The sequence below is a fragment of the Lolium rigidum genome, chromosome 5 (assembly GCF_022539505.1).
Source record: "Lolium rigidum isolate FL_2022 chromosome 5, APGP_CSIRO_Lrig_0.1, whole genome shotgun sequence".
In the NCBI taxonomy this organism is placed as follows: Eukaryota; Viridiplantae; Streptophyta; class Magnoliopsida; order Poales; family Poaceae; genus Lolium; species Lolium rigidum.
Window position 1 is genome coordinate 264,698,892 of NC_061512.1, and position 142,327 is coordinate 264,841,218.

Sequence of the window (142,327 nt, forward strand, 5' to 3'; positions counted from 1 at the left end):
GTAGCCGCCGCCGTCGCCCTCACTGAAGCCGCCGCCGTCGTCGCCGCGTCGCCCGCGCCGCTCCACCTCTCCCCGCCGCCGTCGCCCTCACCGAGGTGAGCACCCGCCGGCCCCTCCTCTCCCTCCCTCGCCTCCTCGCCTCCCTCGCGTCGCCTCCCCGGCCGGCGCGCCTCGCCGGGAGGAGCCCGCGCGCGCGTCGGCTGCCGCGCCACGGTCGCCGCCGGCCTCCCCCTCACGCACGCCCGCAGGGTGTTCGACGAAGTTCCCTGCCCATGCCGCTGCGCCTGCCGTGCGCCTGCCCGTGCCGCTGCGCTGCCGCTGCGCCTGCCGTGCGCCTGCCCGTGCCGCTGCGCTGCCCTGCCCGTGTGCCGCTGCCCTGCCCTGCCGTGCGCCGTGGCCGTGCCGCTGCCCTGCCCACGGACACCGCCGCCTGTAGCGCGAGGACACGCCGCCGCCTGTAGCGCGAGGACGCCGCCACCGTGCGGATGATGCGAGGGACGACATATGGTGGAGCCGCCGCGGCGCGCCCGGAGAAGATAGCCTTGCCCGGGTGGAGCGGGTTTTTGTTTGGTCGGCGGTGTCGTCGTCGTCGTCGCTGAAGGCATTGGCCGAGGAGTGGCTCATGGTGTGGTGATATAATAATAGTGATGTTCGTCGTCGCGAGAAAATAAGTTCACGGCTCCAACTATCATATGTGCACGGATAGTCCTACATATGGTTCTTAGAAGATCGCTCCAACTTTTCAAAACCAGCGACACCCCAAGGACTGATCCTCTTACAAAACAAATATGGAAAATCTATTTGTCGGGGTCATGGCTCTCATAGCGTCGTGAGCCGGCGGTGATCCTGCCGACGGGCCTCTTGTTGGAATTTTGTATTTTTTCTAGTTTGAAACACTATGGTAGTTTTATATTGGGAAGTTTAGTGAACCCTTGCACACTCTTCTAATCTGTTATATATATGATCATGACATGATGAATGAAATACAATTGTTTTCTTAATTTTGTAGTGACATTGAGGTATGGAGGACGGCACCTTCGTCCGAGATGAGGAGAGGGAAGAAGCGGTGCAGCAATTGATCTATGAGAGTGCCCGTGGTCCGGAACCCGACGATGGAGAAGACAACGATTACCAAGACTTTCCGAATGATTTTGGCGAGGGACTTGAGTCCGAACAAGTTAGAAGAGACAACGAAGTGTCCATCACAAACTCCGGCGAGGTGTATATCTATGTATCAATTAGTCTATATGTTCATCCCTAGATGCATTCATTTATTTGTATTGCACTTATTAACGAATAATTTTTTCTTTTAGCCTTACGGATCATCGAGCAAGTCTCGTTAGATCAAAACGAGGCCCGACGCGGGTGCTAAAGTGCGAGGGCAGAGTTAGCCCTCACGGCATTCAAGGATAATGGTGAACCAGTGGAGCCCAAGGAGTTTTGCCGCAAATTTACAAGTCAATCCGGAGTTATTGTTAGGGACCATGTACCGATCGGCATTCAAGAGTGGTATAAGCCGAAGAACCCGGAGAGTGGTGCTAGTTATGTCAACGACGCGATGAAAAAATTTCTTTGGGACACGCTCATGACAAAGTTCAGCCTACCGGAAGACATGACGGAAGGCCGAAAAAATAAAGTCAAGGAATGGACATGGAAGAAGATGGCCATACAATTCCGGACATGGAAGAAAAATTTATGGGACAAATATAAGAATGAAGATCCAGTATTCGATGATAATCTAGTGAAGATAAAAGATCACCGGGCCGCATTTAAGGAGTATAAGCAATCGTCTACTTTTGTGTCCCGATCGAAGAAAAATACCGAAAATGCTGCAAAGAAGAAACTTCCGCATCATTTGGGGTCGGGTGGCTACAAGAGTGCCATTCCGAAGTGGAGAGCGTTTGAGAATAAAGCGATGGATCATGGAATCACTCCACGAGACATGGGACCGGCCCGAACGGTCCAAGTTATGGCTGTTCGCTCATGGGGCAGGGTTGGACCCAAAGACAGGGGTTGATCATTGCGAAGGGAAAATGGAAGGACAAAATTGAGGCAATTGTACCGAAGCTTGTAGATGCAATTGACAAGGTCGAGAAGGGAGAGTACATTCCCGATCGAGAGAATGACGAGCGACACTCGCTACGGGGAACCACGAACATGTTGGACGGGTACGAGCTCGCCCGAGTCTCACCATGAAGGAAGCGTGGCCGGACAGCGGCGACACTTATAGAAGCCGTTCGCGAAAGAAGAAGAAGGACGCCGACATTGTAACGGAGTTGTTATCTAGGGTGGAGGCTCTTGAGAGAAAATCGGAGGGCACCCGATCAGCCGGCTGTTTCTACGGGATCCACAAGCCGATGCTGCCCCATCTCGGCGAAGAAGCGGTGTCGGTTCCTCGCATCTTGACGGATGTGGAGGAAGCTACCCCGTGGATTATGTCACGGAGAAGACAGATTGCGAGCTACATATGTTAATCGGGACCGCGTCCGTTAAGGTGGCGGTCGGCTATGTGTACCCAAGTGAAGATGGAGCAATGCACCATCATATGCCCATTCCACCTGGTTGTGTTCGTGTCGGGGTGGATGAAGTTGTTTCGGGTTTTGAAAAAGTGGAGCTTGATATTCCTAGAGGTGAAGATGAGAGGACACTGGCCGATGTCAAGCACGGTTTCGCCCTATGGCCGAAGATGAGAGGACACTGACTCCTACACATGAGCAGCAAATGCCATCGACTCCTCCTGGTGGCAGTCCTGGTGAGCAGCCAAGTCCACACCTACCTGAGAGGGACCCCAGCGTGAGTCCACCATCTCGAGATCCTCCGCGTAAGACGAGCGTCCGTTAAGCGGAACGGTACGCCGCCTAGGAAGAAAGCTAGAAAGGAGAAAAAACTGCCGCCTACGAGAAGTTACCTTGGGAAAAAACTCCGGAGGAAAACGCGGAGGCCGTTCGGGCCGAGGTGAAGAAATTTTTGCACCGAAAGTGCCGGAGATACCTTTCGAGAAGACACTAGATCGGGAGAAAGTTGTGCGTACCGTTGAGAATCTATATGACCTCGTACCATCGCCGCCATCCGACTATAGGCGTTCTATTGAAAGGTCGTATGACAAGATGATCGAGGCGACAAAACCCGTTAAATCGGGTATCGGGGAGATAAAAGGGATACACCAAGTCTACCAGCTCGGACAACAACCCGTTCAATCGGTCGAGCCTCTCAAGGTGTTTGACGGGAAGGCCGTTCAAAGTTCTCGACAAGACACAACCGATTACGCCTTGGCTGAACAAGCATATCAATTTGTTCAAGGGAAAGATTTGGTCGAGAATCTCGGGAAGCTACCAACACGTATGCGTAGCTTGCATTCGTGGTACCTTAATGCCTCAAAGGAAGGGATCGAGACTATCATGGTGCGAGTTAGGGAAGAGCACTACTTCCGAGAATACTGTGTGAACGTTGACTTCAACGAGCTTTTCCAGTTATACAATCTCCGGGCCCTCGACAAATCTATCATCGGTTCCTATTGTCCGTAAGTGATTTATTTAATTTGAGAAGTCTTTAGCTCAGCTCGTTCATTGTACTGCAGATTATAATCCTTTGTGCGCTATATTATGCGGATCGAAGATACTCGAATGCAAAAGGGATGAAATCACGAACATTGGGTTCATTGATCCGCACACAATGCATGTTAAAACCATAGAAGATCCCGTCTATAACAAGGATACACCGGAGACTTTGCTAAGGTTTTTGAAGCGACAACGTGACAAAAACCTAATAATTTGGCCTTACAACTTCCGGTGAGTCTTACTTGTCTTATAACACATTATATTTTGCTCACCGTATGTCAAAATTTTAACTAATGCCTTATATATATGACACTACATATTTAAACGTGCGTAGGTTTCACTTTATTCTTCTCGTCATCAATATGCAAAGCTGGAGAAGTTGAAGTCTTTGACTCACTAAGCAAAGAACCGGAACTATACTTGTCTTGTTATTTAATGCTCAAAAGGTAATTTTAATTGTTATCGGTTTGTTTCGTTAATTTCCTGCTATGAACTAATTGATAACTCTTTTATGCATTTTCTTTTGTCGGGCAGCGTATGGGCAACTTTCATCAAGGAAGATACGTCCCATGAATGGCCACGGAGGCTGCGATGGAAGGCGAAAGTAAGTAGTACTACCTAGGTCCACACAACTTTAATTATCATACTTGACTATTATTTGATTGACTTATATTCTTGTAAAGAAATGCCCGCAACAACCACAAGGGACTGATCTCTGTGGATTCTACGTTTGCGAGTACATCCACAGAATTGTCAGCGAGAGAATTAATAATGCAAGAAATAAAGAGGTACGAAAACAATATTCACAAATTTGTTTTCTTATCATAAGTTGTGCTGAGTTTCGAGTAATAGTTGTTTCATTCTGGTTTGAATATATATATACACACACACATATCTCATGTACTCATTTGTATCTTATTCTTTTATAGTTGGCAACAAAGCGGAACAAGCTCTCAATCGATGACCGCTTCATAGCAATAGCCGAGGAATTGGCGGGATTCTTCCTTCGGGACGTCATACCACCATTCGCGAGTTCCACTATGAATGAAGATGTACATGTTACATATATAGTTGACTCGAAGAGTACCACTATGCTACATGTAATATATAGAGTACGGCTCGGAGAGTACCACTACTATGCATGAAGATCGATCTTCATGCATAGTGCTTCTTAATTTGCGATCTTATGCAATTACATGTGTGTTATATTATATGCACCAACTTGCTATGCATCATATTGATCTTCATGTACTTCAATAAACCCAAACGCGTTTCTGGTGCATCGACGCGATATGAAACAAACCGATATCCCTAAACCCCTCCAAAAACCCTAAAACTTCAATTCTTCGCCGCGGCGAAGATTCGGGCAAATTCCCTGCCGCGGGGGAACCTTTGGTACCGGTTCGTATTACCAACCGGTACCAAAGATCCTTAGCCCTGAGCTCTCCTGGTGGCCCACGTGGAGGCCCCTTTTATACCGGTTCGTAAGCAACCGGTACGAAAGGGGGGGGGCTTTAGTGCCGAATAATTTGTACCGGTTGCAAAACCGGTACGAATGCCCCTCTGGAACCGGTACGCATGAGAGATTTTCTACTAGTGCTAGCACTAAGGCAGAGGAAGAATTTCGTTCTCCCTGACTATTCATGTGTCATGTGTGCTTCCTCCCATGTTGAAACCAGCACTCGTCTTTTCTTCCATAGTTCCACTGTACATTTTTGGTTTGGTGTTGGTCTGCTTTCAGGATTGGTTGTCCCTACATCTAACGTTCATGGAATTTTGCTTCCTTTCGAAGTGGATTTCAATCAGCCCTTCTTCGTGTAAGATTTAAATTTGGAATTTGAACCACTCTCAAAGATCGTATATTCAAGGGAAAAAATAGTTGCTCTTCTTAGATATAATCAAGTTTTCAAGGAGAAATTTGACTGCGTTATTCTCAGGGCCAACAACAAGAATGTCCACTGTGGTGGCGGACATTGTGGGGTAATGATGCAAGTCCATGTCTTCCATTGAACTGCCAATAACCTCTAGGGTAATTTAGTAATGGTATGCCTTCTTGACATGCAAGAAACTCTTTGGACAGTGCACGAGTACACATCATCTTCATCATAAGGTAACAAGGTAATGGATTCAAGGTTGATACATTTAATCAACTTGTCATCAAACTTGAACATTGCCCTTGTGTAATCTACCCTTAATGCATCAATAGGGTTTGTGCATCTTACAAGGAGTTGAGAATTTTGTGCACTATTGACGATGTATGTGATAGGAGTAGTTGCCAATGGCAAGACAATGTGCAGTGCATGGAAAATTGCCTCATGTGCTAAAAGGAAACGAACACTGACCAAGAGAACACCGGTCTAGGTTGAAGACTAAGGTACTCCATAACAGTGGCGGAGCTTAAGAAGAAAACCTGGGCGGGCCGGGCTGCAGTAGACCAAGGTTTTTTCCAGAACTGGAGATTTGGTGGGCTGGCGTAGCAAGAAATACAAAGGATTGACCAAATGTTGGGCGGGCCACAACCTAGGTTGGCTTCAACATAGCTCCGCCATTGCTCCATAACAAAACGAGAAACCATGGGATTCCTAGACTCTTCAACATTGTCCATAGCTCTATTTATGTCTAAAAATAGTCGTTAGATTTGTTGTAAGAAAACTATAAAAATTTAACCATTACAAATAAAAAATTGTAGTTCCATTCTAGTACTTCCCGCATCATATAAGTGTTATCAAAAAGTGTAGTTCCATTCTAGTTCCTACAGCATATAAGTGTTATCAAAAAGTGTAGTTCCATTCTAGTGCATATAACATCAAATAGTGTGATGTTGTACTGATTATAACAAAATGATCTTTTGCCATGTTGTCATCTTTCCTGCACAGCATGTAGGCATGTAAGCATGTTCAAGGGATGTAGCATGTGAAAAGGTTGAACATGCCATTACTGCAACACAGTGGCGGAGGTTGGGCCAAATTTGGGGGGGGTGGGCCAAATCCGTACAGATTCTTCACTAAATCTTCTTGGGCGGTGGGGGGCAGCGCCCCCCTGACTTTGTTGTAGCTCCGCTAGTGGTGCAACAACTTCTTTACTATGCAGTGCATGCAACCATGGGTGACCTTATGATGTTCATGGTCTTGCAGTACAAAAAAACACATAGAAAAATGCCATATGTCGGTTGTTATCATGCCATATATTGGCTGTTTCCACATACCGATCGTTCCCGTCGAGGCGTTGACCGATCGCCTTTACGCAACCTAGACGTTGAACTAGGAATACCGTTATTCTCCTTTGTCCTAGATGAAGAGATATCATAGTGCAAAGTATGCTCGGTAACCAGCAGGATGATAATTTTTCTCATTTACCTCTATCAGGGCAAGGTTTTGAGGAACTGGCTGCCTTGCAACAAACAATGGACAACTTGGGGCAGGATATGCCTCTAAAGTCCAATGATGTTTGGAAATATAATTGCGGCACCAGCACCACTTAATCAGTATCAAATTAGGAATATTTTCTTGGAGTCATCGTGAACTCGCCTTCTTTGAGATAGCTATGGGATTTTTTTTGCAGTCAAAAGAAGCATGAGGTCTTTTGCTGGCATTTCATGCACAATAGGCTAAACACAAGACCTAGCACTAAAGCAGAGGAAGAATTTTTCTCTCCCTGACTATTCAGGTGTCATGTGTGCTTCCTCCCATGTTGAAACCAGCACTCGTCTTTTCTTCCACAGTTCCACTATACATTTCTGGCTTGGTGTTGGTCTGGTTCCAGGATTGGTTGTCCCTACATCTGATGTTCATGGAATTTTGCTTCCTTTCGGAGTGGATTTCAATCAGCCCTTCTTCGTGTAAGATTTAAAATTGGAATTTGAACCACTCGCAAAGATCATATGTTCAAGATAAAAAAATAGTTGCTCTTTTTAGATGTAAGCAAGTTTTCAAGGAGAAATTTGACCGCGTTATTCTCAGGGCCAACAACATGAAGATCGCAACTTTAAGTCCCTACGTGAAAATTATAAGTCAAGATTTCGTTGTTATTTTTAGGCTTGTCTACTTTTATTTCTTTATGTAAACTCCTTTTTGAAATTAATTTGTGGTGCGGAAAGTTAACAACTCGTAGGACATAAAGAAAATCCCTAGGGCGTCCAAAATACTTGATTTCAACTCTCGGCAGGCATTCCGCGGGACCTTCTTGTACACCAAGAATGCCCATTGTGGTGGCGGACATTGTGGGGTAATAATGCGAGTCCATGTCTTCCATTGAACTGACATAACATCTAGGATAATTTAGAAATGGTATGCCTTCTTGACATGCAATAAAACTCTTGGACAGTGCACGAGTACACATCGTCTTCATCATAAGGTAACAAGCTAATGGATTCAAGGTTGATACATTTAATCGGCTTGTCATCAAATTTGAACATGACCCTTGTGTAATCTAGCCTTAATATACATCAGCAGGGTTTGTGCATCTCACAACGAGTTGAGCATCTCGTGCACTATTGACAATGTATGTGATAGGAGCAGTTGCCAATGACTTGACAATGTGCAGTGCATGGAAAATGTCCTCATGTGCTGAACAGAAACGAACACAGACCAAGAAACACCGGTTATTGGGCCAGGTTGCAGACTAAGGTACTCCATAACAAAACGAGAAACCATGGGGTTCCCAGGCTCTTCAACAATGTCCATAGCTCTTCTGTGTAAAACAGTGTTAGATTTGCTGTAAGAAAATTATAAAAATTTAACAATTACAAATTAAAATTTGTAGTTCCATTCTAGTTCCTGCATCATGTAAGTGTTATCAAAACGTGTAGTTCCATTCTACACTAGTAGGAAAATGGCTATCTATAGCGTGCAGATTTGGGCGTTGGTCCCCAACTCTACAGGTATCGCGCCATTGGTAACAAGTACCTGTAGCATGCCTTGCTCACGCTACAGGTAGTGTGGTAGCTGTAGCGTGCCAATCCCCCACGCTACAGGTAAGGCGGTTACCTGCACCCCTCCCACCCTCCCACACGCTACAGGTAAGCATGTTACCTGCAGCGTACCACCCCCACGCTCCAGGTACTTGTGGTACCTATAGCGGCCCCCCACATGTTGCAGGTAGTCCAACCCACGCTACAGGTACATGTGGTACCTGCCAGATATTTAAATATTCAAGTATTTCGGCTGGCATGGCAGCGTACTATTACAGGTATTTTGCATAGAGTACAATGTATTCAGATATTCAAATTGGTACATATTTGTAAATCTCAAAAATGTTAAATAAAAGTCAATCTCACAATAGATAAAGTGATATCAATTTAATACAAGTTGGCCTCGATCGAGTAGTAGCTAATATATAGAGATGCCATCATCTAGTTAAGTTCAATATCTAAACATTGATCACATACAAGAGAAATGCAATCACCAAGAGCAACAAGACTAGAAGGATGAAGTTATTCATCTTCATCATATTCTTCTTCCTTTCAAACTCCAAGTAACTAGCTCTGGCTAATGACTCACTCTTAAATGATTTGTGGTTGTTGCCAGGGAAATGGTCCACTTGCTCGTTAGCCTCCGACCACTGGGTGTAGACTCCGGGAACTCTCCCTCTATACACTGACATACCACTTCACTATCTATTAACAAGGTAGATGTGTCATATTACATTTCTACAATGCAATGAAAAGCAAATAGCTCGCAATCAGAACAACAAAATTTAAAAAGTATCACAAGTTATGCCCATTCTGCACATGCTACAGCTAATACCAGTGGCATGTGCTTTATTGGGCACGCCACTAACGTTCATGCACCTATAGCCTAGTAGTTCTAGTTCATGCAGCATATAAATGTTATCAAAACGTGTAGTTTCATTCTAGTGCATATAACACTAAATAGTGTCCTGCTCTACTGATTATAACAAAATAATCTTCTGCCATGTTGTCATGCTTTACTGCACATCATGTAAGCATGTTCAAGAGATGTAGCATGTAAAAAGGTTGAACATGCCATTAGTGCAACACCTTCTTTACTATACAGTGCATGTAACCTTGGGTGACCTTATGATGTTCATGGTCTTGCAGTACAAAAAATATACCACATACAAAAATGTAGTATATCGGCTGTTGTTAGAGCATGTAATACAAAAACACACCTAAAATAAACTATGATCCAGAAAACATGTAGCAAAGTACAAAATAAATCACAAAAAAGATGTTAGTGCAGCAAATGAAAGCAGAAATGAACTTACCCCCGACAGAAGGCATATATTGCAATGTAGCTAGAGAAAAATCAGATGTAGCCTCAGAAAAACAAACCTGCAGAAGCAACAAAATAAAGTACTAAATTAGCATGGATTTGAAGATTATAAAAATGCATGTAACACAAGCAAAAAAAATCATATTAAACTAGTCAACAAATCTTATTAAACCATGAGATTACTGCTTGAGCATGTACCAGAGCAGAGAAGATTGTAAAAAAAATGCATGTAACACAACACAAAATTCATATTAAACCTAGTCAAAACTGCAAAAAATAACAAATCATGCTATTAGTGCTTCAGCATGTAGCAGAGCAGAGAAAATTAAAAAAATGCAACACAACACAAAATTCATATTAAACCTAGTCAAAAATGCAAAAAAAAACAAATCATGCTATCAGTGCTTGAGCATGTAGCAGAGCAGATAAGATTATACAAAAATGCATCTAACACAACATAAAATTCATAGTTAAAACTGCAAAACAAATAAGAAATCATGTTATTAGTGCTTAAGCATGTACCCGAGCAGAGAAGATTGTAAAAAAAATGCATGTAACACAACAAAAAATTCATATTAAACTAGTCAAAACTGCCAAAAAATTAATAAATCATGTTATTAGTGCTTGAGCATGTACTATAGCAGATCTGCGCACCAAATATCGCATCAAGGATCTGAGTAGAGGATGTATCCACCAAAGCACATCGAGCACCAGTATATAAAAAGAACTTATATACATGCATAGAAATTTACAGAGCAGATCATCTTAGATTCGCAACAAAAAAAACTCACCACAGGTTGGAATCGATATCCAGGGTCGAGAATATGTAGCCAAAACATGTAGCAGCAAAACCTCGGTGACCTGGCGAGATTCCTCTACGTGACGTCGGATGAAATGTTAATAAATGAAGATATAGTATAGTATAAATCGGAGTTATAATATTTTTTATTTTAGGAGAAATGAATTATTTTAATAAACCAGGAGCACATTCCTTTTTAAAGGTTATCCCTTTAAAGACACATTGAATTCATATGTTGTCCTATCTGCAACCAAAGGAGAAGTGGCAAAGCTATGAATTTTGAGTGCAATTGACTGAAAATGGTTGCACGAAATTTCTACAATCGTTGATAGGAATATTACATGATGATGTTTTGTCTCTACTAGTATATATTTTTATATTTGGACGATTGATATATGTATGAATCCTTTGTGATCAGTGGACTTGTCTTTATGTATTTTGAATTAATAAAGAGCAGTGTTGGGCGTCCCCGGGGGATCAGATTTCTGATCCTCCAGGTCCCCCACCGTCCGATCAGTCAATCCGGATTGTTTTTAGCCGTCTGATCAAATCATCCAGATCTCTCTCTCTCACTTTTGCTTCCATAATATACCAAAGTAGCAAAAAACGGTTCGTTTGTAGCAAAATCTGTTTCAATCTAAAATCCCACTTTTGCTTCCATAATTTACCAAAGTAGCAAAAAACGGTTCGTTTGTAGCAAAATCTATTCCAATCTAAAATCCCATATGCAGCGCTTGCTCCGGCGAGACAACCTTCGCCGCTCCAGTGACTCCGCTTGCAACATTGCTGAAGTAGCGCTAGCGGCGGTATCCAGTAGTAGCGCTGCCAGCCAGATGTAGCAGGGCGACAGCCTCTTATAGCGGCGGCAGTCTCCTTAGCACCGTCGAAATCGGCGGCGGTCCCTTGTAGCAGCGGTGGCAATGGTCTCCTGTAGCAGTGCCGACAAACGGATGTAGCAGCGCCGTCGGCCTCCTGTAGCAATGGAGGCGGACGTAAGTAGCAATGCCGGCGACGGTCTCGTGTAGCAACACCGGTGGACAGATGTAGCAGCGCCAGCTGCCAGACGTAGCAGAGGCGCCAGCCGGATGCAGCAACGCTGATGGCCTCCTGTAGCAATGGCCGCGGACGGATGTAGCAGCACCGGCTGCCGGATGTAGCACATGCAACGGTCGGATGTAGCAGCGGCGGGGGTAGAAATGTAGCAACAACGGCAGCCTCTTGTAGCAGTAGGGCGGCAAGACGTAGCAACGGCGGCGGCCTATTGTAGCATCGATGCCATCGAACGGAGGACCCCCTAGAAGCAACCCGACGCCCCCTTGAAGAACCCATGGTGGAGCCTGCAGCGGGCGTGGCGCGATTCGCACCACTTGGTGGTTACCGGCGATGGGTGCCGGTCGGCGACCTACCCTGGGTCTTGCATCCGGCTATGGCGGCCGTAGTGAATCGTGGTGGGGCGGCGCGGAGCAGGCAGGAGGGATGGTAGCCATGGCGGAGGTAGGCGAGGTGGTGGTGCAGCAGCGTGGGGGCGCGCGGTGCTCCATCTCCAGCCATGGATGCGGGCTCGTGGTTGCCGGCGACGGTGCCGGCCGGCGACCTCCCCTGGGTCTCGCATCCGGCTATGGCGGCCAGAGTGAATCATGGCGGGGCGGCACAGAGCAGGGAGGAGGGATGGTAGCCATGGCGGGGTAGGGGAGGTGGTGGTGCAGCTGCGTAGGGGCGCAACAACGTGGGGTGCGCGGTGTTCCATCTCCAGCCATGGACGCAAGCTCGTGGGAGAAAAGATTGGGGGAAAACCTGCACGAAAGGATAAGGTTGTGGTGGAAGATGAGGTGGCCCCGCCATGTGCTGCCCGTTTTCTTCTGCTCCGCAGGGACGCATGGCGTGCATAGGAGGCGGGAACGTCAGCGTTTTCTATTAATAAATGAGAGATAAAGAGATCATATGAATCTTTTTTGAAAAGCTGCGTTTTCATTTAGATAATACGGAATACAGAGTACACCGTACAGAGTACAAAGACAAGAGCGTACAAACTACTACACAGAAACGCAACAAACAGCAGAAAGACAACAGCACCGCCGACCACGTCGGGGAAGAAGAAACCGCTCCACCATCTTACCCTCGCCGGAGAACGCTTCCTCGCTTGAAGACGCCCGCAGAGCCCGTCCGCCACCACGTGACGGCACCTAAGGCGATGAACGAATCCGGCCAGTGCCTTCTCAGCCCATCTCCTCCACCTCCAGGCGACCTCCTTCCACGACGACGACGGCAGGCGTCGTTGCCTGCACCAGCTCCTGTACAGGCGACACCAGCCCCGAACGGAGACCGCCGGGATGACGTCGCACGACCTCCAGTCCCCCCGCAACAAGAAGGGAGCGCTCCTTGCCGCGACGAAGAAGGGGACAGGGGACAAAAGCTCCCAGTGCCCATCGATGTCTTCGCCACACCGACCGAGCCACGAGCACCCAAACCCACCGAATCGATAGATCCGGGAGAGACCAAGTCCAGCCGCTCGTCGACACCGTCGGAGACGACGCCGGGAAGGAGATCGAGCGCTGGCACCAAAACTCCACACAGGCAACACCATCCCCCACTCGATGCCGCCCTCGGAGAACTTATTCCTACTATCTACACGACCAGGACGCAGAACCAGGGTTCCCCCACTCTCCCGCCACCGGAGCGGCAGGCGGAGAGGGAGGAAACCACCGGCCTGGCCCGGCGGCGGAGCGAGGAACCGGGGTCGCCTTCTTATCGCCAAAGGAAGGGGAAGGGATAACCCTCTATGAAGATATGAATCTATTGATGCAGATCCTGAAATACCTTTTTTTTAGAAAGAGTATTTACTAAGAAGTAGAGAGATTATTTGTTTACCTTTTAGCCCATATCTATGCTTAGGCGTGGAGCGTACTGACCATGATTTATGAAAGTTAGGCACTTAGCCGTAAAACGGCCGTTTCCTTCCATTTTCCTTGTTAGAAAAACAAACAGAAACGGGCCACCCGACGCAGTCGTCGTCCTTCTGGAAGCATCCGTTCCCGGCGACTCGGAGGTTGCGCCGGCGCCGGCGCCGGGCCCGCTCCTGCCCCGACGAGGTACTCCTCCCCGGACTCCACCTCTCCCCGTATCTCTCCATCCCAATCCCCCGCCATACTGGAGTCCACGGGGAACCTCAAACCCCGGTTTCCCTCCGGCGATGCGCTGGCAGTTCCGGCCAGTAATCTGACCAAATGTGCAACCTGGGCAGCCTACACATCCAGGGATCTGTGGTCCAAGCGCGAAATCTTGGTCCCTCGAAATTTTAAATCTGACCCGGTAGTTTGGTAGTGTCGTTCTGTTGTTATTAGCTGTTTTTGTGGAGACAAATCTGAACCTTGTTAGGTGAAGAAGCAGAAGCCGTTATCTCTGTTCGGATCGGTGCAAGGAAAGGCGATACTTGGCAACGTGAATCTCAGGCCTGAGAGTATTTTTTGTTGGGGTTAGAGACTTGGAGTATTGCTACTGTCTGAAAGAATATCCTTGTTACTGTCTGAAATTAGCTGTCTTTCTTTTTAGATTATCAAATGTTCTCATGAAAAATTATGATACTGTTGCTTTCGCTATGTTTGGTGAGGTTTTCTGCTTCTTATAAGGCACCGTAGTTGGGGTAAATATCTGATGTCTCCAATTCGACTGCATACTCTGCCTTATTGGAAAATTCACATTTTGCCAATCGACTGAAATCAATTAAATGAATTAATCTGTATATCACGGGTTTTTCTTTTTTCAGATGGAGGATGGCGTGTCTACCTATACTGTCGATGAGGCGCTTGTGTCAATGGGGTTTGGAAAGTTCCAAGCATTCGTGCTTGCCTATTCCGGGATGGCTAAGATCTCTGAGGCGATGGAAATGATGCTTCTGTCATTTGTTGGGCAGTCTGTCCAAGCTGAATGGGGTCTTTCTGCACAGGAAGAGAGTCTCATCACAAGTGTTGTATTTTTAGGGATGCTTGTAGGAGCATACTGTTGGGGCTTAGTTTCGGACAACTACGGGAGAAGGTATGTCTTTTCCTACTTAACCGTTTTTTGTTGGAAATTTGTATTTCAAATGCATTGAACCCAAACAATGTAACTGCGAAAGTTCTCCCGTGCATAGAGAAGCGAGGCATGAAAAGTTGAGCCAAGTAATGTTTTGGAATGATCCTTTTACGTACTATGGACATAAACCCTTCACTCCATACCTTTACTTTAATCTTGATTAGTTGAGTTTCACTAGTTAGGATGTCTTCTGTGAGAGGCAGATTAATGTAACTCATGTCTATGCTAGAGCTTGCTGGCATCATAACCTTACCCAAGAGGTAGTTAGCTATGTGATGTAGGTTCGAAATTTGTACAGTCCATACTAGTTCAGAGTGGACTACCTGTGTAGCAAGCTGATAGACATAACATCATGGTCAGGTGGTACATTTTCTGTGGCCGCATCTCACTAGCTCAAACTCACTAATTTTGCTAGTTGCATTATTAGGCAAATTAGATGATTTTTTGTTTCTTTCTGTGTGGAAGTATAATGAGATTTTTTTTGATTAAATAGGAGCCATTGATGCACGGAGTGTAGTTGGTACTCTTATCATTATATGTAAAAGATTTTGGATATTTCTGCCAATCACCTAATCAACTAGATCTGTTATTGACTTCTGACTACTAAGAACCATTATTTTTAGACTATCTATTTGTGTCAGTATATCATATTTACATACTTTAAGTATTTTCCTTCTCATAGTAGCCACTTCATACTTCTCCAGGGTTGGATTTAATTTCACAGCCCTTGTAACTGGTGGTGCTGGTCTCCTTAGTGCCTTCGCGCCAAACTATTCATCTTTGATTGTACTAAGATTCTTAGTTGGCGTTGGACTGGGTGGTGGACCAGTTCTATCTTCTTGGTTCCTAGAATTTGTCCCTGCTCCCAACCGAGGAACTTGGATGGTTATTTTTTCAGCATTCTGGACCATTGGCACAATAATGGAAGCTTCGCTTGCTTGGGTATGTTCCTACATCACTACGAAATTATAAATTCTTGATGGCACAAAGCCACAAACAGATCGAAGCACACAGACATTCACTCTAATTTGTAACTTCCTATTTGAAGAAGACATGCTAATTTGTAGGCACTTATCTGCTTAATTTGCAGGCTGTGATGCCAGCTTTTGGCTGGAGGTGGCTGCTAGCACTTTCATCATTGCCATCATTTGCCCTACTACTCTTCTACCCATTGACACTTGAGTCACCAAGATACTTATGCATGAAGGGCAGAATAGCCGATGCACTGCACGTTATGGAAACAATGGCACGAGTAAACCGTGTGGCTCTCCCTTCTGGACGGCTTACTTCTGGCCATCGAATGGAGCTCCACGAGATTTCAGATTCCTCAGAAACTGCGCAGTTGGTTTCAGCTAGGAAAACCAACCCAGCTGATCATGCTAGCAAATCTGGGATCGGGGGCCTCAATGCCATCTTGAGGCTTCTGTCCCCAAATTTAATTAGATCAACTCTTCTTCTTTGGACTGTTTTTCTTGGTCTTGCCTTCTTATACTACGGCCTTGTTTTGCTAACCTCAGAATTGAGTCACGGAAATAGGATTTGTGGCTCAGAAGGAGCAGTAGCAATTGAAACAACCCACACAATCGATGCTAATCTGTACAGGAATGTATTCATTACTAGTTTTGGAGGTATGTGTGCTTTCTCATAAGGCCAATCTTATTTGCTTACAAACCCTTTCTTGATAATCCTTAATATTCATGTCACATTGATTGATGCAGAGGTTCCTGGCCTTATTCTGTCCGCTGCCATCGTGGACAAAATCGGGCGCAAGCTCTCGATGTCATTGATGCTCTATATCAGTTGCCTGTGCATAGCTCCACTCATGTTCTCTCAACCAGAATCTCTGACGACTGTCTTTTTGTTTGGAGCGCGCATCTGCATCTCTGCGAGCTTCATTGTCCTGCACATCTACGCTCCTGAGGTTTGTTCATGCCAGTACCCTCTACTCTATTAAATCTTTTCCGTCACACATCTCACACGTATATTCCCTACTGCAGATATACCCAACAGCAGTCAGGGCAACTGGCGTTGGGTTTGCGAGCTCGATCGCCCGCTTAGGTGGGATCTTGTGCCCTCTCGTAGCCGTCGGTATGGTGCACGCGTGCCACCAGACCGCGGCCATCGCAGTATTCATCGCGGTGATGCTCGTCTCAGCCGTCGCCGTATCATACTTCCCCCTAGAAACAAGCGGGCGGAAATTGAGTGACCACATCGCTTCTTAGAGCGAAGCTGCGACGGACACCAGACATTGCTGCTGTTGCTGTCACTAGCATAGATTCTCCCCATACACAATAGAGTTGAGGCCAGAGAAGCCGCACAGTTTCTTTCCTCTTTTTTAGATTACTGTTTCCCCCCGCAAGAGCATAGAAAATAGAAAGATATGAAGTGAATGTGATCTTGGATCCTGGATATTGTTCATTACACTCCTTTCAGCAGATATGTACACTGATATATATATACATTATGATTTTTGAGGAAAATAATTCACTGCTAATCTGAAATGTCCATTTTGCTACGGTCTCCATTTGATTGTATGTAAAGGTACCTGTATCTAGTTGTTAGCAGAGCAATTAGGGTGTACAGTCCCTCAAAAAAGATTCAACATATATTGTCCATCAATCATCATGTTTCCTCTAATTTAATTTGTGCTCGCAATATATGTTGATTGCAAAAAAATAGGAAAAACTTCGTATGAGATGAACAAAAAATGGTGCACACAATATAGAAGAAAATATAATTGCATTCCTATCAAATAGGAATAAAAATTCCGTCGCCGGGACTTGAACCCGGGTCTCTCGGGTGAGAGCCGAGTATCCTAACCACCTAGACTACGACGGATTTTGTACATTCAAAGAAAATTCACACTTAAGAACTATGACCTTATGGTACAGGCTCTGTTAATTGGTTCCTGTACAGGAACGGCAAAAGAAAACCAAATGGCATGCACTGATGCACCATCGCCAAGAGGCCACCTGATGTTGCTGCAAGCCATGTATCAAGTTCGTCGACCATGTCTCCAGGAGGCAGTGAAAATAGCCATTAGCTTGTTTACTGAAAAATAAACCATTCCAGCGTTCTATTGTTCTACCTTGGCGCCCAATTAGAAAATATGCATGGATTTTGTACTTACACGCACGTGTGCGGTGTTTCGGTCACCGTTCATTTATTTCTCGAGATTCCTGCTCACCATGGTAGATGAAAAGATTTCTTTCTCTCTTTTTTTATCCGAATCTCAAAGCAAAACGAACGGTGACGAAAACATCCACACCTATGGAGATAAGTACAAAAGTATTTTCATGTACTTAAAATCTTAGTTTCTTTGTACCGATAGTGAAATTCAATGGAACCACGTATATTTTGGTCCAGGCATAATGTTGCCAAATCGGAAGAACATTGCGTTGTTACCTTGTGACACTAGCAGCAGTCAACGTAAGAGAGTTGGTCGTGAGAATCGGCCTTAGCAGAAAATAATGAGCCAACTCTAAACAGAGTCGAGGTATTTTTCAAAAAAAAAAGTGACTACAAATAAAAAACCAAATTATGGGAGTCAGGTAAATGATGAATTAACTCAAATAACTTTAGAGCTGTTGAAAAAAAAGCTCCAAAAAATCATATTGGAGTCAGGGAATATTTGAAACAGACCCCGACAATTTTAGAGTCGGAAAGGAACATACTAGCTAATCCACAAAATCATATTGGAGCTCGATAAAATTAGAAACCGACTCCAAAAAGAAAGCTGAGTCGGTCCAAGAATACAATATTGGAATCTCAGACTCCAATAAATTAGGAGTTTTCTTTTTCAAAAACCAACTGAAACTTATGTTTCATTTATCATTTTCTTTTTTCAGTACCCGCAAAGCCGTGCTCGAAATTATGAACGAGGCTTGAAGCCGCAAACCTCGTCCATAATTTTGAGCACGGCTTTGCAGGCAAGCCTCGTTCGAAATTCTGAGCCAAATCGGAAGAACATTGCATTGTTACCTTGTCCATGGTTCTTCTAGTCCATTGAAAGTAGCTTCATCTATTTTGTGTTGTATTAGAAATACGTAGTATATTGCTAGGGCATGAGTGTGTGGATCAGAGGTTGGAGAGTTCTCCTTTACGAAAAAGAAAAATATAAAGCTTGATGGTGACAGGGGAGAAGGTACATCCTTGTGATTTTTTTCATTGAACTGCCCTTGCGATGTTGTTGATTATCCCCACAAAAAATAGTGGAGAGGGGACGGGGCTGGCTTCGGACATGAGTTCTACAAGGACTCTGCCTCCGGACGGACCGACCTCGCAACAACATCATCGCGGTCCATATTACCTTACCCTGTCTATCTACTAAACGCGAGACGAAAACAGGAGCCAACCCCGCGCAACGCCACAGCCTCGCGGAAACATGGCTGCGCCGATCGTCGTAGGAACGCTGCTGCGCCGTTCCAAGCGCGCCCGCACCGCCCAACCTAGCCGGTACATACGCTTATTAGTGTCTACTAGTAGCTCATCTCGATCCATTCATCATCATTCTACTGCACATGGAAAACATTTCTACGTACAATCGGCCGAGATTCATCGTGACTTTGCATGCAGGAGGGACTGGGCCAACCTGACGGCCGGGCCGGCGGGGCTGATCGCCCAGCAAGTCCTCAAGGACGATGCCGCCGGCTACCTCCGCTTCCGCGCGGTGTGCGGCGCGTGGCGGCGGTGCACGGAGCCCCCGTGCGTGCACGGTAGCCTAGATAGCCGCTTTCACCCCCGCCGCTGGATCATGCTCCCCGAGGTCTTCGCCGCCGACGTTGACCGCCGCGATTTCCTCAACATCTCGACGGGGGAGCGCATCAGCATGGACCTCCCGGAGCTCCGGGACCGGCTCGTGATCGGTGCCACCTCCGGTGGCCTCCTTGTCCTGTTGTGTGGAAATGACACTCGCGATATGCACCTTCTCAACCCGCTCACCAGGCAGCTCACGGCTCTCCCAAATGCAGCCTCGCTGCTCAAGAGCCAAGAGAACGTCACCTGGTTAAGCGAATTGGAGAAATTAGAGGTGTCCAGCGCCGGCCTCGCTGACAGCTCGACGGTGGCGTTGTACTTCAACGACCATGAGATGGAGCTCGCCGTCGCCAAGCCCGGCGATGAGCGGTGGAGCTGCCGCCCGCGGCCAGAGCCGGGCTTCATCATCTCAGCCTTATCGTTCGCGAACCGCTTCTACTGCGCCAGCAAGAAGGGAATCAACGTGGTGGATGCCATCGCCGCTGTCAAGCAGCCGCAGCTTGCCGTGGTGGTCGAGGAGGAGGAACCCACGCATGAGAGTTACTTAGTGGACAACGACGGTGAGCTGATCAGGGTGCAGCAGGCGCCGGTCGGAACCAAAACCCCAAGGTACCATGCGCACCGAGTCGACCTGGCCGTGGGGCAGATGGTGCGCATCTACGACCTACGAGGGCGTGCCGTGTTCGTGGGCGATGACGGCCGCTCGGTGTCGGTGCACGCTGGGCTGTCCTCGTCCATCAAGGCCGACACAATCTACTGGTGCAAGTGTAGCGGCCATGGGACGCTGGGGATTGCCGCCTACCATGTCAAGAATGGGTGGACCACATGGAACTTGCACGCCCGGCCGGGCAGCATGGTAGACTACTTATCGCGATACGTCTGTCGTTCAGAGGATACGGTGGTGCCGGGGCCGACACACCGTTGTCGCAGTGTTAGGGTGGCGGCTACTGTTGCTGGTCCACGGAAGCGGAAGGGGAAGCGGAAGCGGAAGCGGAAGGGGAAGCGGAAGCGGAAGGCCAACTCGAAGGTGATTGGAAACGACTGGGTCAACTAGCTACCGGGACTACGTCGACGGACGGCTAACTTATTCTCCTGTACGCGCCTTAACACGCAGCCACCGTGAAACTGTGTGAGGCTAATTAGCATAATATTGCCTGCTAGGGTTCTGCTGCCTTCTTTTTTGTTTTGTTTTCCATTTCACGGTGTGTCCCATGTCTTTTCAGTAATGTGTAATTAAGAATGTGATGCATGATTATGATTTTGTGAACAGAAAACTGAGATGCATGATGCCATGATTGATACTAGTAGGCTGCGGGAACATTTAGGATTGTTATATTGTGATTTAAATTTGTAAAGAGGCTAAATTTTCAATTTCTCAGAGATTTAAGGAAGAATGGGACATCTCGAGGGAAGAGATCAGGGAATCCAATCATGGTTTCACAAGGAAAACCCGTTTAAGGAAAAATCTTTCTAACCATGGTTTCGTAAAACGGACGAGGCTTGCCTGCGCCCGCAGCGTGCGACCATCCGTGCGCCGCAGGTACGTGGCGTGCATCCAGCATCCCGAGCATCCAGCCATTTTTCCTTGCATGTTGCCAAAAACAAAATCGAAAATACAGGCAATACGAATCCCGTGGTCCCAGGGCCGGCCCTGACCCATAGCCAGCATGGGCGACCGCCTAGGGCCCAGGCCAGCGTGGGGCCCATGATCGCATCTTTCCTTTTACAGTTTTACTACAGGCTGTAGAAAAAAGTTAAACAGGTGACAAGACCAGCGAACGCAAGGACGCTAGAAATCAATCTGACCATCTCGTCGGGAGCAGTTCCACACCTATACGAGCGAGGCAGCGAGCGATTCCCTAAAAACACAACTACACGAGCGATCGACTCAGGTTTGGATTGACTATTTGTTCACCTCCTGGTACGCCTCGCCAGCTGACCCAGCTCCCCTGGTCGACTCGACGCCTCGTTTCCGTTCTCTCCATCGCCTCGCCGATCGGCAGCCGGCCAAGTCCATCGAGAGCAGGACTTCATGCAATCGCACCAACACGCGCCCTGCCTCTGTACAGATATCCTTTGTTTAATCCTTCCTCTAATTTATGATTTAGAGCATATTTTCTCCGTTCTATTTTACTTTACATTAAAACAAATTAGCTAAATTAATATTTATTTATTAGTACTACTTAGATAAGTAAACAATAATTTAAGCTACACTAAACTTTATGACATCCAATAGAGAGAGCATGACCGTTTTATTTTCTGTTTGACTAAAAGTTAGAATGTAGATTAATACAAAATAAAAATAAAAGTAGTATAAAATATAGATTATATCAAAACGAATGGAGGACGTATTATATAACTAATATGTGTACATATATATTAGCTTAAGGGGCGGAAAGTCATTTTTGCTCCTGGCATATTAGATTTTTTTATTTTGCATATTTCAGAAAATTATGAAACAAAATTCTGAAGGTAGCTAATGATATATCTCACTGATGTGCAAAATCTCAATTTCAGTTACTTTTTTATTTTGAGCTACGGAAAAATGAAAAAATCTATTTTTTTAGATATTTGAAATCACTATGCTCATATCAACGTTTTTGTCATTATTTCAAATTCAAAATTTCCAAGTTTGTGAGATAAACGACTGGCTGCATCATGCCTTTTTCAGAATTTGTTGAAACTTATAAATATAATTTCAATTTTGTTTTTGAAGAAATAGATCACTCGGGCTCATATGCACCAAATTTCTATATCCCTTAAGGGGCATTTTTGTTGACATCGCCCTAGGGCCCTGAAAAATATAGAACCAGCCCTGCGTGGTCCTACATCTTCTATCTCTCTTTTGCCGGTCTAATACAGTTGGGCGCGCTGCAGCCACAGGACATGTGGGCTGCTACCTGCTAGCTTCATCAGCACAACAGCTCCGCCCTCAATCTCCATGGTCTGTGAGGAGCTGCAGTCCGCCTCGACAGGTTTGGCAGCAGTAGCTCAACGCGGTCGCCGGCTGTCCCGCTCGTTCAGCTCGCCGCCTCGACAGGTCTGGCAGCAACAGCTCATCGTGGTCGCCGGCCGTCCCGCTCGCCGCCTCGACTGGTTTGGCAGCAGCAGCTCACCTTGGTCACCAGCCGTCCCGCTCGTTCAGCTCGCCGCCTCGACAGGTTTGGCAGCAGCATCTCACCGCGGTTGCCGGCCAGCCCGCTCGTCCAGCTTGCCACGTCCCTGCGCTCGCCGGCTGATACCTTTGTTGCAGCTAGCTAAGTGTAGCTAGTGTGCGTGGCTACAAAAGCTGAGCTGCCAGGCATTCGAGCTAGCTCAACTGGTGCAAGGAAAAATTAGACGAGGCTAATCTACAAAAACTGAGGCATCGTCCTTAACGACATCGCACGCAATGTGCAGGTTCCCTTCCCACTACAGGAATGGCGACGTACGCCGAGGGCCGTGGCATACGCCCACGGCCAAATGTCGGGGCCGTCGGCGTATGACCCGGCACGGCCAGCCAGCGAGTCTCACCCTCGGCGTATCGTTGCCGTCGGCGTAGCGAAGTCTACGCCGAGGGCAGCCCTCGGCATATGTTTGACCCTAGGCGTAGACAGGGCTACGCCGACGGCCACCCTCGGCGTAGACTATTTGCCAAATTTGTTTAATTTTGTAAAAATCATAACTAATTCATATGATATCAGAAAAATGCGTATAAGGTATCAAAATGTTCAGAAAAACATCCTCTATCCGTTTATGTCAAAATCATGCATATTTGAATCATGTATATCATGTTAATATAGTAACAATTCAAACACTTTTTTATATGTCATCGGGTTCCCGTTTTGGCCAGATGCGCTACTCTCTAATCTTCCTCATCCCGGCGACTGCGTGCACAGCCGTCCGGGAGAGCAGGCCTTCGAAACCCCGTCCGTTGAGATCCTGCAGCGGGAGACGGGCGATAAGGTTTTTGGGGATCGTCTCGGCGCGATTGCTCGCTGTTGTTCGTGCTCTTCTTCCCCGGTTCGACTGCTTCATCGACGACTCCGACTACACCATGAGCGACATCAACTATTCCCATGGTGGTGTTGTTGCTGCTGGTGCGACCTTCCCAGTCGCGATGTACGTGTTTTTCCTCTCCTAGCTTGCACTGCTACTTATTCCATGTTCAGATCTGATGCATGTGCTTAGTCTGATGTGCGGTTAAGTGTGTCTGTGCATCTGTAATGTTGCTTTTCGGTAATGAAACTCACACGGAAATTGTCCAATAATCTAACACATTTAGGATGTAGGTAAACTTCTCCATCTCAATAAGAAAAAGTCTTAGCCTTCTGCATTTTGCGCATCGAATTATATAATATCATTTTGTTTTCCTCTCTGCAATCAATTACACACAATATGACACAATATGTTGTCAACTCCTACCTAGCAGTATTTAATTCCAGTGCTCGTATAGATTTCTATTTGTTTTTGGAGCGATGGTCCTATAGTAGAGATTGAAGTAGACAAAAATTCCTAATAAATGTTTGCATCGCCACAAATGCAAAAAAAAAAAAAACAAATTCCGTCGCCGGGACTTGAACCCGGGTCTCTCGGGTGAGAGCCGAGTATCCTAACCACCTAGACTACGACGGAGTTCGTTAATTCGACGTAGGATTCTTTTTTATTTACAGAGCTGGCAAGTCTGCCATGTTGCTGAAACATGGCCGGCTACCAATGAACCTTTGAAACGAGGGGCATCCCGCCATTCTCGCTGCTCAGCCGGTGAGGACATATGCTGCGCCTCTCTCCCGCCTCCCAATTTTAGAAATCCAATCCTCCACCCACCATTAGCCATGAGCGACAGGAGGAGAGGTGCCGTCCTCCTGCATGCTCCCTGAGACAGACGACGACGACGACGACGAAGCCGCGCCTCCCTCGACCAGGCGCCATGGCTCGTCGACGGCCGCCGCCGCCGCCGCTGGCCTGTGTGGCTCTTCTCTTTTTTGTCGCCGCCACGGCCGTGATAGCCAAGACAGACCGGGCTGATGGTGAGTGAGAGATGGGGATTTTGTTTTTCTGATCTACCTGTACACAGTACGAACACGTGAATTCTGAAGATTGTGTGCATTATGTCGTTCTTCTCTTCTTTCAGTTGAGGCGCTCAATGTGCTGTTCACTAGCATGAACAAGCCGTCCAAATTGGATGGCTGGAAGGCGGACGGTGGTGACCCGTGCGACGATGACGACGAGTGGAAGGGGATCGAATGCGACGGCTCGTCCGTCACGGAAATGTAATTGCCTGCCTGATAAAACTGGTTGCTGAAGCCTGAAGATGGGGGAGTTTTTGAACGACCTCTTCTCCTTGCTGTATTTTAACCACAATATATTTGACCCCAGTTTGTTTTGATCATGTTGCATCATAGAGCAGTGACCTTTCGGGGCTCGATTTGACAGGCAGCCTGGGATACCAGCTCTCCGGCCTGAAATCAGTAACTAAATTGTGAGTTGTGTGCCACTGTGGAATTCATTTCCAGCTACCATTTGTCGTAGTTGTGCAACTTAGTTGAATTTTGCTTCTTTTGCGTAGCACAGTGACGTGAGCGACAACAAGCTCAGCGGCGAAATCCCCTACGCTCTTCCACCGAACCTGGTTAAGCTGTAAGTTTTCCTGGTTTTTCTTTCGTGTTTACTGGTAGCATTCTGCTTTGCAGTTTCGAAGTTACTGTTAGCATGGGTAATGGGAAAATCCAATGTATTTTCCTATGTTTTGTGTTGCAGAAATCTTCAAGGGAATGCCTTTACCGGTGGGGTTCCTTACTCGATATCTCAGATGTCTGATCTGGAGACGCTGTAGGAATCTATTCATACCGCTCTTTGTTACCTTTTTCATGATTCTTTTTCTTGAATAGTCACCTAAACTTCCTTTTCAACGGATTGCAGAAATGTCGCTAATAATCACTTAAGCGGGCAGTTGACGGATATGTTTTCCCACCTCCCAAAACTCTCAAAAGTGTAAGTTAAGCATATCAAATTCAGAGTTCCCTGTAGTATCTCTTAACAAGTATACAGTAGTTTTACTAGCAGTTTGTATCTAAACCATAACAATGATTTTATTATGAGAATCTCTATACTATATGTGTCCTCAGGGATCTCTCTTCCAATCGCTTCTCTGGTAACCTGCCACAGAGTTTCCAATACCTTTCAGGCCTCAAGACACTGTAAGGAAACCGAATTGCATGGACTGTACTAACTATATTCCTTGATTGGCTCTTTGGACCTAGAAATGACTAGCGAATCTTTTGAAAAATATATCCAGGAATTTGGAGGGAAATCAATTCAGTGGCCATATTGACATCCTGGCCAAACTCGATCTCGATGATCTGTAAGTATTCCTCAAGTAAACACCGCATCTCACGCTATTAAAAAAAGTACATGTTTGACATAAATAACTGGAAAAAATAGATGAATTCGCTTCACTTATGAAGATTCAGAACTAAGCCAGAATTTTTTTTCCTCCCTTTGTGATCAAGGAATCTGCAGAATAACAAGTTCACTGGGTGGATTCCAAGTAAATTGAAAGACATTGACAGTCTCAAGTAAGTGGAGCTTCCACCTGATATTACTCCTTTTTTGTACTGCCCCTTCATGAGTTATGACAGTTTTAGCTGCATTCTCAAGGACTGACGGGAACCAGTGGTCATCCGGGTCAGCTCCTCCTGGCATGATGAAGGGATCTTCAGCAGGAAGCTCGTCGAGCGGAGGGAGTGACAGCGGGATCAACGGTTTTGCTATCGGAGCACTGGTGATAGCGGTGCTCCTTGTAGCTGTTATTCTCCTGTCGGTGTTAGCGCGGAAAAGATCCTCTCCTGTCTCATCACACTACTACATGGACGAGTCAGGTCTGAACCGACAATTTAATTCCCCGTTGCTGGTAAAGGAAATATATTTTTGTATCATGTTGGTGGTGTTTCAGGTACTGCTACATTTGGACTATGGATGAGGACTTCTGTTTTCCTTTGTCAGGTCGTGCGTCATCAGTCGAGATGCAGTCGCTGGAGAAATCGACGTCGATGGACTGTAAAACACCACCTGCTGTGCCTCGCAAGTCGATGAATGATAATGAGTTTGAGAATAAATTGAATAATTCGAGGCGAATCCTGGATCCAATAAGCATGGTATCATACTCATCATCAGACCTGCAAGCAGCCACTAGCAGCTGGCACAGTAGTAGGCTAATAGGCCAGGGAACGGTCGGTCGTGTTTACAAGGCAAAATATGCCGGTGGACAGGTATGCTCTCAGGACGTCCCTCCAAATAGATAGATAATGAACTATCTCATAACATCATCTAAAGAAATCAACCGTGTCTGAAAATTAGAATTTCATCTACAAGATGATGTCGAGGATGCACATAATAACATATTGCAGCAACATAAAGTTGAATTTCAGCACATTTTTGTGGGTGACTAAGACTTAAGAAAATCTCAGTCAAGTGAGACATAGCAAATCCGTTATTTATATGAAGTAACCTGAAAGAAGAATGGGCATATACCCATAAAGGCATAAACCACAGTTCAGGTAAAATTTATCATCTGCCATGATGAATATTCAGGTGCTGGCTGTCAAGAAGTATGATCCACTGAGCTTCTCGGGGAGCAGCGACTTCATGGAAATCGTCAACGGCATCTCCATGCTGCGTCATCCGAGCATCTGCGAGATTGTGGGTTACTGCTCCGAGCCTGGGCACTACATGATGGTGTATGAATACCAGATGAACGGGTCCCTCTATGAGTTTCTGCACTTATCAGATGACTACAGCAGGCCTCTGACCTGGGACACCCGGGTTCGGATTGCTCTCGGTATAGCTCAGGCTCTGGAGTAAGTTCACAAGTAACATTCAAGCCCAGCATCCATAGTGTGTATTTGCATCAGCATGAAGATAACGACCTGATCGTGAGTTCATAGGGTAAGATGCTACAGTTTCTTTCCTTTTCAGGTACCTGCATGAAACCTGCTCACCTCCAGTCATCCACAAGAACGTAAAATCATCTAATGTCTTGCTCGACGCTGATCTCAACCCTCACCTTGGCGATTGCGGCCTAGCATTCTTTTTCGAGGTTTGTGTAGGGAGAACTCCTACCAAAATCTTTTTGAGACACTGATTTTGATTGCTCATAAAGGCCATGTTTTGACATGGAAAATATTCTCTTTAGGATCCAAATGAGAGCTTGGGGCCAGGGTACAGCGCCCCAGAGTGTGCAAGGCCATCAGGTTACACGATGAAGAGCGACGTGTACAGCTTGGGCGTAGTCATGCTTGAGCTATTAACCGGTCGAAAGTCCTATGATAGGTAAGAATGCCTTCTTCTCGATTGTTTCCTGTAAAATTCCTTCGAGTTAAAATGCTAATCTGCGAGCGGTTGTTCGATGTTCAGCTCAAAGCCAAGAACAGAACAATCCTTGGTCAAGTTTGTGACGCCGAAGCTTCACGACATGGATGCCCTGGGAGAACTGGCGGACCCAGGTTTGCACGGTCTGTACCCGCCCAAATCGCTGTCCCGCTACGCTGATGTCATCGCTCGCTGTGTTCAGGTTCAAACTCTAACTGAAATCCTCAGAAAATGACTAATCCTCACATGAAAAAACCCTGTCTGAAAACTGGTTGGTGGTGGTGGATGCAAACGCAGGCTGACCCAGAGTTCCGGCCGTCCATGTCAGAGGTGTCGCAGGAGCTCACCGGCTGCGTCCAGCGTAGTGACAGCGACAGGAGGATGGGCGGTGGCCTTTATAGCGCCTCACAACGCAGCGACATGTCCGATTGGTGATGCTGAAGGCCATCTGATACTCACTAGAACAGTATGAGGATAAACAAGATTGATTAATCTAGAGAATGTAAAAAGTGAGTGTATGATTGAAACTGTAGTGAGTATGTAACTGCAGTGAATTCTTCATTCCCCATATTTTTCAGCACAAGTCTGATACTTCATTGAAAATCTTTTGGCCAAGCACAACCTAGTAATATCAAAGATCAACAAATACATTGCTGGTGAAACATAAACTCCAAAGCTCGTCGATTATCTTTTGCAAAAGATAAAACTCCACACAAGGCTAAAACAACAACTAGCGCTTTCTTGGTGTTGTTCTAATACACAATAAAACACACATTTTCTTAGCTAATAAACTACTACTAAACTTGCACACAGTAGTCGTAACTAGTATACATCATCACAACAAAAAAAGAAAACAACCTCCCTAAAGCACCACTGCAGGCCCATGTTTGAAGTCTGGACATAGGCTAGGGTTATATCACAGGGGGCGAAATGTTTCACATCGCAGCAGCCATGATGGATTCAGTTCCTCTGGATACCCTAGTTGAGATTTTCCTACAATATCAGAAAATCGATGCATCAGTAAAACAGGAAACAAAAATTATGTGCCAGAAATGGTGGACCACTTGTTAGTCAATGGACAATGTGGGCTACCTGCATGGGACAGCCTCACAAACTTTGGTCAGTTTAAATGTAAGCTGCACGATGGCAATTCTAATGGCTGGTTCTGTGGATCCACTGGATGCTGCTTCCTCCAATGCAGAAAGGAACTCCCTCTGAGCTCTCACAGACACAAAGACTTGGCTTGGCTTGTAAACTGTGCTCAAATCCAGTACCTGAAACAACACGCACAAATCAGTGAAAACACAATTTGAAGTAATTCGGACATGGAGAATGTTGCAAAGTACAGACAGATTGTTGCTTACCTGTTGAATCCAAGGCAGTGCCAATTCAAATAACTTTGTATTGAGGAATTGGCCAGCAATAACCCTTAGAAGGTCACTTGCAGTTTCACGTGATAACTTGTCAAGAACAGGTCCGGTTCTATCCATCAGGTCAATGAGATCATCATAATCACCATAGCTAAGGGCTTCTGCATATGCAGGCTCCATGCCGTCAGCACCATGAAACTCGCCAACCTGATTAGCAGCACACGGTGCATTTTGCAGATCAATCTGACCACACGAACTTGTAAATGGAACCTGAAAGTTCCCCTTAATCCCCGATGCTCGATTCCTCACTGAACATGGAATGTGTCTTTCCTCCAAGCTCCCAGCCCCAGACTTCATAACTCTGTTATGCGTGTGGCCCTTTAGAAATTCAGGTCCCTCTTTTGGGCATGCACTTGTGCCCCTAGATGGTAGATCATGAGCCCACTTCTTTTCATGTTTCAAACGAGGAATTGCTGGTGGCTTAAAGTTAGCATCAACAGATGATCTAGGTGTCAAATTAGAAAGCCTGGGTGAAGAAGAGACTATCTGGTTGTTAAACACCTTGGAACCAGGAAGTCGGTACCGGCTTTCACTCTGGGGTACTGTATACACAGTGTTGTCTACAGCATTCTCCAAATTGTGTACTTTTGAGTTCAGCACTGACATATTCTCCACAGAGTTTGACATGAATTCCTACAAGAAACCGGTGAAAGAAAGTAAGCGCTTGGGAAGGCAATTCATACATTATTTGTGCATAAGTACTTCTATGCATATCCATATGAAGATTCTGCATTTTTTTCTATACATGATTAGATAAGGACAGTAATTATTAATGTTAAGACAAGATTATGGTTTTTATTACCATCATAAATTTCCATTTCTTTAACCGGCAAGCAGCCTGTGCAATACAGCAAGTAGTTGAAACTTGAAAGGGTATAATCTTATCAGGTCACTAAGTCATTCATGTGATGTTAACTTCTGAACTAAATCATTGCCGTGCTTTGCAATCAGATCAAATTAGAAAAATTGTCAAACTAGACAAATAAGGAGAGGAGTTAATTCAACAAGATGATTCACAAATTAGAAAATGGGAACTACCTGCAGAAGATCAAAAAGATTTGCTTGCTTCCTTTCCATTTCTTGTAGTTGCTTCCTAATAAGGGCTAATTCTTTCGTCGCACTCAGACAACAAGTATGTGTACCATGTGATGTGACATCTGTAACACTTGAATCAATGCTCTTACTCTCTCGAACCCTAGGGCACAGCTCAGTAACCTGTGCGGAATCATAGTCTTCAGTGACTTCCAGAGCAGAGGTCACATGCTTTGTCTCACAGCTCCTGCTGGCCACTTCTGATAAAGAGGAGCATTCTTGCTTATCATCCATGGGGTCATAGTCAGACTTGCCATCTTCATCTACGATTTCATAAGCACCTCCTTTTGCATATCTCAACATGCAGTCGTTACCGTATCCCTTCTTCCCAAGATCTGGCTTTGTATTCTGCTTAGGGACTGATATCTCCACATGCCAGTCACTTGACTGCAAACGCTGCTGATTTGAGGCATTGTTTTGGGGTATTTTGTTGACAGACAATGGGGATCTCTTCTTTACTGAAGTGATAGAACTACCACTCATAACAGATGCTGAAGGTGTAGGATCAACTCTTCTAAAAGAAGTCTCTCTTGATTCAGCATCATGTACACTTCTGGCATCATGACGGTCGCTGAAGAAGTTTTCTGCAAGTGAAGACAGAAGATTTGAGTACACATAACAGAAACAAATCTAATTATGTTAATTGAGTTAATGTTCAGAACAACGTATTGCGTCTTCTTTCCTGCACACTACAGTGAGTTATTTAAGGAATATATACCTTTCGTGGATGATCCAGCTTCTGACGGTTCTGGAGTATCAGACCCTGGAATAGCTTTCCACAACTGAATGGCATGGGTAACTGCATCACGCACCGGTTTTACCTATCATACGAAGCACAAATATAAGTGTAGGATATGAAAAAGATGTCACTGCATCAAATTGACAGTGTATGTACCTACCTTGTCAAATTTGCAACGCTCAAGGGAGCGCAGGCAGGAAGTTCTGAAAGAGGCAACCAAATATCCTGAGCTGACAGCGATACTAGAAAGGGCTAGAGAAGCTGCTTTCCTTGTAGTCCAGTCACTACTCTTCAGGGAATCCATAATACTTGTTAGTGCTGATGATAAAGCCTGCTCTGTAGTAGCACCTTCAGCCTACAAAATTGGGACGACAGCAAAATAAGAACATCAAGAAAAATTTAATAGTCAATCTCTTAAGTTACAGCTTGTGACATAAACCTGAAGATGAAGATAAATACTCTACTTCTGGAAAATTATTTTGACAATGTTACTGGATATCCAGCAGAGAAAGACGCAATCATAGAATCATACTGGCAGTGTCAAGCATACTAGGAATGAACAAGCAACAACAACACCTGAATTATAGTACGGCTTAGTATTTTGTGTGACAGTACGCTGAGAATCCATTAAATAACAGGTAATTATACTGCAGGTTACTACTATACAGCAATTAATGATGCATGGTATGACCACTTAATCATTCAACTAGCTAGAACTGTAGACCATAAAAACAGAGTACTTATTCCACTGTATAAGGAAGGTAATCATGTCAAAAGCTAACGGGCAATATCTTACTCAAGTTACAGGTTGAAACATAAAACTGAAGATGAAGATAACACTGTGCTTCTGGAAAATTATTATGAAAATGTGAATTTTAGGAAGGTTTGGTATCTTGTGAGACAATATGCTGAGTACATATACTTATTAGTTATTACAAAGAAACATGATACTATTTTGCAGCAATTAATGATGCATGTTATGACCACTTAACCATTCAATTCAATCATCAAGAACTGCAGATCATGAAAGCAAAGTAATTATCTCACTATATAAGCAATAATCATGTCAAAATACAGTGCTACTACTAGAGAATGAAGAGTCTCTACTGAAATGCCGCTAATTAATGAAAACAGAGCAGGAGAGTGACCTGAACAATGCTTCTGATGAGCTCGATCACCGCAGGCTTGGCCATGAAATGCGGGTTCTTGAGGATCTTGACGACACGGCCAAGCATCTGGGGAAGAACAGGGCCCGGGAAGTAGCTGCTCTCATCAATAACCTTGGCCAGGCACAGCGCCGCCCCGGCCTGCACATACCGATTCTGCTCACCCAGCGACTCAAACAGCGGCCTGACCAGCGCCACCAGCGCCGCCCCACCGTCCCCATACTCCCTGGCGCACACCGAGAGCGTGCCGCAGGTGTCGACGCACGCGTCCCTGACGACCGAGTCGGCGTCCCGGAGCCGCTTCACCACGCTGGCCACCACCTTGGGCATGTGCGGCGCCAGCAGGCTCCCGTGGGACCGCGCCAGCGCGCCGATGGCCCTGACGCACTCCTTGCGCACGGCGCTCTTCTGGTCCGCGTCGGTGTCGGTCACGCAGGAGAGGAACGGGCCGACGGTGTCGAGGGATAGGGTGGCGGCGGCGTTCTGCAGCTCTCCCAGCCCGATCTGGTACGTGTCCCTGTCGCCGATCTTGTTGAGGGCCTGCGCCAGCCTGTGCTTCAGCTCGAACGCCGCCTTGCCCTTGGACGGCGCCGCGTTGGACTTCATCCCCGGGGGTGTGCCGCTGGAGCGGGCGGAGTGTGAGGGGTGGTATCGATCAGTGGTGGGTCGAGGAGCGTGGCAAAGCCATCTTCTTCCCCTGGGGGCTGGAGGCTTCGGCACCCATCACCAGATGTACACCTGCAGAACAATTTGAATTGGGCACAGTGAGATCCCGCATATTTAGCAGCTGGATTCAATTTGCTGACAGCCAGGCATGACAGTCACAGCAACAGTATTCGGACAATGTACTGCAGTGGCAACGAAACAGATTTGAAACTACTAACAGAACATAGCCCGGTGACATGTGTAGGAGCAAGTAGAAGACGGGTAATTGCAGTAGAAATCGCCGCGGTCCTGCACTAGTATTCAGAAACGCACGGGAACAGAAAGGAACTGGTAATTCGAACCCAACCAAACAGCGCGCACTGATCTGTCTCTCCCTCTCTCCGATTTGAGCTGAACAGAGGAGAAGCGGTTGTGCATCGTGCATCCGGGATCCATGTCAACGAATCCCCCAACCGAAAACTGGTAGAAGCTCCAGCCGCATCTGCGCTAGCGGAACACTCGTAAAGCAGCTTAACCCTCCCTCATTTAGAAGAACTGTAGAGACCAGATCGGCAAAAAAAAAATAACCTCCCAAAATTCGAAACGAACCCGCGTGCGCGCGGTCTCCCTGCTACCGGCGAGGGTAGACCGAACCGAATCGAGCGGACAGATTCGAAGCCCGCCCCTCCCGGCGCTGGCTGGCTTCGCTCCCGGCGGCGCCACGGGTTCTCTCGCGCATTAGAGCAAACAGGCAAGCTGCACGGGAGCAGCGGCGGGAGCAGGCCGGCGAGGAAGGTAGCAGAGCACTTACGGCGTGAGCAGCGGCGGCGGCCCCCCGTCCGTATCCTCCTTCTCCTCCGCCCTTCCGCGACGCCTGCCCGGAGAGTGGAGAGAAGCCTCCCTTCCCTTGCCTTGCTTGTGCGGGAGGAGAGAGACGGGCTGGTCCTATACTACTACTAGCAGCAGCAGCAGCAGCGGTAGCGGAGCGAGGATTTGAATTCGAAACCTGGCAACCGGAGCAGTGAAAAATGGGAGATTCTTCACCTTTACTTTTACCCTGTCTCCTTTTCGTGGGGTAGGAGGGCGCCAACTCCTAGGCGGCGGTCAGCGCGCGGGGACGGCTGCCTGGCTGGGCCACACGTCATTGAGCTGGGGGCGCGGCGAGCCGGTGCGGCACCGGGCGCGTGCCAGGATTTCGAATTCGGCCGGAACGACGTGCGGCGGTTTCAGACAAGAGAGGTGGGGCCTGCGGCTGCGTGGATAGAGGGCCCACAGGCAGGACGCACAACTTGGGAGACAAACGCCTAGTACCGACTAAACCACTACTTGGAGCTATCTCCATTTGGTCCCCCAAAACTTCACAAGAGCATCTTCACTCGCCTCCTCCAAACCGTCCTTAAAGATTTTGGGGTACGCTGAACAAAAAAATGTTTTCTCTACAGCCGATTTTTGTCCAGCGCGGAGCGATACGATGTTCGGCGCCTCGAGCCCATCCCCGCCCCACAGGGGACGCTCCGGGCACAAGGAAAAGCGAGGCGGGGAGTGACAGGACCGACGCGTCAGCGGCACATTCAAGTTTGGACCTAACCGTCGCCTACCTCGCGACGGAAGCTATTCGCGCAGCTGAGGAGAACGCGGCGTGGAAGGAGGAGGCGCTGGCGGACACCATTGCCACGACGGAGGAGATGACCTAGCGGTGGTGTGATGCTGCTCAAGGCGGCACATAGCTCGTTCTCGACCCGGTACCGCATATTAACGATTATTATCGGATTTTGAGTCGGATAGGGTATCCCTTCGTTTGACCTCTAGCTTTGTTTGCCATCTTCCGTCAGGCCTTCCTTTTTTTTTTCTTCCTTCGTCCATCATCACTAGCATCATCCAATACAATTTTAGCCCCATTGCGAGGAGGAGGAGCCTCTTGGTCCCTCAACTTCCACTTTTCACTATTCTCTAAGATTTTCCAACAATATATGATGCAATGTGAAAAACTAGTTCTCGCTTGTTTTCATATCTTTGTATCTTTGTTGTGCAATACGATCCTAGAAGAAACATTGCAAAGAGATAAAGATTTAACATTGCAAAGACATAGAGACTAACATTTCCAAGAGAAAGAAAACAAATTGGGGAGAAATGAATCACAAAGTCATCAATTGTTGAACCACTTGGAGGATTGTTCTTCACTTGCTCCAAGCAAGCAGCCCACCGGGAGCAACATTTCTTGATTCTGTCGTAGTGGCCTTGAAGAGATCGCATCATGTGGTTTGCTCCTTCATTTGTCTTTGGCCTCAACCGATGAAACTTATGCTCAATTCGTTGCCAATACTTCTTCCCAAATTGATTGATGCCGGTCAACGCATCGAGAGAAATGGCCTCCCACGCATTGATAACAGCGATGTCCCCCTTCTCTTTGTAATTTTCCGAGCGTTTGGATGCTACGGCTTTGACGCCGGCGGCAACGACATCTTCGAAGGACTCCTCAAGTTCGTTTGGTTGATACCCATCGTCAAACGGGGACAATGGAGACGTCTTGACATCAACGACGATGGATCTATCATATTCACGAACGCATCGGAAGCACCACGCGAACTACAGAAGCAAAACAAGGGCGGTTTTAATGAAAATCACGTGGCTAAACTTCGAGGGTGGGAGAAATTGCTTACCTAGATCCCCAGGCGCGTCCGGCGTCGTCGAGGAGGGCAGCATCGCCATGGGGAGGTAGACGAATCACGTGGCGGAGGATGGCCACGGGCGATGGTTGCCTTCCGCTTTGCCGCGACAATGGGGCCTCCTGGCTTTGATTTCTGCCACTCGCTTGACCAGTAGCGTGGACGAGGCATCGTTAGGCACTCCCGACGCAACAGGCAGGCTCTGCCACTTCTGCTTCACCGCAGTAGCCGCTGCAACGGGGGCATCCACGACGGCGGGCGCGACGGTGCCGGGGGAACGAAAGGCTGAAGCAATTGGTGCTGCGCGACATTTTTAGTGGGCGGCGGAGGTTCGTCGGAGTTCATCCCAGCCGGTTGCGGCCGCGGGGACAGGTAAAATGGGCGGCGCATGCAGATCGCCGCCGGCAGCACGTGTGCGGCAAAAAGGGGGCTGAAATATCCGCACACCAACCCTATCAACGCGATGCAGAGAACTGAACGCGTGGCCCAAAATCCGCGTGAATGTGCCAGACGAGATATGTGTAAGAGATATAGATGCAAGGATACCCTCTACCTCTTTTAATTTAAAAAAAGTAAACTAACTTTAACATCATCAGAGCTGTTCATTTTTTCCACTAAATTGGGTAGAGTAGTAAGCCAGTTCCATCTATACCTGGGCATTGTTCTGGGCGAGCCGGGCCGGGCTTCGGGCTAGGCCTAACAAAGCCCAACGCAAAAAACCCAGGCCTAGGCTCAGCCCGGCCCAACCGTTAGGCTTGAAATTTTGGCCCAAGCGTGGTCCATCACATCAAATACCCATTGAGCCTCAGGTCTCGGGCTGAGCGTCTTCCTTATTTGCTGCATTTCTCAAGCCTGACCCGACCATCGGGCCTGAATCTTCGGCCCAGGCCTAGCCTACAGGCACGCTCGGACTGGCCCAAGCCCGGGAATTTTGGGTCGGGTTTTTCATGGCCAGGTATTCCATCTCTAGCTGGAGAAGGTCTGCGCCTGTGTACCTGCCTCCCACTATCCCACATGGTGAGTAAAAAAATTGATGTGGAGGAGCTGCTAACATTTCCTCGTCTGGCATGGGAGCCTAGTAACTTTACCCACCACCTTGCCCAAAACCATCAAAGAAACCACGTTTGGTTCACAGGCTCTCTCTCCCCTTGCACTCCCCACTCCTCTCCACGGCGACGCAGGCCGCCGCGCATCCTGTACTGAGGCGGCGGCGATCGATGAACGGCTCTAACCTAGGTAACCGCGACCTAAATCGTTCTCGATTCCCGGGCAAGGGTTCACCTCGGTCACTTCGCTCCCATGGACGGGGAGAAATACCGTCTCCTTTTCTTGATTTCTGACCGTTGCTTGTGGTCTGGTCGCCGACACAATCATCAGGCCACGGCGGCGGCGGCTGCGGCGGCGGCGGAGGAGGTTGCGAGATGGACAACGACGGCGGTTGCGAGGTTTGCGCCATGTGGAGGGACCTAGCTAACTTCAAGAACGATGGCGTGAAGCGGTTCCTCATGGTGGCCTCCGATGGTTTCAGAGACAGCCTGGTGAGAGCTAGCTCCCTTTCCGCCCGCATTCATTCAGCTGCTTCCGGTGCTGCTCCTGGAAAATGCTCCAGAGACAGCGAGGGAATCTGCTTCAGACCACCCCCTTCTTGATTAAAGGGCTGCGATTTGGGGTTTTTTTCTTCCCATAATAATTTCATTCTTAACTATGTGCGAAATTTCCCCTGTTTTCAGATTGTTAATTCCCCTGTTTTCCTTTAATAACTGTACCAAAAGATGAGGCTCGAGACTGAAAACTCCTAGACGATAACCTTCCCTGTCTGAAAACTAGGAGACACTTTTATCCTCTTAGAGAAAAATACACCTTTTTGGTCTGAAGAAACAAAATTTGTCCATTTCGTCCACAATGCGGGCGGCAATGAGCTACCTTATATATAGCACTACACCCAGTCACCTTATAAATAGCACTACTCCTTGTCAAAATTCGTTCTGGACTAAGGTTTTCCAACAGCAGGCATGAGAAAGACAAAAAAAAAAAAGATTGTATCTTGTTAGATGGCATATATATAGATGATAGAATTGTTTCAGGGTATTTTCCTTTTCAGATTATATGAAATGGTACCAGGAAAATACTCTGTACATGCATGACATACTATTTACTAATATTGCAAGCAGCATTAGTAATGAAAAGCCGTGTGCATCGTTTGATGCAGATGCTGGGGCTTCCCCCGTTCCGAAAAAAATTGCAAGCATGATTGCAAGTGAAGCTCTTGTGGAGATGATTAGTGCACTGCTGGTGTGCTACCACGAGATTGCTATTTATTAATATTCATACACGATTGTCGGAGGAAAAATGTTTGTGAAGCTCTTATGGAGATAATTAGTGGACCGCTAGTTGCGCGATGCAGTGCTTATATTTGAGAAAGAATGGGTAGTTGGCGTGTAGATAATAGTATCGTTTCAGGATATTATTCTGGGAATGAATTAGTTCAGAACATAAAAGGAGGTGATAAATTTGGTGGCATACTAGTACCATGAATGCACTATTACTTTCCACCGAGTGGTATCTGTCATTTAAGGCTAAAATTGCCAGGTTAAGCACATAATTTGCGTTCTGAAGGTTTTGGCATGATCAAAATTTCACTAGAAATAAGAGAGCAAGAGATGTTGCTTTTGATGATACGAGAGCAAGTTGTTAGCCCTTCTTATTTAAAAGGCTGTGCTTAGTTTTTTATTACAGTATCTGGTTCATTCATAGCTATGTTATGCGATACAGTACTTATATTTGCCTAGGGTAGTTGGCATATAGATAAGAGCTGTATAGATTCGTTTCATGATATTTTTCTGTGAAAGGATTGCTTCACAACATACAAATGGGTACAGGAAAACACTTTGTTGGAGGGAAAGTTAATGCGTATGAAACTTTGTACGGAGATAATGAGTGCACTGCTTGTGTAATGCCAAGTGTGTGCTACTAATGTTCGCCAAAAATGATAATTTGGTAACTCGTGTCATTTAAGTCCGAAATTCCCCTGTTCAGGCCATAATATCGTATGACTTTTGTTCGTTTGTTTTCCACGTCCTTTGGTACTCATGCAATCTGAATTGTGTCTGCATTTCCTGCAAATAGCACTAGAAGCGGTGAAACTCATGACTCTAACCAATGTGTATCTTCTTCCTTGACCTTCAATAGCGCATACATCAGGAGATTGGAAGCCACCTGAGGACTATGATCTCTCCTTCTAAGCCTGTCACACTAGAAGCTCCCAATGGCCATGTATACCCTGTTGAAGTTATAGAGGAGCTTGGCGATATAGTACTTAGGTCTGGATGGAACGAGTTTGTGAATGCAAACCACATAGAAGAAGATGACTATATTCTGTTTGTGTCCCTTGTGAACTCAATCTTTAAGGTTCATATTTTCGATTCATCCGGTCATGAGAAGTCTTCATGCTCTCAACCACCCTTTGGCGTATTTGGAGCTGTTCCTCCTTGTGATCATCATGTGCTGAATGGTAAAGTGAATCACAACTTGAAGTCTAATTAATGCTTTGATATGATTTTGTGATTATTGTACAATGTACTTGATTTGCAGAACAAGCGGTGCCTGATCCTGGACATGTTCAGATGTCAAGTGACATTAGCTACACTACGTTACCTGGGTGCCGTCTCACAAAAGCACAAGACAAGAAAGTACTAGAAATAGCTGATACCATGGAGTCTGAAATTCCTCTGCACGTGGCAGCCATGGACAAACAAAATATCCACTCGAAGGACTCCTTTGTTGTAAGTTACATCCTTTCTCAGATAATTTCTTGCTTATATATATTTGTTACTCCAATACATATGGCATATTCTTGCTGGTCAATGCTCCATCCTTTTAATCTTGCCTCTTTTTCTTTATTCTGATCCTGCAGTACATACCGTTGCTACTTGTGCTGAACCATTTCAAGGATGAAATAAGTAAACCTACTATTCAACTTGAAGCACCTGACAACCACATATACAGTGTTGGAGCAAGGAAGCAGAGTGATGATCTAGTAGTCCTAGATTCTGCGTGGGATAGTTTTGTAGCTTCTCAGTACATACAAGAGAAGGACCTCCTTATTTTCAGAAGCACAAAGAAAAAACCACCTCGAAGTTTTCATCATTGACCCAAGCGGTCTGTGAGAAAACCCCTTCAAATATTGTCACTGGAAATTCTTCTAGTACCCAAGAAATGAGTGGAGATTCTCTTCAGATTGTTGATCCCCCCTCATGCAATTTTTGAATTGAGCAGTTCAGATGATGATGACATCATGAGAGAAGGCACGAGAGAATCTTGCAGGGTGCAAAAGCGGGTGACACGTAGTTCTGCGAAAGCTCGGGAGATGGCTTCAACGTCCTCCCCTGCTACTAAATCAGGTCATCCTATTCTTGTTGCCTGTGTTTTTATTTTGTTATACCATATTTTAATTAAAATTCTGATCATTTCATGCTCAGCCTAAGAGAATATGGTAGGGTTTTCAGGATACGAAGCTCGCAAGACGCATGATGGAGCACCTGTGAAGCTTGGAGTCGGTTCAGAACCTCCTTCCAACAATCTTGGGGGTACTTACATTTTAGGCATGAAAGCAAGTCTATCTTTGCAGATGGAGAAGAATGTTGAGGAGAAAGTTCAAGCAATTGGATCTGAACTCCCTATCTTTGTGAAAGTAATGGGTATTATCAATATTGATGGCATTGGCAGCAGCACATGCGAAATGGTGAGTCTATACACTCGCTTATCTACATCTGTAAATATGGATGCGGTTCTATGCCCGTTATTTGTAGTTTATTGCTGATTTTGTTAATGAAACCTTGCGACCCCTTGCCGGTATTATATTGTGGAATTTGCACACACACACACACACACACACACACACAACACACAGCTAGAAGTATGCAAACCGTTTCCGCTGAATTAATCATCAAGCTGAATTTCAAGAACTGGTCAATCATCCTGACACATGTGCATTTGTGGATAGTCTTTCTGTGCGGAATATGCTTCGGCATATCTCCCGGACAAAAAGCATACTCTCTCCTTCAGATGGAGGGCAAAACGACGCTGTGGGAGACTATGCTCGATATTCGAAGTACTGACAAATTGAGGCGGATTTCCAGAGGCTGGAAGCAATTCTCGAGGGAGAACGCCCTGGAGTTGGGAGACGTCTGCCTGTTCAAGCTGGAAGACACGGACACTAGTATTCTCAAGATGACTGCCTATGTAATTCGCAAGTCGCTGACGGAGCTGTAGCTGTCGAGCACTTGGTGCTCTCTCTATCTAGCACTACACATGACTATGAGAAGAGAACGCTAACTGGTGAACAATTTATGTCTGCTAAACAACTTCCTTTCCTTTTGTAGTGCTGTATAATCCGGGAGAATACTGAGCACTATTGTAGTACCTCTTGCCTGTTTAATTCTTCTCCCATGCTTGCCATTGGTTATTTGTTGTTGGGACTTGGTACAACATTTATTTGATTGCTGGTTGGGATGCCTCCAGATGATAAAGTTGTCTCCAAGGAGACATGCATGCTGTATGTGCGCGCCTGCCTCCTCGTCTAACACGGCAGCCGCCGGCTCCTCCTTCGTCTCCCCAGGATGATGACGTCGACGCACTGGCCTACTATAACGAGGGGGCCAAAGGCGACTCAGACGACTTTGTCATTTCTCCACGATTGGTCGGCGGCCATGGCGGAGGGCCGGAAGTTTAACTTGCGGTGGACCGACCGGGGCAGGCTGCCAACTAGCCGTGGCAAATACTGGATTTCATCATGCTCGACAACAACGACGAGGAGTAGGCTCGGGTAGCAGGCGGTACAAACGCCTTTTAGTATTATTATTTTTTATTTTCCTTTATTCACTATGTAAAATATGTTTATGTTGAAAGGATGCAAAACCTTTTTTTTTGCGTCGTGCCATTGGGGACACCTCTGCTGCAAACGGATGTGCGCGGTCACTTTCAGCGTCTGATTTCCGTCGTCCTATTAGTCCTATTAGAGATACCCTAATGAACAAGTTGCCCCGGAATATCCACAGAGATGCATATCCAGTTTGTGCTTCTGCGCTTCATGGGAAAATAATCTCCACGAAACTAGGCTGGTCCTCGCATGTCTTTTTTTTTTTGAGGGAACAGAGAGATTTCATTCATCATCATCAACAAAGTTTACAGACTCTTCAGCAACAACATTATCAATTTCTAGCGGGACAGACCCCAACCAGAAATTGTTTTGGTCGTAATACCTAGCTAGGCTAGCTAAGGTATGTGCTGCCCCGTTACTCTCTCTTCCTATCTTTCTCACCTCGAAATTTCTACATTCATCAGCGTACAAGTTTATCTCCTCAAATATACTCCACAACCTGGAGAGCCCTTGGTCCTTTTTCCTAATTGCATTCACCACTCGGATGTTGTCAGACTCGAGAATGACCGAGTAATTACATCTGTTGTGCACACACTTCAAGCCCTCTAAGCACGCCCAGGCTTCCGCTTCAAAAACGTCACGACATTCTTTTGTTCTGCAGCAAGCCCACAACACTTTGCCTCTATAGTCACGAGCTAGACAACCAGCAGCTCCATCACTAGTTTCTTTGACAAAGGAAGCGTCGACATTAATTTTGATCCACTCCTTTGAAGGAGCAGTCCAGTCCCTGTTCTTCTTTTCCACTTCCTTTCTATCTTCCAATGAGTGAGGTGCAGCCATAGAGCTCCCAGCTTGTAAAACTGATTGTTTACCTTTCTCATTTGTTGTAAAACTACAGTTATAACCCAACTCGCTAACATACCTTTTAAGAAAGCTTACTGACTGGTCAATTTTAGCATCACCTTTTCCATGTACCACATCATTCCTCAAATGCCAGGACCTCCATAGCACTAGAAGGACAAGCCCTCTTTTCTCCTTCGCAATATTGGAAAGGAGAAGGGGGAGCCAATTAGGTCCCGTGAATCTGAACATATATTCAGATGGTAGGTCCCAAAAATTTCTCATTTCACTTCTAAGCGCTCTTGCTTTTGTGCAAGAAACAGTGGCATGGTAACTAGTTTCTTGTTCCATTCCACACAACGAGCAGGTACTGTCTAGCTCTAGTGTCTTTCTGAATTTATTCATCCTTGTTGGAAGATTATCTTTAGCCAACCTCCAACCGAACACTCTGACTTTGTTTGGAGCTGGGGCTGTCCAAATGTTTCCCCAAATTTTCCTATCAGAATCTTTTGATGTGCTTGAACTCGGCATGTTCTGATTGTTGTTTGCTATGTTATAAGCCAATTTGTAAGCACTTCTAACTGTGAAGATCCCATTGCTTTCATAGTGCCATGCCAAGAAATCCTTCTTGTTTTTTGTAGGGGCATTTAGTGTTAGTATCATCTTTGCATCATTTGAGTGGAAAATCCTTTTAATCAGCTCTTCGTTCCATTCATCTGATCCTTCACGAGTTAGCTGAACCACTCTTCTGTACCTTGTCTTAGTTTTTCCTTGCACTGGCTTGAGAAAGTAGTTCCTAGGTAGCCAATTGTCCCTCCAAATTCTAATGTTTTCCCCATCTCCTACTCTCCATATTATTCCCTCTTTTAGCAGCAGAAGCCCATGTTCGATTCCTCTCCAAACTGGTGAAGCCTCTTTTCTGAAAACAGTGTCAACAAGATTTCCCCTAGGATAGTAGATAGATTTCATCAAGATGTCTGATTCGGAAAATAATCTCCACGAAACTAGTGTCACATTACTCTAGTTAATTGATTCATTAGGATCAGACAACCAGTTACAAGTGGCCTGGCTCTCTTCTCGAGGACCCTTGGGGCCTTGGGGGGCTGGCTTCCGGAGCTTCAGGAAAAACATAGAAGTATAAGAGCGAGCGTTAAACCAGAACTTGGGTCTCGGAAGTAGATGCTTACCCGGAAGGCTTGAAGAAATGCTGGATGGCAGGCTGCCCCTTGTTGCTGGTATTAATCAGCGAGAGGCGCTTCTTTTCCGCCTCCAATTTCCGGGTAGCCGCAATGCTGAGCACTTCGCGGGCGCGTTTCGCATGGGGGCTGGAAGGAGCTAGCTTCTTCCTCTTAGCGGGGCGGGAAGCCTCGGGAGCTTCCACCTCCGATGCGGCTTTCGGATCCGCGTTACCGGTGGATGGGACTCGGAGGAGAGTTCCGAGTTCATTTTCCTCAAGCGCCTCGAGCTAATGCAAAATTAAACACCTAGATAAAAAAGTTTGAAGAAAAACAATAAACCAAAGTCAAGACGACGTACCGCGGTTCCGGATCCATCCGTGTGGATGTCTTTATTGCATACGTGAACATGGAGTTCACGCGGGACCTTGATGAGGACCCGGATCCTCTTGTCGATGGCGTCGGCGGAGAGATTGTCTTTGGTGGCGCGCATTGGATCATCGCGCCCTGTGTATTCAAACATCAGGCGGTCCCTTTGTTGGAGCGGCTGGATCCGCTTAGTAAACCAGGAAAGGGTTAAGTCCTTCCCCGTCAGCCCCTCCTCCGTGAGCTTGCAGATCCGCCTGACGCCGCGGGTCAGTTGAGGCGAGTCGGAGAAGTGGGGGCAGTGCGTCCATGACGGAAGCTCGGTGGCGGGGCAGTTCTTAAAAGGCGGAAGTTTCTTTTCACTCGCGGGGTCGGAGACGTCCTTCAGATAGAAGAAACCCCCGGACCAGTACCTCGCGGATTCGTGGCGGTCGGTGGGGGGGGGGGGGTAGACGCGGCCCGGGCGGATCATAAAGGTGATGGATCCGCATGTAGCGAGTTCGGCGGATTGCCGGATCCTCTCCTTCTTGACAGAGAAAAAGTATTGGAACGAGAGATCTCGGGGTTACCCGGAGATGGCCTTCGCGAGGGTGACGTGGTTGCTTATGGCAAGCACGCTGTTTGGAGATATGTTGTGGGGTTGGAGTCCATACGTCTTCAGAATCTCCAGGAAGAAGTCCGAAGGCGGAAATGAAAATCCGCGCTCCACCAGCGCCTTCGTCAGCACCATCTCGTCGTCCCTCGGAGCCGGAGCTAGTTCATTTGGAACTGACCTCCAGCTTCCGGGTTGCAGGAAGCCCTCCGCCTCGAGGTTCTTCAGCTCCATCTCGGTGGTGGTACAGGGCCACCATTTTCCTTTGGCTTCAGAATCTCGCTTCCGAGCTTTCGACTTCTTTGTGACCTCTTCCGCTTGGCGCTCCGTTTGACCCGCCCCGGAGGCTTTCTCCGGGTGAGCAGAGGTCCCCTCAGCCTCCTTGCCGGAATCCTTTGAAGGATCCAGCCTGACCGGAACGAAGGGAGGAGGGGCGGAGGAGATTGGGGTCGCCATGATTGGTTCCGAGGTCGGAGGCGGAGTCGTTGAAGACATCTGAAGAAAAAGGGTTTGGCGGAAACTTTCTTTAGTCGGATCCCACATCGTCTTCCCCAAGTTCACCCCTACCAACTACGGCGCGAAAGTGAAGCTCGAAGACTTACCGTAATGACGTATGCGGTGGTCGGAGCTGCCGGCGACGAGCTTTCCGCGCGGTGGCTCGCCGGAGTTAAGAACACGAAGAACACTGCGGTGGTGGGCTCGCTCCGGTGATGCTCCGGCGACTACTCCGGCAGGTTCCGGCACGGCGGAGGAAGAGCTCACGGGCGGCGCTCGGCAGAGAGGTGAGAAGGGGGTGAATGAGGGTAAGGGCCTCGACGGCGGATATTTATAGGCTGAAGGGATAAGATTCGTGCTCCGCATCCTGTGGTCGGAACGCAAACGTCGCACCGTTGGATGCGTGACACGTGTCCCAAACCCTAAACGGTAAAAATGGCTAGAGATAAGTTACCGCAGAAATCGCGCGAAAATGGCGCCAGAATTGGCGGAACCGTTTGAGTCTTTTAAGATTCCGGGTGATTGCGTGAGGATAAGTTAGTTCTCATTCGCGAGCAGGGAGTAACCCGGAAATGTTCTTTGGAATGTCGATGGATGAAGTCCCGCAGGATGGGAGCATTTTCCGACTAATAGTTGGGGAAAGAAGAAAATGCGAAGTTGGAGCTCTTCAAGTTTCTCCGCGTTACCAACGTTTGCCGGAGATCGTGATGAACCAAAGCAAGGCGGAAACCGGCAGTGAAACTCGGAGAACTCCGGGGGCTACTCGTTGTGGGTATACTTCATGGGTGTACCATCGACAGGTGCCTAGATCCAGGCAAGCCCGGGTGGCCCACAGACGGTGATGAGGCATGTGGCCCATCGGGCGGCCCAGATTCTGTCGTTGATCATGAAGGAAGAAGTCCGGCCCGGGATCGATAAGCCGGATCCGTACCGACATTAGGAGTAACCCGGATCCATGGAGGCCCATGAGGAACCCGGATCCATTACGACGTATATGGAAGGCGGATCCGTGACGTGCACGGCAAGATATTGTACCGTAGTTAGGCTATCTGTAATCCGGCTAGGACTCTCCATGTAAACCCTAGATCCGTGCGCCTTTATAAGCCGGATCCCGGGAGCCCTAGAGGCACAACCACAACTCATTGTAACAACGCGAAAGCACCCGGATAATTCCAGCACAAGCAAGCAGTAGGCCCCGTCATCGTGCAGGTGTTCCGAAGCTGGGTAACTCGCGTACCACCGTCCCGTGTGCACTCCGCCCTATGGCCCCTACTTCTTCTCCCCCTCGTGAGGATCCCTCCTCCGAGGTACCGTCGATTAGGCAACGACAGGCGCTTCCTCGCGTCGGAAAGGAGAAAAAGCGAGGAAGAGAGAGGGAAGCTGGGAGAAGGAGGGAGCTGGAGATCAATGAATGGACAAGCCATACGATAGTGGCGTGAGCAAAGAGAATACATGGGTCCCCCGTACAACTACTTTAGGTTGGTTGATTTTGTAGAATAGTCGTCTCGCACTTCAAGCCTACATGGAAGGTGTAAAGAGACTACTTGTAGCTGCCTTTTTTGGTTGGTTGATTTTGTAGAATAGTCGTCTCGCACTCCAAGCCTACATGGAAGCCTACTTGTAGCTGCCTCCTTTGTTCATGCTCTAATCAGTCACCGCAATATTGTAACTCTTGGTATAACTTGAGAAATTATTCACTTTTGCTTGACTATAAAGGTGTCATAGGTAAAGTTTCTATTCCCAAATACTCTTCAGCAAAAAGCTCGTCGTTTTTCGCATACATGTTTGTCAGACTGCGCTGTCTATATTTTTTTAGACGGAAGGCTCGAAGTGAGCCCGGTTTTGAATTAACGAAGCCATCAACCGGCTAGGAGTTACACCAAGAGTTACAACACACACGCGCCAAACGCATAACCCAAACCACAACAAAAGACAACACAGAAAAGCAAGCCGAAACGCCAATAGATCCATGAAGAGGGAGCCTTGTCTTTTGTTGCACCGGAGCGAGCGATCACAACCGAGTCCACGCCAACAAACCTCCACCGCACCAAGACTGAAACTCAAGGGGGAACTCAACGACGGGCCGGCCACCTAGCAGAGCTTGAGGAACCAAAGGAGGGAGGGTCTTGCGGCGACGCCTCCAGGAAGGTGAATGGCGCAAGTATGCGTCATCGTCGTCGGCAGAGAAGGACCTGCAGAGTTTTCACCCAGACCCGAGAACCACCACCCATGGAGCTCGGGCTAGGTCCAGACCAAACACACAACATCATCCCCTGGCATTGGGATAGGCACACCGGCAAGAGGTACGACCAGACGTCGACCTAGCAAAGCTCCCCAAGGCGCTAGGAAGGAAATCAGCTACCGCAGCCAACCGTGTAAATGCAGCCAGGCCGATGTTGCGGGAGGGCTGAGACACCAGTGGGAGGTCACACAGTGCTCCACAAGACACTACTAGAGAAGCTTACACGAAGCGAGGCCTCCAAGAGGCGCAGATTGAGGCGGAGGGATGGAGTCCATCATTTCGAACAGGAGAGCCATCATCGGGACGCCTTCAACAAGGTAACGACACCCGCAGGTGACGCCGTCGCCGGCACAGGTCAGAACCATGTTCTGCTTTCGCCGAGGTCCAAACCTAGATAGAAATACCGGACGTCGTCGCGAGGATGTAGAGCGAACAAGGCGGAGATCACCGCCGCGCCTCCAACCTAAGTCACACTATGAGCTAGCCCCAACTCAACTCATCCGCATGAAACACGTGCTAGCTGGCAGAGGTATCGGCCAGACCCAGATCTAGACGTCCAAGACCCTAGATTGGAGGCACGACGAATTCCACCATTCCACTGGCGGAGCTTCGTTAGGGCTAAACCAGGCCATGGCCCGCCCAGCTTTTCTGCTATATTCTGTTTACTCCCTATGCATTCAAAGCCCAGCCCATTAGCAGCTTCCTCTTTATGTTGCCTGTCGCTCAACTCTCCCAGTCAGCTTCTATCGATAGAATTGGGGACGGAGGACGCCTGGCTATTGCTAGATCGAGTTTCACATGAGATAGCACTACCGCACTGCCCCGCAGCCAGGGGGCGGCCACGACCACCAGCCCGCAAGTGACATTGTTACTCAATCAAGACAACACCTCTTTTCTAATTTCCCTGCACATGTACTGTCATTTCTTCCTCAAATTTTGGTTAGCAATTAGATAGCACGGAGGAATTTTTACCGAATTTGATCTTCAATTTCTTAAACTGCAACAATCATGGGAACAAAAAAATCTGAGTAATGGCTAATGTCTAATGTCTAATGAAGTGGTACGGTTAAGAACAAAAAAAAAAGATTTCTATTAGCTTGGCCCGCCCAAGGATCTTTTTCAAGCTCCGCCACTGCACCATTCCCAGCGCGCGAGCACACCTGCACAAGCACGACCACGTTGGTCGGAGGGAGAACAGACTGCAGCCATCGGAGTAGCTGCAGTACTGAGCTGGCCCAAGGAAATCGTCCCAGATAGCTAGCAAGGACGTCGCCCCAGCGACTCCAGAAAGGCAGGACGACACCCCAACGGCGCCCCACCGCCGGAAGCTCAACCGAGCTCCGACAAGCCCGAGCGGGCAGATCGCCAAAACCGGCGCCGCCGGTCCAGTCCGAGCACGGCACTAGCCGCGACGGATGGTGGTCGAGGAGGCCTCTGTGTACAGACACGAGAGAGACCCCAAAACGGCCAGGCCCGACCGGCCCAGATCTAGGCCCGCGGGCCTAGATCGGCCACCGCCACCATGGACGCAGGAGCGTCGGCTGGCGAGGCGCTGGGCACCACCGCCGCGACCGCCCGCCTCGTCGCCAGCCACGGCGAGATCCGCGCCGGCCTGGGCCGGAGCCGGCGCCCTCCAACGTCGCCTGGTCAAGCCCGCCCCGTCGGGCCTCCCAAGCGCACGGGAGAGGAGAAAACCGCCGCCGCTAGCACCGCCCGGGCTTTGCCCTGCGGCTCCCGCCGCGGCGGCGGCGGGGGAAGGAGGGGGAAGGGGGAGAGGGTGGGGAGGCCGGGGCGCCCCGGGCGCCCACGGGGGAGGCGACGGGAGCGGGGTCCTAAACCACAAGAGTATGTTTCCACCAGAAATGACCTCGCTGTCTATATTTCTGCCCTTAATTACCATATACATGTTGATATTAATTTTATATACATTTGGTTATAAGGATTTCGAAACTAATATACGTCGAGGAGGGAGCATGTGCTTGTGCGCTTCATGGGAAAGTAATCTCCACGAAACTAGGACCTAGCTTGCGAGATACTCCCTCGGTATGATTAAATTGACACGAGAGTGCACAGGTACTGACGCCCGCGTCGATTGAACACGTATAGAGGTAGTAGATCGGAAAAATCGATTCGTAACGTGCAGCAAAGAGCTGAATATATAGATCACCTGATCTTCTCTGCGGATTGAGATTCGACCTTGAGGCCTTGACGTGGGATGATATGCGAACTGGTACAACTTTAATCTGCCCTTGGCTCGCAGTCGTAGTAGCAGATTAGCAGAAGTAGGACTATTTGCTTCTTGTTTTTTTTCTTGAGAGAGAAAGAAGCCAGGTGTTATCATTCGTGCAGTAGTCCAGGTTGCAAGTTGCAACACACGCGGCACACGCTCGACGATATACAGCAGAAAATAAAGCTACAAATGGTGCCCTCATGGCCTGTCGCTGCCGGGAAGAAGAAAGGCAGACGTCCGTCTCGCCCAGATCCGTCAACCCCCATTGCGAAACACACCTGCTTTGTGAGCCCAATGGAAGCTAGCATGCGCAGCGGCAGCCCCTCGGCGGCGGCTCTACGAAGCCGGCCACTCTCCATACGCACCAAGCCAAGAAGAGCAGCGCCACCGGCCGCTGCCGGCGCCGACGAGTCGGCAACGGAGGGGGAGCCCCTGAGCCCTACGTCGAGACTCGTGGACAACCTGTATATCGTCGTCACCATCGGCCTGGGCTCGCGTCTGAACCAGCCGGCTTTCAGCGCCGGCATCGCCCGCCTCATTGCCCCCCACCCGCGCTTCAACAGCATTTGTTGGTGCAGCCCGAGGCTGCACCTTCCTCTTCCTCTCTCGCACGAACGAACGGAGGGAGACGATGGAGTGGAGACACAGAGTTTCCCGGCCGGCGCACGAACGCCGCCGTGGGCGCACATACACCCTACTCTTATTTCTCTTCAGCTCACCTTACAAACAAGCAGTACATGAAGTTTTATAGCTACTCAGATGCTGGGAGCACGAACTCCACGCTGCAGCCTGATCCGCATGCGCCGGCCGCGCGCACGACGCCCACGAACGCGTACGACGCGGCTCCAACAGCTAGCAACGGCCCCTACTGCATGCAGCTCTCCACGCATGTAGCTAACTAACAAACTAAACAAATCTAACACACATATGCAAGTCAGGATTAATGCTAACAATGCCTCCCCTAATCTTGACTTGCAACATGCATGCTTCAGTAGACATGGCTCATCCTCGGCCGCTGCCGCCACGAGGAGCATCTCTTCCTCCTTTTCTTGGCTGCAGCGCGCTCCCGTCGTCATCGTCGCCACGGCCGTCACTACGGCCTTCATGCTCGACGCGAACCACGCATCATGCATCGCCTCTGCACGCACCCGGCGGCTTCCCTCAGCGACACACGCCGAGCTCCGTCGACGCCACACGCCGTCGCATCCACCATCTTTTTCCTCGGCGACACACGCCGAGCTCCTTTTCCTCCGGCGACCTACGTCGGTTCGGCGACACACGCCGGACAGCCTCCAGCGACAAACACCAAAGGATGTAGCCGAACTCGAGCACGAACTCGAGCACAACGACGACATACACCTCGGCGCCTCCGCCCGACGTCAACCGCGCGCCTCTACACGCAGCTGCACTCCCCGGCCAGCGCACCCGTCGCGCTCCGACGCGAACGACGCGGCCGTCTCCAGTGCGGCGACGCGGTCACCTGCCCCGCACGCCGATCTTCTTGTCCAGGATCCGCACGCCCTCAGCTCGCGCACCCGATCGCGCTCCAACGCCGATCGACGCGGCCGCTCGAGCTGCTTCACCTCGCCGCACGAACGACTTCACCTACGCGCCACGGCCACGGCCGCCGCCGCCACGTCCGCCGCAGCTTCACCGCACCACGGCCCGAGCACGAGGCTCTGATACCACATGTTGGTGCAGCCCGAGGCTGCACCTTCCTCTTCCTCTCTCGCACGAACGAACGGAGGGAGACGATGGAGTGGAGACACAGAGTTTCCCGGCCGGCGCACGAACGCCGCCGTGGGCGCACATACACCCTACTCTTATTTCTCTTCAGCTCACCTTACAAACAAGCAGTACATGAAGTTTTATAGCTACTCAGATGCTGGGAGCACGAACTCCACGCTGCAGCCTGATCCGCATGCGCCGGCCGCGCGCACGACGCCCACGAACGCGTACGACGCGGCTCCAACAGCTAGCAACGGCCCCTACTGCATGCAGCTCTCCACGCATGTAGCTAACTAACAAACTAAACAAATCTAACACACATATGCAAGTCAGGATTAATGCTAACAGCATTCAGGTTTGCTACAGCATTTGGATTACCCGCTGCGCGCCTTTGGCAGCTTTAGTTTAACCCTTGAGATGGGAATGGGATGAGAGTGCGCGCAGGTGACGGATGGTTCCGAGGACGGCAACCCGCGGTGGGTGCGGGTGAAGGTGAAGGTGGAGGACCACATCGTCGTCCCGGCGCTGGATGCCGCGGCCGTCGCCGCCGACCCAGACCAGGCGTTGGAGGACTACGTGGCGTCGCTGTCCACGCTCCCCATGGCGCGCTCCCGCCCGCTCTGGGAGTTCCACTTGCTCGACTTCCCCACCTCCGAGCCCGAGGTGGCCTCCACCGTGGCCATCCGCATCCACCACTCCCTCGGCGACGGCGCGTCGCTCATGATGCTCCTCCTGGCGTCCGCACGCAGCGCCGCCGACCCGGACAGCCTGCCTGCCATGCCCACCCGCGCGGGCGCCATCTACGCGCGCCGCCCGCGGTCCGCCGGCGGCGCACTGGCGTTCGCCGCCTTGGTCTGGTCCTACGTTGTGCTCGCCTGGAACACCGTGGTGGATCTTTGGTGCTTCGCCGCGATGGTCCTGTTCTCGAGAGGAGAGCCGCACACGGTGTTCAGCCCGGCGGCGGCGGAACACAGCAACAACAGGCGGCGCTTCGTGCACCGGAGCCTTTGCTTTGACGACGTCATCTTCATCAAGAACACCATGAACTGCGTAAGGCTAACTAGCTAGCTTGCTGCCTCTGTGATTCCTTCTTCTAAAGCTAGCTGGAGTACATTATTTCATCAATCGTCTTACTCGTCTGGTGTCCCGGCAGACTGTCAATGACGTGCTAATCGGCGTAACTTCTGCTGCACTATCACGATACTACTTTCGCAATGTAAGTGTGGCCGGTGACTGGTGACTATTCAAAACAAAAGGGTTTATTAATCATACTATACAGTTTTCCCTCGAAGCCCATGCCTTGCGTATTAATATATATGCCTACCGTCAACGTATTAATATATGTCAGGTGACACTAACACAAAGGATATATGCCTACGGTCGGTCATCGCTGTCAATACAAGGCCACTCACTAGCCTAAAAGTAAGTTTTTCCCCCTCTCTATTGTGACATGTAGTATCTGTGTGTAAGAAATATCAAATTCAGGCCATTGTTAATTATTTCGTCCATTTCTATGCTCCCTTTATTTTTATTTACTTCGCTTTCTAGGTTTAGTCAGAGTTGAATTTATAAAGTTTGACTATGGATATTGAAAAAATATCAATATTTTTAATACCAAATGCATTTAATTTTTGAAAATGTAGTTTATAAAGATTTCAATAATATAGGTTTCACATTCTACATGGGGCTATTTTTTTCTAAATATTTGGTTAAATTTGTCAAAGTTTGACTTTGACTAAACCTAGAAAACAAACTAATTGTGAAGGGAGAAATTAATTCTGAAAAAAATTGTAACTATATATCTCCATACTTAAGGGATGATGTTTGGGATAATGGAAACGTGATGTTTGCTCCGTAATTACTTTTACATGGAGTAATACTAACTAATAGATTAACAGTCATGATGTTAACATACCAAATTTCATGACAAACTATGCATGGTTTTATATCCACCTGACTTAACTACATATTATTACATTATTTATTTTGATTTGCCACAGTGAGAGTTGCTACATTGACTACGCGTTTTCTGGAATGCCAAATTCAAGGATATCCCTATTCCATACTAATCTTTTCTTACAACTATGAACAGGTATACGCTGATATGATAGAATCTGGTAAGAATAATGAGGCGGCATGGGGAAATCAAATAGGCTACATCCTTCTCCGATTCCATTTAGCCATGTACGATGACCCACTTGCGTATGTTCGCAAGGCAAAGAAAACCATGGATAGGAAAAAGAACTCACTCGAAGTGGCTTTCACGCATAAGATGTGTGAATTTTTCCGCAACACGTTTGGTCTCAAGGTATATTTGCTCCCTATTTGCTCCAAACACTTCATTTACTTATTATTCATGTTTGTAATTGTGCAACTTAACCGTCTAAGCAGGGAGGCGCTTTCATATTTGGTGGTATGGCTGAAAATACAACCATAGCGTTCTCAAACATGGTTGGACCAACAGAACAGATAGATCTTTACGGGCATCCAGTTGTTTTTATCGCGCCTAGTGTATATGGAGTTCCACAAGTAAGTTACCCACAATCTTGCATCAAAAACTTTTAATGTCAGCACTACCATTTATTTACATCAGTTTTGGAAGCCTTTCTTTACATCACTTCGGAATGTGTACTGTATTTTTGTGTAAAATGTCAGCACTATCATTTATTTGAAAAATAAAAAAGTAGAAACCCAAGACAACAATAACAAACATCCTGCATGGTTGACCACTAGGAGGAACTGGAGTATAAATATTACTGATAAGCAGATTCGAGTTAAGAAGTACTCGAACAAGGTGGTGGAGTTGTACTCTAACACCCATCACCAATAGAGTTTTTAGAAAAAAAATATTGGTAAAAGAAACCCACACAGTACATTAAGGAGAGATGACTAGACCTTATGGTGACATTTAGAATTTGGAAATGATTTTTTTTTGCCTCACTTGAAATGAGCAGAAGTCCGAAAATTCCATTGCCTTTTGAAATTTGTTTCAGAAAAATTAACAAACAAATTGTTTAAATTTTGGTACAAATTTAAAAAGGATAAAATAAACATAACGTATGAATTATGTCAAAGTTTCTTATGTTGAAGTGGTCTATCTATATTTCCATCATAGATCCAAGGTTCCAGTCTAATATATGGTAACTACTTTTACGAAATTTTCGTCCATAGGCTTAAAATGATGAAATTAACAAAACATTATATTGTGGGATTCAAACTTGAGACCTACAGACAAAAAAGAAGGATGAAAATTTAAAAAGATATTGTAGATGTGCTATTTTAGTTTTAGAACTATAAACATAAAGGAGGATGATCTGCCGTCCTGCTAAGTTACCAAATGATGTTTGTTTGATAGGATTCGAGCGTCTTTTATTATGTAATTTTTATAGCGCGTGAATATATAGCTCGCTCTTAAAAAATGACCAAAATTTTGATTCATAAAAGGCATGCCCGCACAACTCATAGCGATTGAGGTAAGCTAAGCTAATCTCAATTGCTTCGGAACAACAAAAGCCAGAGTTCATAGCACAAAAGAATAGAAAAGAATAGAAAATTGGAATAAATATTCAAATTTATTGTGTTACCACTTATATTGTAGCTAATTAACAGGTTTTTCTTTTTCCGCAGCCTGTGATTGTGCACTACCAGAGCTACGATAGAATCATCAAGGTAATTCTGTCGATCAACGATCAAATATTTCCAGATTATCGTGAGCTTCTGGATGACTTCGCTGTGTCGTTCGGAGACATTATGGATGCCGCTTCCAAGCTCTCAACATAATCAACGAACAGTTGCTTCACAACGTTTCTTAAAAGTGAATCTAGGAGCATGTCGCTATATATATGTGCGGTTATCGCGAGTCAACAATAATTCCAGAAACTAAGCCAAGGCTGGACAGCCCCCAGCCTCCCGTACCCCAGCCTCCCAGCCCTAGCCGCCGCCGCCGCCGCCGGTAGCGCCGCCGGGGCAAAGACCCACGGGGCGTGGCGGCGGCGGGGGCCCTTCCTCGTCGACGCATGGTGGACGGCGGCCGGATCTCCCTCCCTCGAGCACGGCGGACGCGCGGATGGGATGGGCGGCGGCGGCATGCGCTGCGCCCCCTTCTCCCGTCGGCTCTCCCCTGGTGGATCGGCCGACGCGGTTGGGATGGGCGGCGGCGGCCTGCCTGCGCCCTCCTCCCGTCGGCTCTCCGCAGCACTCCGGCAGGGGCTGGTGGTGGGCGGCGGCCAGGCCCATGGCCTGCGCAATTTTCCCCCCGCCTCTCGCCGGTGAGTGGAGGCGATCTCGGGCTTCACCCGCGACACGAGGTCGCCCGGGGCAGCAGCCTTGGGTACGACGGTGGAGGTGGCCCTCTTCTTCGCCGGAGAGGGTCGGCCTGCGGTTGGTGGTGGTGGATCTATCGATCTATCACCACGTTCCAGCGGCGAGATGGAGATGCATGAAAGCCGGCGACGGAGTCGCCGGTGGAGGGTTGGAGTGGCCAGCCCAGGATGGTCGCCGACGTGGGGTCCGACCTGAATAAAGGCGGTAGTCCTAGGGTCTCTCTTGCGTGAAGAGGAAGACCTACCGGAGGCCTGGACTCGTGATCTAGCCGGAGTGTTGAGTTCCGGAAGGCTCCGCCGGCGAATGTAACAGTGCTTTTTGCCTGTAGTTTGCTGGATCGGTGGTATTCGGTCGTGCGCACTCATGCTTTTATTCCGACCGATTGGTTCCGGAGGAGCGGCGCGAAGCTCTTTTTCGTGTTGACATCAAGTGACTATGGATCCATGATGAAAGTCGGAAGAAGAGAAGTTCATGAAGGCCGGAGGGAGGACTAGCTAAGGGAGGTTCAAGTCTCCGCTGCTGTTGAGGGACTTGCTTGGTGTTCCGGGCTTCACGGCGAGCGGTATGAAAGTGGGGGCGACAACACATGTGAAGTTCGGAGTCCTACCTTTCGGGGTGAAAACCCAAGGTCCGACCTTAATTGGTTGTGCCTGGCAATGACCTTGTTGGAGGCATTGTTTTGAGAGCGGGGACTATCTTCGGGGTGAAAACCTAAGATTGTTGATCGGGCGACGACGGTGTTAGAGCACCTGTTCCCTTCTTGGAGGCGTCGTTTTTGGAGAGTCCGTATTTCGGGTGTTGTTTTGGCGGTGGATGTATTGCTTGTTGTTAGGCCCGAGATACTTGTAGCGGGACTTTTGTTTCTTAGTTTTCTTTTCCTTTTTTTGGCTGTGTGCATCCGTAGTGCCATTAGGGTGGTGCGTTGTTGCAGAGGCTGGGTGTAATTGGTATCTTTTTGATATTAATATATCCCCTTTATCGAAAAAAGCCAAGGCTGGACATTAATTGATGCCTCCAGAGAAATGATATGAAGTACAATGTTTCCATCTTATGCTTCTGACATGTCGCTATTATCATTTCTTCTGATTTCTTCTGATATGGAGTACTACATTCCATATGTTGCTACACCCGGCTAGGCCCCAGCACCCGTGTTGTAGCCATGTTTGTGGCTCTGGTCTAACTCGTAGGGGTGCCTTTTGTTGTCGAACGCCTCAACATGCTTGTTGCCAGCCTTGCTCGCGGAGTGGCAGTCGACGTGCGAGTCGCAGTTGACGCGCACCTTGGCGGCAGTCTCCTGGCTGACAAACGAGAAGTCGCTGTCATGGCTCCCTGCAGCGTGTTCGTGGCCCACGGCGTCTCGCCGGCGTTATCCTGGACAGCTTGTTCGTGGCAGTCCTTGCTCAGTTTACCATTGCAGAGTCACTTTGCAACTACTACGATGCCATGTAACTATCATAGTGAAAAGAGTTTATTTTCTCACTGAATTTCACTATATTTGTGTTCTAATGAAACTCACCAAACCAAAGAGCATGCACCAGGGCTGGCGACGAGACACTAGAAGGCGGTTCTCTCTCGCCCGGCGACCGCCAGCCGCTGCCCTCCCTTGATCTCTCTCCCTCCGCCGCTGTCGTCGGCACCGACCATGGTGGCGGCGGGCCTCGGGGCCAAAGGTGCTCGGGGGCTGGTCGTGGTGGCGGCTGGGGCGGCGGTTGCGGGAGGCGCGTATGGCGCTCGGGGTGGAGATCCCTGGATGTGCGGCGGCTGCTCTCTCCATGGCCTCTCCGGCGATGAGTGGTGGTGGTGGTTGCGGCTCTAATTCCCGCCTAAACCCGTCGTCGGTTCTTCAGCTGACGGCGTGAGGAGGGGGCAGCAACCTTGCGAGGCGTGGATGGTGTGGTACCGGCGTCCAAGACCGCATGGTGTGGCAGGCCCGATCTGTGATCTGGGTCGCGTGGGTCCTGGATGCTGCGTCAAAGCCCGATCTGTTCAACAAACCCAAATAACCAAAACAAGCTCCCATCTAGTTGTTCAGCAATTTGCTCTCCGATATCACGAGCAGGGTTTCAGAGAGTCAAAGCCACATTACAGAGCCATAGGTAAAGGAGCCACGACAGGATCAAGAGCTATGGCGGCTTCACTTGCGACTCAGCGGACAAGATGGACCGTCATCGTGAGGCTCGTGCTGTCCCTGCTTGACACCTCGAATAGGCAGATGTCTCCCGGCTTCAGCTGGTTGTCCCTGACGAACTCCTTCCAGCCATCGTAAACCCGCCTCTGGTTGCGACACCCAACGCACAACGTGCCGTGCCACTGCTCCTTCTTGCCCTCCAGCTGAAGCACGAGAGGATGTGTCTTGTCCGGGAGACAAGCGGAAGCATACACCATGCCGAACATCTATAAAAAAAATACCCATGTTAGGACAATTGATCAGTTATTGATAAGAGAACCTCATCCACATTTGCAGCTGTAGTAGATTTTTTTTTTTTTTTTGAGCCAAAGCTGTAGTAGATAAGAGAGTGTGTATTTAGCCTCACCAGTTCACCTAGGCTGTGGCCACCGCCATCAATATTTGTAGTGGTCATCTCTTTCACAAAAATAGGAAGTTCAGACCCAATTGCTTGGACTTTCTCCTCAACTTTCTTCTTTACTTGCATCGGTAGAGTTGTGTGGCGGGCTAGAATGTAGGGTCGTTGGAAAGGCTCCCGTAGGTTGCTCGACAAAGGATTAGAACTGACTCCAAGCTTCATAGATTCCTGATTATGCGGCTTGCGAGCTCCATATCCTGAAAACCGTAGCATACTCTCGTAGGGTGAGCATAGAGTGACCAGAATTCCTTTGAAACATGTAACTACAAAAAATAATGCATAGGCAGCAATAACAACATTACCTGATTCTCTCGCGCTTTCTCTCATGATGTCATCATCATCAGAACTGGACAAGTCAGTATTCTGAGATGGGGGTGGACCAACAGTTTGAGAACAAGGTGAACATGAAGACTTCTCATGACCGGATGAATCGAACACATGAACCTTGAATCTAGAATTCCCACGGTACACAAAGAGAATGGAGTCATTTTCTTCTATGTGATTTCCACTCACAAACTCCTTCCATCCATTCCTAAAAACTATATCGCCAAACTCCCCTTTAGCTTGGATAGGATATACGGAGCCATTGGGAGGTTCTAGGTTGACAGGCTCAGACAGAGAGATCATATTTCTAAGACAGCTTCCAAGCCCCTGTTGTATGCGCTGATAAAGGTTAATGAAGAAGATACACATTGGTTAGATTCATGTTTCTAGGCATTGAATTGCATGCTATATGCTGGAAATCCAGACACAATTTAGATGACAAAGGACATGGAAAATAAACGAAACAAAAAATATATGTCAAGAAGCAAACACTTTTTTCTAGTGTCAGCAGGGGTTGCTTTTTTCCCACCTGATGACCTGAATAAGAGCACACTCAGGGTAGTTCACCCAGCAGTGTACTAATTATCTCCATGAGAGCTTCAGACACATTTTTCCTCGGACAATCGCATGTGAATATTAGTAAATAGCAATCACATGATAACACACCAGAAGGCAGCAGTGTACTAATCATCTCCATAAGAGCTTCACTTGCAATCCTGCTTGCAATATTAGTAAATAGTTTTGCATGCATGTACGGAGTGTTTTCCTGCTACCATTTTATATGTTTAGAAACATTTTTTCAAAGGAAAGGTACCCAAAATTGAATTATCTGAGACCAAAAGGTAGTGGAGTCCAGGGTATGTTTTGACGAGGTGTAGTGCAACATACTATAAGGTAGCTCATTGCTGCCAGCATTGTGCACCAATGACTTTCTTGGTGAGATTTGTTAGACATATACGTAACATATGGAGAGATACTTATACCCATACTTTTACATATATGTCTAACGAGATTAACTTCATTCTCCAATTTTATTTGTCGACCAAATTGTGAATAATCAGTCTTGAGCGTCATCTTTCGATATAGTTTTTTTCATAGATTTATCATGGAAATACAAATATTGCGTTAGGAAATTTGTTTGGAATCGTCACTAACGTGGCTAGGGAAGTAATGTCGATACAGTGAAACTGATTTGTGGGGTGAATGTTCTTGCAAAGAAACTGGGATAAATTAACAATTTCGTTGTGGACACACACATAAAAGAGTTGGTTTCAGAGAGGAGGGAACGGAAAAAGCAGAGCAGGAACAGAGCATTGGTCCGGTCCCTCTCTCTTTTTATTCAGCAACGAATGCTCAAATGCTAAGCTTATTACATTAGCTGAGACCCACTCTCCTGAAGCGGCACTCATTTTATAACCCTGAAACCCCCAAAATTCGAGGAGCACCGCCGGCCGGGCGGCCGGAAGAACCGGTGGCTGAGAAGAAATCGTGGGAATCAATGCGGGTAAGGCTCACCAAGTTGTCTCTGAAATCGTCGGTAGCCACGATGAAGAACCGCTTGGTAGCATACAAGTACCGCCGCTGCGTCGCGCAATCCTCGCAAGCTCCGTCCTCGTCCATCTCGCGGCCGTCTCCTTCTCCGCAGCAGACGCAGACTGATGGTCGTCAAGGCGACCAAAAATGGCGGCCAGTCAGAAACTCAGAAATCAAGAAATGGAGGCGCCCGTACATGGCAGAGAACCAAGGCGATCTAGGTCGCGGTTACCTGGGTGGTTAAAGCCGCCCATGTCAATGTCCATCGATCGTCGCCGCGCTGGTGCCCCAGTCCGTCGTCGCCGCCGCCTGCGTCGCCGTGGCCGTGGAGAGTGTCAGTGGAGCGGAGTAGCCTGTGTACCCAACGTGGTTTCTTTGATGGTTTTGGGGAAGGTGGTGAGTAAAGTTTCACGACCAGTAAAACAGCTGACACTACACTCTCATCAATTATTTACCTACCGTGTGGGAGAGTGAGAGGGGGAGGGAGGGCAAAAACTTTGAAAGATATGCAACTAAAAATATAGAGTAAATAACACCGCAGGTCACAAAACTACCGTGTAGAGATGTAAACGAAGCGGGGATTTCCGCAGTGAATCCACATCCATTTTTAAAGATATGGTAAGTTATTTTAGGTATCCGTCGGATATAAATGCGAACAGGGGATAGTGATATATGTGTGGATATGGTAGATGATATGGTATCGGCAAAATCCGACGGATGTAGATTATCCGGTATTTTTTTTGCAGATTACCATAGGGGCTTAATTAGGATAATTCGATTTTACTACAAAATATTTTGATGTAAGTTCGTATAGGCAGCCCGATGAACCTCCAAAAAAATTACTATCTGTGCAATGCAATCGGACATCGCATCACTAGTTCTTTCTCACTCCATGGTGATATATGTGGTCGTTCTTGTGCATATTTTTTTTGAAAAAGAACGTTTGATTACTTCAGAGTTTGACATAATATACTCGTCCTCTGCATAACTAGGATGCACACAGCCGTTCGCGGATACAACCGAACATAAAAGGTTCAACTAAAAGTATAGCTCTCATACAAAGGTGAGCAAATCATGGTGGAGGAGCCGCTATCCTTAGACTATGCAGCCACCCATGTTGGATAATAAACTCCTTGGCCGAATTCTCCAATCGTGTAGACACCTCCATAAAGAGGTCGCGGTCCTCCAAGCACTGAAGCGGCGACCATAAACGGAGCATAGCCGTAGATCGGTAAATTACCTGCATAAGAAATGAATTCTTATCATTAAAAACCTTGTCATTTCTACATAGCCAGAGCGACCATATAACGGCTAATGCTCCCACCCTGATAAGACTCCTAAACCTAACTTCTACCCCATTTAGCCAGGTGCCGAAAATATTCACAACACTACGGGTAGAGTATAAGCTAGATCATATCTGAATGATTGACCACATAGCTTTGGCAAACCAGTGGAAAAAAAGATGTTTAATTGTCTCGTCATCATGACAGAAAACACATCTGCTACATCCATGCCAGTTTCTTTTTGCAAGGTTATCTTTAGTGAGAATAATACCACGGTGTAGGTACCAAGCAAAGACCTTCGTATTTAGTGGTATCCTCAGTTTCCAAATATTTTTATTATTATAAACCTGTTGAATAGGTTGAATTAACGCTTCACACATGGATCTTACTATGAAATTACCATTTTTGGTAAGTTCCCAACGGAATAAATCTTTCCCTTGGACCGATTGGATTGAAGCTAATCTCTGTAGTAATTCATTCCAGTTGGTTAAGCGAGGACCGACTACATTACATCTGAAAGTCATAGATGGTGGAGAGGTTTCCATCACACTTTGAAGGGTTACATCCTTATGACGTGCGATCCTATATAAAGCTGGGTACTGTTCCCAGAGCATAGTTATCCCCAACCACTTATCCTCCCAGAAACGAATTTCCGACCCATCCCAAATGGAGAAGGACCCGTGTGGAATGAAGTGCTTCTTAGTAGCCATAATGCTAGCCCAAAAATGTGAATCTCCGGGTTTCCAAGAAACCTGAGACAACGCTTTCGAGACTACATACTTCCTCTTCAACAAGTTTTGCCATACTCCGTCCTCGGTTAAGAACCTAGCCAGCCATTTGCCTAGTAGGGCCTGGTTCTTAAGATCTAGATCATGGATACCAAGTCCACCTTGATATTTGGGACGGCATACAACAATCCACTTTGTCAACCGATATTTTTTCTTCTCACTATCTTCTTGCCAGAAAAATCTTGATCGGAGGTAATTCAATCTATGAAGAATTCCTTTTGGTAACTGGAAAAATGATATCATATATAGTACCATATTTGTGAGTACCGAATTAATTAGTACCAATATTCCACCAAGAGATAGTAATTTTCCTTTCCAACTACTCATTATTTTCTGCAACCTTTTCTCGACCATTTTCCATTCGGCTAGATTAAGTCTCCGATGATGAATCTGAATACCTAGGTAGCTAATTGGAAAAGAGCCTAAACCGCAACCGAATAATTCGGCATATTGGTCGGCCTCGTCTTGGGCATCACCGAAACAAAAGAATTCACTCTTATGGAAGTTAATCTTTAGACCAGATAATTGCTCGAAAGCTGAGAGGATTAATTTTAGATTTCTTGCCTTATCCAAGTCGTGATCCATAAAAAGAATTGTATCATCGGCATACTGCAGAATAGACAGTCCCCCATCAACCAGGTGGGGCACCACTCCTTCAATCTGGCCATCTTCCTTGGCACGCTCAATTAAAATAGCAAGCATATTCGCTACAATGTTAAATAACATTGGAGACAGCGGATCTCCTTGCCGTAACCCCTTATTTGTTTGGAAGTATTTGCCAACATCATCATTGACTTTAATGGCGACACTTCCACCAGAGATGAAGTTATTAATTAGAGCGCGCCATTCCGGAGAAAAACCTTTCATCCGAAGTGTTTGTTGTAGGAAAGACCATTTGACTTTATCATAAGCCTTTTCAAAGTCGATTTTAAGGATAACCCCACTCAACTTTTTGCGGTGCATCTCATGTATCGTCTCATGCAACGTCGGGATGATGACCCACAAGTATAAGGGGTGTATCGTAGTACTTTCGATAAATAAGAGTGTCGAACCCAACGAGGAGCAGAAGGTGTTGACAAGCAGTTTCTATGAAGGATTCATTGTAAATGCTCACAGACAAGTATTCAGGGGGTTTTGATATAGCAGATGAATAAAGTACAAGTAAGTAAAATGCGAGAGTAATAATTGCAGCGAGTGGCCCAATCCTTTTTAGCACAAAGGACAAGCCGGTTTGTTTACTTATAATGACCAAACGTTCTTGAGGACACACGGGAATTTAGTCTAGTGCTTTCGCTTCATATAGCTGATTAATCTTCATTGTTTTGATAAGTGTTGTGTGGGTGAACCTATGCTAATGCACCGCCCTTCCTAGGACTAATACATACTTGTGATTATACCCCTTGCAAGCATCCGCAAATACAAGAAAGTAATTAAGATAAATCTAACCACAGCCTTAAACTCTGAGATCCTGCTATCCCTCCTGCATCGATATACCAACGGGGGTTCATGTTTCTGTTACTCCGGCAACCCCGCAATTCCCCTAGGACCATAAAGGTGAAGTATCATGTAGTCGACGTTCACATGACACCACTAGAAGAATAACACCACAACATAAATATCATAACATTGAATATTACCCAACATAATTCACTACTAACATTTAGACTTTACCCATGTCCTCAAGAACTAAACGAACTACTCACGAGACATCATATGGAACATGATCAGAGGTGATATGATGATGAATAACAATCTGAATATAAACCTTGGTTCAATGGTTTCACTCAATAGCATCAATAACAAGTAGTAATCAATACCGGGAGAGTTTCCCCTACCAAACAATCAAGATTCAACCCTAGATGTTACAGCGGTGACGAGGTGCAGCGGTGGAGATGGCGGTGATGATGATGGAGATGATGGTGATGATGATCCCAATGATGTGCAGCTCGATGACGGTGACGATGGCGTCGATTTCCCCCTCCGGGAGGGAATTTCCCGGCGGATTTCAGCCTGCCGGAGAGCTCTTTCTCTCTGGTGTTTTCCGCCCCGCGAGGCGGGCTGTGACTCTTCGCGATTATCCTCCGGAGCTTAGGTTTTCGGGACGAAGAAGTACGCGAAGGAGAGGAGGCCAGAGGAGGCTGTGGGCCCCCTCCCCACAAGGCGGCGCGGCCAGGCCTGGGCCCGCGCCGGCCTATGGGGGGGCCATGGCGGCCCTCCTCGGCTCCTCCTTTTGGATCTCTCCGTCTTCTGGAAAAATAAGATTTTCTGTGTAATTTCCGTCAATTGTTGATCTTCCGAAATATTGCATTCGACGGTGCTTTTTCCAGCGAGAATCCGACTCCGGTGCGCCATTCTCCAATAATCATGAAACATGCAAAATAGATGAAATAACATAAGTATCATCTCTAAATATGAAATATATCAATGAATAACGAGTATTATGATATAAAATAGTGATGCAAAATGGACGTATCAACTCCCCCAAGCTTAGACTTCGCTTGTCCCCAAGCGAAACTGAACTCAGTAAACAAGACCACATGGTTATGGAGTGAAGAGTCGATAAATAAAATACGGACAAGAAGCATCATATTAATTCACACAAGACATTCTAGTGAACAATTTCCCAATATGATTCAACTTGAAACAAGTAAAAGGAAATCACAAATAAAGGTACATAGGAAATCATAATTGGTGATGGCAAACTTCGTTCTTGGTCAGAGAACAGTTAACAGATTGTACTTATCTATTGAGCAGCGCTCTTATATTAAAGCTTATAACAAAACTTGCATACTCAATCATAATAATCTCCTCATAATCATTGATAACCTTCAAAGCTATATTCATTCGGATAAAACTTGTACTAAACAAGGAAGAATAAAAGACATGGTTAAGTAGATCACAGTATAAATGGTTTAATCACAACAACTCAATTGCTTGCTTAAGATAGTGGGAAATAGATTTACTGACTCAACGTAAAGTAAAAGATAGGCCCTTCGCAGAGGGAAGCAGGGATTAAATCATGTGCTAGAGCTTTTTAAGTTTTGAAATCATATAGATAGCATAAATGTAAAGTTTTGAGAGGTGTTTGTTGTTGTCAACGAATGGTAGTGGGTACTCTAACCCCCTTGCCAAACAGACTTCCAAAGAGCGGCTCCCATGAAGGACGTTATCTCTACCAGCAAGGTAGATCATCCCTCTCTTCTCTTTTGTTTACACATGTACTTTAGTTTATTTAAGGATGACACTCCTCCCAACCTTTGCTTTCTCAAGCCATGGCTAACCGAATCCTCGGGTGCCTTTCAACATTTCACATACCATGGAGGAGTGTCTATTGCAAAATTAAGTTGCTTACTGATGAATCAGGGCAAAACATGTGAAGAGAATTATTAATGAAAGTTGATTAATTGGGGCTGGGAACCCCGTTGCCAGCTCTTTTTGCAAAATTATAGGATAAGTGGATGAAGCCACTAGTCCATTAGTGAAAGTTGCTCAACAAGATTGAAAGATAAAACACCACATACTTCCTCATGAGCTATAAAACATTGACACAAATAAGAGGTAATAACTTTTGAATTGTTTAAAGGTAGCACATGAAGTATTTACTTGGAATGGCAGGGAAATACCACATAGTAGGTAGTTATGGTAGACACCGATGGCATAGGTTTGGTTTAAGGGTTTGGATGCATGAGAAGTATTCCCTCTCAGTACGGGTCTTTGGCTAGCAAGGTTGATTAGCAAGCATAAGAGTTGAGGCAAACAAACAAATATACATGTGATAGAAACAATCATGCATCTTCCTTATAAGCACAAACAGTTTTAACTTCAGAATACTAACAAGGAAGATAATAACATATCTACATGTACTCCCTCTTTTCTACTTAAACTCAAAGTGTTGTTGCTATTCACCAATGCTAAGTTTGCCAAAACCAAATAGATTTACTCAATGCTCCCAAGGTGATACCAATACTAACAACAAGATCAATCATATAATAGAGATTGCAAACTAAAATAAGATGTGCAATATGTAAATGATAAGACTTCTCATTAATATTCCATAACGATAACTCACACCAAGGGATACATAGATAACCAACTAAAGAGAGATACTTCCATACCGCAACACATCTTATATGATAACTTCCCTACTCATGATATGACACTACTTGATAGTAAAAAGATAAAAGATAGTGATGATGTGATACCGCGGCACCCCCCCAAGATTGGAATAAACCAAGGGGGTGCCAATACCGATGATGAATTACTCCTTCGGCGGCGATAGTGGTAGCCCGTTCCTGTGATTCTTAAAGATCTCCTTCAGCTTCAGCTTCTCAGTTTGGCAATTCTGCACTAAGACTCGAAGAGATTCATTGTTATCCAAAGATGGCGGTGGTGGCCTTGTGATGGGAATTGAGTGATACTCCAGCATTCTGCGAAGTCGGTTGTTCTCCTCCTGAAGTATCTCCACTTCCCTTCTCAGAGCACGGTATTGATCAAAAAACTCATCGGTAACCCGTAGTGCTTCCTCCACAGCAGGGAAAGAGCCGAGGCTAAGAGCAGGTGGTAAAGGTCCCTGCAAGTTATGAGAAAAAGAACGTCCAGTGTTAACCGATCCCACCAAGATTGGCTTACTCCCCACAGTTTGCCGCTTTCTTTTTGTTGATGACATCTCCTTTACTTCCTCCTTGAATTCTTCTTTCAACTCGAGATTCTGAATATCTTCCTCCAAAGGCTCCTTGTCCTTGTTGTTGGAGACCATGGTGCTTCTAGATCAAAAACAGATCCTGGCAGAAAACAGCTCGAAACAAAACGCGACGAGAAAACGATATACGGACCTCCAGGGGTCCGGGGGATTATATAACAGAAATTTTCATGTCAGAAGGAAAGTACCAGGTCGAACCAGAGTCGGAGGGGGACAACGAGGGACTCTCCTCATAGGGCGGCGCGGCCAGGCTGGGGCCCACGCTGGCCTATGAGGGCACGCCCTCGTGCGTCTCCTCCACTCCGTTTCGATCTCGTAATTTTTCATATTTTCCAAAAGTAGCAAAAACATTGTTCGGAAAGTTAAACGCGGACTTTTTATTACCAGTACTGTTACCTATTCAAAGTCGAACTCTGCAGAACTATCAACTTGACCTTTGATGAAAGCTTCCGGAGTTACCACTCGAATAACATCAACATCTTCATTATAAGAATCACCAGAGATATAATGCTTGAGTCTTTGTCCATTCACCACTTGTGTGGCATTACCTTGCAGAGAACTAATTTTAATTTCCCCTGAACGATACACCTCATCAATGACATATGGTCCTTCCCATTTTGAGAGTAATTTCCCTGCAAAAAATCTGAGACGAGACCGATACAATATGACTTTATCCCCAACATTAAATTCTCTTTTGATAATTCTTCTATCATGCCATTTCTTAACTTTCTCTTTAAAGAGTTTAGCATTTTCATATGCTTCACTTCTCCATTCATCCAGAGAGCTCAATTGTAGCAATCTCTTCTTACCGGCAAGTTTAGGATCTTTATTTAGTTCTCTTACTGACCCGATAAGCTTTGTGCTCTAGTTCTAAAGGTAAATGACAAGCTTTCCCATAAACCATTTTATACGGTGACATACCCATAGGATTTTTATAAGCGGTTCTATAAGCCCATAGTGCTTCCTTCAATTTAATAGCCCAGTTCTTTCTAGATTTATTAACAGTCTTTTGCAAGATAGATTTAATCTCTCTATTCGATAATTCTACTTGCCCACTAGTTTGAGGATGATAAGCGGAAGCAATTCTATAATTAATACCATATTTAGCAAGAGTTTTTCTAAAACCACCATGAATAAAATGAGAACCTCCATCAGTACGTCATAAGATATCTAGGAACTCCAAATCTAGGAAAAATAATATCTAAAAGCATTCTTAAAGAGGTCTCACCATCAGCGCTTTTTGTGGGTATGGCTTCCACCCATTTAGTAACATAATCAACAGCAACAAGTATATGAGTGTTACCTTCTGAAGAAGGGAAAGGACCCATGAAGTCAAATCCCCAATAATCGAATTGTTCAATAACAAGAGTATAATTCATAGGCATTTCATTGCGTCTGGAGATATTGCCAACCCTTTGACATTCATCACAAGATAAAATAAACTTTCTTGCATCTTTGAAGAGAGATGGTCAATAGAAACCTGATTGTAGAACCTTTTGCGCGGTTCTATCTCCGGCGTGATGTCCTCCATAAACACTACCATGACACTTACTCAATATCTCTTGTTGTTCATATTCGGGAACACATCTTTGCAGAATACCATCCACTCCTTCTTTATATAAGTGTGGGTCATCCCAAAAATAATGCCTCAAGTCATAAAAGAATTTCCTCCTTTCTTTGGGCTGAAAAGGTTGGAGGCAAGTACTTGGATACAATAAAGTTAGCATAATCAGCGTACCAAGGACTATCACGCGAGCTCACCTTTATTACAGCCAATTGTTCATTTGGAAAACTATCATTAACATGAACAGGATCATAAGTAATATTTTCCAATCTAGATAAATTATCGACAACGGGATTATCGACACCTTTCCTATCTATAATATGTAAATCAAATTCTTGCAAAAGAAGCACCCATCTAATAAGCCTTGGCTTAGCATCTTTCTTTTCCATAAGGTATCTAATTGCAGCATGATCAGTATGAATCGTAACTTTTGAATCAACAATATAGGATCTAAATTTGTCACAAGCAAAGACTACGACTAATAATTCTTTTTCGAGTTGTAGCATAATTTCTTTGAGCAGCATCAAGAGTTTTGCTAGCATAATGAATAACATTCAATTTTTTATCTACTCGTTGTCCAAGAACATTGCCTACTGACAAAATCACTAGCATCACACATAATTTCAAAAGGTAAATTCCAATCGGGAGGTTCAACTACGGGAGCAGCTTGTTAAGGCTTTCTTTAGAGTTTTAAAAGCTTCCTTACAATCATCATCAAAAACAAAAGGTACATCTTTTTGAAGAAGATTAGTAAGAGGTTTTGAAATCTTGGAGAAATCTTTAATAAATCTCCTATAAACCCAGCATGACCAAGAACACTACGAATACCTTTAACATCCCTAGGACAGGGCATCTTCTCAATTGCTTCAACTTTAGCTCTATCAACTTCAATACCTCTCTCGGAAATTTTATGTCCCAATACAATTCCTTCATTAACCATAAAGTGGCATTTCTCCCAATTAAGAACAAGGTTAGTTTCTTCACATCTCCGCAAAACTTTATCAAGGTTTCGCAAGCAATTATCAAAAGAATTCCCATAGACAGAAAAATCATCCATGAATACCTCTACAATATTCTCACAAAAGCCATAAAAAATAGCAGACATGCATCTTTGAAAAGTAGCAGGAGCATTACATAAACCAAAAGGCATACGCCTATAAGCATAAGTTCCATAGGGACAAGTGAAAGTAGTTTTCTCTTGATCTTTAGTTTTAACAGCAATTTGTGAAAACCCAGAATAACCATCAAAAAAGCAAAAAATGAGTATTTTTAGACAACCTTTCGAACATTTGATCAATAAAGGGTAAATGGTAATGATCTTTCTTAGTAACTTTATTAACTTTTTGATAATCAATGCACATTCTATACCCTACAACTACTCTTTGAGGGATGAGCTCATCATTATCATTAGGCACAACAGTCATTCCTGCTTTCTTAGGAACACAATGCACAGGACTAACCCATCTACTATCAGCAATAGGATATATAATATCAGCTTCAAGAAGTTTTAATACCTCATTCCTTACCACATCCTTCATCTTAGGAATTAGACGACGCTGATGTTCAACAACATGCTTTGCATCATCTTCCATATTGATAGCATGTTGGCAAATAGAGGGAGAAATCCCCTTCAAGTCATCAAGAGTATAGCCAATAGCTCCTCGGTGTTTCTTCAATATTTCTAATAACCTTTCTTCCTCAAAATCTGAAAGCTTAGAACTAATAATAACAGGATATATTTTCTTATCATCAATATGAGCATACTTAAGATTATCAGGCAACGGTTTTAAATCAAAAACAGGGTCTTCCTTTGGTGGTGGTGTTGTACCTAAATCTTCAACCGGCAAGTCATGTTTAAGAATAGGTTGACGAAGGAAAATTTCATCAAGCTCATTCCTTTCTTCCCTAAAGACTTCACTCTCACTATCCTCCAAATGTTGCTTCAAAGGATTATTAGGAGCAAGAGCAATAGACGCACATTGTTCAACTCTAAAATCATTATTAGGCAAATCAGCATTATAAGGAGTTTTGGCAAATTTAGAGAAATTAAACTCATAAGATTCACCAGCAAATTTAGTCACAATTTTTTCCTTCTTGCAATCTATAACAGCTCCACAAGTATTTAGAAAAGGTCTACCAAAAATAATAGGACAAGACTTACTAGCAATGAGAACCAAGTACCAAAACGTCGACGGGATATTTAATCTTACCACATAGAACTTCCACATCTCGAACAATACCAATAGGAGAGATAGTTTCTCTATTAGCTAGCCGAATAACCACATCAATATCTTCAAGTTCACAAGAACCAATTTCATGCATGATCTCCGTATAAAGCTCATAAGGAATGGCACTAATACTTGCACCAATGTCACATAAACCATAATAACAATGATCACCAATTCTAACAGAGAGCATAGGAACACTAGCTTTCCTAGACTTATTAGGATGCGAAACAATGTTAGAAGCATCTTCATAGAAAATAATATGACCATCTTCTACATTTTCAGTCACAAGATCTTTAACTATTGCAATAGCAGGTTCAACTTTTATTTGTTCTTCAGGTTCTATAGGTTTCTTTGCACTTTTATTAACCGCACTAGTTATAACAGAGTACTCCTTCATTTTAGCAGGGAAAGGAGTTTTTTCAATATAAGCTTCAGGAAGAATATGATCATCAGTTTCAATTATAGCACATTTATTTATAGATGGATCAATTTTATCTTTATACGGTTCATGATACTTATCAAAATTCTTCTTAGGCAATTCAAAGTGAGAGGTAAAAGCTTTATAAAAATTTGCAACGATTTGAGAATCAAGACCATAAGTAGCACTCATATTACGAAATTTATCAGTATCCATAAAAACTTCAATGCATTTATAATCATAGTTTATACCTGAATCTCTATCTTTGTCGTTCTCCCATCCTTCGAGTATTCTCCCGGATCCGATCAAGAAGGTCCCTTTTAAACTCTTCTTTGTTGCGTGTAAATGATCCAGAACAAGAAGTATCCAGCAAAGTATTATCTTGAAAAGACAGTCTTGCATAGAAATTATCAATAATAATATTACCAGGAAGCTCATGAATGGGACATTTGAACATTAAATACTTCAATCTCCCCCATGCTTGGGCAATACTCTCTCCATTATGAGGCCAGAAATTATATATGCGGTTCCGATCTTTGTGAATTTCACTTGGAGGATAGAATTTAGAATAAAATAAAGGCACAATGTCCTCCCAATCAAGAGAATCCCTATTCTTCAGCAATTTATACCAATGCGCTGCTTTACCGGACAGCGATATAGAGAATAGTTTCTTCCTAACTTCATCCATAGCAATACCTGCACATTTGAATAACCCGCATAATTCATGTAAAAACAGTAAATGATCTCCAGGATGGACAGTTTCATCCCCTTCATAGCGGTTATCCACAACACGTTCAATAATTTTCATAGGTATTTTGTATGGAACCTCTTTCTCGCCTGGCGCCTCATCCACTACCTTTGCAGTAGTAGTAGATTTTCCAAAGAGGAATTCAAGAGAAGACCTCTCCATAATGAATTATAACAAGACAGAGAAATAAAATCAGCACGTACGATAAAGGTTTCCCTTACCAATTCCACTTACCAATAGCGTTTCACTCCCCGACAACGGCGCCGGAAAATAGTCTTGATGACCCACAAGTATAGGGGTGTATCGTAGTACTTTCGATAAATAAGAGTGTCGAACCCAAGGAGGAGCAGAAGGAGTTGACAAGCGGTTTCGATGAAGGATTCACTGTAAATGCTCACTGAGACAAGTATTCGGGGGTTTTGATATAGCGAGATGAATAAAGTACAAGTAAGTAAAATGCGAGAGTAATAATTGCAGCGAGTGGCCCAATCCTTTTTAACACAAAGGACAAGTCGGTTTGTTTACTTATAATGACCAAACGTTCTTGAGGACACACGGGAATTTAGTCTAGTGCTTTCGCTTCATATAGCTGATTAATCTTCATTGTTTTGATAAGTGTTGTGTGGGTGAACCTATGCTAATACACCGCCCTTCCTAGGGCTAATACATACTTGTGATTATACCCCTTGCAAGCATCCGCAAATACAAGAAAGTAATTAAGATAAATCTAACCCACGAGCCTTAAACTCGAGATCCCGCTATCCCTCCCGCATCGATATACCAACGGGGGTTCAGGTTTCTGTCACTCTGGCAACCCCGCAATTAGCAAACGAATACAAGATGTATTCCCCTAGGCCCATAAAGGTGAAGTATCATGTAGTCGACGTTCACATGACACCACTAGAAGAATAACACCACAACTTAAATATCATAACATTGAATATTACCCAACATAATTCACTACTAACATTTAGACTTCACCCATGTCCTCAAGAACTAAACGAACTACTCACGAGACATCATATGGAACATGATCAGAGGTGATATGATGATGAATAACAATCTGAACATAAACCTTGGTTCAATGGTTTCACTCAATAGCATCAATAACAAGTAGTAATCAATACCGGGAGAGTTTCCCCTACCAAACAATCAAGATTCAACCCTAGATGTTATAGCGGTGACGAGGTGCAGCGGTGGAGATAGCGGTGATGATGATGGAGATGATGGTGATGATGATCCCAATGATGTCCAGCTCGATGACGGTGACGATGGCGTCGATTTGCCCCTCCGGGAGGGAATTTCCCCGGCGGATTTCAGCCTGCCAGAGAGCTCTTTTCTCTCGGGTGTTTTCCGTCCCGCAGAGGCGGCTGTGAATCTTCGCGATTATCCTCTGGAGCTTAGGTTTTCGGGACGAAGAAGTACGCGAAGGAGAGGAGGCCAGAGGGGGCTGTGGACCCCCTCCCCACAAGGCGGCGTGGCCAGGCCTGGGCCCGCGCCGGCCTATGGGGGGGCCATGGCGGCCCTCCTCGGCTCCTCCTTTTGGCTCTCTCCGTCTTCTGGAAAAATAAGATTTTCTGTGTAATTTCTGTCAATTGTTGATCTTCCGAAATATTGCATTCTGACGGTGCTTTTTCCAGCAGAATCCTGACTCCGGTGCGCCATTCTCGAATAATCATGAAACATGCAAAATAGATGAAATAACATAAGTATCATCTCTAAATATGAAATATATCAATGGATAACAGTAAATTATGATATAAAATAGTGATGCAAAATGGACGTATCACACGACACCATCCAAGATGTATCGACCTTGCATGAACGATGTTTGAGTAGGACGCACTACTTAATCGGCTACAAAATTAAGTCTAATAGTAGCAACCTTTGTTAAAAAATTAAAGCAGACATTGAGTAGACAAATCGGTCTGAATTGCTGGATATGATCCCCAAAGTTAATTCAAAAGAGATCTAATTTCCCATCATGAAGCTCTTGAAACAACTCTAGGAGGTCTTTTTTTTTATAGTATCCCAGAATGTTTGATAGAACTCAGCTAGAAAACCATCCGGCCCCGGTGCCTTGGTGTGTTCCATATGGAAAACCGCTTTCCTAATCTCCCCCTCCGTATATGAAGCGGAAAGGACAACGTTCTCCTGAGGGGACACCTGTGGTATAGCATCTACTCTGGATTCATCCAAAGCGATATGAGAATCCTCAGGTGCTCCAAATAAACTTTTGTAATAAGATGTAATGTAAGATGTTAATTGCTCTCATGCCTCGATCATGACATCATCTTGGATAAGGGAATGGATACGTTTCTTTTTGTGTCTGCTATTAGCAACACTATGAAAGTATCTTGTATTCGAATCCCCTTCCAATAAGAATTGAGCCTTTGATCGCTGGTACCAATTGAGTTCCTCCTCGCGCAATAATCCGGCTAACTTCGCATTGTATTGATTTTTTAGATAAAGTTCATGTGTCGTCAACCGTCTGTATTCCGCAATTGCCTCTAGATCATCAATTGACGTCGAAAGGCTGAGCTTCTCTTGTTTGAGTTGTCTAGTCATATGTCATGCCCACCCTCCAAGGTATTTTCGCACAGCCCTAAGCTTGATATTCCACCTTTGGATTGGAGAGCCCGCGATAAAATGCTGGTCCCATACATTTTTAACCATATCCGAGAACCCTTCTCTATGTAGCCATCCTAGTTCAAATTTGAACGGACGTTTACGAGATGGAGAAGGGTCCCAGTAGGTAATAGTATGGGAGCATGATCCGACAACGATTCGATGCGAGGAAGAGCACATACCGAGACTAGAGGGAATTTTGATTCCGAGTCCATTAGTACTCTATCTAGCTTCTCATATGTCGGATCAGGAAGACTATTAGCCCAGGTGAATTGCCTCCCGGTCAGTGATATTTCTTTCAGGTCCAAACTGCATATGACAGCATTGAAGAGGAAAGACCAATGACTGTCAAACCTACCCTTACTCTTCTCATGTGGATATCTAAGCAAATTAAAATTCCCTCCTATGATAATAGGGTGTGGATTATCCTTTGCAAGATTAATCATCTCACGCAGAAAGGCTGGTTTGAGGGCATCCTGGGCCGCCCCATAGACAGACACTAAACTCCAAATAAAATTATCAGATTTATTCCGGATGTGAAGCTTTATATGAAAGTCACCACTAGAATTATCTAATATTTCCATAGTCGAAATTCAGACGCCTACAAGTAAACCCCCGAACCGACCTCTTGGGGGGTCGCGACACCCAAGCAAAATCTTCACCACCAGAAAGGCGGTTTAGAAAGCTTGTGGAGTAATGACCCTTCCCAGTCTCAGAGATCGCAATAAAATCTAAAGCATAATCCCGAATGGAGTCAGGAATGTGTAAGTGTTTAGCCAAGTCACTAAGACCTCTGCTATTCTTAAACATGACATTCATTTGGAAACATGAGAAGATTTGGACACTCTTGCCTTTTTATTAGGCCAAGCGCTTTTCTTAAAACAAGAAGTTCTAGACTTACTATCTTTTGCCCTGAGTCATAGCATGAACTAAGCATCGCATCATCTAGTCCGACCTCTGAAACCTCCCCTACAATATGTGAGAGAAGCTGGTCATCCGAAATAGCGTACGCTTCATCGTCATCATCACTTGTATGAGAGGTATCCGACTTGCTCTTCAACACAGGAGTACATTTTAATCTATCAAACTCCATGTGTCTCAGTGCTTTAGTCGAAACAGAAACTAAATCAAGAGAAGTACCCAACGAAACGCCTAGATTATCTAACTTGGAAGAAATCTGAGGCGTGGAAAAAGAAAGAAAGGATTATCATTTGAGACAGTACCTGCGGGGTCGAGGTTTGACGCCGCCTTGCGCCTCATCGCCTTGGCCAACGAATCTTCATCCGTGGTCTCAGCGTCATCCGCTGCCACTCCATGCCGCGTGCTCCTACGCGATGGGGTGACAGACAGAGCGCGACGTGAGGCCGTCACCTTAGGGGGGGAGTGGACGGTGCAGGCCCCCCCTTAGTGACGGAAGCAGCATGCGTCGAGGCTGCCTCGAGCGCCTACGGAGCAGTCGGTGATGGCATGACGCACCCCTGGCTGCCATCGCCTGGCTGCTGCGGTGGCAGCAGGTCAGCCACGTCGTGCACACCACGCCCATGGTGCCGGGCGCCCTCGTCACCCGCATCCGCCAGAGCCCGACGCTCCGCCGCGGCAGCCTCGGAAGCCAGCAGCTGCCTCTCCGCCGCCACGGAGGCAGGAACAGAGGCGTGACGGCCTGCTGCAGCCGCTGCCAGGGCCACGGCGCGCTGCTTGGAAGCAGCGGCCTCGGCAGTCAGGGGTGCAGCGCTGACGAGCGCCGCTGCTAGCTCCTGTTCGCGGACACACCCACCTGGTGTTCCGCTGTCGATGAAGCCGGTGGGAGGAGAGGCGGGGGGCGCCGGAGGCCACCCGGCCATCCTCAAAGCCCACGCCAGCCGTGGGCACGAGCGGAGGCAAAGTAGGCATCGTAGTAGCGCGTCAAGATGCCCCGAGGACGTCCTGGCCAGCGTATGCACCCTTCCTCTAGCAGGTAACACCGCCCTCCCTGGAGGCCTGCTCGATGAAGAAGATACAGAGATGACAGCCTTGTCCGCCGGGGTGGTTACCACGTCTGTGGAAGCGGGGCTCCTCTCAAGCTCTGGGCTCACCTCTCGAAGCCTTGCCACAGTCTCCTTAGCCACTGAGGTCTGCGGATTATTATTGAACGGAGTCACCGCCATGATAGCACTAGCCACTCGCGAAAACCTGGAGTTCGACCCAACAGCCCCACCCGAACCACTCATAACACATAACACAATATGTGTTTTCAAAACATAGTATTTTTAAGTTATTGCCATAATCTTTTCAAACCTCCGATGATTTTCAACATTTAGGATGTATTGAATTTCTTAAATATACTTGCACATCAACTTTGTATAAATTTTCTAGTTATTCTTATACAAATATAATTATCTATTTATACACGTATTTATCCGATTATTGTTGTCCATTCCCAATCCAAGTCTGCTCCATTTTCGATCTGAATCCGTAGTTCAATATAATCTGTATTCGAATCCGTGTTCGACCATTATCCGAACCAAATCCGTTTAAATAATATGGTAAAGGATATGGAAAGAATCAAATCCGATCCGATCCGTCTACACCCCACTCCCGTGAACCAAGTCTTCATGAGAAATTGATAATTTCGAAATCATTTTGAAGATAGGGCAATGTTGTGTTGAATTTTTGAAAAGATGTCACTCTTACCTCTTTCACACAGCCTGGTGGCTCAGGGAGAACTATGGCAGGTCGTTTCTACATGTGTCCAAACTGTGGGCCAATTTCAGGCCATTAGAGCATCGTCTCTACTCATGAAACTATGTTCGACAACACTGTTGGCACAGGAGTTTTGAGGGCGCTAGCACCCGTGCCGCTGTTTCGGGAGCCTATACCCACATTGGCACCCCAAATAGGCCGGTCGGAATGCAAATAAAAACATTCAATCAAATTCCTATCACACCACAATTCATACTTGCAACCAAATATTTAACTAAGTAGATTACATTATTCAACCAAATTCAAACATAGCAAATAGAATAGTACATATAATAATGAAAATAAACTAAAATCCAAAAACTCAAGGAGATCAAGACTCACGCGACGTTCCTCGTGAGAATCTTTAGGTTTCCAGAAGACTTGAGAGATCGCTTTTGAACCAACATATTTTCTTCTTAGTAATGTATACCAAACCCATATTCAGTTAGCAACTTGGCTAACCATTTCCCCAATAGGACGGTGTTCTTTACCTGAAGTTCATGAACACCAAGCCCTCCTTGGTACTTAGGTCGGCGGACAACACTCCATTTAGTAATTCGGTATTTTTTTTTTGTTCTCATTGTCTCCTTGCCAGAAGAATCTAGATCGGTAATAATCTAACCGATACAAGACTCCTTTGGATAACTGGAAGAAGGATATCATATATAGTACCATATTAGTTAGTACTGAATTAATGAGAACCAACCTTTTACCGAGAGATAGTAATTTTCCTTTTCAACTACTGATGCGCTGCTGCAATCTTTTCTCGACGTGTTTCCATTCCGCTATTATTAGCCTCCGATTTTTTTTGGAATGCCTAAATAACAGATCGGAAATTGACCAAACCAACAACCGAAAAGCTCAGCATAGTGGTTTTCCTCATCTCCGAAATAGAACAACTCGCTCTTATGGAAATTAATTTTTAAACCAGATAGTTGCTCAAAAGCTAACAAAATTAATTTCAGATTTTGCTTTCTCTATGTCATGTTCCATAATTAGGCTTTAATTAGCATAGTAATAGATACTTTGTGGTACCAGGGTCGTATCAAGTTGGGTGCACCCAAAAAAAATTGTTCACCGATTCACATATAATAGCCAAGATGAAAGTAAAATTCATGTTAGCCCCACCCAATGTTATAATCTAGTGAATTTGGATGAAGACGCCAACAAAAAAGAACAGTATTGTTAGATGCATACTGATGTAATTATACAGCATAAAGGTAGGTGAAGAGAATAATTCGTACATTAAGTATTTTTGGGATGGAGAAGACTATGTCTTCTGCTCAAGTTGAGAAGTGCAATTTTCATTTCGTTAAAAGGCAACCAATGGGAATGAGTTAAGGATTTGACAATCTACGATCGAGATGTCGTCCATGTGAGTGGAATTATTCCTATTTCAGTTCTAACAACCGGGGAGATTGACCACCATGTCATGATCTGAAAGTAGCTAGGTTGGAGTCAGTAAATTAACATGCAAATGTTGGCTCTAGTTGTATACTAACATTGGACATATATCATTTGGTTTGTGGTAAAATGTTATTTCGTCAGTGCGTTTGGATATGGAACGGTGTTAGTAATATTTTGATTTTGTCCCCTTCACTAGAGATGGCTGGCCAGAAGGTGCCTCCATGTGACGGCGCCTAGGGCACGAATCATGTGATTTCAAAGCATAGGTTCGCGATAGGAGGCGTGTGCGGCTGGAGCAATCTATGGTGTCGATGGCACTTGATGCGGGAGAACCGCAACCCTCTGGGGTCTGCAGATCGAAAGCCAGGGCAGCAGCTCCAGATGATGGTGGGGGAACATACCTAACAGTTGGTGGCGATCTAGGTGGCTACGGGTTCGGCGAGGAGCATCTGATGGTGAAAACAACGTCATCTTAGCTCATGGCGTATGATGACAACATCTTTGCGTCGTTGGCTTGTCAAAGGCATTGTTGCAGCAGCTCTCCCCCTGCGGATTTCTCCAAGTGAAATCCTAGATCAACTAGGTCTTATGGATCCGACGGTGGTGGCGGCTGACGCCCTACTACCTCCCGTGGACATCATTTTTTTTTTTTTGAGTTGGTGCTAGCTAGAGGGGTCCTGCGTGGTTTCTTCCTTGATGATAGACGCACGCATGACGGTGACGCTGCCTAGCGCTGATACAAGTTTAGTGTGTTGATCTCTTTTGAAGATGGGTTGACGGAAGATAGCCGCAACAACTTCTCAAGTTGCGCATACGATATGCGCTGAAAGGCCCGTTGGACGGGTGCTCCAATTTTAGATGATGCATGTCCGTCATCTTAGCTCATGGCGTATGTCCGTGATCATGAAGCTGTCAAGTTTATAGATGTAGCGACCCTTGTCGCCAAGACAAGGAGGTGGTTTCGAGTTGATTAATACACTATCGTGTTTGTAAAGCTTTGTTGAATAATATAAAGAAATTATGTACTGTACAACATTTTTATAAAGAGGCTTGGATTTAAGCTTCTTTCGAAAAATAGGATAGTGGAGACAATGTTTACCTAGCCCGCAACACGGAATCATAGGAAAAACTCAGCGGGCCCTAAATGACCTTATGAGACGAAATCATACTTACGAGATGCCGGAGCAAACTCATTGGCATACAGTTCAACTAATTTACAACAAAATCAAAGAGAAGATGACGCAAAGTGCGACGAGAACTAGCGGAACACACGCTTGATGATCTTGTTGACTGTTGGAAGCGTGCAATAAGAAGATAGATTAGAACCCGGAGGGGCTGGAGAAGCTGCGTAGTGAGGAGGACCAGCTGGAACATACTGAACGTAGCCGGGTGGCTGGTAATAGCTCGGCGGTGTACTCCATGCGTGCTGCAGAGTCGGCGTCGGGGGTGGCTGCTGGTAGTAGCTCGGTGGTGTACTCCATGCGTGCTGCAGCGTCGGCGTCGGTGGCGAGGCAACATGGGCGGTGGAGGCACCTCCACCTTGCGCTTGATAGTAGGAGCTGTGGTGGTCAACATGTGCACCAGTTTGAGCTGCTGGGACTTTGCCATCCCCAGCTGCTGCTCCGATGTTCATGCGAGCTTGGTTGATGAGGCTGAGGTCCATGATGCAGTTGTTGATCCGCTTGTCAACGCTGTCCAGGTCGCCGGCCTTCCTGCTGCTGTACTTACCGGAGAACGTACCGGCGGATTTGCAGGACTGGATAAGCGTGAGCGCCTCGCCGACGGCGTCCTTGAGCCTCTCCAGCACGCGCGCCGTCGCGGCGTCGTTCGCCGCCGCGTGCGCGAAGCTGGGCAGGACTTCGCCCAGGTTCTTCACGCGCTCCGCCAGCTCCAGGCACTTCTCCTTGTTCTGGCTCGCCGTCGACGCCGCGCTCCTGATCAGCTGCACCGCCGTCAGGATCGCGGTCACCAGGCTCAGTGGATCCACCATCGTCCCAACTCCCGAGGAGCAAGCTAGCACAACTTTAGGTTAGAAAGAACTCAAGGACTATGCAATTGTACGTCAAGGTAGGCGCTGACGAACTGAAATCGTCAAGGATTAAAAGAAAGAAAGAACAAGACATGCATCAAAGCCACCATCAAAGAGAAAGACAGAGAGAGATACTAAGAAGTTCTACCTTCTAGGCCGTACGTTCTCTACGGCGGTGGGAGTGGGCGGTCGACGCCGATGGGTAGCAATCAGCACGCTGCACACAGCTCACTGAAATCTATACAAGACTTGAGACGAGAGAAGTAAAGGGGACAAGAAGAACGTGCCGGGCTGCCTGTGACTACGTCTTGCTTGAATCGGCGAGGACCACCGAGACAGTTCACAGGCAGGGGATACCTATAATTAACCGAGAGTGCAACAAGTCGGTCGTCTCTTTGTGGTCAAACCTACTGTGTAGTTGCCGTGACTATGACAAGGCGCGCGCGAACCTTAAACAATACATGTGCCAGAGCAAGTCAACTGCCAAGGGCAGCCCGCAAATCACGTCCCAGAATCCCAACCTCAAAAAAAAAAAAACGTCCCAGAATCCAAACCTTGCCATTCAGGTGCTCTTTTCACCCCAAGATTTGCATCAGTCTTGCCTTGCCATGACGATGACCAAATATTGTCCCTAATGCTTCACTCGGCCGCAAATGAAATGTAAGCTAACAACAAAGCTAAATCAAAATATCGCTAACACCGTTCCACATCCAAAATCAATGATGACATAACATTGTACCACAAACCAAATTATAGATGTCCAATGTTAGTATACGCAACACTAGAGCCAACTTGCATGCTAATTTACTGATGCCAACCTAGCTACTTTCATATCATAAGATGCTGGTCAATCACGCCGGTTGTCAGAATAGAAATAGGAATAAATCCACCCACATGGACATCTTTATCCTACATTGTCAAATCCTAAACCAATTCCCACTGGTTGCCCTTTAATGAAATGAAAATTGCAATCTCAACTTGAGCACAAGACATAGTCTTCTTCATCCCCAAAAGGACTTAATTTACCCCAGTATTCTCTTCACCTACCTTTAAGCTTATAAATTCATCGTGTATCTAACAATACTATATACTTTTAATTGGTGTCTTCATCGAAATTGACTAGGTTATACATTGGGTACGGATAACATGAATTTTACTATCGTCTTAGCTATTACGTATGAACTGGCCAACAATTTATTTTTTGGGTTCACCCAACTTGATACGACCCGGGTGGCACAGACATCTGTTACTATGCTAACTACGGACTAATTACATAATTTATTTAAGCCTCACATAATCCACCTACTTGGAATTTATAAGTGATTTATCTAAGCCAAAAAAAATCTATATACTCCTTTCGATCCATATTACTTGCCACTAAAATGGATGTATCTATAATTAAAATGTGTCTAGATACATCTATATTACTATCAAGTAATATAAATCGGAGGGAGTACTTTTTTTCTGTTGGAGAAAGTTATGTACTTTTGATAAACAACTGACACTTTTAATTAGTGCAATAGTGCTAGCCTCTCCCACGCTATGGGTGTGATTGGTAGGCTAGATCAACTTTTGCGTTTCGGGAGCTAGGCCTTGGGGGCGCTCTTCTATTCTGGTTCATGGTTTCTCTTGGCTATATGGTTCATCTGGGGGGAGATCGAGCTTCAAGAAATTGTGAACGGTCTTATCAATACACAAATGTATAACTCCCCAGGAATTTCAATTGCGCTTATATCCATCACTGTAGGACTTGGGTTCAAGCTTTCCCCAACCCCTTTTCATCAATGGACTCCTGACGTCTACGAAGGAGTGTGGTTCGTTCGACAAATTCCTACCTCTATATCTGTCTCTGAGGTGTTTGGGTTTTGCAAAACTCCATAGACATGCAGAAAAGAAATGCTATCCCCACTCCGTCCAAGACAGAACTTTTACCAAGTCCACGGGAAATGGCCTCTGGGCCATATTATCCAGTTTGTTTGGTTGCCCATAATTAATCTATTTCTTCGCATGATGACAAGAACATGAGTCCTAGTGTTTGGTTGCATGCATTATTTCAAGTGGCGCAATATGTGTGTGTGTTTGGTTGTCTACGTTAGTTTTGTGTGCTTGGTTGTCTACGTTAGTTTTGTTGCTCTCACCCTGCCACGCCTCCAGCTTTAAAAACTTGGTCGTTGCGCAACAATCCCTCTCACACTCACCTCTGTCACCATCTCGCCGCCTGATTACCACCTACTCTATGCTAGGCCGCAAGCCCGCAACGGATACAAGCTGCATGCCGGCCGTGCCGCCTAACCCTTGCTTTCGGACAATGAGTTCTAGTTCGACGAATTCGACAAGGAAGCAGCCATGCGCGAGGCGGTAGAGGAGGAAGATCAATGGTGCGAGAGCCTAGAGCCGATGGAACCAGACTAGGCAGCACTGCTCGTCGCGTACCAAACGATGTAGGGGCAAAGAAACGCCGCCCAAGCCCTCGAGAAGGCCAACAAGGCCCTTACTAGAGTGTGTCATCGACATCTCATGGGACGCCGTCGGAGGAGGCTGGTCGGCTCCTCATGGCCGCCAAAGTGGCATAGGATCATCAACCTCAACGCCCAGAGCCCCGCCGAGGCCGCCAATCGCGAAGCTCGGCGAGTCACCCAAAACGAGGAGTTAGGCCTGAGGCGTGCGACATTGTAGGCTCAACGCCGCATTGTAGCGCTGCGATGGCCCGTGGCTATATTGCATTCATGGATGTGTCAAGCCAAGATTCATGCAGACCGGGTTGAGAGGCGGTGTAGATGGAGGCAAGAAGGTGAAGAACGACTACGAGATTGGCCAGTCTCAGCCCCAACTGACAGTGAGTAGTCTATACGTTTTAGTTTAAATTAAATTTTGTCAAATTTCATTCAACTTTGTAATATATGACAAAATTTGAATATTTTTAAATTTTATATTGAATTTAGGGTTTTTTAACGTGCGTTTGGGGGATGACCTCTTCTGATTTGTATGTTCTATTCTAGTTCATGTGTCTTTTTAGAAAGGTAGTAGATCGGTTGACTGGCTTCATGACATAATAATATTGTACAGGCGCTTAACCTTTTCCTTTGAAGATGGATACATTTCTCACAATTGACGTGCTCAAGTACAGGCAGAGATGATACAAGAAAGCACTAAAATTGGGATTATACAACTAAAACACCAGCAAGGACGAGACCAAAACGGCACCACAATTAGAACGCGTACCAGACACCTCACAAGAGGATCAAACATATTTTCAATACTTGTCGTCGTTCAGAGATCGCGGTGACCATATATTTCAAATGAATCGAAGGCATAAGTTCAGGAATGCAAGAAACCATTAAAATTCAACAACAGGATCAACCCATAGTGGCTTCCGCATTAGACCCTAAAGTAAATCCAGAGCTTATGCATCACGAGTTTATTTGAACTGCAAACAGGCACTCCTTGTATGTGATAATAAAAGTCGAAAGAGTTACATAGCACATCTAGCATACAAGCCCAAGGATGTACTTCCAGCGTTCACTGCTGAGCACATATTCGATTATGACAAAAGAAGGTAAAAAAATAACCAGGGCTACTCCATGCAAGTCGGTGCGGCCTTCAGTACTCCTTTTTGCCAAAGTTTTTGCACCAAAGCTGAGATGGGATTGGGCGGACTGGGTGATGCGGGCGTTGCTGCATAGAAGTATTAAACCCATTAGCACTTGCTTACCCAACAAAGAAGTAAATCATGTTACTATAATGGCAGTTGTGGCATCAGTATGGCCTCATATGAAGGTTGATATAGGTGAAAACCATTCGACGAAAAAGAAAAAGGGGAACCTACTAAGAACCATTTTGCTATAACATTTGAATTCAAGGTGTGGCAGTGAACTCTGTTTCAGAACATCACATATATTTCATTAGTGTACCATGGCAGCCAGCTTTCCAAAAACACACCTATCAGTCAATGTAAAGAGGTTGAAACTTGAAAGCATCACCGCAATACTTGGACGTAATAATTTCAACGAAGATGAGTTTAACAAACAGGTCTTCAACAAATTCCAACACGGATTGTTAGGACTAGGCACAACTATGTAGGAAGCCAGATTAATGCTATGTCTACTCTGCAATCAGCACTAGACCTTATCATGCGCATCATCCACAAACTATTCGGAAACAGCAGATGGCACACGTGAAGTCTGTAAAAGACCTGATTTATTCTAAAGATAAACATATATGACTATACATATCCATTACATGGTATAGTTTAAAGGATTAGTACCTCGCACTAGAGACGAGAAGCATGAGACGAGCCGCCTACCAGTTGTCTTATCATCGGGTTTCGATACATTAGGGACTTGAGAGCTCTTCAAGCCCAAGTCAAAAGCTATCTCTGATAAAGCATTCAATCTTTCATCTTTATAAAGCACTCAATCTTTTATTCTAAAGGTAAACATATATGGCTATTCATATCCATTACATGGTATCGCTTAAAGGATTAGTACTCGCACTAGAGAGGAGAAGCATGAGACGAGCCGCCTACCAGTTGTCTTATCATCGGGTTTCGATACATTAGGGATTTGAGAGTTCTTCAAGTTCAAGTCAAAATCTATCTTTGATAAAGCATTCAATCTTTCATCTTTATATTCATCATCTGCTAGTTTCGAGTCCGTCTTTGACTTTCTCCTTCCGACACTTTTTAGTCAGAGTAATGCATCGATAGGAGATTCAAAAGACGAAAACGCTGCTCTGTTTCTGTTCAACCTAGTGCAGTAGTGCCACTACTATGAAATACTATATGAAGTTATGCATGCCATCAAGTTGATCTATATCAGTCATGGTTCAAAAACGCGGAACTAAGAGCGCGCTTAAGCGCTGAGCAATGGCAAAACGATTCGCTTAGGCCCTAAGCAGCTACTTAAGCATTGGTAAAGCCCAAGAGCACAATTAGGGTGTATGAGCCTCGTGCTAATGGTCTCTTTCCTGCTACAGAGTTGGCCCAGTAAAAACCGCTATCAAACCCTAGTCTGCTAACCCAATCTGAGCCATCTCTCATTTCTAATATGAGCCATCCATCTACTATGCTCATCTCTTCCTCTCAATTCTTCACTTTCACGCACACATGCACATCAACAATGACAGCGCTACTGGTGGTAGCCCCCTTCCCTGCCTCTGCCACCTCTGCTTCCCTGGAACAAGCGCCACTCTCCTCTACTTCCCTGTTCCTAGATGCCCACAATTCCTTCATTGTTTTCTGTCTGTACAGAACACTTGAGCTTTAAGCTCGCTTAATCTTCAATTCCTCTGAGTGGTGCCTCGCCGCTCGCTTAGCGGTTTTCTGAACCTTGATATCAGTGACATCGATGAATTCGGTCAACCTCTCAATTGTCTAGCATGTGAGAAAGACACGTCTTAATCAGCACACACACTGGTTATCACACACTGTATATCAAGTTCCTATATAAGGTTCCAGCGCATCACCAAAAGCGCATGCTCAGTCGTGAGAACTTCTGCGCAGTTGAATACTACCAACTAAGTACGCATCGCTGCCACATGGAGCAGAGTAGCAGTAGCGTAGGAAACATCATCATATCCTAGCATCCAGGAAATGCATTCCAAACAAATCCCACACTTGGCACCCTACTTAGGAATCTAGGATCAATAGAAGGACTGAAATCATCGATTTCTGCAGCTCAAAACGGAGCAGAAGCACCTGCTAGACATCACTTCCACATTTCTACTTGTCCCTGCTACCCAAATGCAGAGCCGAATTCTGCACATGGGCAGATCTCGTCTCCCGATTAGATTATGGCCAGGTCAGAACCATCGGGGGGGGGGGGGGGTGACTAGGGTTTGGTGGGGTTCGGGCAGCGGGGGGTAGGCGGAGAGGTACCTCTAGCTCGGCGGATTTCATGGCGATGGGGATGCAGACGAGGAAGACGCCGAGCATGGCGATGGCGGTGTTGCGGCGCCAGTGCACGGGCCGGCAGTTGGGCCCGCCCGTCATGCTCCACACCTTCTGCCGGAAGTCGCCCCCTCCAGCGCCGTGGCCGCCATGGTCGCCGCCCATCTCCGCCGCCGGTGCGAATGCTCGTCGGGATTCGGTTCGGCCAGATCCGGGTCACGGTTGCGGTTCTCAGCCTGACCTTGCTGATGTGCTTAGAGGAGTGGGTGGACGGCGTTTTTGCATCATACACCCTGTTAACTGAGCTAATTACTGTCTCTACATTGCGGAATGTTGTGTGGTTCAAAATTTTGAACTTCGATGAATTCGTAGAGAAACATAATGAAACTGAGTGATTCGACCAGCACGAATATAAAGAAGAAAACAATGTGAATCTGAGGGATAGAGTTTCTGTGGGTTCGTATGAGAATGAACTGCCAGGACTATACTCAGATCTGACATTACTCTACTTCTGATCAGTCGCAAAAAACTGACTATTCGAAAGAAAAAAAACAGTAACTTTATATTCATCAAAAGCAAAGAACAGAGACAAGTGAGTAGCAGTTTTAAGGTCTCCAGATATGAAATTGAATACAGTTGAATCTAATCATGATATAAAAAAGAATCAGGGAGCTGCAGTACCATTCAACCTGAATACGTGGACCACAATAGTTCAGAACATATACACAAGTGTCGTTCAGTGAATGAACACAGACGCAACAGCGTTCAAAACAAAAGCATGATATCGCAGCTGGGACATTTACTCTGTTTCCGATGAAAAAATCAATTCGAAAGCAATGTATGCTGCCAAGTGCGAAACAAAATTACCACCATACAAGAGCTACAATATTGCAGTAGATGCTTACGCAACCGTGAGGTTGGGTTCCAAAACTGACTAGGTTCGTTCATCCCCCCAGCTAACTTGTAAACACACAGTACAAAACAAGTATCCTAGGGAATATACACCTATCGATATACTCCTCTCTCAGCAAAGTAATCCGTAAGTGATTCCTAACAAGATCATCATTTTTAAAAGGGGGTCTGGCACAGCGGGCACGTCGACTTGTTGGAGGTCGAGAACCACTTGTAGAGGCAGGCACCGTGGAACTTGTGCCTGCACGTCTTGCACGCCAGCCGCGGCAAGCTGTGGTTGCTCGTGTGGAGGATGCTGTAGCAGATCGGGCACTCCTCGATGCCCTCAAACTCCTTATCGAAGTTGCTCTTCCACGTCCGAATCGCCTCTGCGATCGCGCCATTCTGCATTGACAAACACACTCACGTACGTCATCGTCAACAATGGCATTTAACATTTTCTTTCCGCTTCTTTGTGATGTTTACCTGGTTGCGGACGAATGATGTCAGAGAGAGCAGCCATTTCCTGCACTTCACTTCGCTGATGCCCAGGCTTCTCGTGCACTCTACGTCAACATGCCGCAGAGGGTAGCAGCTCGGAAGACGTATGACAAGATCGATACCTGTTTCTTCCTTCTTGTATGTAGCAATGATTTCGTAGGCCGACCGGTTCACACTAACTGAGAAAGTTTCATCAACATAAATAGATTCCTTAACCTGCAATGTGAGACAAATCATTGTTATGGGCAGACAAATTGTTGTTTATAAAGGAATGAGTCCTCGGTATTAGTAGCGCATATATTATTCACTATGATTTTTAGTTAACACAGAACTAGATGTTTTCAGAATAACAGTTTGCTGAATGGTGTACACCAGATACAGAACCTCAGACTGATATTCCAAGGGAAAGATGTGAAGGATTTTTTAAAGGTTTTTACTATAAATTGCAAATCCTCTTTCTCAGTGTACTTCATACCAAATTGTATATTGACTTGAACATCTTGAGAAGATATTATGACTACTCAATGACGTAAAGAAACACCATTCAGAGTTACATGAATCAAAGTGTGACTGAATACCTGCCCACAGATCTCAGGAACCAAATTCAATTCTCTGTCCAATCTTCATACAAGCACATACCACCTTATTTTACTTCCCTTCAGTTACTATCTTCACACTACAATGCTAACTATATGTGGAAGGCATGTGCCTCTTACTAGTGCTACTAAACCCCAAAGATTATCGGTGAACATCTCTGTTTTGTGGGTAACAGATTATTGTTCTAAAATCAGGGCTGAGTGGCCGATAAATTTAAGCAGCAGAGTATTTTGACAATTAATAAAGCATGGCCAACAAGAAAACGTAAAGCCAAAAATGTCATGCCATACCTGAGAGAACTCGTCTAGTAGCAGAGGAGGACTGCACCATGCTCTAGTGAAGGACTCGATTGAGTAGGACAGCGAACGATCTCTCAAGCTAGTAAACCATGTGCGTACATAGGAAGGCAGTAGTCTAATCATCATCCCATACAATGACCCTGCAAGTGAGGCCATTTGCAAAACCCCAACAGGCCAAAGAGATTCCACATATGGCAGCAGTGAACATGTAGTGATGGCACCCTTAGAAGCTTCGGCAGCAGCTCTTGCTTCAGGCATGAGTTCAACATCTTTTTTCTTCCCGCTAGGTGCAGCAGTCTTTAATGGGATATGCTGGAAAATGCAATCCAATATGCTCGGACTAATCTTATCTTGTACATACTGAAGTACTTTTCCCTGGTAGCGGATGATAATGGCAGTAACTGCAGGTGGGACAACACCAATGCCCAGGCAACAAAGACATTAACCTAGTGAGTGAAAAAACAGGGCATTAGCACATAAACTAAGAAATACAGCTGAAATGAGATATAGCTAAACTTAAATCACAATTGTATTATACCCTTTCTAGAGCAACCAGATCCGTTTTGACCAGTTCAGAAGTAGGCATCTCAATCAAGGCCGTTAATTCATCTCTGAGGTACAGGGCCTTCTCGGAATCTGGTATCGACTCAATATTTTGACCCATTTCAGACTCCTGAGATGACGAAGGGATTTCTCCTATTTCTCCTACAGATGACCCTTTGACTAATGAAAGTTGACAGAGCGGCTCAGACATAAGTAGAGAGTATGCTGCAAACTGTAGATGAGATATTGGCTCTGAGGAGAAAAGAATTGAATATAGTCCACTGACGGATTCCTTGGTAAGCCCCCACAGTTTCATGGAGTCCAGTGCAGATCTTCTAATCTGCGGTGAAGCATCGATGATGAATGATGCCACTAGCTCCCAGAAATGCAGATGATCCACACGACTTGAAGCTATGATGGATGAAGCCTCTTCACTACACGATCCCGCAATTGCTTCTGAAACACCAGAAGCCAAGAACAAACGGAGGATATTCTCCATCATCTTGTCATTACTCTCTGCATACTCCCCTGACCTAATAAGCTGCAGATTTGGGAGATTATCTGTTTCATGGAGATTGTCAACAAGGTTGAGGTGGCACAGTGTAACCAAAGCGGATTCAGCAAAAGTAAATGTTAGGTCTTCCATAGTGCAAGCTATCAATTTAAGCTTCTCCAAGATATCTTGAGCGGATGTCTGGTTTACCGCAGCATCATTGATGTTGTCTGTCATTTCTTCAACAAGTAATACAGACGATTCTATCCACTTACGTAGAATACGGAACACAAAACACCAATCAGTTTCACCAAGTTTTGTCCAGCAATAACCAACCATAACTGCTGTTAGTTTCACTCCCAAAAGTTCAACAGTTTTTGATAGGATAGTTTCCCTAGAGGACAGAGATGGATCTGCACTACCATAGAAAATCTGGTACCTCGAAAACAAAGTAAGCAGTAATGATGTTTCTGCATCGCTGATCTCACGTTCAAACTTAACTATCAGTTTTGATGTTCCTCCTGTTATCCTCAATGGGAAGCAAGATAACACCACTTGCATCCAATCCTCGATATCTGACAAGGTAACAGATGACATATTATCTAATTGTAAAAGCAAATTATAGTAGTATAATTTGTAAGAATTAGAATGCAGCCTACCTTGTTGTGCTACTTCCCTTGGGCTCGATGACAAACAAGAGATGGCTTCCTCAAGCCAACTCAATATGCTTTTCCCCAACAAATCAGTGCACGGAGAAGCTTCATTTAATCTCACTTTTTCTGTCAAGGGCTTGATGATTGTACTCATGACAAAGGGAAGAGTCCTTAAACATTTTCTATTTACTGCTGAACCAATAAAAAAGACTACTCCGCAGCTGTTCAAAAAGTACATGTGCATCGGATTCTCTCAAAACAGATTCCTTGGTGTAAGCAGTAAATAACAAAGCCACAAGAGAACGCAGAAAACGGTCTTGAATTTTCTCAATCTCACTGTCAGAGAGGTGCCAAGAATTGAACAGTGCCCAGTCACTACTCTCGTGCATTAGGGCCCCTTCTAGCAATGTGTCAAGCAACAGGGACACGAAGCTGACCTCAAGACCTGGCTCTGTTTTCATGTACTGAACAAGAGAAGGTAAGAATGTGCTAAATGCACTTCCTCCTTTCCAGTTCCAAGTGCAAATCATCTCTGCAGCAACCCATGCTCTAGAGAAGGAAGAAAGAGGTGCTAAAATCACTTCACCAAAGCTGAGGTTTAGGACAAGCTTGTCAACAAAAGCAACGAACCGCTGATGTTTAAGTTCCTGCATCAAAAGAATTAACCATGTTAAGCGCATTTATTTCTTTGCACAATAATAATACAACAGTATAGTAATGGCCAATTCTTCACAAATTTTGTGCAATTCTTCTGTCAATACTACTGTATCACAGCCCCAGCTCCTGGAATGTAGCTGTGAGCCTGTGACATGGCAAGCAAACTTATACTGTTTTATTTTATTATGAATTTTTTATTCAAGCTTTTATATTCTGCATAAGAATATTTAATTATGTATTCCTTCAGTCAAATTTTGTGTGGGTTCGTTTTGTATTTTCTTAACACGTTGCAATTAATTAAGGAAGGAAAAGATAATGAGGCTAAGACTCATCCTGCCATCTCTGGCCTAGCCCTGCGCACAGCCCCGCATGGTGTCAGGCATGATATATATTGTTAAACGGAATTTCACAACTCAGGCATCCGGAGCCACAAATAGTTATTACTCCCTCCGTCCCAAAATATAAGGTGTATAAGTTTACTTATAGAAGTCAGCATCTTCTAAGTTTGACCAAGTTTATACAAAAACATATGAACATCTAGAATACTAAAGCAGTATCAATAGATTCACCATAAAGTATATTTTCACAATATGTTTATTCAATATTGTCGATGTTTATGTTTTTTCGTAAATATTTGGTCAAACTTAGTTAGGTTTGACTTTTGACTAAACTTATACGCCTTATATTTTAGGATGGAGGGAGTACATATCAACTAGAATATTTCCTGGCTGAACAATTCTAAATAGGTAAGTGCTATTTCTGGTTAATGCACAGAAATGCAATTCTTAGAACAGAAGATATTTAAATGAGAGAGAGCATGCTATTGTAGATGAGAACTGGAGCATGGCTAGTAATAAGTGTGCAAACAGAAATATGCACTAGTGCTGGTGGGATGGAGGTAAAAGAAACAGATTCTTACAGTTCCATCTGTTGTAAGCGGCTCGCGTTGGATCTTCACTGATGCATGGCCATTCTGTAAAGAAGGTTTCACCCAGAGCGGCCAATATTCTCCCTCAGATAACAAAGCATCAAAAAGCTTTGCAACTTTATGTGATCAAGACAAATGAGTCTCAACATGTCCACCACCCACTCAGAACATAAGACTGCTGTCCTATCAATAGGCAAGTCTACCGTGTCAAATACAGCATACCTGACAGACTGAGCTAGAATATTCACCAGCCTATTCAAAGTGCCTGAATGAAGGTCATTCCAAAAGGATGGAATTAAGCTTTGGCGAAAAGCATGTATACGTTCTGCAAGGTTAGCCTTCAGATGTACTGTCTCATCCAAATGATCATCTGAAGTATTGCACATCAAAGCCTCAACATTGATTTCTTCCTTATGACCTTTCAAATCACTCTCTTCTGCAAGAACTAAAGCCATGCTGCATTCCCATTCGATGATAAACAGAGCAGACAGAATATGAGAAAAAACAGAATCTTCCTCATGTGTCTTTAGGGCAAACAAGCTACGCTCGAGAACTTGAAAAGCAAGCTGAGCTATCTCAAGGTTTGCTGACAAGGACTGTTCCCCTAGAATCTTGGAATGCTCATGTTCCATGGGCAACAACAGAAAACGTGAAGACTTTGTCCACTCAAAAGTTGATGTGATGAGTACCGATGCCAAAGACTTCAAAATGGATCCACGAATTTTGCAAACAGCCTCAGCAGAAAGAAAACAAATTTGATCATCTTGACTGGAGCCACCAAGTGCAGCACTACAATTTCACATATATCATAAAGTTCAAGTCAAGCCCACATCAGCTATGTATTTCAAGGAACAGTTTCAACTATTGGGTAATCAAAATGAACTATAACTATTGGCTAGTAAGCCCACGTCACTTATACTTTCGATAGAAATTTGAAGAAACAACTAGTCCACGGAATGTGTGAGCAAACAAGAAAACATATGATAGAGCAGATAAAGTTAGACGTGCATACCATAGAAAATGTACATGAGAATCTGTAGCAGGCAGATCACAGAAGACAGAAACTGCAACAGAATCCAATAGATCATGTCGCCAATGTTCTGGCAGGGAACCACTTCTCTGCAAAATTTTCATCTTTCCACCAGCAATTCTTTCTCTGACTTTTTGAAGTATAAGTGTGAGCAGTTCAAATTGGTCTTTAGTGTGTGAGATTTTATGATCGACAGATTGCTTTTGTTTAGCTCTAGTGTGTTTGATGATCAAACACCACTGAGTCAAAGAAGCACTCTTCTTGAATTAAAGAAAGCAATAAATCAATCTTTGAGCTGCAGGTGCTATACTTCCCATCCAAGCACCAAGGGACAAAATCAGCATCGAATAAACTCAGATAAAGCTCAACATATGATTTATCATCATTTATCTCAGAACTCTTCAAGAACAGGGGGGCAGGCCCGAATATTTCAACCAAAACTAAAAGGAGTTCAACAAGACTTGGGGAGTCCTGCATCAAATCAAAAAAAACTTGAATCAAGTTAATTTGCCAAATTTGCATGTTGGTATGATATAGCATAAACAAATACCCCGAAATGAAATAAACAAGAGTCAACATAAGATGGATGAATTCAGTGGCCTAGCTTACCATTGACTTAATAGCTGGCAGAGAACGTTCAACCAGCGGTCTTGCTAAGTTTTCCAGCGGCCATGTCCTGCCATTCTGTACAACGAGTATATCTAAAGAACGAAAGAAAGATATAAGTTGGTTGACGTGATCCTGAAATTTTGATAGCTTCTCCCCTTGCTGAACTATGTCCAAATAGTCCCTCAACAGAGACTCACAAGCAGTTTCCAACAAATGCCTTTCAGTAACCGAAATGTCATCCAATATTTCAGCGATACATTTCCCCAAATCCTGATAATAGTAAATAGGGTGGCGCACATTGGCCGCCAACAATGACTTTTTATGAGATAGCTGTTGATCATCAGTAGCTGCTTCTTGAGACAACAAACTGGGAACTACATCCATGTTTTTTGATAATGATAATTGAAGGTAATCTTGCCAAACCATTTTGACAAGAACATTGGTTATAAGTCTGTTGCGAATATAGTCTGAAGAATCTCCTGCAGAATTTCTGAAAAAAAGGGTAATTATTAAGGAACTGGAGAACATGCAAAAAAATGAAATCAAAATTTGATAAACCAGTGAAAATTTGAAAAGGATACCTCGGCGCACTTTTAAGAAACCACAAAAAACTCTGTTTGAAGGCAGTAAAGAAAGCCAAACTGTCAGCAGCTGATAACTGCCTCTGGTTTCTACCAGCCCAAAGATGTTTTAAGAATTCGAAAGCAAATTGCTCTGTAGCAACTTCTTTAGGTGGTATAGAATCCAAAAACTGAACAATTAGAGGGTATGAGGCCTGTTTAGACCCGTAGCATCCATTTTGTAGGAACTGCCAAAACCGATTGAGGACAACCTTCTGAATATTGCAATAGGACCAAGCCTCTGGAAACCTTCTAGAAAAAACAAGAACTGCATCCCACATAGCAGAGTGACACAATGGGTCCTTCTCACTGAACGCACCAAGCAGAGTAGAAGATAGTATCTTCATGGCTTCTTCATTGAAAACATTAGGAACATATTTGACATAACTTGTAAGCAGAGTATATGTAGCCGACCGTATAACAGCACTTTTAGACCTCAGAAAATCAATAAAATATTTATGCATAGAAAGTGCAGCTTCAGCAGAAGACAATGTGGCAGATCGAACTTTTGAATGACTTTTGCTTTCGGTATTCATACTGTCACCGCCATCACTTTGTAATTTTACTCCTAACAAAATGTCAATAAGAGTTGCCATTGCTAACAGTGACGATGATATTACCTAACACAGGGAGATAGAAAAGTCAATGGCAGGTACTAGAAGCACAGTAGACATTTACAGATAAAATGACATGTGAAGAACAATAATTATATCCACAACTAAACATAATGAATGTTCTTAAAAAATTATATAACTATTGACTATTTCATTTCATAGTGTGAATTCCCTTTATAAGAAGGTATGGCACGCAATGTAAGTATGTAAATCCACTCTAATATATAAGCATCGGTGAGGCTACACTGAGCAAAATAAACTAACAAACCAACTGTCTGAGTGATATGTCCTAGTACGTACTCTTGAAGGAACCTTGAAATCTTACTAAAACAAGGACCTGTGTGCCAACCAGATCAAATTGCTCCAAATTCACACGGTTAGAGTTGGGTTGCCAACAAGGGCGATGGCCCATAGGCCATACCGCAGGGTGCAGTTTGTTGCCAGGGAAAAGGATTTTTTATTTTGATTTCCCACAGACCTTGCTCGGTCTGGCTGGAGGAATAGCATTCTATGCCTCGGTGCATGCAAGGAAGAAAGTGCAGTAAAATTTGGGTTACCCCCTTCCCCCTGCTGCAAGCCACTCATGGTGACCATGGAGTAGTGCAGCGTCTCTACGCGCATATAGATTCGTAGTAATGACAGGAAGCAGCAAAAGTTGTGAATGATGCATCTAATGCTAAATACACTCAAGCAACAAATTCAGAGCACAATCGACTACCACAAAACCAGCCATAACAAATCTAAGAACCATTTTGCACAGCACAAAGAGCACACACAGGTCTATCTGTATAACAGATTGCACGCACACTAATCAATCTGCTTTGCAAGGTTGCAAAAGTGATCAATTCATATAGCAGCTTAAAATTCTTTAAATCGTACTACATTCAGAACAAAACAGGTTAAACATGAAGATAACTGATGAAAAAATTGCATGTCAGGTTAAGACCATAAAGCATACCCTCTCATGCATATCTTCCAATTCATCCATCGGTGTAACCTTGTCAGATAAGGCTTGTGTTGTTAACTTAAGATTCTCATTTAGGTACAGAAACGTCTCCTTCACACATAGCATTAAGGCATCCATCCTTCTGTCTGACTGTGGGAATGCTGCCTACAAACAGATAAGAAAAAAAGTTAGAAAGTCATACGATCATGGGTACCGGTTTAAAGGTGACTATAAGCTTTTTATGCACAGGCCACAGCGGGTCTTAATTATATGGTTTTGCAGGTTCACATGTTACAGCACACTACATCAAAGATGTTCTAAAATTTCTAAAATCTGCAAGTTATCTCAAATGATATGGTGCACACAGCACCTATGCTCATATAATCACACTTTAAGAATGTGAAAGCATTTACTTCTTTATGTATCAACAGGTCAGTATAACAAACCAACATAACACATTCCTCAAGAGCAAAATACAAGTAAACTAAGGAAAATTATATGAACAGCAGACTAGGCCAACATGCCCTAACTATGTTTTAAAATGAGATTAATTAATGCTACTGCATCAAGGGCAAATATTTTGTAGTTGATTGGCTTTAGGTTTTAGTTCTTCCAAGCTAGTGGGTTTTAGTTTACAGCAGAAAATCATCCCGGATGAAAATGAATGCAAAATCTAGATGGAGCTCCAGTTGACAATGACTTGCAGGCAATATCATCAACCAGACAAAGGAATAATCATAATACGCACCTCAAATGAACGTCGGCCAGCCTGTGCAACCTCAGTAGCAGGGTCAAACTGAGAAAACCACCAAGGACCCATCAAAGACTTGAGATGTGGAGCTAGACCCTTCCTGAAAATTTCAGTTGAAACATGCATGACCATTATTGATTGACAGAATTTGCAAAGTACGATTACTCTGTTTCTAGATATTTTGTCGCTTTTGTGTAAACACACATATATGTGATCATATTTTTCATACACGCTGGCCAAATACCCCAGTAATATCTCAAGCAGAAGTAAGAATCTAGTGGAGATGGATAAATCTTACAGAAGGGAAATTTAGGAGAATGCACTGGGACTTCAATGTGTCAAAGTATTTAGAAACACATCTTAAATAAACAACATCAAGTATTTGGAAAAGGAGGGAGTAAAATTAATTATAAGCAGAAGGCCTTCAATAACTGGACCAAAAGCCACAACACAGTTAATAAAAAAGCAGTAAAGCACGGACCACGTGCATAACAGTTTGATGAAAGGAAATGTTCATACTTGACTGCGGACACTAGGCTAGCCATGGTATCATTAGTAGCACGACGAACGTCTCTGTTGTAGTCAAGCAGCAACCTCTTGTACTCGAATGCCTGTAAAATAAAGAATTCAGATATTGTAGGTACCTACTTTCTGGAAATGGCATAAACATAACATGAAACAAATCTAAGTATCACTACGTGAAAAAGGGAACAGAATACTCAGAAAAACAACATCCTGTCACCAAAAGCTTGAGCAAAACACTTAAGAAATAACGGTGCATTCCGTCCTTCTATCCATTATTAGCATATACACTCAATCTGATTAAACGGATCAGAGAGGCAGATGTTAACCTACAGCTATGTTTAACATGAATTGAATGAAACAACATTACGTGTTGGAAACAAGACTACCATGGCAACTGGCATATTCCCACAGAAACATTGCAGCTGTTGCTAAAGACTGAATTCAGGCCAGAAAGAGCATCGCTTAATGCTCGGATGAGGACCACAGGAATACAATGTTACTATGACAGTGCAAACGGGGTGAATGAGGAAAATACCCATTGCGGTACTATTTGCACAACTTCCTCGCCAGGCTTTTGCGCAAAGAGCATAGAGAGCGTGGATAACGCCTTGAGCTGCATTGAAGAAGAAAAGAGAAGTGAGCGAGAGAGTAATCAACCTTGATAGCATGATTCAGGCAACAGGGGTGATAAGAGTGGTAGCATGATTGCCTCTAATAAGAATCGATATGAAGCACCAGACGGTTTGAGGTAGCATATGCTTTTGGAAAGGAAACAAAACTTGGTGTGCAGTGCAGTACAGCGGTATCTTCCTCACTTCATTTAGAGGACAAACATGCCTAAATTGCCCTTTTACGTTATGATTATATGGCGTGTTATTCTCTTGACAATAAACAATAGACAATAGAATTATAGGCAGACAATAATTGCTAGTAGATTTGAGGTGCAAGTCACGACTGAGCAGATTGCGGTACTGTGCAAAGGCAGGGGGCAGCTAGGTAGGAAGAGATGGGGGAGTAAACGGGAGACGGGGTGAGAAATCTGGGTGACCTTCGTCGTGGGATCCTTCCTTCCGAGCCTCCGCAGGTGCTGCAGCACCTCGGCATCCACGTCCTGGAAAAAATCGGCGAAACAACAACGCATGAGACAGAGATTCCCGGTGATCTGAAGCGGAGCAAAACCCTAGCACGGCTACGTGGCAGCCGGGAAGCGAGCTAGGGTCGTAGCTAGGGTTTATGGGGGAGAGGAGGAGATGGGGGCGTACGGGAGGCAGGCGAACCGAGCCGTCGGGGTCGGAGGCGGAGGAGGCGGCGGCGGGCTCGACGCGGGAGGCGCCGTGGTAGCCCCCGAACCCCACGACGGGGACGGCGCCCTGGGCCTCCGGCAGCAGCGACGCCGCCAGGCCGCTGCTGGACGCCCGCCCCCTGCTCTTCCCCATCGGGTGGTCCTTCCTTCTTTCGCCGCCGCGCCGCCGGAGTTTGGCCGGAGCTAGAGAGAGGGAGAGAGAGAGAGAGAGAGAGAGAGAGCGGGGAGGGAAAGGAGAGGTGTTCTGTTCTGTTTTGGCCCGTGTGTTTGTGTTTGTGTTTTGTTTGGTTTTCGCCGGGTCCGTGCGTGCTACGAAACTCGATGGAAATTCAAAGCTTTGGCTTAAGATATACTCCTGCTTCACAAATTTTTGAGATGTGCCGGGTCCGTCCGTGTCTGCTTTTTCGAAGGAAAGTGATGAGCCATGAGCGTCCCCGAGGATCAAATCCCCCGGTACCCCGGGTCGCCAGCAGTAGGATGCGCCTTGCATCACCGTCGGATGAAAGTCAACGACAGACTCCTTCTCCCTGCACGCTCCACCCCTTTTTGAGATGTGCCGGGGGACCTTTGTATAAGTATTTTTTAGGTCAAGACCATTAGGTAGGGCTTTGGATGGACGCCTATAGACGATCGAGGAGGGAAATAGGGGTGGTGGCGCGGCTAGGGGTGGGGCCCGCGCCACCTGCCCTCTTTCGGGCTTCCGGCCTCCGTTTGCAAAGTTCTAGACTTCCAGGACTCCAGAATGTTCATCTTTCCGAAATATTAATCCTCGAAAAAGCTCAAGTCCATTTAACTCCATATAGATGCATGAAAGAAAAGAATACACAAAATAGGGATTTCATGTTCTGCCGAGTTATAACCAAAATAAGGGGATAACTGAAAATCCCAAAAACAATACGTATGGAACATGGATATAATATTATACAAGATAGATATATGTGAGAATATGTGGCAAAAATCTACAAAGTTCATGTATGCATTTTCAAGGTTCAGGAAAGCGGAAAGCGTAATCGGTGCGGTGGCCTTCCGCTTAGAGCTTATGCATTTAGTGCGTTCTTAAGCGGTGCAAAAGCGTTTTTGACTTAGTCAACAGCAGGACCAAAAACTAGCGAAAATCAGGAATTTCAGGCCAAAGAATAAGTATTATTTGAACAGAACAGTAGAATAAAGATAGCTTATCGAATCAGATCAGTACACAACAACACAAGTACACAGTAGATCGTATCATACAATCCGAGATCAATTGTTCATACTTTCAGTTTTAGACTTTTAGTCTAACATAACGATTCAGAATTCAGGAATCATATCATATTAGGTATATCACATAATTCAGAATTCGGAAATCAGATCAATACACAACAAGTTCACAACATAAATTCAGAAATCATAGTAGGTGTATTACCGACCAGAATTCAGAAATCATACTAGGAAAAAGGAATATCACAAGATTGGGCGCGCTAAACCCCTCGCTCGCGCCAAAAATGCAGCATTTTACATGCATCACCGGCGCACCGAGATGCGTCGGCTGGCTGGTGGTGGTGCTTCTCCTATCCATGGAGCTTAGGTGGTTGGAGCCGGAGGGGGAAAGGAGTGGAGCTACAACATCCCTGCCTAATAAGCTCGAAGGTAAGCCTCGAGATCTAAAGGTCAAGGTCGGATCCCCTCCCTCTTCTCTATCTGTCTACCATCTCACCATGGAGGTGTGAGCTAGAAGATGGAGCTAGAGGAGGAGGCTTGTGAAGAAGATAAAGATGCTCATCTATGGAGTTCATCCACGAAGGACAAGCTTGCTGACGTGATTTGTGACCACAAGAGGTTACTACGGGCTATGGTGTCCGGCTGGCACCACGGTCTCGTAGTCCTCCAGGCCGCAAGTGCCATTGCTGAGGATCTTAAGTTTCAGCCTGGTGCTACACACTGACGGCGACCCAAGTTGCGTAGTCCCCAGCGTCATCAACGGCAACCATGTTTGCAGACCTCATTGGAGCAGCAACACAGAAGAAGGACATGATTGAGTTTGCTCAATTTTATTAGATGTCCTTCTTGTAAAAGTAGAGGATTAAAGTGTTTTTTCTATTTCTTGTAGGGTCCTCTTTGTAAAAAAATTACCGCCGCTTAATACAACTTACTGTTCAAAACAAAAGAACAAGGGTTTCTTCCATTTTGGGCAAAAGCAAGTCTGGTTCGGATTATTCATATTTGTTATGTAGTTTTTAGTTTGTCCTCTTTCATATTGTTTTTAGTAGTCAGAGAAAAATATAGTAAATTGTATACCCAACAAAATCATGAGATATCCAATGTGCAACAGTACCAACCATCTGCTATACCAAATTACCAATCGTGAAAGCAGCCTAAATAGTTTATTGCGCCTAAATAGTTTATTGCGTTACAACTAGAACTGCGATTTTACACACGAATAAAAACCTTACGCTAACCACTTCACCGACTTTTAGGTGAACCACTTATAGAATCAACTCAGCAAAATCAATATTTAGTTACAAACAATTGCATAGATGTAATGGCGAGCATTAGATTATCATGCTTAAATCTTAACGGAATGAAGACATTGACATGTAGTTCTTCCGAACAACACAAGTTCAATGGATCTTTTGAAGTTTCACAAAAACAAAATTTAGTTTTAGGACGCTCCCGCCCTCTCACGGGGAAGTTGCCATGAAATTTTTTTTTTGCGAAATATAGTACAGACGCAGACGCTCACACATACGTACATACACTTACCCCTATGAACGCATCGCCCGCACACCCTAAAAGGGCTAAGACCCAGGTTTTACAGCAGAAGACAGAGAGGAACAAGTGAACAACAGAGGGTTTATATATGGGAGGCTAAAACCCAGTTTCCACCGTACATTTGAAAACCCAATGGTGTTCTCCCCCTACAATTTCGGTACTTTTAACATCTTATTAGGTTTTCTTAACTCTCTGATTTTTTTTTTGTACCTCGCTGGAGATGCTCCAACATTGACGCACTTGACATTGCCACGTGGCAGCGACTGTACATGGAGTTGCATACCTGGCGCACCTCACTCGTCTTCTTCTCTGCCACCGGCCACCGCTTCCCGTTTTCCCTGGCAACACTTGCACACCCATGTCGCAGTCGCCAGCCACAGCGCCGGCGAGCCAAATCTCCGCCTTGCGGTCACCTCCAGGCTCAGCCAGCAGAGCCGTATTTCACCATGCCCTGTGCCCCTGTTGCACCGGACCAGCGAAGCTGCACAGGTGGGTGCCCCAAAGTTAGTCGTGCCAGCCGCATCCTGGCTGTAAGCCTCAAGCACAGATGACGCGGATTTCCCGCCCGAAAAACTCGAGCACTGCAGCAGCCGCATCTACCCGCCAGGTGTTCGACGAAACGCCAAGCCCGGAATGCGGAAAGGTAAACATCCAGACAGTGGTTCTCATCAAGATATATACTGTATCAAGTAACGGACACGTACGTGGCAAATCCAATAGCACCACTATTCCACAGTTAAGGCTGGTCATAGTGCATAGTATCATATACTAGTATCATGCATATGATACTTGTTTATGATACTATCTCTATAGTGGGTGGTATTATAGTGTAGTATCATAAACTTGTAAATTTATTATTTTGTAGAATCCCAATGTAAATCTATGCACAAGATCTATTTAGTATTTACTTTTCTCGTAACGTGCGCTATGATACAGTATCTACCTATGTTACTCTAATTCTATCTATCCTCATTAATTAGATGACACATCATCATTTTTGTGGGCCTAGGATGCATGATACTACCTATGATACTAGCACTATGGCCAGCCTAATTACTACACCATTAACCCTGCATGAAATTCACGCTTAAAGTTTGCAACCTTTGGGCTGCAGCTCCCCTTCATAAATAGCCATTGCTTCTGCGTTGTGCGTTGCCGTTTCTGTCCGATCCATTGCAGCAGGAGAAGTGCAGCACTGCGTGTAGTAAGCGTCTTCTTCCACCTCTTATTCCAAGTCCCTAGTTGTGTATGAGGCCTGGAAAGGATTCATGTCTGTGTTTTTTTTCATCTAGATACGTATGTAAACAGCAGCGGTTTCTGTTCTTATTAGCTTTGGTTCGTGGTAATCATCTCGACAGATTTCAGGGCAGGGTAGTTAGTTTTGTTGCAATTATTCGATTCTTTTCTTGCTAACAAAGAAAGTTGATTGATTTGTTCATACACTTTAAGAGGTTTTAGATCAGCAGAGGTAACCTTGAGATATTAGTTACGCAAGTACTACCATCTGACATGATCTAGAATCCATCTCGCAGGAAGGCTCCGGTCGAGATGAGCAATCCCTACGAGTGCTGCAACAGCAAGGCGAAGTTCATCATGCAGATGCATGGTAACTTCAAAGACAGCATGGTATGTTGGCTCAATTTATTTTGCTCCCTCACTTTTCTAGAGTTTGCATTCTCTTCTTTTTGAGCCTTGGTTCCACCGCTGCTGCTTGCTGCAGGTCGTACCGGACCGGCTCGTGGACCATTTCGGAGGAAAGATCTCTGGGACCATCAAACTAGAAGCCCCAACTGGTCAGATATTTGATGTTGGAGTTGCCAAGAAGACAAACAAAACGATCCTACAGTCTGGATGGGAGGCGTTTGTTGATGCCAATCAGATGCAAGAGAACTATTTCTTGGTGTTTCGACACCTTGGAATGTCCTGCTTCAAGGTTACCGTATTTGATTCCCATGGCGAGGAGAAAATCTCGTGCCGTGCTGGGACGAAAAATCCTACCCATGATGAGAACCCATGCGCATATTGTGCCGAAAAGTCGAGCAGTTCTTGGGATGATGCTTCAGATTCAGATGGATGCTGTAGAAAACCAGGAAAGAAGCCTGCAGCAAAATATCCATCTTCCGATGAATTGTCAGGTTAAATTATGTACTCATATTAGTTGGTTAATAGCCTTTATTAGTTACTACAGGTTGAGCTCTTATTCCTGAATCTTTTTTTGCAGCAGACGATAGTGGGTCCGAAAGCGAGTCTATGGAGTCTGATGATTTTCAGGGGCTCTCAAAAGATTATGTCTTAGCAGGGCGATGCCATCTTACACAAGAACAAGAGGCTGAAATCAATGTGTTCGTCACAGAACTTCGATCTGAAATCCCTCTGCTTGTGGTGATGATTAAGAAGACCAATGTGTACCACTATCTGGTACGTTGGGTTTTAATCATGTATGTACTGATAATTGCATGTACATACATACACCTCTCTAACTATCTTTATTTTGATATTGTTAATTGTTATGAACATCCAAGGGATATCTATAAAAATTTAAATGGCATATTCATCTCTCGCTTTACAGATGAGATTATGTGTATGTTATGAACTAGTCATGGTGACAGTCTTACGCACACCATCACATAAATTGTCCATTTTTTTATTAGATAATACCCAAGGATTACGCACGTGCACACTTTCCACATAAAAATCAATTCATCTCACTGAAGCTGCCTGGGAAGAACAAAGCTTGGTCATGCAAATTCTTCACCGAACGTGATGGAAGTGGAGGCAGGCTTTCTTTGTGTGAATTTGTCCGTGATAATCGTGTAAAGGAGGGCGATATCTGCCTTTTTCAACCGATGACAGAGGTTGAGTCAACAAGGTTCACCTTTATGGTCCATCTGCTTCACAAAGCTGGAAGAACTGACATCGGCTCAACGCACGGTAAGTTCAAGAAACTGTAGATTCTGGTTATATTTCAACATCTCTCTCTCTCTCTCTCTCTCTCTCTCTCTCTCTCAGTACAATACTATGCAATTAACCCTCAGCCACTGAAGATTTTGCTAGTAGAAATGCCGTAAGGCAATTACTTCTTCCTCATGCTTGTTTATACAGCTGATTTTATTGTTGAGCTCTTGATAGGAGAAGACAGTCTATCTGAATATGGATCTATCCGGTCGGATGACCTGGAGACTTCGTCAGAGGTTCGCTATATCTTGCCAAGCAGGTGCCAACTTGATGAAGAAGATGAGGTGGGAATAGATGCTCTTGTTGCAAAAATTCAACCTGAAATTCCTTTGCTAGTGGTTAAAATGAAGAAGAGCAATGTCAATGGACCACAAGCTACTTTGGTAACTCCTATTCTGCACTGGGTAACTGCATTGTTTGTTTATTCGATATTTATTTTTTCCACTGATAGTTTTTTTCATTCCACTAACATATCCAGATTATTCCACTAGCATGTGCGGTTTCATGTACCATAGTTCTTATTATATTCCATTCCACATTTCAATGTACTATTTGAGTCTTGTTTCGGAAGCTTCATCATAAAGAAAACGTTGATTCGAACTGATTGTGACCAGCCCACAGGTGTACTTAAAAGAGTTTGTTATTTGATGAGAGTCTTGCTCTAGCTGTTTGTTACAGTTATCTAGAAAACATAGTGGTCTGCATTGGTGCAATTGCAGATTTAGTGTGTTTAGCAAACAATCGTAAGACCAGCAATATTTTGTTTCGTTGCTTTATAACCAGGAACAGTTAGCTCAGTTTGTCATCCTTGTAATTTTTGTCTTTTACCTTATCTGTATAATCAGGTCATTTCAAAGGGTTATGCAGCTGCACGTTTTCCTAGTGAAAGCCAAACAATCACATTTAGACTCGCGGGAGGAAAAAGTGGCATCCCCATTTCCATGTCAGACCGGGCAACATCGGATATGTCCTTAATGGGCGGTGGTTTGATTTTGTCCGTGACAATCATCTGCATGAGGAGGACATCTGCCTCCTTCAACCGATCAATAAAAGCGAGGGGAGAAGATTCACAGTGATGGTGCATCTGCTTCCCAAAGCAAGAAGCACTAGAAGATCCAAGTGTGGAGATGCTGTCCCTGGCTCAAATAAGAAAGCCTCAACATCCTGTGTTAAGGACGAGCTAGTTGATGGTAATGCTGATTTTTCCCTGTTAAAATCCAACATTAATATGTGCTGGTGTGTGCGCTAGCATTTAACGATGTGAAACATCTCATCTGCAGGGCCGTCAGATGATTCTAACAGATCAGGGTACGTGGTAACCGTCACCAAAGTACGACAAGAAAAAGAGCTATCCATATAAATCACCAGGTCACCAGCGTTCAGTATCTAAAAGAGCTATCCATACTGTTCACTGCGGATGATGTGGAATGCCATGGCAAGCCTCTCGTTCTTCACCGGTTCCAGCAGGCAGATATCTCCGGCGTGCAGATGGTTGTCAGCTACGAACTCGTGCCACCCTCCTTCCGGGATCATCCGCCTGTGACGCACCTTGACATGCCATGCCTTGCCCCGCCCAGCTTGACGGAGCGTCGGTGCGCCACAGGCGGATGATCCCGGAAGGAGGGTGGCACGAGTTCGTAGCTGACAACCATCTGCACGCCGGAGATATCTGCCTGCTGGAACCGGTGAAGAACGAGAGGCTTGCCATGGCATTCCACATCATCCACAGTGAACAGTATGGATAGCTCTTTTAGATACTGAACGCTGGTGACCTGGTGATTTATATGGATAGCTCTTTTTCTTGTCGTACTTTGGTGACGGTTTTGTAATCTCGGCGAGTGAAAAAAAATAAGCATGGGTGTGGCAGCTTTACATTTTTAATTTCTTGGTTGTCCTTTTGTCTCCAAAACATCAGCTCAAGTTAATGGGTGTAACAGTTTGGAGATAACAGTCTTTTGCCCAAGTAATTTGTTTCTGCACTCTAGCCTTGCTGTATATCGCGCACAATGGAATGCTGATTGATCCCAAAACACGTATTTATAGAATTTGTAATATTACATGTTCATAAAACTCCACTCTGACATGCTCCATTTTTAGAATATTTTAAAACTATTAAACATGATTTTCCCGTGGTTATCATCGTCACTTTCCTTGGATTGATAAAGAGACAGATGCCTGAAAAGTGTATAGGAGGGAGGATATTTCTTGAGAGAGAGAGGGAGAGAGCACCATGATTACGTAGCGACAAAATATCATGGTAAATAGTTCTTGCTGCGATTGAAAATTTAGTTATGAGACCGAAATGTTCTTTTGCGCCATTTTACAATGAACTACATGAGCCGTTTTCTCCATAAGTACATGTTTTTTATATGGAAAACGCTCTCGTTCCCCGGGGGATCGAACGCAACCCGTCCCCCGGCTTCCCAGCTCGCCACGCGTCCTATCTCATCGACTCAAGTAGACAGCCAAGTGGGGTCCGCGTCAAACCTTATCCCCCTCCTCTCCCGAGTGCTTCTTCTCCACAGAAAAAATCCCCAATGCTTCTCATCGCACGCGACCATGGCTTCCTTCGCCGCACACTGCACCAAGCTCGTCATCTCCATCCGCCGCCTCAACATCCTCCGGCCTAGTCTTGCCCTTCCGCCCGGTGAAGACCACACCCGCCGACGACGACCCTGTGGAGGTGCTCGCCTCAACCTCGTCGCCACGCCCCCAACGGCGGAGCTGCTCGCCTCAAACTCGTTGCCGCGTCCCCAACGGCGGAGGAGCCGCCATGGCGGATGACGGCGATGCTCCCCTCTGCTAGCTTGCTACCAATCTGTGGTGCTGCTGCTGCAAAGGCTTTCAAGCGATGCTACCGAGGGTCGTCGGAGTTGCTACGAAGGCGGGTGGTCTTGCTACCGGAGGTGCCCGGCGATACTACCCACGGCGGGTGGAGTTGCTGCAAGGTTATCGCGGCGTTTCTACCGGAGGTGCCCGACGATGATACCGACGGTGGGCGGAGTTGCTGCAAGGGTATGGCGCCGTTGCTACCGGCGCCGGGTGGTGTTGCTACCGGAGGTGTCCGGTTCTGCTACTCAGGGCGGGCGCAGTTGCTGCAAGGGTCTGCGGCGGCGGTGCTACCGGAATCGCGGCGGCGTTGGTACCGGAGATGCCCGGCTCTGCTACCGACGGTGGGCGGAGGTGCTGCAAGGGTCTGCTGCGGCGGCGGTTCCGGCGGCTGTGGCCTTGCTACTGGAGGTGCTCGGCTATGCTACCTACAACGGGTGGAGATGCTGCAAGGGTCTGAGGCGGCGGTGCTGCCGGACTCGCGGCGGCGGTGCTGCAAGGGATCTCGTCGGAGCATCTCGTGAGAGCAAGCTCTGTCCACGCAGAGTGCGAGTCGGGAGGATCGATGGAGCATTTTGGGTTTCGAGCGGTTTTATTTTTCTGGACGTGGAGCGTTGACTGATCGGATGGCTTACCACGCACCGATCCTACGGCTGTCCACCCGGGGGATCGGGGGATTTGATCCCCCGGGGGACGCTCAGCAGTCCCCTTTTTATATTGATGCAAAATCAGTATAGCATGCTTCTATTGAGTGTATGTTAGTCTATCTTTTCTGTCAGTACGTGAATTTCTTTGTCACCCAACAAATATTCCAGACGTATTTGGAACCGGAAAAAAACGCTTCGCTTCGTCCCGCCCTGTCCCCCGCGGGCGGCATCGGGGCGGCGGCCGTAACCCTAGTTCCCAGCCTCCTGTTCTCCTCCTCTCCCCTCCGCCACCGTCGACGCAGGCCGCCGGGCAAAGCCCGCGCGGTGCCGGCGGCGGCGGCCTTCCCTTACCTGCGCGCTAGGCAGGGAAGCACAGGGTTCTGCCCAGCCGGCGGCGGTGCGCACATGTCTGCGATGTTCCGGCGGCTTCTTGGAGGCGTCGCTTTTGGAGAGTCTGTATTTCAGGTGTTGTCTTGGTGGCGGATGTATTGTTGTTGCTAGACCTGAGATACTATGGCGGGACTTTTATTTCTTAGTTTTCTTTTCCCTTTTTTAGCCGTGTGCATACGTACTGCCATTAGGGTATTGCGTTGTTGAAGAGGCTAGGTGTAATTGATATCTTTTGATATTAATATATTTCCTTTATCAAAAAAAATCAATATCATTGAGGCACGTATTTAGGTTCCACCATTTTGTTTACTGGATTGCACTCACTTTGCATGGATTTTTTTGGTATCCTATCTCCGGAGAAATTACCATGCAAATCTGAGCAAAAATCCGTTGGCTGCAATATTGCAGCCGGTTCTCTCCTGCATCTTGAAATGGTGTGGTATTTATTCACTTTTTGTTAGCAGGTATCTTCAACCTATTAACACATTATTACAAGATATTCATGTCCATGAAATTGCACGAGGAACTCAATACTTCCTTCTTTATTATTAGACAGCTAATTGTGTGTTGGTAGTAGCTATATATTGTTTTTTCGGTAATGAGTAGCTACATGGTTGGGACCGTGTTCCGTAAATTGTGCTTAGCACGATCTGATGGAGAAACAGTTTGAGGTATCTATTCAGTTATTCAATATTGAAACATTATATGTCTCTTTAGTTTGTACGTTTGTTTGTGCAAGATCTTTCTTGATCATATTCTACAACTCAACGAATATTTCCTTCGTCAACAACCTGTAAGCCAGAAGCACCTTTCATTCATTTAAGTGACCCGGTATGTTGCCCTTTGTAACCGGTGTGAAACTAAAAACTGAGTTGGAGCTATCTCCTTTTACCATACCCTGTTTCTATTCTATATTTCTATGGAGATACTACTACTCTTCAACGTTGTAAGCTCCTTATCTGCATAAATAGTGATGACTGACGACATCTTCATATGGAGTTCTATTCCTGTACAAAAAAAATACTTTTCTTTAACATAATGTAGGCTTTATTCGTTTCGTAGCTCGCGTGTTGAGAAGAGCATCCATTGAACTACACAATTACGAAGTAATTGTCTATAACTTTTTTTCCTTTACAATGGCCTGATATGTTTCTCAGTCATTAAGAAACAAACAGTATTTATCACCATCGAGTATAACTTTTTTTCTTACATTGAAGTATCAAACAATCCCAAAGTATTCTTTTGTAAGTGAGGAAAAATATTTGGTATTTATATTTATGCAAGTGGTGTAACATAGTGTAGGGCAAAAGAAAAGAACTTTAATCACATGGGGAGAGCAAAGAAATTACTTCCGGCACAGCCCTTCGAGAAAAATTAGTTCCTGCACATGTTCCGCTCCATCAAGCACCCACATTCTCGATTTGTCCCTGGTCTATAGGAACTGTATCATTGCCGAGGTATATTTGTTGCTACAATCCCTTACATTTTGTTGTATTGTCATCCAAATTCATTCTAAAGGAAGGCTAAGTTCTGACGAGCGGAGACCGGTAGGCTTGAGCCGAAGCGTAGCGGAATCTGAAGTTAGCATATACATCGTGCCCTGCAGGGCCGCCCCCGCGGTACGGATCGTTGCCATCGCCTATATATACATCTTTTAAGCCGCCAGCTAGGGTTTATCAGATTATAAGATAACTCACGGCGTTTGTAAACACTCCCGATACAGTGAATTTTGCTAGCTGGCGCCCATGGTTTTTTCCCTTTCTGTGTTGGAAGGGGTTTTCCACGTTAAATCTCGTGGCTCCGCTGCGTTTTTCTTTATCGTTCTTCGTTATTTGCTTGTCGTTTTTATAACAAGTGGTATCAGAGCCCAGGTTTTAACCTAGGGTTTTGCGACATGTCTTCCTTGAAGTTCGATCTACCGCAGCTGGATTATACCACGAGATTTTCTCTGTGGCAAGTGAAGATGAGGGAGATCCTTACCCAATGTTCTGATCTAGATGAAGCTCTTGATAGATTTGGCAAGAAAGATGCCAAGACCTCGACCGACGATAAAAAGAGGAAAGACGGCAAGGCTTTTTCATTAATTCAACTTCATCTATCCAACAATATCTTGCACGAAGTGCTGTCTGAGAAATCTGCAGCGGCGCTGTGGTTGAAACAGAAATTGATCTGCCTGTCCAAAGATCTAACCAGTAAGATGCACGTGAAGATGAAGTTATTCTTGCACAAGCTGCAAGAAGGTGCGTCAGTGATGAATCACTTACCGATCTTTTGAGAGATCATTTCTGATTTGCTGTCCATGGAGGTAAGTTATGAGGATGAGGATCTCGCTCTTATACTGTTAGTCTCATTGCCTAATTCTTTTGCGAATTTTCAAGACACCTTGTTACACAGCCGTGATGAACTAACCCTTGCCAAAGTTTATGAGGCACTCCAGCAGAGGGGAAAGATGAAATCTATGGTGCAAGCAGAGGGTTCGTCATCTAAGGCAGAAGCACTGCAGGTCCGAGGCAGGACCGAGAATAAAAACAACAACTACAACAGAGAGAAGAGCAAGACCGACAGAGGTCACTCAAAGTCCAAGGGACGAGATGGTAAGTTCTGCAAGTATTGTAAGAAAACTAACCACAATATTGATGATTGCTGGAAGTTGCAGAACAAAAAGAAAAGAAACGGTACTTACCAACCAAAAATCAAATCTGAGGGTGATGGTAAGGCTGCTGTTGTTTCCAGTGATAATTCTGATGGCGATTGCCTAGTTGTGTTTTCTTATTGCGTCTCTGGTAATGATGAGTGGATCCTTGATTCTGCATGTTTGTTTCATATTTGCTGTAACAAATACTGGTTCAGTTGCTATGAGTTTGTGCAGAGTGGAGATGTTGTGCGTATGGCAGATAACAACCCACGTGAGATCGTGGGCATTGGCTCCGTTCAGATCAAGATGCACTCTGACAGATGTGAGACACATAGCTGGCATGACCAGATCTCTCTCAGTACCCTTGATGTTGATGGGTACAAACACTCTGGTTCTCGCGGAGTACTGAAGGTATCAAAAGGTTCTCTCGTTCACATGATTGGTGATATGAATTCTGCAAAATTATATGTTCTTAGAGGTAGCACTTTGTCTGGTATTGCTGCTACTGTTATTCCTGATGAACCTGGTAAAACTAATTTGTGGCATATGCGTCTTGGATATATGAGTGAACATGGCATGACAGAATTGCACGGAGAGACATGCTAGATGGCTGCAAATTGAGTAAGTTTGAGTTTCGTGAGCACTGCATTTTTGGTAAGCATAAAAGAGTTAAATTCAATGCTTTCGTTCATACCACTAAAGGGATTCTAGATTATGTGCATGCTGATGTGTGGGGACCTTCCCGCAAGACTTCTCTTGGTGGTGCAAATTATATACTTACTATCATAGATGATTACTCCAGAAAAGTGTGGCCTTTCTTTCTGAAACAAAAATCTGATGTGTTTGATGTATTTAGAAAGTGGAAAGTTATGGTAGAGAAGCAAACAGAAAAGAAAGTTAAATTGATTCGTACTGACAATGGCATGGAGTTTTGTTCTACTGTTTTCAATGATTATTGCAGCGACGAAGGCATTGTCAGGCACCACACCATCTCATATACTCCTCAGCTGAATGGTGTGGCGGATGATACGTCTCCAACGTATCGATAATTTCTTGTGTTCCATGCCACATTATTGATGTTATCTACATGTTTTATGCACACTTTATGTCATATTCGTGCATTTTCTGGAACTAACCTATTAACAAGATGCCGAAGTGCCGATTCTTTGTTTTCTGCTGTTTTTGGTTTCAGAAATCCTAGTAAAGAAATATTCTCGGAATTGGACGAAATAAAAGCCCAGAGGCCTATTTTCTCACGAAGCTTCCAGAAGTCCGAAGATGAGACGAAGAGGGGCCACAGGGTGGCCAAACCCTAGGGCGGCGCGGCCCCACCCCTGGCCGCGCCGGCCTGTGGTTTGGGCCCCCTGTGCCGCCTCTCGACTTGCCCTTCCGCCTACTTAAAGCCTCCGTGACGAAACTTCCAGTACCGAGAGCCACGATACGGAAAACATTGCGAGACGCCGTCGCCGCCGATCCCATCTCGGGGGATCCCGGAGATCGCCTCCGGCACCCTGCCGGAGAGGGGAATCATCTCCCGGAGGACTCTACACCGCCATGGTCGCCTCCGGAGTGATGAGTGAGTAGTCTACCCCTGGACTATGGGTCCATAGCGGTAGCTAGATGGTTGTCTTCTCCCCATTGTGCTATCATTGTCGGATCTTGTGAGTTGCCTATCATGATCAAGATCATCTATATGTAATTCTATATGTTGCGTTTGTTGGGATCCGATGAATAGAGAATACTTGTTATGTTGATTATCAAAGTTATGCTTATGTGTTGTTTATGATCTTGCATGCTCTCCGTTTCTAGTAGAGGCTGCGGCCAAGTTTTTTACTTTTAACTCCAAGAGGGAGTACTTATGCTCGATAGTGGGTTCATGCGCATTGACACACAGGACGATGATGAGAAAGTTCTAAGGTTGTGTTGTGTTGTTGCCACTAGGGATAAAACATTGATGCTATGTCTAAGGATGTAGTTGTTGATTACATTACGCACCATACTTAATGCAATTGTCCGTTGCTTTGCAACTTAATGCTTGGAGGGGTTCGGATGATAACTTCGAAGGTGGACTTTTTAGGCATAGATGCAGTTGGATGGCGGTCTATGTACTTTGTCGTAATGCCCAATTAAATCTCACTATACTCATCATGATATGTATGTGCATTGTCATGCTCTCTTTATTTGTCAATTGCCCAAGTGTAATTTGTTCACCCAACATGCTTTGTTCGTCTTATGGGAGAGACACCTCTAGTGAGCTGTGGACCCCGGTCCAATTCTCTTTACTTGAAATACAATCTCATTGCAATACTTGTTTTTACTTGTTTTCTCTGCAAACAATCATCTTCCACACAATACGGTTAATTCTTTGTTACAGCAAGCCGGTGAGATTGACAACCTCACTTGTTTCGTTGGGGCAAAGTACTTTGGTTGTGTTGTGCGGGTTCCACGTTGGCGCCGGAATCTCCGGTGTTGCGCCACACTACATCCCGCCGCCATCAACCTTCAACGTGCTTCTTGGCTCCTCCTGGTTCGATAAACTTTGGTTTCTTTCGAGGGAAAACTTGCTTGCTGTGCTCATCATACCTTCCTCTTGGGGTTGCCCAACGAACGTGTGAAATACACGCCATCAAGCATATTTTACGGCGCCGTTGCCGGGGAGATCAAGACACGCTGCAAGGGGAGTCTCCACTTCTCAATCTCTTTACTTTGTTTTTGTCTTGCTTAGTTTTATTTACTACTTTGTTTGCTGCACTAAATCAAAATACAAAAAAATTAGTTGCTAGTTTTACTTTATTTGCTATCTTGTTTGCTATATTGAAAACACAAAAAAATTAGTTTACTTGCATTTACTTTATCTAGTTTGCTTTATTTACTATTGCTAAAATAGCCAACGCTGAAAATACTAAGTTGTGTGACTTCACAACCACAAATAATAATGATTTCTTATGCACACCTATTGCTCCACCTGCTACTACAGCAGAATTCTTTGAAATTAAACACCTTGCTACTTGAATCTTGTCATGAACAATCAATTTTACGGAATTAGTTACGATGATGCTTGCTGCCCATCTCAATAATTTTGTTGAACTATGTGAAATGCAAAAGTATAAAGATGTAGATGGTGATATTATTAAACTAAAATTGTTCCCTTTCTCATTAAGAGGAAGAGCTAAAGATTGGTTGCTATCTCTCGCCTAAGAATAGTATTGATTCATGGACTAAATGCAAGGATGCTTTTATTGGTAGATATTATCCCCCTGCTAAAATTATATCTTTGAGGAGTAGGATAATGAATTTTAAACAATTAGATACTGAACATGTTGCTCAAGCTTGGGAAAGAATGAAATCTCTCGGTTAAAAATTGCCCAACCCATGGAGTCGACTACTTGGATGATCATCCAAACCTTCTATGCAGGACTAAATTTTTCTTCGCGGAATTTATTGGATTCAGCAGCTGGAGGTACCTTTATGTCCATCACTCTTGGTGAAGCAACAAAGCTTCTTGATAATATGATGATTAATTACTCTGAATGGCACACGGAAAGAGCTCCACAAGGTAAGAAGGTAAATTCTGTTGAAGAATCCTCTTCCTTGAATGATAAGGTTGATGCTATTATGTCTATGCTTGCGAATGATAGGACTAATGTTGATCCTAATAATGTTCCATTAGCTTCATTGGTTGCACAAGAAGAACATGTTGATGTAAACTTCATTAAAAATAATAATTTCAACAACAATGCTTATCGGAACAATTCTAGTAATAACTATAGGCCATATCCTTATAATAATGGTAACGGTTATGCTAATTCTTATGGGAATTCTTACAACAATAATAGGAATTCACCCCTGGACTTGAAGCCATGCTTAAAGAATTTATTAGTACACAAACTGCCTTTAACAAATCTGTTGAGGAAAAGCTCAATAAAATTGATATACTTGTTTCTAGAGTTGATAGTCTTGCCTCTGATGTTGATCTTTTGAAATCGAAAGTTATGCCTAATAGGGATATTGAAAATAAAATTGTTACTACAGCAAATGCCATCCAAGTTAGAATTAATGAGAATATAAGATTAATGGCTGAACTGCGTGCTAGGTGGGATAGAGAAGAAAATGAAAAACTAGCTAAAGAGAAGAATATAGCTAAAGTTTGGACTATTACCACCACTAGTAATGCTAATGCTACACATGTTGCTGCACCTACTACTCATACTAATAAAAGAATTGGTGTTAGCAATGTTTCCACTTCTAATGCAAAGCGCGAAAAGCTACTGAAGCTGCTAAAGCTGCTTGAAACTGCTCTGTGATAAAGTCTGCTGAAATTTTTTCCAACATTGGGGATGATGATCCCATTGCTTTAGATTATAATGGTTTGAATTTTGATGATTGCCACATCTCTGAAGTTATAAAGTTCTTGCAAAAACTTGCTAAAAGTCCTAATGCTAGTGCTATAAATTTGGCTTTCACGCATCATATTACAAATGCTCTCATAAAAGCTAGAGAAGAGAAACTAGAGCGCGAAGCCTCTATTCCTAAAAAGCTAGAAGATGGTTGGGAGCCCATCATTAAAATGAAGGTTAAAGATTTTGATTGTAATGCTTTATGTGATCTTGGTGCAAGTATTTCTGTTATGCCTAAGAAAATTTATAATATGCTTGACTTGCCACCACTGAAGAATTGTTATTTGGATGTTAATCTTGCTGATCATTCTACAAAGAAATCTTTGGGTAAAGTTGATAATGTTCGCATTACCGTTAACAATAATCTTGTTCCCGTTGATTTTGTTGTCTTGGATATTGAATGCAATGCATCTTGTCCAATTATATTGGGAAGATCTTTTCTTCGAACTGTTGGTGCTATTATTGATATGAGGGAAGGTAATATAAAATATCAATTTCCTCTCAAGAAAGGTATGGAACACTTCCCTAGAAAGAGAATAAAGGTACCTTATGATTCTATTATTAGAACAAATTATGATGTTGATGCTTCATCTCTCGATGTTACTTGATACACACTTTCTGCGCCTAGCTGAAAGGCGTTAAGAAAAGCGCTTATGGGAGACAACCCATGTTTTTACCTACAGTACTTTGTTTTATATTTGTGTCTTGGAAGTTGTTTACTACTGTAGCAACCTCTCCTTATCTTAGTTTTGTGTTTTGTTGTGCCAAGTTAAGCCGTTGATAGAAAAGTAAGTACTAGATTTCGATTACTGCGCAGTTCCAGATTTCTTTGCTGTCACGAATCTGAGCCCACTGCCCTGCAGGAAGCTCAGAAAATTATGCCAATTTACGTGCATGATCCTCAGATATGTACGCAACTTTCATTCAATTTGAGCATTTTCATTTGAGCAAGTCTGGTGCCATTTTAAAATTCGTCAATACGAACTGTTCTGTTTTGACAGATTCTGCCTTTTATTTCGCATTGCCTCTTTCGCTATGTTGGATGAATTTCTTTGATCCACTAATGTCCAGTAGCATTATGCAATGTCCAGAAGTGTTAAGAATGATTGTGTCATCTCTGAATATGTCAATTTATATTGTGCACTAACCCTCTAATGAGTTGTTTCGAGTTTGGTGTGGAGGAAGTTTTCAAGGATCAAGAGAGGAGTATGATGCAACATGATCAAGGAGAGTGAAAGCTCTAAGCTTGGGGATGCACCCGGTGGTTCAACCCTGCATATATCAAGAAGACTCAAGCGTCTAAGCTTGGGGATGCCCAAGGCATCCCCTTCTTCATCAACAAATTATCAGGTTCCTCCCCTGAAACTATATTTTTATTCGGCCACATCTTATGTGCTTTTTCTTGGAGCGTCGGTTTGTTTTTGTTTTTGTTTTGTTTGAATAAAATGGATCCTAGCATTCACTTTATGGGAGAGATACACGCTCCGCTGTAGCATATGGACAAATATGTCCTTGGTTTCTACTCATAGTATTCATGGCGAAGTTTCTCCTTCGTTAAATTGTTATATGGTTGGAATTGGAAAATGATACATGTAGTAATTGCTATAAATGTCTTGGGTAATGTGATACTTGGCAATTGTTGTGCTCATGTTTAAGCTCTTGCATCATATGCTTTGCACCCATTAATGAAGAAATACATAGAGCATGCTAAAATTTGGTTTGCATATTTGGTTTCTCTAAGGTCTAGATAATTTCTAGTATTGAGTTTGAACAACAAGGAAGACGGTGTAGAGTCTTATAATGTTTACAATATGTCTTTTATGTGAGTTTTGCTGCACCGGTTCATCCTTGTATTTGTTTCAAATAACCTTGCTAGCCTAAACCTTGTATCGAGAGGGAATACTTCTCATGCATCCAAAATACTTGAGCCAACCACTATGCCATTTGTGTCCACCATACCTACCTACTACATGGTATTTACCCGCCATTCCAAAGTAAATTGCTTGAGTGCTACCTTTAAAACTTCATCATTCACCTTTGCAATATATAGCTCATGGGACAAAATAGCCTTAAAAACTATTGTAGTATTGAATATGTAATTATGCACTTTATCTCTTATTAAGTTGCTTGTTGTGCGATAACCATGTTTACTGGGGAACGCCATCAGCTCATTGTTGAATTTCATGTGAGTTGCTATGCATGTTCGTCTTGTACGAAGTAAGGGCGATCTACACTGAGTTGAATGGTTTGAGCATGCATATTGTGAGAGAAGAACATTGGGCCGCTAACTAAAGCCATGATTCATGGTGGAAGTTTCAGTTTTGGACAAACATCCTCAAATCTCTAAATGAGAAAAGAATTAATTGTTGTCAAATGCTTAAAGCATTAAAAGAGGAGTCCATTATCCGTTGTCTATGTTGTCCCGGTATGGATGTCTAAGTTGAGAATAATCAAAAGCGAGAAATCCAAATGCGAGCTTTCTCCTTAGACCTTTGTACGAGGCGGCATAGAGGTACCCCTTTGTGAAACTTGGTTAAAGCATATGTATTGCGGTGATAATCCAGGTAGTCCAAGCTAATTAGGACAAGGTGCGAGCACTATTAGTACACTATGCATGAGGCTTGCAACTTATAAGATATAATTTACATGATGCATATACTTTATTACTACCGTTGACAAAATTGTTTCATGTTTTCAAAATCAAAGCTCTAGCACAAATATAGCAATCGATGCTTTTCCTCTATGAGGACCATTCTTTTACTTTCAATGTTGAGTCGGTTCACCTATTTCTCTCCACCTCAAGAAGCAAACACTTGTGTGAATTGTGCATTGATTCCTACATACTTGCTTATTGCACTTATTATATTACTCTATGTTGACAATATCCATGAGATATACATGTTACAAGTTGAAAGCAACCGCTGAAACTTAATCTTCTTTTGTGTTGCTTCAATATCTTTACTTTGAATTATTGCTTTATGAGTTAACTCTTATGCAAGACTTATTGATGCTTGTCTTGAAGTGCTATTCATGAAAAGTCTTTGCTTTATGATTCACTTGTTTACTCATGTCATACACATTGTTTTGATCGCTGCATTCTCTACATATGCTTTACAAATAGTATGATCAAGTCTATGATGGCATGTCACTCCAGAAATTATCTTTGTTATCGTTTTACCTGCTCGGGACGAGCAGAACTAAGCTTGGGGATGCTGATACGTCTCCAACGTATCGATAATTTCTTGTGTTCCATGCCACATTATTGATGTTATCTACATGTTTTATGCACACTTTATGTCATATTCGTGCATTTTACGGAACTAACCTATTAACAAGATGCCGAAGTGCCGATTCTTTGTTTTCGCTGTTTTTGGTTTCAGAAATCCTAGTAAAGAAATATTCTCGGAATTGGACGAAATAAAAGCCCGGAGGCCTATTTTCTCACGAAGCTTCCAGAAGTCCGAAGATGAGACGAAGAGGGGCCACAGGGTGGCCAAACCCTAGGGCGGCGCGGCCCCACCCCTGGCCGCGCCGGCCTGTGGTTTGGGCCCCCTGTGCCGCCTCTCGACTTGCCCTTCCGTCTACTTAAAGCCTCCGTGACGAAACTTCCAGTACCGAGAGCCACGATACGGAAAACATTGCGAGACGCCGTCGCCGCCGATCCCATCTCGGGGGATCCTGGAGATCGCCTCCGGCACCCTGCCGGAGAGGGGAATCATCTCCCGGAGGACTCTACACCGCCATGGTCGCCTCCGGAGTGATGAGTGAGTAGTCTACCCCTGGACTATGGGTCCATAGCGGTAGCTAGATGGTTGTCTTCTCCCCATTGTGCTATCATTGTCGGATCTTGTGAGCTGCCTATCATGATCAAGATCATCTATATGTAATTCTATATGTTGCGTTTGTTGGGATCCGATGAATAGAGAATACTTGTTATGTTGATTATCAAAGTTATGCTTATGTGTTGTTTATGATCTTGCATGCTCTCCGTTTCTAGTAGAGGCTCCGGCCAAGTTTTTACTTTTAACTCCAAGAGGGAGTACTTATGCTCGATAGTGGGTTCATGCCCGCATTGACACACGGGACGATGATGAGAAAGTTCTAAGGTTGTGTTGTGATGTTGCCACTAGGGATAAAACATTGATGCTATGTCTAAGGATGTAGTTGTTGATTACATTACGCACCATACTTAATGCAATTGTACTGTTGCTTTGCAACTTAATACTGGAGGGGTTCGGATGATAACTCTGAAGGTGGACTTTTTAGGCATAGATGCGGTTGGATGGCGGTCTATGTACTTTGTCGTAATGCCCAATTAAATCTCGGTATACTCATCATGATATGTATGTGCATTGTCATGCTCTCTTTATTTGTCAATTGCCCAAGCTGTAATTTGTTCACCCAACATGCTTGTTCGTCTTATGGGAGAGACACCTCTAGTGAGCTGTGGACCCCGGTCCAATTCTCTTTACTTGAAATACAATCTCTGCAATACTTGTTTTTACTGTTTTCTCTGCAAACAATCATCTTCCACACAATACGGTTAATCCTTTGTTACGGCAAGCCGGTGAGATTGACAACCTCACTCGTTTCGTTGGGGCAAAGTACTTTGGTTGTGTTGTGCGGGTTCCACGTTGGCGCCGGAATCTCCGGTGTTGCGCCGCACTACATCCCGCCGCCATCAACCTTCAACGTGCTTCTTGGCTCCTCCTGGTTCGATAAACCTTGGTTTCTTTCTGAGGGAAAACTTGCTGCTGTGCTCATCATACCTTCCTCTTGGGGTTGCCCAACGAACGTGTGAAATACACGCCATCAGCGGAGAGGATGAACAGAACCATCATGACCAAGGCTCGATGCATGTTGTCCAATGCTGGTGTGCATAGACGTTTTTGGGCTGAAGAAGCCTCCACCGCTTGTTACTTGATAAACGGGTCACCTTGCATTCCGCTTGATAAGAAAACTGCTATTGAGGTATGGTCTGGTTCACCTGCTGATTATTCACAGTTGAGAGTTTTCGGTTGCATTGCTTATGCTCATGTTGATAATGGAAAGGTAGAGCCCATGGCTGTTAAGTGTGTTTTTCTTGGTTATGGTTCAGGAGTTAAGGCATATAAGTTATGGAATCCTAAAACTAAGAAAGTTTTGCATAGCAGGAATGTTGTCTTTAATGAGGTTGTCATGTTTTATAAGATCTTATCTACATATGTTACTGATGTTGTTGATTTTTCTGATAATTCTGATGATGAGCAACAGAGAATCAACGTGCGGGTGGAGCACGTGGAGGAGAAAGAAAATGATGTTGCTGAAATTGATAACATTGTTGTTCAGCACTCACCACCTGTTTTGCAGCAAACAAATAGTTCCATTGCTGTTGATAGATCGAGGCGTAACAAAGGTTTATGTCCTCGTTTAGTTAAAGAATGTAATCTTGTTCATCATGCTTTGAGTTGTGCTGAACATGTGGAGCATGATACTAAACCTGCTACATATGCTGAGGCTGTTGCATCCGTTGACCGCGTAAAGTAGATTTCTGCTATGCAAGAAGAGATGTAATCGCTTGACATGAATGGCACATGAGATGTTGTGCACTTGCCTAAACAAAAGAAGGATATCCGCTGTAAGTGAATATTTAAAAGAAAGGAAGGTTTGTCTCCTAATGAGTCTCCGAGATTTAAGGCAAGGTTAGTAGCAAAATGTTTCAGCCAAATTCCAGGTATTGATTACAATGATGTTTTCTCTCCGATTGTGAAGCATAGTTCCATCCGTGCATTCTTTGGTATTGTGGCTATGCATGATCTTGAGCTTAAGCAGTTAGATGTAAAGACTGCTTTTCTGCAGGGTGAGCTTTAGGAGGAGATACACATGGACCAACCTGAAGGTTTTGTTGTGCCTGGTAAGGAGAATCTTGTTTGCAAGTTGAAGAGGTCCTTTTATGGTTTGAAACAGTCTCCAAGACAATGGTATAAAATGTTTGATTCATTATGATTGCCCGTAAGTTTAAGAGATCTCAGTATGATAGTTGTGTTTATATCAAGTTTGTTAATGGATCACCAATATACTTGCTGCTATATGTTGATGATATGTTGATTGCTGCCAGGAGCAAGAAAGAGAATACTACTTTAAAGTCACAATGAAGTAGTGAGTTTGAGATGAAGGATCTTGGTGCTGCTAAGAAAATACTAGGTATGAAAATTACAAGAGATAGAAAATCTAGTGTGTTATTTCTTAGTCAGCAAAATTACATTCAGAAAATTCTTCATCATTTTAATATGTATGATGCAAAGTCTGTTAGTACACCAATTGCTTCTCACTTTAAATTATCAGCATTACAATGTCCTAGTACTGATGAAGATATTGAGTACATGTCTCAAGTTCCATATTCTAGTGTTGTTGGTTCCTTGATGTATGCCATAGTTTGTTCTCGTCCTGATTTGTCATATGCTATGAGTTTGGTCAGTCGATACATGGCTAATCCTGGTAAAAACATTGAAAAGCTGTTTAGTGGATTTTCAGGTACCTTCGTGGCACATCCAAAATTTGCTTGAAGTTTGGCAAGACCGGTGAGGGACTCGTAGGCTATGTGGATTCAGATTTTGCTGCCGATTTGGATAAGAGAAGATCCCTCACATGTTATGTGTTCACTGTTGGTGGATGTGCTGTGAGTTGGAAGGCAACGTTACAACCTGTTGTTGCCCAATCTACAACCGAAGCAGAATATATGGCTATTGCTGAAGCTTGCAAAGAATCTGTTTGGTTGAAAGGTTTATATCCTGAACTTTGTGGAGATGATTCTTGCATTAACTTGTTTTCTGACAGTCAAAGTGCAATATACCTTATTAAAGATCAAATGTTTCATGAGAGGACAAAACACATTGATATCAAGTACCATTATGTTCGCGACAATGTTGCACAAGGTAAACTGAAGGTATGCAAGATAAGTACTCATGATAATCCTGCTGATATGATGACAAAGTTAGTTCCTATTTCCAAATTTGAGCTTTGCTCGAGTTTGGTTTGTATAACTGTTTAGCCCAAGTGGCTGTTGGCGCCAGCAAGTGTTTTTATTTGTTTGTTCAGGAGATTGTTGAAGTTCATGCTACAAGATGGAATTTGTCTCAAGATGAAGTTTGTTGTATTGTGATTCAAATTCATTCTAAAAGAAGGCTAACTTCTGATGAGCGGAGCGAGACCCGTCGCTGCGATCTCCTTTTACTATACCCTGTTTCTATTCTATATGTCTATGGAGATACTACTATACCCTTCAACGTTGTAGGCTCCTTATCTGCATAACAGTGATGACTGACGACATCTTCATATGGAGTTCTATTCCTGTACAAACAACATACTTTTCAACATACTTTTCTTTAAAAGAATGTAGGCTTTATTCATTTCATAGCTCGCGTGTTAGGAAGAGCATCCATTGAACTACACAATTACGAAGTAATTGTCTATAACTTTTTTCCTTTACAATGGCCTGATATGTTTCTCAGTCATTAAGAAACAATATTTATCACCATCGAGTATAACTTTTTCCTTACATTGAAGTATCAAACAATCCCAAAGTATTCTTTTGTAAGTGAGGAAAAATATTTGCTATTTATATTTATGCCAGTGGTGTAACATAGTGCAGGGCAAAAGAAAAGAACTTTAATCACATGGGGAGAGCAAAGAAATTAGTTCCGTCACAGCCCTTCGAGAAAAATTAGTTCCTACACATGTTCCGCTCCATCAAGCACCCACATTCTCGATTTGTCCCTGGTCTATAGGAACTGTATCATTGCCGAGGTATATTTGTTGCTACAATCCTTTACATTTTGTTGTATTGTGATCCAAATTCATTCTAAAGGGAGGCTAAGTTCTGACGAGCGGAGCGAGGTCCGCTGCCGGTAGGCTTGGGCCGAAGCGTAGCGGAGTCTGAAGTTAGCCCATACGCCTTGGCCTGCAGCCCCCCCCCCCCCTGTGGTACGGATCGTTGGCACCGTCTATATATACATCTTGTAAGCCGCTGGCTAGGATTTATCAGATTATAAGGTAACTCACGGCGTTTGTAAACACTTCCCGATATAGTGAAGTTTTGCTGGCTAGCGCCTGTGGTTTTTTCCCTTTCCGTGTTGGAATGGGTTTTCCACGTTAAATCTCGTCTCTCCGCTGCGTTTTCGTTTAACGTTCTTCGTTATCTGCTTGTCGTTTTTATAACACATTTCTTCTAAATTTTCTATAAATCAATTTTACGGTGGATCTCGAACAAGTACGGGAGAGCAATTTTGTCGTAGTATATCATTGCCGAGGTTTATTTGTTGCTACAGTCCCTTACATTTCTTCTAAATTTTCTATAAAATCAGTTTCACGGTGGATCTTTGAACAAGTACGGGAGAACAATTTTGTTGCAGTATTGAAGCATTCGTGGGTGGCCTAAGAAGTTTAAATCGACAATCTTGAGTTGCGAAATCGAAGAGCAAATTCTTGGAAATTCTGACGTGTTATTGCAAATACAACTGATGATTTTACCAGCAATCACAATAGTTTATGATCCGATTTAGAATAAATCCAATGCTCAATAACTCAGCTGGCTTGCTAAATATTTTTACCATGTCAAAGATGTGGTTTCTACACATATATTTATCTCACAAATAGAATGATGAACATGAAAAGTTAAACTGCAATTTATAACAATATTTTCTACAGCAATCGCGTGGGATATCATCTAGTGAAAATATATTTTGGTGCAGTAATACAATCATAACTATGAGCAGGTCTACAATGAGTAATGGATGGCTGGGCGTACTGAAACAAAGGTGAGATATAGGATAAGCACTACAGGAATGTGGCGATATGCCGAGGGCCAGGAACCCTCGGCATAGCCTGCTTTGGCCGTCGGCGTAGGCTATGCCGAGGGCCACCCTCGGCGTAGCTCCTCGGCGTATAAGTCCCTCGGCAAAGCCACTATCGCCGTCGGCGTAGCCCGGCCCTCGGCGTAGCACGCTACGCCGACGGCAAAACCCTCGGCATAGATTTTTAAAAATTTCAAATTTCCTTTTTCCAAAAAAAATTCAAAAAAAAAAAATTTCGAAAAAAAAAATTTATTTTTCTATATGCCGACGGCAAAACCCTAGGCATAGACTTTTAAAATTTTTAAAATTTTAATTTCTTTTACACCATTTTTTTCTTTTCTTTTTCTTTTTTTCTTTTTTTTTACTTGTTTATCTTTCACCCAATACATATTTAACTCTAAGTACACTTAATCTTAGGTCAAATTACAATCATGGTTAAACTTCCCAGTCGGTCACCCATCCTCACACTACTCCAGGCTCAGCACGCTTAACTTCTTGGTTCCATTCGGATGAGCTTCCATTAAAGAATTGACACCTCTTGCTGATAATAATAGCATATCAACCCTATTAACCCTTGAACCGAGATGCACACCTCTTTATTTTTGAATCCTAAACAATTACTTAAGTATACAACAATGAATATATAAGTAATAATAATATTGAATTCAAATAACAATAAAATGATTTTTTTTGGTCCTTTTTCTATTTAATATTTAATATGGAATAATTAATATCTTTAAATCGGAAAATCGAAATTCCACAAATAATATGTCTAAATCGATCAGAAAAATGAGAGGAATCTAAATATAACATCCATATCATCATTTGAACCTAAAAATTATAGGAATCCAAATATGATGCCCAATTTGCCATGTGGTCAAAACGGCTCCCTCGGGAGATGCGAAATGGTTGTATCGGGTGCGCTGGTGCACCGTTCGCCAACACTCTAAACAGACAAAAATTAGCACATAAAGTGATGTGTTATAGACTTAAAAACATTTTTTGCGGAATTTATTGAGCGACGGAAAGTGTACCCCTAGTTAAAATCCGGTCAGTTTCTAGCGGATTCGGCGGGACACCGCATAAAGCCGCAGGGATTCGCAGATAGCTAGCGCGTACATATGGCATGTGATATGTGGTGCGGAGGCGGTGTCCTACCACTACGCGGAGGTCTCGCGCAATACTAAAATGCACCCCATGTAGCTGCTTCACAAAAAAAAACCCGTTTTGGCGCCCCGAAAATGAAAAAACCATCGCCCATGGGTTGGATTGGAAATCCGCTCCCGGGGCCTTGCTTCCCATCCCAGGGACCACGCACGTGCCAAATATGGCCTCGTTCCGACAAACTATGCGGTATCACTGGCCGTTTCCTACTCATTTGCCCTAAAAGCCATAGAACTCCGGACGTGATAGCCCTGTTTGTGAAGGGTTTTCCAAAATAATTGCCGTATCCTAATTCCGACTTTTGGAGTGGTTACTAGGACACATAAAATGACGCCATGCGGCTCCGCGGGATTTTCTGACTTCGTTTAAATTGCCATTTGGCCAAAACGCCCCCCCCCCACGGAGATGCGATATGGCCGTACCGGGCGCACTGGTGCACCCGTTTTCCATCGCGCTAAACGGAACAAAATTCGCACATACAGTGAAGTGTCATATACCAAAAAATATTTTCCCCGGAATTTATTGAGCGACGAAAAGTGTAGCCCTGGTTCAAATCCGGTCACTTTCCAGCGGATTCGGCGGGACACCGCAGGAAGCCGCATGGATTCCCAGATAGCTAGCGCGCACATATGGCATGTGATATGTGGTGCGAAGGCGGTGTCTTACCACTACGCGGAGGTGTCGCGCAATACTAAAATGCGTCCCATGTAGTTACTTCACAAAAAAATCCCGTTTTGGCACCCTGAAAATGAAAAAACCATCGCCCATGGGTCGGATTGGAAATCCGCTCCCGGGGCTTTGCTTCCCATCCCAGGGACCACGCACGTACCAAATATGGCCTCGTTCCGACAAACTATGCGGTGTCACGAGCCGTTTCCTACTCATTTGCCCTAAAAGCCATACAACTCCGGACTTGATAGCCCTGTTCGTGAAGGGTTTTCTAAAATAATTGCCGTATCCCAATTCCATCTTTTGGAGTGGTTACTAGGACACATAAAATGATGTCATGCGGCTCCGCGAGATTTTCTGACTTCATTTAAATTGCCATCTGGCTAAAACGGGAACCTGAGGACATATAAGAAAGTGATTGAATTGTTTCTATATTAAAATGGTACTGTACATGATTCAAATATGCATGATTTTGACATAAACGGATAGAGGATGTTTTTCTGAACATTTTGATACCTCATACGCATTTTTCTGACATCATATGAATTAGTTATGATTTTTAGAAATTAGACAAATTTAAAAAATGGCCTACGCCGAGGGTGGCCGTCGGCGTAGCCCTGTCTACGCCTAGGGCCAAATATATGCCGAGGGCTGCCCTCGGCGTAGACTTCGCTACGCCGACGGCAATGATACGCCGAGGGTCGACCGGCTGGCTGGCCGTGCCGGGCCATACGCCGACGGCCCCGACATTTGGCCGTCGGCGTACGCCATGGCCGTCGGCGTATCTCGCCATTCCTGTAGTAAAGGGTAACTGTAGAAAGGGAACACTTTTTTTTTTCCATTCATTGCGCAGAGGTACCAAGAAACCATGCAGTGCAGCATATATTCGTATCATACATGCATGTGAACATATGTTTTCCACGTGAAGTTGACCTGTTGACGGATCATATCTTCCTTGATATGCATAATATATAGTGCTCGGTGAGTGGACACGCAGTTCGTACGTGCAGTTGATATGAGGCGCGTTTGATATATACTTATGCTGTTGTTATTCACGGTTTTCTCGAGATTTGGGTTAATGGTACCTCACGTGGCATCCAGATTTTGCTGTGTGTCAGCTGATTTACCAGGTGGGGGAAGCGTCGTGCGAAGCATATATACCATGCCATCTATAGAGCGAGCCTATATATAGATCGAGCAAGTTTGGAGCTGAAACTAACAAATTAAAGAGCTTCCACTACTACTAGTGCGTACATTCCAAGAAACAATTATGAGCATCGTGGTGACCAAGTGCTCGCCGGTGATTGTCGGCCCTTCCGAGCTGGGGACGTCGACCGGCAACATTCACCTCTCTTCGTTCGACAAGGCAATGGACACCGGGCCAGTTTCGTTGCTCCTGGTTTTCAATAAACCAATCGACGATCCGGTGGAGACGGTGAAGAGAGCATTGTCGCGAGCATTGGTGCACTACTACCCTATCTCCGGTCGCCTTGCCGCTGGAGCTGACGGCGGCGATAAAGTCATCAGCTGCACTGGCGAGGGTCAGGGCGTGCTGTTCGTTGGCGCGTCGGCAAGCTGCGGCATCGACGACATGCCGGGGCTGCTGAGCGACCTCGTGGTTCACTACCCGGACAGGCTGTGTCGCCAGGCCGACCCGTTGTTAGTGATGCAGGTGACGGAGTTCTCCTGTGGCGGGTTTGCGGTGGGCGTGACGTGGAATCACGTCTTGGCCGACGCGGCGGGGATGGGACAGTTCTTGCAGGCCGTGGGAGAGATGGCCCGAGGTTTCTCACTGCCGTCCGTCGTTCCGGTGAGGTCGGATGAGTTAGTCATGGCAGCCCGCCCTCAAGGGATGACTGCCGCGGACTTTTTGTCCGCGGAGACAACCAACGACCAAAACATGGCCATGCTTGACTTCACTATCCCCTACAGCCTGATCAGCCGCGTCAAATCGGAGGTTAGCCTCGCCCTCGGCAAGCGATGCACGACGTTCGAGGCGGCCGTCGCCATACTCTGGCAGTGCCGCGCCAGGGCAGTCGCCTCCGACGACGGTGATGGTCCTGCGACGACGCTCGTTTTCACAAGCAACGCGCGCAACCTGGTCGGGGCTGCAGAGGGCTACTATGGCAACTGCTCGATCGACGAGTCCGCGCAAGCGACGAGCGCCCAGGTGGCAAGCGGCGACACAAAGGACGTGGTGAAACTCATCAAGAGCGTCAAGCACAAGGTACAAGACCAGATCAATAAGGGTGGCGGCGAGGTAGACCGAGCGCCGCTGAAGCTCGGGTACAACACGATATACCTGTCAAGCTGGCGGAACCTTGGGCTCGAGATGGCGGATTTCGGCGGTGGTAGGCCGGCACGGGTGATGGGGTTGGTGCCCTTCTGCGTCCTCTGCCCGCCATGGAATGTGAATGACGACGGGGTAAACGTGATGGGATCCATTGTGAAGAAGAACCACGTCAATGCTTTCCTCCACGAGTTGGCGGCACTCACTCCTTAGATGCGCACGTTTAGTTTGGCGACATGTCCCGTGCATGGTGCACTATAGTACTTGGGAATAAATTGTCTTTACCACCCATTCAGCAGTCATCATGCTTAATTTTGCTAAGAAAAAAACAACGTCGGCTGCCATTTGATCAGATTAACTTGTCATCTGTTTGACCACTTCTGCTTCGGTGCTTCTCCCCTGGAAAATTTTTAGGCCCTTCAAACATAATAACGTTGAAGATCTTCTCATACCTGTTCGTAAGCGGTGGCACGATTGTAATTTTAGTGTAGGTGCACCGTCCGTACAACCCTATACACGTCCGTATTGTCCGTGTTGTGTTGTACCTCGTTTTTGTACGTGCATGTGTAGAAATAGAAAGATCCTATAAAGATCTTGCTCACGTGACTTTTTTTCCTTACAACACAGGAAAAAATACCAACTATAACTCTTCAACTTCATTTCATTTAGGGGGGGGGGGGGGGCACCGGAGCAACCCTCCTGTTTGACTCTTCATTTTACACGTACGTGAATTCCACCTCGGTTCGACATTATTGTAAATCGGTTCCTTACATGTTGGTTCTACCTTGCTTCGGCCTTCATGTATACCGTGCACTATGGAATGCTGACTGGTCCCAAAACACATGTTTATAGAATTTGTAATATTACATGTTCATAAAACTCCACTCCGACATGCTCCATTTTTTGAATATTTTATAACTCTTAAACATAATTTTCCCGTGGTTATCATCATCACTTTCCTTGGATTTGTATATTGATGCAAAATCAGTATAGCATGCTTCTGCTGGGTGTATGTTAGTCTATCTTTTCTGTCAGTAGGTGAATTTCTTTGTCACCCAACAAATATTCCAGACGTATTTGGAGCCGGAAAAAAAAGCTTCATCCCGTCCTGTCCCATCCCCCGCGGGCGTCGTCGGGGCGGCGGCCGTAACCCTAGTTCCCAGCCTCCTCTCTCCTCCGCCGCCGTCGGCGCAGGTCGGCGGGCAAAGCCCGCGTGGTGCCGGCGGCGGCGGCCTTCCCTTACCCACGTGCTAGGCAGGGAGGCACGGGGTTCTGCCCAGCCGGCGGCGGTGCGCACAAGTCTGCGATGTTCCGGCGGCTGCGCGCCCTTGGGTGGTGCAGCATCAGGTGATGGGGAGGCGACGTCACGGCTGCTTAGCTGCGGGGCTGCGGGATGGCTCGTGGCGGCGCCCGCCTGGCCCAGATCTAAGCCCTTCAGGCCCCATCTGGGTCTGTGCGAGCTGGGCCCGGGCGCGTATGTGCTGCCTTCGGCGGGCGGAGGGGCGGCTCGTGCTGAGGGTGTCGGGGTCGGCGGTGAGCGTGTTGCAGCGTGGCGACGGGAGCTTCATGAGCCTTGGGCTCGGCCGGGCCAGGTGGGCCTGGTTTGCTCTTGTTGCTGCGTCTGGACGGTTACCACCATTGGCGGTGGAGGCGGTTCCCTCCCGTGTGACTGCTTCCCTGCTGCTTCTCGCTCCCGGCTTGTTCTTCCCGTTTCGCTGGGCTCGTTTCGTTGGCCACGGTGAGACGACGATGGTGTGTACAAGGATGTGGTGGCGCGCGTTGGTGGGCGGCAAGATTGGTGGAGCATGATGGAGCGTCTGGGGCGGGGATTTGGAGGTCAGGAGAAATCCTTGTCGGTTTGGCCGACACAGACGCGATGACGCCCGCGGGCGCCGCCCTCCCTTCCTGAAGGGCTTCGGGTGTACTTCTTCCCCTCGCCCCTTCGCGTACCGGGGGAAACCCCAGGACACCTGTCCGGGCAGCAGCGTCATCATCGTCGCATTCCTTCTTGAAGGTGTTGCTTGGTACGCGGCGCATCAGAGTGCCAAGAGCGTGATGGAATTCTTCGGAGGGCGCAGCGGTTGCGGGACATCTTCGTTTGTTGATCCAATGTTGTTGACATTAGTTTCTCTTTTGTTTCTTTTCTGTTTCTTTTGGGCTTGCTTGTGCTAAGGCCCAGCAGTTGTACTGTGTGGTTGCTATATTAATATTGCGTGGCGAAACCAATTTCAAGGCGCCCAACACTTTTTTTAAGGTAACAAATATTCCTTATCAAGTGACCAATCATTTGGCTTTCTGTTTCTCATTTACCCTAATGTGCAATTGTCAGGTAAAATATTTTTCAATTAAAACACAAAGCATGTCATCTACTGGCATTTTTACCTAGAAGAACAAGCTGAGAGCCTACCCGACATTCATAAGTGACAGTCGCACTAAACAAGTAATATTGAGACCAAATGTTCGGATATCAACATTAGAACACATATATAGCATAGGAGTAAACTTGAGGTCTACACACCCGTCAGCTCATTCCCAGATAATAACCACTAGTCCACCCTCACATATATAAGAAGGCATACGCTCCATACGAAAAAAAATGCAGAGCTTCACAGCCACCCTTTCTGAAAATGAAGCTACTCCCTAATTTCTAAAGCAAGTTTGATAACATACGAGCTACTCTCTGATTTCTACAGAAGATTCGATAACATACATTATTCAACAAGCATCCATCAGTTGGTTCCTGATCCTAGTGTAATTAGCTGCACCATGCCGTGTCCCAGTTGATCATGAAAGAGGATCTGGTGCACAAACAGACCTTGATTCTTGTTCTGTAGACTATGGTCTTTGTAATTTGTAGATCATCTGGCCGAGGTTCAGGATGCAGCAGGGTGCAATCACAAACGAGCTCAGGAAAGCCATGGCCGTTGCAGACATGAAATTTGGGCAGTGATTGTCATCGCAAAACTCCAGGTCAGCGTTGATGAGAACGGTGATGCCCGCCGCTGCAGATGCAGCACTGAAGGTCAGTGCTCCTGTGATCTGCAGAGAACACCGTCAAGGTCAAAAGATGGGTTATTTTTTCAGGAACGAGAAACACACTTATTCATGTATTTAGAGTAAATGCAATTTGTGATTTGATCAGGGAAAGGAACACTATAATAGCTAAGATTGGCAGAGTAGCAAATGGTGTTAGCCATGAGTTAGCTAAGATAGGTAGAACCCAGAAACGAACTGAAGTATGGCTTGCAAATTTCCCTGTGGAAGTTGCAACCAACACCCATGATTGTAATTTTACCTTGATTTAATATAATTCCTTTCCCCCGCCAAAAAAAAAACATTTTAGTCCTCTACTAGGTCCACAAGGGACGATAGATGACTATTTGATTGAGGGTCTGAGAAAATACGACTTACCCAGTCACCAACGCTAAGTATGCTGACAACTCGGGGAGTTCGGAAGGAACGTCCGACAAGAATCGCATAGACATCCACAGTGGCCATAGCAAGGCTCCACATGCATTGCAAAGCTACTGCTGGCACGAAGTAGCTGGTCAAAAATGGCAACCGTGAGTTCATCAATAGAATGAAATCAATTCCGTATTCCGAGTCTAGAAGCAACATCCCTAGCGAAAACCCTACGCAACTGCATCGCAGCAATAAGATACACTAGCATAATGCTAACCGAACTGATAAACGGAGACAACCAATGCTTTGTGCTGAATTCCTCGCAAACTATGCATGAATACATGGAACCCTTAGTGTTCGTAGAAATGCTTATGATCAGCGAACAAGACTCAAGCTGAACAATGTTATCTCCAAGAAGACAAATGGGAAAATATCAGAGAGAGCTCCATCATATAACCATCCAATAGCATCGCCTCTTTCAGAATCCCAAACTGACTCAGAAGGCGTATAATACTAAAAATGCATGAGTGGATACCAACATTTCTCTTTCCGGAGAACTAAGAAAGGACACAACACAATAGTAATATCTACTGGAAATTTGGTACACATGTCTCACAAAGCAAACTGACAAATGTGGCCATTCTTTCTATGGCACATTACCCACTCAATGATATCTTACTTGAAAAAACCACATGCTGTTCCACATATCTCTTACAGTGAGAGACTCTAGACAACACTCATCCGAAGGCCCACACAATGAGACCCCTGGAATCTTTAATCGAGCTTCACAGGTTGGCATTTGTTCCAAACACGCAAGAAGAATCTGTTTCCAAAGAAAAAAAAGGTCCCTTTCCAAAGACTAGATCGTACCAGGTCTTGAGACTCTGTAAAATTGGCAAGATTAACCAACCCACACAATAAAACCCCTGAGATATTAGTTGCAGTTATTAGTATGTTTGGCATTTGCTCCAAGCATCGACGAAAAACCTGCTCCTAGAGGAAGAAAATGGTGGTGGAATCCTACGGACCTACCCAAAGACTAGGCTGTCCGAGCAAGAATTCGAGCGCCGTGGAGTGTGAACTGAAAGTCTGAAACCCTTTGTATGGGTAATGCGAGAGAAACGCTGCGGGGCAGGGGAGGAGAAGGGGGGGCAGAGCACGCACCGGAACCCGGTGACGGAGCGGTAGTCGTCGCCGGTGGAGACCATGGCGCCGAGCGCGGCGGCCGCGAGGGCGGCCTGCACGAGGCGGAGCCCGAGCCCGGTCCGCGTCCCCGGTGCCCCCGCCATTTCTCTCTGCTTCGTCCCCATGGTGTTCCTCTTCTGCTTGCGCGCGTCTGGCCTTTTCTCCACCTCGTTTTTTTAGAGGTAAGGCCCTTAGGCCCTGCTTTAACTTAATAAAGCCACACCGGCAGAATCCACGATACAACCATCCAGCTTACATAACACACACATAACGGAGAGCTCCCAGTTCATCCGCTCACACTCATACAGCCACCACAAGTCCAACACAGGTCCAAACACAGATACACAAATGAAGAGCAGACTCAGGCTTGGGCTTGCTCCCTTAGGCTGGAATGAAGACGCTTGATCTCCTCCATCGCCGCGTCCAACAGGCTCCTATCCGTCGACTTCACCAGCATCCGCCATTGCTGCATATAGATGAGCATTTTGTAGAGCACGTCAGACGGGTTACTGATAAGCGAGCCGTCAAAGATCATCTTATTCCTAACGTTCCAGAGGGCCCAACATTGCGCAGCGAAAGCAAACCAAACAAGTCTACGATAGCGGCCAGAAAGACCCCGAGCGATCGCTAGGAACTCGCCAGCCCCTGCTGGGTTCCAATCACAGTGCAGGATCTCCCTGATCGCTGCCCACATAAATCTGGCAAGGGAGCAACCAAAGAAGATATGGCTGCAGTCCTCAACCTCGCCACACAGGCCGCAATCCCCATTGCTTGGGCCATGACGCTTAGCAATCTGCTCCGCACTAGGTAACCGACCTCTGATCAGCTGCCAGAGGAAGATCTTGATCCTCGGCGGCACTCGCAGACTCCAAACCTCCTTAAAGTGCGTCACCGCCGCTCCCTGCGATAGACGGACAAAGCGCGTCTTTCCCAGAAATTCACATTGCACTGTAGCTTGTACTCTTCCGACCAAACTTGCCCCATCTACATTCGTTTTTTACATTTTGCATTATTATTATTATTATTATTATTTTTCTTATCTTTTATCTCTATATAGGACATCTCCACTACATGATTTCTCTCAACATGCAAGCATGCCACATCATCAATCTACCACCTCACCAAATTCTAAGATTTAATCCTAGTCTTTTAAGGAAAGCACCTCCAAGTCAGGGATAAATAGTCATTTAATTGCCCAACGCTACTTTTATGCTAGCGCAAGTGCGCAGCTGATCTTTCAGAGAAACCAAACGGCGCCCTCTTCTCTCCCCACTATCATCGCATAATCACACATCCCACTACTCTTTAGAGCATCTCCACTCGTCCCCCCGACGAGGCCCCCGGCGAGCGTTTTTTCCATCCGGACGGCGTAATTCGGCCCAGTCGCGCCCCCGGTTCCTCGTTTTCGTCCGGATTTGGGCCTAAATCCATCCGGCGATCCCACGACATCCCCGGCCCCCCGGGGAGCGCTCGGGGACTCCGGACGAGTGAAAAGCGGGGAAGGGCCCGATCCGTCGGTGACTCGACGCACGAACCCCACCGCCACGTCGCTCAAAATCTCCCCCACCCCTCGTATCTCTCTCGCCGCCGGCACCACCCCGCCGGCTTGTTGCCCAGATTGCGCCGCCACTCCTTCCCCACCTGCCTATATTCCGCCGTGTTTGGACGACGGTCTATCCGGCTGCTCTTCCGCCGGCCTGTTTTCCGGCCTGCTTGCTCGTCGTCGCTCGCGGCTCGGGTTGCCTCGACCACGCCCGTCGGGTGTTCGTCCATTTGCCTCGCCGGCCATGGACTCGGACGAAGAGGAGGAGCAGATGTTCGTCGAGCTTATGCAAGAAGAGATGGCAGCGGCCGCCCAAGACGAGGAGCACATGATGATCCTTGGTTGCTTGGCAAGCATGTACGGCGGACCGGCAACTCGTCGGCGTGGTGGGTCGGCACGAGGTCGCCGGAAGTGCAAGCCGAGACAGCGAATGGAGGGCTACTGCATGTTGTACGCCGACTACTTCGCCGACAATCCATTGCACGGTGAGAGTGTTTTCCGGCGTCGCTTCGGGATGAGCGAAAGCTATTTACGGAAATTGTGTATGCCATCCGCCACTTTGATCCCTACTTCGGATGCAAGGCGGATTGCACTCGGTTTGGTTGGATTTTCGTCACTCGCGAAGTGCACGGTGGCTATGAGGATGCTTGGCGTATGGAGCTCCCGGTGATACTGCTGAGATGACTATCTTCGCATGGCGGAGTCCACCGCCCTTGATTGTTTCTACCGGTTCTGCGGGGACGTCATAGCAGGTGTTCGGGGACTATTACTTGAGATCACCCACTGTCGAAGACACTCGGAGGATCCTTGCAACAAATGAAGCTAGAGGTTTTCCGGGGATGCTTGGAAGCATTGATTGCATGCATTGGCAATGGAAGAACTGTCCGTTTGCGTGGCGGGGAATGTACAAGGGTCACAAAAAAGGCTGCACCGTGATACTTGAAGCGAGTGGCTACCCATGATCTTTGGATTTGGCACTCTTTCTTTGGTATGCCTGGATCCAACAATGACATCAACGTCCTAAACTGCTCCCCGGTCTTTTCCAAGCTTGTTGAGGGTCATGCTCCCCGGTGGACTATGTGATCAATGGTCGGCACTACAACAAAGGATACTACCTTGCGAGACGGTATCTATCCAAAGTGGGCAACATTTGTGAAGACGATCTCCAATCCTAGCACCCCCAAACTTTGCGAGTTTGTCAAGAAACAAGAAGCTTGCCGAAAAGACGTCGAGCGAGCATTTGGTGTCCTACGACGGAGATTTGTCGTCGTCCGGTTCCCCGCTATGACTTGGTCCAAAGATCGGATGTGGGAGGTGATGAACTGCTTGTGTGTGCCTACACAACATGATTATTGAAGATGAGCGAAAGCATCCGGTTCCTACGGGCTGAGCAAGAAGCACCATATGAGAGAGAGGGTCCTCTTGCACGGCCCTAATCACCAGTGCCTCCATCATGGGCCGCCTTCATTGCTATGCGCCGGGAGATTCGAGACTCTACAATGCACCGAGCTGCTTGCAAGATGATCCGGTGGAGCACATATGGAGGCTCCGAGGCAACGCCAACGCCGACGCCAACTAGTCTGTCTTAATTTGTTTGAAAAATTGTGAAATTGTGTGCTTCATTTGTTTCGAGCACTTGTTAAACATTGTACTTGTTATCGCCGAATTTGTTTCGGCAATTCTCGTCCTCTTGTTTGCCGAACTTGTTAAATTTTATGTTGAATTTGTTTGAAATATGTCAAATGGTCGAGGTTGGGGGTTTCCTGCCGGGGGGACGGCTGGAACTTCGGCGCTCCCCACGCCAAATCTTCATCCAATCCGGACGAAAATTTCGCCGGATTTGGGCGTGGGGAGCGCCAACGAGTGGGGATGCTCTTATTGTTCTGGAAACGTCTCCCCTTCAGATTCTATTAATATAGCACAAGACCGATACAACATAGGATCCATGGCTGGGGCAAACAGCACAAGCACGCCCAAAAAAAAGCACAAAAGAAAGACAAGAGAAACTAATGCCGAAAAAGGTCGGATCGATGAAAACGGAGATGCCTCGCAACCGCTGTGCCCGCCGAAGAATATCCACCACAAGCCTAGCACATGGAAGCCCCGCGTACCAAGCAGCACCTTCAAGAAGGGATGCGACGATGACGGCTGCTGCTGCCGGAGTGAACCTAGGGTTTCCCCGTACGCGCAAGGACGGGGAAAACGGGGCTTCACCGGACGCCCTTCAAGAAGGAAGGGTGGCGCCGCCGCGGCGTCACCGCGTCGGTGTCGGCGGAGCCGACGGGGATTTCTCCCGACCCTCGTAGTCCCGCCTTGGACGCTCCATCGTGCTCCACCACACTTGCCGCCCACCACCTCACGCCACCACGGCCTTGCAAGCACCACCGCCGTCTCACCGTGACCAACGAGCCGGGGACATCGGGAACAAGATGGGCCAACCGGGAGCGAGAGGTAGCACGACAGCAGCCACGTCGGAGGGAACCGCCTCCACCGCCACCTGCGGACACCGACCGGACGCGGTGACCGGATCACACCGAGCCCGTACGGCCGGCGAGGCCGGCGGGCTCGTGAAGATCCGGTCTCCGCGCGCAGCGTACGTGCCGCCGGCAGCGCTACCCCCCACGCTCGTCCGTCACGAGGACCACCGCCGGGGAGGGAGCCGGCCCGCCCGGACCCAGATCTGGGCCAGGCAGGCGCCGTCCCGATGGTGAAGCTGTCAACCGGCTTTCTTTTTTTCTTCTTCCTCTGAACTTGACCGATCCAGATCAATGCCCTGTTTACCTCATATTTTGTCTTCAATCATCATCCTTAATCATGTTTATGAACTCATGCAGTCACCGGCTCACAGAAAATATGAAAGGAACGCTCATTGATTTACCGACATAACATGTATGCTTAGTCGTGAAGATGGGACTGGGCCGCGTCGACCCGCCGGGTCACTGACCCGGCCCAAACATTCAGGGCCATTGGGGTCGGCCTTGATATGTTTTTGGGCCAACAGAGCCGGCTTTGATCGACCCACTGGGTCAACGGGGTCGATTCCAACTAGGAACAGGCGTGACCTAGTCGCAGCCCCCGTCTCTGCTGCCGGCGGCGGCGCTGCCTCCTGCGTCTCTCCAGCCGCCCTCCGTACGGCCGTACGGGTCGTCGCCTTCCTGGTCGCCGCCCACCTCTGCTTCCGGTGGTGCTGCCTCGTGCTTGCTGTGCCGCTCCTGGCGTCTCTGCCGTTCGCTGTCGGTCGGGGTCGTCGTCGTCGTCCCAGTCGACCCAACGCCGTCATTGTCTCGGCTGCCCCCTGACTTGTCCAACTCTTCCTGCTCCCAGCTCGCCATCTTCCTCCGATTCTTGACGGTTAGTGCTCTCTAATCGAGCATATGTTTCTTGAAATGTTCAGTCTCTGCTTTTTCTCATGTGAGACTATCAAGTTGTTTACGATGGATGCCTTGATCAGCTTCAGCCCAAATATGTCATAGAGTTGTCTATTTTACCTTTGAAGATTGCCTTGTCTTCTGTTCTATGTCGCAGCTTTTGCTTGTGGCCTTTTGTTTTTCCAACCTTCTGAGTTCTGATGCTCTAAGAAAGGATCTACTTCATGCAGTGATGGAATGTTTTGTAGCCTACTCAGGATTATACCGGGGCTCGTCAGTAGTTAATATTCTGTTCTATTGCGCTTGAATGCTAGTTAAAATCTCTTATGTTATTTGGCTATCGTAGTTTCTTTGCTGTTTGGTCCTGTATTGTAAGCTGTAACTATATTTATAAGACCTTGCTTTAGTGAAAAAAGGATGGCCTCCATGCTTATTATCCCAAATTAATTCGTTTGCAGTTCATGACAGTATGTTTGCAATCTTGTTTCTTCTAGTTTCAGTAAACAATGCATCTTTCAAGCAGGATACTTGCATCTTTCTAGTTTCTTCTAGTTTCTTCTAGTGACAGTATACTTGCATCTGTAAGGTGGCATAAAAAAAAAAAATATGGTTGGCACTTTTGATCAATATATTTCGACCTCATATCCACTGTAGTGAAACTTTCTTGGATTCAACAGATAAATTGAAGCTTGGTTAAATTATGCATTTCTGTTCAAGAATCTGTCCTTCGGTGCCATTAATTTTTAAGTGCAACTCCATACATTTTTGGTCAGTGAAATCATTAATGATCCCAACAGCCTGGAATTCTTGCAAAGAGGCAATTTTCATCCACTGATTTTACACTGAACTAGATAATGTGATCCAGATAAATAGAAACGTCCCACTTTCTGATCAGAAACATGTACTGTATACTGATGTTACCTCCTACATACTTGCTCTGTAATGTTCCTATATTTCCCTCTGATCAGAAACATGGAATTGGAAGAAGGGAATCCTGAAGCGCAACAAAGTGGTACCTCGATATTGATATCTGGTGCAACAAGGACTGGGCCTGTGCTGTCTCCTTTGATAAATCGCTCTAGAGCTTATGTTGGTGAGCGTTTTGTCAATCTTTCTTTTATACGGATGCAACTTAAGAGTTGATTAGATCTTATGTAACTGCAATGTTAACTCTTTAATCCTTTTTTTAGCGGCTTGGTCTGCACGTGATACTCAAATGGATGATTTGGAAGAAGATGATGCCGACGAACAAGATGTCGACTATGGAGAAGAGGAAGAAGATGAGGATGATGATGATGAAGACGAAGCAGAGGAAGATTTTCCTGATGAAGAGGAAGGAGATGAGGATGTTGACATGGGAACATTTTCTGAACAGGGAAGAAATTTTTTGTCCAAAGTCTGGAGAGAATATGAGCCTAAGCGTGTTGATGGGATAGTGATAGCTGCTGAATGCAAACATTGTGCAAGGAATATTTGTGCTGAGCGTAAACATGGAACAAGTTCATTGCGCAAACATTTGAAGAGGTGCAAGGAAAGAAAGAAGATTCTTATAGTTTCTGGCCAGTTGAGTGCTCGTCCTCTGGCTCAGTCCAAGAGATACACCCCGGTGGTGGAGGTGGACCCCCTCCACCCATTCGACGAAATGCCCTCAAGGGGAACTGTGGCAGGTCGCTCGAGGACTAGCGGTCTCTCGGGCTCTCGGCGCATGGCGGCAGCGAAGCCTTGCGAGGCGTGCACTGGCCACTTGGGTAAGCTGGCGTCTCCTCCCCATGACGGCTGGATGACGGCCAAGAACCCCCTCGACCTTGACGACCTCCTGCTCGAGATCATCTCCCGTGTCCCTGCCAGGGAGCGGTGGCGCTTCAAACAAGTGTGCAAGCGCTGGCTGTGCCTCGCCAGGAAGCTTCCCCAGTCCCTGGCCGGGTTCTTCTACACCAGCCACAACGTGGAGCGCTTCCCCAAGTCTGCCCTCCACTTCTTCAACATCTCGTCGACCTGCCCTGAACCCCCAAGGTTCTACCCCTCCTTCGACTTCCTGCCAGACCATAGAAAACTTGATCTCCTTGATTGCTGCAATGGCCTCCTCCTCTGCCGCTGGTGGGGCACCTCCGTGCAGTACATCGTATGCAACCCCGCCACCAAGGAGTGGGTCATGCTGCCGTACAGCGGGTGTGCCGCCGACGAGTTGATCCTTCCCCGTCTGGGTTTTGATCCGCTCGAGTCTTCCCACTTCCATGTGTTTTTCTTGCTGGGGGATATGTTCAGCATCTCCGGAGTTCTCTTGTACTCGTCTGAAACCAGGGGATGGGTTCGTAAGGAGAATGGATGGGACCAAGAGGTCCGGCATGTTGGGGGCAGGCCTAAGACTGTCTTTCTCAAGGGCTACATGCATTTTCATCTGGATGCCATCGTCCACCTTGACAGTAAACACTATCGTTCTGTCCCTTGTCTAGCTGCGGTGGCCACAAATGGGGAAACATGGACCATTGTTAATCTCCCTCCCTCTGATGATGATGATGATGATGAAGGTTTTTGTTTTGGTTTCATTCAGCTGTCTCAGGGCAGCTTGCATTATGTCCGCTTTGAAGGAAATGAGCTAGCAGTTTACGTTCTGGAGGACTATGGCAGCAAACAATTCAAACTGAAGCACAGAGCTCCAATCCGTGACTTGTTCAGCGAGGATGATTTTCCGGAACTGGAACTGAGTTTGATGACCTTTGAGTGGGTTGCAATTCATCCGGAGTGTGATGTGATCTTCTTCACTATTGATCCGGATAAATGCTTCATGTGCTACAAGATGGATCTTCAGAAAGTCACACATATTCGCTTTCTTACAGAAGATGGCAAGCCACCGTATCTGCCATATGCCCCACTATACGCAGAGTTACAATCTCTGCGCGTGATCTCCACTGAACTGAACTTCTGTTGTAGTATGTGCTTGAATTTTCACTGAACTTGCTGTTGTATTTTCGTTGGTTCTGGACACTGCTACCTCCTCATGTTGGCTGCTATATATATATATGGCTCTTGTCTTTCTCTGGTTTTGATAACCGTTTCAAGTTTTCAACTTTACCATGTACTGGATTACTGGTCATGGATATGCTCTATTTTTGTTATATATTGTGGTTTATTTTGCTTATGACAGCAGAAAATTCGTTATTAAACGGTGATTTATTAGTACGAATTGGCAAGGCCTAAAAAACACATAAATCCTAAAATTGATTTCAGTTGCATTATTTGCATCCAACCAAGCCATTTGTTGATGTGACAAATTTTAGGACTGAGTTGGTGTAGGTGCTCTTGATCAAATGCTATTCGTGTAGATTCAATTTAAAATATTATTGCTTCTGGAGAGTTGTTGATTACGATTTGATACCTTACTTTGGACATGTTACCATAGATTCTTAATTAGCATCAGGTTATTCCTTGGTTTGGGTCTGAATAGTTTTTTCAGCTGTCCATATGTGTGAGCTAAATGTATGACTAGAGAGGTTAATGCTTAGGTTTCTTCTAAACATTTACGTGATGTGAAATATTAGCTAGCTCGAGCTGGTCAGGATATTGGATCCATTTTGTTCTCCCTGCAGATTTGAGATTCATATGAATCTAGCATATCCATATTTTAGTCGAACGTCCCGATTGTTATCTTTTTTTGCGACCCATGTAAGCCAATCACTTGGCAAGTTACATCTTCATCATCGAGCACACATAAACCCAGCTTACTCAATACATCTTCTGAATAATCGTGGCTGAGTGGTAACAAGGATAAGGTTAAGGAATGGTTAGTATATACTACGTACATATATATTGCCGACCAAGCGGACTTTACCATCCCATAGCGTGATGCCTTTCTACTATGTCTAACGTTCCATTTGAAATAAGGAAATATGATTAGGTTGACTGAATCACGAGTTTGTGTATCGAACAAAAAAAGTCTGCAATTTATACCTTTGAGTGAGCGTGTGAACGAAGTCATGTTTAACACTCTTTTTGATGCCCATTTTTTCAAGGGTATGCCTTTGGCCGTACCCTTGAAAAGAAAACACTCTTTTTGGCTGGGATTGATGCAGCTATTGGAGCTCTTGGGTTGTTTTCCTATTTCCTATTTAAAATGAGCATCACTCCCACATTTTGCGTATGTTAATATGTTACACTAATGTCCCACAGAGACGCAATGCAAATGAGTATTAATTTCATAGATGGTGTATGCTTTTTTGCATCAAGAAAATCATCTCAAATGCCCGCAGCAACGCGCGTGGCATCAACTAGTTATTACTGCGCTAAACACGTCTTAAGATACATCTAAATTTACAAAATCGATCTTTTATGTCGCCTATGTAAAGCGATAAACAATCTCTCATGCAAACCCTTATTTCAGCCCCGAATTTTGTCTTTTTTACACAACACAAAAATTGCCGGGCTTTCACGAAACTTCACTTACACACATAGAAAGTTGAGACACCTGTTTCGAAGTAGAGGGTTTTTTAAACCAAATCTTATCCATTTTACACGCTTCTTACACATGGTTTCACAACCAGAAATAAACCGGTGAAAACCCCGTAGCAGGTCTGGCCCCGACGAAATTTATGCCTTCGGTTCATTTGTCGGCCTTTTTCCTCGGGCCGAGGCTCTCGTACCCGACGGCTTCTTGCATGTGCGGTGGCTCGGTCACCGGCGGCGAGGTTTTCCCAGGATGGGGGTAGGAAGATATAGATAGGCTAAGATAAGACACGCCCAACAAACCATGATGTATTAGTCGTGCGCTCACACAAAACCATAGGCTATATCGACTGTGGAAGCAACTCAAATAATTCGTTATAGTCTTACAGATGATTTCAAAACATCATTCGACATCATAACTATGTTCCCAAGCAAATCCGTAGATTTTACTTGGAAAACTTACACTAAGCTCATCATCAACTCTAGGGGCTATTTCTTGATTCAAAGGTTTAGAGAGCATGGAAGAGTGGTTGCAATTCGTCCCGGCAATAAAGACTCGCTGATTATCTCCCTACACCTCAAGCCTAGCATGCATACTACTTCTTGTGAAAATAACGGTGTCACCATGTTCTTGTGGCCAATATTTTCTTATTTCTCTTGGGTT

At 45.4% G+C, this 142,327-nt stretch overlaps 11 protein-coding genes, 2 non-coding genes and 2 pseudogenes across 15 annotated transcripts; 7 read left to right on the top strand and 8 right to left on the bottom strand.

Moving 5' to 3' along the window:
- Nucleotides 1–13,577: 13,577 nt before the first annotated feature.
- LOC124652667 (organic cation/carnitine transporter 7-like) lies at nt 13,578–17,142 on the top strand. Its single transcript, XM_047191706.1, has 6 exons — nt 13,578–13,678; nt 14,353–14,621; nt 15,365–15,602; nt 15,751–16,288; nt 16,379–16,581; nt 16,658–17,142. The coding sequence occupies exons 2-6, from the start codon at nt 14,353–14,355 to the stop codon at nt 16,880–16,882; spliced, it is 1,473 nt and encodes a 490-aa protein (XP_047047662.1). The 5' UTR covers nt 13,578–13,678; the 3' UTR covers nt 16,883–17,142.
- A 283-nt stretch (nt 17,143–17,425) lies between these two features.
- On the bottom strand, nt 17,426–17,498 carry TRNAE-CUC. The gene has a single exon. It is a non-coding gene; the product is annotated as a tRNA-Glu (tRNA).
- Nucleotides 17,499–23,956: 6,458 nt separating this feature from the next.
- Nucleotides 23,957–24,029, bottom strand: TRNAE-CUC. The gene has a single exon. It is a non-coding gene; the product is annotated as a tRNA-Glu (tRNA).
- A 295-nt stretch (nt 24,030–24,324) lies between these two features.
- LOC124658070 (protein STRUBBELIG-RECEPTOR FAMILY 5-like) lies at nt 24,325–28,199 on the top strand. The gene is given in 16 exon segments (XM_047196515.1): nt 24,325–24,424; nt 24,529–24,716; nt 24,800–24,865; nt 24,964–25,034; nt 25,155–25,226; nt 25,317–25,388; nt 25,523–25,594; nt 25,693–25,758; nt 25,907–25,972; nt 26,055–26,300; nt 26,350–26,665; nt 26,988–27,253; nt 27,372–27,492; nt 27,589–27,725; nt 27,810–27,966; nt 28,062–28,199. Coding segments are annotated over 16 exon segments (2,154 nt in total).
- Nucleotides 28,200–28,699: 500 nt separating this feature from the next.
- LOC124657599 (TORTIFOLIA1-like protein 2) lies at nt 28,700–32,797 on the bottom strand. Its single transcript, XM_047196124.1, has 7 exons — nt 32,174–32,797; nt 31,186–31,380; nt 31,005–31,107; nt 30,233–30,870; nt 29,129–29,827; nt 28,857–29,038; nt 28,700–28,757 (listed from the first exon to the last, which is right to left on the bottom strand). Exons 1-7 carry the CDS (start codon nt 32,795–32,797, stop codon nt 28,700–28,702), a joined length of 2,499 nt encoding a protein of 832 aa, XP_047052080.1.
- A 4,126-nt stretch (nt 32,798–36,923) lies between these two features.
- Nucleotides 36,924–40,773, top strand: LOC124657600 (B3 domain-containing protein LOC_Os12g40080-like). Its single transcript, XM_047196125.1, has 8 exons — nt 36,924–37,040; nt 38,692–39,013; nt 39,094–39,284; nt 39,416–39,638; nt 39,783–39,902; nt 40,008–40,243; nt 40,505–40,548; nt 40,641–40,773. The coding sequence occupies exons 1-8, from the start codon at nt 36,924–36,926 to the stop codon at nt 40,771–40,773; spliced, it is 1,386 nt and encodes a 461-aa protein (XP_047052081.1).
- An 8,841-nt stretch (nt 40,774–49,614) lies between these two features.
- Nucleotides 49,615–54,928, top strand: LOC124657930 (annotated as a pseudogene).
- A 2,556-nt stretch (nt 54,929–57,484) lies between these two features.
- Nucleotides 57,485–60,079, bottom strand: LOC124657601 (putative B3 domain-containing protein Os03g0621600). The gene is made up of 5 exons (XM_047196126.1): nt 60,046–60,079; nt 59,796–59,935; nt 58,259–58,619; nt 57,906–58,153; nt 57,485–57,765 (listed from the first exon to the last, which is right to left on the bottom strand). Exons 1-5 carry the CDS (start codon nt 60,077–60,079, stop codon nt 57,517–57,519), a joined length of 1,032 nt encoding a protein of 343 aa, XP_047052082.1. The 3' UTR covers nt 57,485–57,516.
- Nucleotides 60,080–79,552: 19,473 nt separating this feature from the next.
- Nucleotides 79,553–80,284, bottom strand: LOC124657602. The gene has a single exon (XM_047196128.1). It carries the CDS (start codon nt 80,282–80,284, stop codon nt 79,553–79,555), a length of 732 nt encoding a protein of 243 aa, XP_047052084.1.
- Nucleotides 80,285–83,714: 3,430 nt separating this feature from the next.
- On the bottom strand, nt 83,715–86,430 carry LOC124653687. The gene is made up of 2 exons (XM_047192756.1): nt 86,199–86,430; nt 83,715–83,998 (listed from the first exon to the last, which is right to left on the bottom strand). Exons 1-2 carry the CDS (start codon nt 86,373–86,375, stop codon nt 83,924–83,926), a joined length of 252 nt encoding a protein of 83 aa, XP_047048712.1. The 5' UTR covers nt 86,376–86,430; the 3' UTR covers nt 83,715–83,923.
- A 621-nt stretch (nt 86,431–87,051) lies between these two features.
- LOC124657603 (E3 ubiquitin-protein ligase listerin-like) lies at nt 87,052–98,303 on the bottom strand. The gene is given in 17 exon segments (XM_047196129.1): nt 87,052–87,506; nt 87,588–87,818; nt 88,490–88,810; nt 89,037–90,109; nt 90,194–90,392; nt 90,394–90,736; nt 91,995–92,561; nt 92,785–93,044; nt 93,046–93,273; nt 93,412–93,901; nt 93,993–94,651; nt 95,604–95,756; nt 96,340–96,442; nt 96,862–96,953; nt 97,403–97,480; nt 97,916–97,978; nt 98,130–98,303. Coding segments are annotated over 17 exon segments (5,262 nt in total). The 3' UTR covers nt 87,052–87,278.
- Nucleotides 98,304–102,466: 4,163 nt separating this feature from the next.
- Nucleotides 102,467–105,618, top strand: LOC124657604 (annotated as a pseudogene).
- Nucleotides 105,619–126,702: 21,084 nt separating this feature from the next.
- LOC124657605 (acyl transferase 15-like) lies at nt 126,703–127,938 on the top strand. The gene has a single exon (XM_047196130.1). It carries the CDS (start codon nt 126,706–126,708, stop codon nt 127,936–127,938), a length of 1,233 nt encoding a protein of 410 aa, XP_047052086.1. The 5' UTR covers nt 126,703–126,705.
- Nucleotides 127,939–130,183: 2,245 nt separating this feature from the next.
- Nucleotides 130,184–132,437, bottom strand: LOC124657606 (CASP-like protein 5A2). The gene is made up of 3 exons (XM_047196131.1): nt 132,292–132,437; nt 131,137–131,269; nt 130,184–130,764 (listed from the first exon to the last, which is right to left on the bottom strand). Exons 1-3 carry the CDS (start codon nt 132,435–132,437, stop codon nt 130,561–130,563), a joined length of 483 nt encoding a protein of 160 aa, XP_047052087.1. The 3' UTR covers nt 130,184–130,560.
- A 4,635-nt stretch (nt 132,438–137,072) lies between these two features.
- LOC124653568 lies at nt 137,073–140,254 on the top strand. Of its 3 annotated transcripts, none has more exons than XM_047192627.1 (3): nt 137,073–137,206; nt 138,192–138,316; nt 138,456–140,254. In XM_047192627.1, exons 2-3 carry the CDS (start codon nt 138,196–138,198, stop codon nt 140,174–140,176), a joined length of 1,842 nt encoding a protein of 613 aa, XP_047048583.1. In that variant the 5' UTR covers nt 137,073–137,206; nt 138,192–138,195; the 3' UTR covers nt 140,177–140,254. The 3 variants fall into 3 exon arrangements, with proteins under 3 accessions (XP_047048583.1, XP_047048584.1, XP_047048582.1); XM_047192628.1 differs by having other exon boundaries at nt 138,459–140,254; XM_047192626.1 differs by having other exon boundaries at nt 138,414–140,253.
- The last annotated feature ends 2,073 nt before the right edge of the window (nt 140,255–142,327 follow it).

Excerpts from the sequence above, each read along its gene's own strand:
- LOC124652667 (XM_047191706.1), top strand. The coding sequence starts at position 14,353 with ATGGAGGATGGCGTGTCTACCTATACTGTCGATGAGGCGCTTGTGTCA. Across the intron at positions 14,622-15,364 it reads TCGGACAACTACGGGAGAAG|GGTTGGATTTAATTTCACAG; the intron begins GTATGTCTTTTC and ends ATACTTCTCCAG. Across the intron at positions 15,603-15,750 it reads TGGAAGCTTCGCTTGCTTGG|GCTGTGATGCCAGCTTTTGG; the intron begins GTATGTTCCTAC and ends CTTAATTTGCAG.
- LOC124653687 (XM_047192756.1), bottom strand. The coding sequence starts at position 86,375 with ATGGGCGGCGACCATGGCGGCCACGGCGCTGGAGGGGGCGACTTCCGG. Across the intron at positions 83,999-86,198 it reads TGAAATCCGCCGAGCTAGAG|CAACGCCCGCATCACCCAGT; the intron begins GTACCTCTCCGC and ends ACTTCTATGCAG.
- LOC124653568 (XM_047192626.1), top strand. The coding sequence starts at position 138,196 with ATGGAATTGGAAGAAGGGAATCCTGAAGCGCAACAAAGTGGTACCTCG. Across the intron at positions 138,317-138,413 it reads TCGCTCTAGAGCTTATGTTG|CGGCTTGGTCTGCACGTGAT; the intron begins GTGAGCGTTTTG and ends TCCTTTTTTTAG.
- LOC124657599 (XM_047196124.1), bottom strand. The coding sequence starts at position 32,797 with ATGAAGTCCAACGCGGCGCCGTCCAAGGGCAAGGCGGCGTTCGAGCTG. Across the intron at positions 30,871-31,004 it reads AGCTGGATCATCCACGAAAG|AAAACTTCTTCAGCGACCGT; the intron begins GTATATATTCCT and ends CTTCACTTGCAG. Across the intron at positions 29,039-29,128 it reads CACTGCCTTGGATTCAACAG|GTACTGGATTTGAGCACAGT; the intron begins GTAAGCAACAAT and ends GTGTTGTTTCAG.
- LOC124657601 (XM_047196126.1), bottom strand. The coding sequence starts at position 60,079 with ATGGACATTGACATGGGCGGCTTTAACCACCCAG. Across the intron at positions 59,936-60,045 it reads GGGCGGCTTTAACCACCCAG|TCTGCGTCTGCTGCGGAGAA; the intron begins GTAACCGCGACC and ends GACGACCATCAG. Across the intron at positions 57,766-57,905 it reads GCCACAGCCTAGGTGAACTG|ATGTTCGGCATGGTGTATGC; the intron begins GTGAGGCTAAAT and ends TTTTTTTTATAG.
- LOC124657606 (XM_047196131.1), bottom strand. The coding sequence starts at position 132,437 with ATGGGGACGAAGCAGAGAGAAATGGCGGGGGCACCGGGGACGCGGACC. Across the intron at positions 131,270-132,291 it reads CGCTCCGTCACCGGGTTCCG|CTACTTCGTGCCAGCAGTAG; the intron begins GTGCGTGCTCTG and ends ATTTTTGACCAG. Across the intron at positions 130,765-131,136 it reads TACTTAGCGTTGGTGACTGG|ATCACAGGAGCACTGACCTT; the intron begins GTAAGTCGTATT and ends TGTTCTCTGCAG.
- LOC124657605 (XM_047196130.1), top strand. The coding sequence starts at position 126,706 with ATGAGCATCGTGGTGACCAAGTGCTCGCCGGTGATTGTCGGCCCTTCC.
- LOC124657602 (XM_047196128.1), bottom strand. The coding sequence starts at position 80,284 with ATGGTGGATCCACTGAGCCTGGTGACCGCGATCCTGACGGCGGTGCAG.
- LOC124657600 (XM_047196125.1), top strand. The coding sequence starts at position 36,924 with ATGGACAACGACGGCGGTTGCGAGGTTTGCGCCATGTGGAGGGACCTA. Across the intron at positions 39,285-39,415 it reads ACTCGAAGGACTCCTTTGTT|TACATACCGTTGCTACTTGT; the intron begins GTAAGTTACATC and ends CTGATCCTGCAG. Across the intron at positions 39,639-39,782 it reads AAAGAAAAAACCACCTCGAA|ATGATGATGACATCATGAGA; the intron begins GTTTTCATCATT and ends TGAGCAGTTCAG.